The sequence below is a fragment of the Lissotriton vulgaris genome, chromosome 1_1 (assembly GCF_964263255.1).
Source record: "Lissotriton vulgaris chromosome 1_1, aLisVul1.2, whole genome shotgun sequence".
Lineage (NCBI taxonomy): Eukaryota > Metazoa > Chordata > Amphibia > Caudata > Salamandridae > Lissotriton > Lissotriton vulgaris.
In genome coordinates, this window is record NC_141685.1 from 1,924,281,605 (window position 1) to 1,924,425,783 (window position 144,179).

Below are 144,179 nucleotides of genomic sequence, written 5' to 3' on the forward strand. Positions count from 1 at the left end.
CTGCTGGGTCTTCATTTCTGTCATTGGTAGGTGTTGAGGAGTTTTGTGCATTTATAGTTTAGTATGTCATTACGAACATGCAGAATGTGGCTTCACACTTGATCACACATGTACAGACTGGTATAATACTGTTGCTTTTAAAATTAAATTTCTATGTAACATAGAAATGCATTTTTATAACTCTTGTTAACTAAGTCTCAAATTAGACACAGAAGCAACGATTTTCAAAATGGATTTCAAACTTCCCCCTGCATATTTCACCGTTGTTATTTCTGCATTACGCAGTCAAGCTGAACTATATTTGTTTATTTCCATTGTCACTATTCATGCAGGGATCAAATAATCTTTCCCGACTAGTCAAACAACTACAACGATTACTTGAAGGTCTTTCCGCTAGCTCACTGTGCACTGTTTATTCATAATAGTTTGCTGTTGTTCATGTTTCTACTGTGTTCCACTAGCTCCAGATGGTATTAGCATAGAGTGAACAGACTATTTATTCATGCAGTGGGATAGTGCTTAGATGTTAAGGCAATATGATACTCCATCGGACTGTGCATTTGCTGAGAAAGTAACATATGTGATTATACCATTATGATTCTGCAGTTTTCCTAATTGCATTTATGAAAATAAAAACCCTTGACTTTGGAGGAAAGCCAGAGCTTTCCATAGACTTTCCTATGTTACTAAGGATGCTCTAAATTTCTTTCCTGATGTTGCTGCCCACTTGGGACTTATATGGGAATACGTTTGACTCTGTACTTTTCTCTAATGCCCTATTTGCTGAAGGGTCTTCCATGGGATTGACTCTGTATGGCATTTTCAATGACTTTCGGTAACAAATCCCTCTGCTGATCTGGAAGTGAGCCCTTTTACTAAATTGATCATTCTGCTATTTTTAGTGTGTTGGCAGGTGCCTTACCTCAGGGATAAATTGGTTCATGAAACTGAGACTTAACATCTAATTCATCAAATTGTGGGTGTTCAGTTGAGGTCAAGATTCAGGGTGTAAAAATTGCGGGGTTTACTTCTCCCATACAGTGTTGTCTAAGTGATCTGAAATCTAAAAAATAAAAATATGAGTGACAAGATTGGAGGCTGTCTAAAAATCAAAAAAACAGGATCACAGGTATGCAGTTCGGGCACGCAGGGCAGGGGCCACAACTGTACATCATGCAGTGGGCATTTCTGTACTTACATAACAGGACTCCACTATTCTCAATTTAGTTAGAATTGCCAGTCAATAGTGTTGTTTTGCCCAGGCCTGCCATCTCAGACGGAGAATAGGCTCATCCCTTCCACAATGGGTTTGATCCTTGTGTTAGTCATTCATGAGCAGCCAACCCATCCACAGAGCAAAGGGATGTCCATAAAAGGGTGGAGTGGATCCCAACGTCCAATTTCCATTTAAGCCTGGAATCAGAGAACTGTCAGCCGGTAGGAGATTTGCTGGCTAGGCACTTGTCTAGCTAATTGCCTACACCAAAAAGCCTTATGATCCTGTAATGACTGCAAGTAATTCCACATTGGAAGTGATACAGGAACTAATGGGCAAAATGAAATGTGGGGCCCACATTGTCCTAGTCGAAAGAGACTTTGCAAAGTTGCTGATATTTGCCACCACAGGTACAAGATTAAATCCCCACTTCAATAATAATACCCGGGTTGAAGGAACATTTCCAAATTTGGTACACATTTTTGCCTAATTTCAACAGGACCGGCTTACAGTAGATGCCACGGGCATCCAAACAACTTGTTAAACTATTTATTGACACCTGTGTTAAAGAAGAATTCGGAGCACCGCTGGGCACAACATGGTGTGGTTGGTAATATTGCGGTATTTGAGCTCTTCCAAATTTGATGAGGTCTGCATCTTTGGCCTGATACGTAATTGTTAGATGATTCATCCTTAGGGTAGTCTTCCCCAAAATTTTGCCTGCTTACTGACTCTTTTAGCTGTATCTTTTTGTTGGCCTTAGGAAGCTTAGCACTTTCCCACAGGTAACGGGAGCTAAAGTGCATGTGCTCCTCCCCTAAACATGGTAACTTTGGTGTGTAGACAATTGGCATATTTAGTTTACTAATAATTCTCTTGTAAAGTGGTATACCATATACCTTGGACCTGTAATATAAATACTACTAGTAGGCCTACAGCACTGGTTGTGCCACTTACACAAGTAGCGATTCAAACCTGTCTCAGGCCCTCCATTGCAAGGCCAGTGTGCAGTTTACTGCCACTCGAACTTGGCATTGAAAACCACTTGCCAAGCCTTAAACTCAATTTTTATGACTCATAAGTTACCCCTAAGGTAGGTACTAGGTAGCCCTAAGGGTAGGGTGCAGTGTAACTAAAAGGTAGTCCATTTACTTATAAGTTTTACATGTCCTGATAGTGACAAACACACATGTTTGTTTTTCACTACTGTACAGCCTCCTCCTCTCATAGGATAGCAGTGAGATTTCCTTAATACAATTTTAAGCTGCCGTTCCTGATCAGAAAGGAATAGCAACATCATGTGTCATATCTTTCTAATTGAAATCGTAAATCATCTTAACTGGTAAAGTTGGATTTAACATTAGTATTTTAGAAATGCCACTGCTCTGTGTACCTTGCAGTCTGTATCCAATGCACGTCTTGTATGGGTCACAGCTACACTTTGCGCATTCCCTCTAGACAGCCACAATCACAGGAAGGGTGGGTGTTACAGACATCTCATCTGCATTCTTATCATTTTTTATAGCTCTTCCTGGGCCGGAAGAGAGAGGGGGAGCTGACACTTACTACTGAACAGGCAGTGTCCTGTTTTCCATGCAAAAGGCTGATTACCCCCTACTGATAGTCTGGAGCCAGGGCTAAGAATAAAGACTTTAAGGGCCTGATTTAAATTCACCCCCACTTCAAAAGCACAACTAGATGTAAGTACTGAGGCTCCACTACTGGACCTATGAAGAACTTTGCCATGAGTAAGACTGCTATGCTGCAAGGATTGCCACCCTGCTTGACTGCACCTTTGGAATAATTAATGTTCTGCTTTTTTGTGCTGCCATGTTCCCTGCTGATCTCTGCCCTGCTTAGTACAAGGACTGGACCAATCTCATCTGAACCCAGAGGGTTTTCAATGGTGTGCTCTCTTGTACCCTGTTCTGAAGTCTAAGGGCCATCAAAGACTTCCTTCAACTCTGCCACAGCAGTAGTTGGTTGCAATAGATGTTTGGTGTGATATAAGGGAAACAGCTTATAAAACTCTGCCCTTACATCACGTTCCATTTAAAACGCGGTCGTTACAATGACCGCGTTGTTAGAACGCAATACCTTCACATCGCAAGTCATTAGATTGACTTGCTGTAGGGGTCACGCTGGAATTAGTAATAGTATAATTTGCTATTCCAACTCCAGCATGCGCCTGAGTAGGGAAGGTGTTGGAATAGTAAATTATAGTATTCCTTAGGTTAGAGTTCTCCCGACTGCCATACACGACTCACAGGCCTCCTGGCAGTGACATCAGAGATTCCTGGCAGCCGTGCTGGTTGCCTAGCAATGCGTGTGCACCTTCGCGTACCACGGGCTCGGGCGGGCTGCACTGGCCTCAGTGGCTGCTCTCTTCTTTTTCTGCTGTGGAGAGTTCTCTATTGAGGTCCTGCAGACCCCAGGATCCTCCGGGGAAACCCTCAAACCCCAGCCTCAATTTTGGGCAGCATGCAAAGCTCTCCCAAGCTCACGGTAGCCCCGGCTAGCAGACATCCGGGATTACTGGGTAAGTAAAGCTCGCGGGACTCTCCTCTTCCTCATGGGAACCCCACCTACAGTCTGCTGCCTGACTTCCGGGTTTTGCAGCAGCACTCATTGCGAGCCCCCGTTTTGTGCTCGCAATCACGTGTTCCGGGTTAGCTGCAAAGAGCTGCGGGGCACAGCAGTGGCAGGGCACTCCTCACGCTCCATTCGGTGCCTCCAGCCCGCCCTTACCACATGTCTGAATTTGCAATCTGTACAGGGCAGCACTGGCACAAAGGGATGCAGAACACAGGAGCTGTCCCCTTCTTCAGCCCCTAATGTCACACAGGGCTAAGACTGGGCCAGGCATACAAAGTCCTTGGGGCTGGTGACACCCCAGCAGGGCGCAGCCAGGCAGTCCAGCACGCAGGGACCCCCAAAAGCTTCAGTTGGGTCCCATGGCTGTTCCTCCTGGCAGAGTGTCTCCCCAGCCCAAGTAAGCACTGGAACAACATCTTCATGGGGTCACAGCCCCTATATTTATATTTAATTTCTCCCATTAGTTCTGCAGAGCACAGGGTTTGGGGAACCAGCAAAAACTGGTTCAGGGGGGCATTAGAGCACTTTGTTTACAATGTTCCTCTTCCCCTTCGTCAGGTGGGGGCACATCATCAGATACACCACAGGGGGGTGGTGCCAGCATACACTAGGGCAGGCGCACTCCTATTCAGGGACAAGTGACTTCTCCCACTACTCAAAATGTAGATGTCCCATTCAGCCTAGCGCTGACTCACCCTGCCCCTCCTGGAGCCACACACACCTGCCAGCCCCTGTCACTCAAAAGCCAGACATGCAATTCACATCAGGCAGGCAGAAAGATAGCACACAGAAATGCCAACTTCTAAAAGTGGCATTTCTAAAATTGTTATAATAAATCTGCGTACACCATTGCGTAGTATTTATTATCACTATTTCAATCATACCAAACTTGACCACCCTGCTCCTCTCATAACAGGAATTACCACTGAAACACTTATCAGGGAATCCCCAATGAATTCCTATGGGAGGGCAACCCCTAAAGTATCTCTGTTTGTCACTACCAGGACATGTCACTCACTTAAGGTCCATGTCCTATCTTTTACCTACAATGCACCCTGCCCATAGGGCTAGCTAGACCCTATCTTAGGGGTGACTGACACATAGTAAAAGGGGGGTCACGGACATGGCACACACTTTAGGTGCCACGCCAATGCGGCAGTAACACTGCGTGCACAGGCCCTGCAATGGCAGAGGCCTGGGATAGGTTTGAAAGGCTACTTTGGTGGGTGGCGCAATCAGCGCTGCAAGCCCAACAGTAGCATTAAATTTACCAGCCCTGGGTAGATGAGATACCACTTTACAAGGGACTGATAGGTACATTAAATAGGCCAAAACAGGTGTCGATCAATCCTACCATATTTAACACAGAGAACACACACAATTTGCACTGGACAGCAGTGCTAAAGTGACCAGAGTCCTAAAACCACCAACACCATGTCAGAAAAAAGGCTAGGAGAAAGGCATAACATTTAGGGATGACTCTGCAAAAAGGATCAAGTCCAACACAACCCCCTTCCAGCCAAAATGCAGGGTAGACCAATCACCACCTTGCTTTGCTGGGCTTCCCTGCCTTGGGCGATAGAACAGGGATGGGGGCCTGAAACTGCAGGGACACTCACCAGTTCTACGCCACTCTGAACCCATGTGGTTCCCTCTATGACAGCTCCCAGGACCAACTAAGCTACCCCACTGGTACTCCCGAGTTGTTCTCGACCAGGACCACGCCCAAGGCCATCCAGATGTATCTGGTCCCTGCCATCTCACAGAGTGGGGGGCAGTAACCCCTGGCACATAGTGACCATTCTCCACTCTACCCCACATCAGGGCAGTACTAAACTGCCACTGATCTTCCAGCCTAGGGTCCGTACCCTCAGACTGACCAGAAGTCATGGGCGAGGCTCCCCCTACCTCTCCTTATAGGGTTCGGCACTCTCCTCCTTTGAGAGGCACCCTCAGAACACAACTCTCCCACCAGTTCAAGACCTCTCTCTAGCAACTGGTCTCCCAATCTAGGGTCTAAACCCTCAGGTTGCACCAAGGTCAGAGGCAGGGACTCCCTCCCTCTGCACCCTCTTCCAGAGTTTTGCACCCTCCCAACTGGAGCGGTACCCCTGGGAGCCACACGGTCAGGACACTAGTTACAGAAGTCCATCCTTCCAGGTCAGGCAAAACCTGAACCTGGCCTCCCAATCCTGGGACCAAGCCCTGCAGTTAAACACTTGCCTGGCACGCCAGGACTTCTGGAGACTCACACAGTATCCCCTGAGGGTAACACATGACTCATGTGTCATGTGACAGTCGGCCTGGCGCAGATCTCCCGACCCCTGTCCATCTGACAGTGCACAAAGATACCCCAGGACGGAAGTGGTGTCACCATGGTCACTTCTAGGAGACTCATCCCTTCTGGCTAGTCCTTGACCCACTGGTTCTCCCACTGTGGAACACATCCCCCTCTCACCCCTAACTTCGGACTTCTGTACCCTCCCAACTGGAGTGGCACTGCCAGACACCAGAACCACTGGATCTCCATTTACAGACACTCCAGGTACCCTGACACTAGGAGCTCCCCCTCAAATGGTCTACCAGTACAGCCTAGGGCCCCAACCTGGTGTTCCCTTGGGGAACCCTCCTCGCCCTGAGACTGGGCTTCGGGAACCTTGGGACACACAGTTCCAAAGTCACTCCTACTCCACTGAGACAGGACATGAGCCCCTACACCACTCCCACTTCACTGGGACCTAGCTGGGCTACTCTAAACCTCTCCCTCCACACAGGACTGAAAAATACCTGAGCCACTACTTTAGGGATCACTCCCAATGCCTCATCAGACCCACTGGTACCCAGCCAGATGTCTGCCTCCTATGCAAGCTCCCTGGGATCAGAGAACTCACACTCCAACAGGTGTTGGCATAACCCTGGAAAACAATTTCTGAACATGTGCTCTTTGACAACCAGATTGAACAACCTTTGAACATCATTTGCCGTGCTACTCATCACCCAACTTTGCAGTGCATCACAACATTCATCCACAAACTCCGTATCTACAGGGGACTACAGACACCTGACAGGGCCACTGGGACCTCTGTCAGAACCATCACAAAGTGAACTTAGCAAATTTAAACCACAACTAGTAATCATTGGTACAATAATGACCAGAGCATTATATCACATTAGACATAAACCCACAGTAGGCCCAAACCTTATGAAAATGTAAATGTACATGTAGTATACTTGTAAAGCGCACAGCTGCCCCAGCAATGGGGCGTCCCAGCGCTGTATAACGCTGTGGAACCCTTCCTGGCTCTCCCTGTGAGATGCCCCTCCTGTGCACCCCCAAGGTGAAGCCAGGCATTCCAGTGTTGTTAGGGCCATTGTGGAGATTAAGCAAGCTATTGCCCAGAGTTGCAGCGTGGGATCCATGATTAGATTAGGCGCCGAGGAGAGAGAATTATCGAGTCCGCGGACATTGAGCCCAAGGCGTGCCACGTCGGGAATTGAACCCTGGTCCTGGGCCTGATCTCTGCTTCAGGGTCTGCCGCTTCTAACCAGTGAGCCACACTTCTCCTCAACATAAACACATTATGCAAAGGGCCTCTCTAGCATAAGCACACTACGCCATATAGCATTAGGCATAAACACAATATCCTAACCCTCAGGAGCCTAAACACTGAAATTACCCCCAGGCCTATTGGCCTCCTCAATGGGGCTCAAATGCCCTAAGTCCAGAATGTCGGGGCTGATGATGCAGTAAGAACCAAACACGCGCAATTGCCCTGGGACAGAGGAGTGTCTCTCACTCCTACCTCCTTCAACAATGCCCCCAAAGGAATGCTCAATATAAAAGAACAGGGTGGCCCAGTACAGTGCAGAACCTGGGGGGTTAATACTATAAGCGAACAGTGGTTCTGCCACTTTTGAAAATCAAAACTATCTTTATACAGTTATATCTCTCCAAATGGATGAGAACAGTAAACAAATAAAAGAGCGAATTACACCTTATGTCCAAACCAAGACCCGCAAAACTCTTGTATTATTTCTCATGATAGATGTTTATAACAGTATTTTGAAAGGTGAGTGTAAACTTTTTAAATACATATATTTACATACACACAGAACAATTCTTCTGCAATAACATTTAAGACTCGCGAACTTAAGTGAACACAAACATTTGAATATTAACATATCACAACACATTACACAAAATACATGGACATATACTATAAAGAAAAATGATATCTGAACACAGTGCGAAGTTTTTGAAATAGAAATATCAGACCAGTGAGTGATTAATCAAATTATTTCTGTGTTATCCTGGGCAATCATCAACACTTGGCAACAAAGCATCTGTAATAGCATGCATTCTAACATGCTATGTTCGTGATATAGCAAAGGTAGTCTGTTAGAAATGGGATTTGTGGTTGGCTAAGGCTTGCGCCAAAGCCAGGCAGAAACTATCACTCTAGTCAGGGCAAGGGAGTTACACACTGATGATAACCCCTGTTCACCCCCTTGGTAGCTTGGCACGAGCAGTCAGTCTTATCCCAGAGGCAATGAGTAAAGGGTTTGCGCAACACACACACAGCAGTAACACACAAGGCACACCACAAAAGAAACTCCACACAAGGTGATATAAAAAAATAGCCTTTTTATTATCATAAAAACATAGAATAGTAATCACACTTTTACCCTGTCCAAAACGGCACTGGGCAGTATCTATAGGGGATTATATACACCTGACAGGGCCACTGGGACCACTGTCAGAACCATCACAAAGTGAACTCAGCAAATGTAAACCACAACCAGTAATCATTGGTACAATAATGACATAAGCATTATATCCCATTAGACATAAACCCACAGTAGGCCCAAACCTTATCAGCATAAACACATTACGCAAAGGGCCTCACTAGCATCAACACATTACACAATATCGCATTAGGCAGAAATACATTATTTTAACCCTCAGGAGCCTAAAGACTGAAATTACCCCCAGGCCACTGGCCTACTCAATGGTGCTCAAATGCCTCATGTCCAGAATGTCAGGGCTGCCAATGCAGTAGGGATCAAACATGCGCAATTGCGCTGGGGCAGAGGAGTGTTTATCACTCCTACCTCCTTCAACAATGCCCCCAAAGGAATGCTGGCCTAAACGTGGCAGCTGCCCACTACTTGCTGGACAGCTGTGAAATCAAAGGTGGGCATGGGCACTCACTGTGCCCTGAGAGCCCGATTGGGACTCTATCATCAAAAATGCCCAAAAGGTTGCAGTTGCCCACGACGGCGAAGCAACTGAGGTTCACATATCAGGCCTGGCACCACGGTGCCTCTTCTGTCCCACTGGGATTAGTGGATCCAATAGGCCACCAAACGCGGGCACCGCTGTGCCCTTGGACCCTCACTGGGGGCCTGAAGACCAATGTAGCCATGTTGCAATTGCCTGCTTCGGCGGTACAGCTGAACTGGGAAAATGCGGCCCTGTGGAGCCCCACTCTGGGCTCACTTTACAAATTTGCCCCCCACGTTAGAGAGCATGCAGCTGCCCACGACCATGTGGCACAGCTGCTTCTATGGGCACAAATGTAGGGATAACCTTGGTGCTCCCACTGCACCCAAGTGAGGTTCTCTAATGGCTCCTAAAGCGACCCCTCACTACCATGTGGGGCGGCTGTCTTGGCAAAGAGAATGGGGACGGTGAGTCTCCTCCAGCTGGCTCTTCCCGGATTGCCCAGTGAGACCCAGACACTCACCCACTGGCTTCGGGTACTGCCGAGTCCTCCCACACAAAGGGGCACAGAGCAAAGTCTCACCGTCTTCTCTTTACTCTGTGTGCTTGAAGGGGTCCCGACTGCCATACGCGACTCGCCGGTCTCCTGGGGGTGACATCAGAGATTCCTGGCAGCCAAGCTGGTTGCCTAGCAACGCCTGTTCAGCTTCGTGCACCATGGACTCAGGTGGGCTGCACTGGCCTCAGCAGCTGCTCTCTTTGTTTTGGTGCGGTGCGGTCTCTCTTGAAGTCTTGCAGACCCGGCGTCCTCCTGGGGAAGCCCTCAAACTCTGGACTCACTTTTGGGCAGCATGCGGGGCTCTCCCAAGCTCATGGGAGCCCCGCCCACAGATATCTGGGGTTACGGGGCAAGTAAATCTTGTGGGGCTCTTCTCTTCCTCATGGGAGCCCTGCCTACAGTCAGGCGTCTTCTGCCTTACATCCGGCAGTACTCGTTGTGAGCCCCCATTCTCGGGCCAAGTAATTCACCATCCAAAGAGAGTGGAAATCATTTGTTTGGGGTCAGTGGCACAGCGCTACGGGGCACAGCAGTGGCAGGGCGCTAGTCACGCTCCTGTTGGTGCATCCAACCCCAGTATTCACAGAAGGCATTTAGTATGCCTTCTGTGAATACAAAAAGTAGTAAGATTAGGATTTTATCCATGTTTATTAGTAGGAAACTTAGTAGCCCCAACTTTACTACTACTAAATGCCTTCTGTGAATACCAAAAGTAGTACGTTTAGAATTTTATCTCAGATTAGTTCTGCGAATCTGCCCCATTGTGCGTAACACATTCAAGAACTTGTATATATATGTAGTCGATCTGTACAGTTTAATTCAAACACTCAAAAGGAAGAACAGGAGTCTTTAATGGTGATGCTAGCTGTTTTAAAGATGAGGACATCCCTGTTAATCAGTTATTTGGACTTAGGGCCTGATTTAAATCTTGGTGGATGGGTTACAGTCTGTCACAATGATGACAGATATCCTGTATGCCCAAATATAAATCCCATTATGTCCTATTTGATTTATATTTCAATGGACGGGATATCCATCACCATTGTGACAGAGTATCCTGCCTGCCAAGATCGAAATCAGGCTCTTAGTTACTCATGGCACCATGAAGTGAAGTTATAGACTGCTCATACAGATCAACTACAGATATAGAATGGGAGTGTTTGCTATACTTAATGTTACCAGATTCCAAAAGTCTGACTTCTGAGAGATGAAAGAGAAAAACTGCACAAAATAATGTATGCCTGAATTGTCAAACAGATATTCTGTCGACTATTCATGTAACAAGACCACAATAATGTGATTTGATTGCTGCAATGAAGCAGAGCAGATGGCAGTAAATTAGGTACTGTGATTACTAACTTCAAAGCAGAACACACATCTATTTCTGGTAAAATATACACCACAATTGTAATCATTTTTCATGAAGGAGTTAGTATTAGATCTGGTCATTCCACTGTCTATCTAAATAGAAGTGGATGGACAGAATGTTATGAGGGTAACCGTATATTCAGGCACGATATCCTTGTAGGTTACCAAATTCCTTTCTTTAGTTTTTGTAACCAATGTTCTAAGGAGGGTGACAGTTGTACAGATGGGATGGTTTAGTTATTGTAGTAGTGTTATCAGGATTTATGACATTATGGGGCCTACAAAGGGTGATGTCTTTTAAGGCTCCACTTCGCCTTATATAGCTGGTAGTTTTATTGTAGTACTTCAAACGATGAAGTTCTCTTTTTCGGCATATGTTTCTTTGGATTAGTACTGCATGCATAGATAAAATGATCCTTTAAAAATGTTTGGTATGTGCAATGCACTGTGTTGCTTATTTGCAGTAATATCCTTTTCGCTGTGGAACAAATTCCGCCGCTGTGCTGGGAGATTCCAAACCTGGGCGTGGCTCGGACGACCCCCGGCCGTCGTGCGCACACGCCCACCGTGACTAATGACAGCTGGGGGCCATCATGAGCACGGAAGAGGATATACTGTGTAGTTGTGTTGTTTTTTTTTTAGTCAACTTGATTGCCTTTTCTCTAATGTTCAAGGATGATACTTTATACAGTACATCATTGGTGTTATATACTTATAAAGTCTGAGAACACTAAAAATATGAAATTGAAATGTTACATGTTAATGTGTAGTGATGTATTGCTTGATAAAGTTATGCATTACTAACATTTCTAAGTTTAAGTTATCATTTCATAAATTGGCACCATCTATTGGAGTAATGTATTTACAAATTAGTTCTTCCAGTGCTGTTCAATTAGATTACATTGTGAGGGTGTTCAACGCTATAATAAAAAAACACAAACCCATTTACACAGTCAGACATCACTTATAGTCCCATACAGCCACTCATATGTATGTATGTGTATGTATGTATGTGTCTTGTAAAGCGCACTGCTGCCCTGAGGCGTCGTGGCGCTGTAGACCGCTGAGGAACCCGTCCTGGCTATCCCTGTGAGATGGTCCCTACTGGGTATCTCCAAGGTGAAACCAGGCATCCCCGGCTGTTTTAGAGATGAATCAAGCAAATGCCCAGAGTTGCCGAGTGTGATCCCTGGTTAGAGTAGGCACCGAGGCGAGAATTATCGAGTCCGCTGACCCTGGTTCACGACCCCGCCACGTCAGGAATTGAACCCTGGCCCTGGGCTGCACTCTGCTTCCGGGTCTGCCGCCTCTAACCAGTGAGCCACACCACTCTACATACACCTACTCACACACTTATAAAGATACTCACTTTTCACATACCCACACAGTCATTCAAAGACCCATGTGTACACCCATACGGGCACACACAGCTACTCACACACTCACTAAGAAACACTCTAGCACACATATACAGGCACTTACACATCAACTCACCCACTCACACAGCTACTCATTCTCTCACTCACTCACACACCAATACAGCCACTCTCAAACCCACTCACATACCTATACAGGCACTGTAGCAAGCTGGCTCTCTATGTCGTGTTCTTAAATGATGCACACTGCGCAGAGTGTCCTGTAAATCCCCAAATGATACAAAGAGGTAAAAGCAGATAATTCTAATGTTCTTTTTATGAGAATGTGAGTGAGCAGTTAGGCTTATCAGATGGTAGTGCTACGCATTTCTTATACTCAGAGGGGCAATAAATGAGACGCACACTCAAGAATACATTTGAGCCAATGTTATAAACACAGAGGGGAGGAGCAGAGGAACCGTGGTGAACGGAGAGCGGAGTCTCGAGAGTGACGCTGTCGTGATCTGAGAGGAGCAGCTGACCAGAGGCTGGGGTCTGAACACTGAACCAACGAGAGTGGTGAGTAGACCAGCTGCACAACAACGGATGTGGAGGATAGTAGGGCAGAAGAATCTAACTTCATCGCACGGTCAAGTGCTGGATCAGGTTCGTTGCATTGTAGCCCTGCGGTGTTGAGAACGGCCGCCTGCTGCGGTAAAGCAACAGTTGCGCCTTCTGTGGGAGTGAGTGGGCCGACATTACTGTGGGTATAGGATAGCATCTAGTGAACCCTGGGCCGCGAAAAAGGCGATTCCTGCAGTTCTCGGAGATAGTGCAGCACGAGGTGGTGGAACTGTGCTGCAGTTTGGGATTGGGAGTTTTTTTAACACACGTGGATTTGGCAAGAGTGATTCACTCCACAGGACACACCGAAGGTGCCATTGAGCGTTGCGCAGTACAGGTTTAAAGAACACTGCATGAAATGAGACCTAAAGGAAAGTAGTGGCTGACCAGAGCTACATAGAAAGAGCAACTGAGGTGTGGTTTGTCAGGAACAATAGCAAACAGGGGTAACTACAACTGCCTCTCCAACACCCCAAGCAGGTGAAGCATTGTGGAAGGTTGATGGGCGGAAAGTGCAGCTTAGAGGCAGGTTGAGTAGAGTGCCCACACATTTTCAGCATACCTCAGACAGATTGGAGTGCTAAATTAATACCAAGGAGACTCTGCTTGAATCTGCCGCCATTGCACTTTTGCACTTTTGACCGTGTCCCTGCCAGCCGCCCCGCAGGAGGAGTCTCCAGTGCAGGAGTGCCATTTCAGACGCGGGAGACGCCAATTGGACACCGAGCGGCCAAAAGACCGGGAGAAGACAGGCCCATCTGAGCCCTTCAGTGATCGACAGAGGCTGGGCCACCTCTCTAAGGTGGGTGGGCCGCTATCTAGTGATTTCTCAAACTGTTGGGGGTTTGGGGGTTTGTGAGATCTATAGGATAATTAGTTATGGGTAAAAGAAAGTCGGGCCCTATACCGAGTACAGCAGGTTCGCTGGGAGGACAACAATCACTATTGACTTATTTGACTGGTGCAATGGGGGCCATGGAGGAACAAATCCACACAGTGAAAGAGACTCTTACGCAAGGAAAGTTGGACCTTTGTGTGGAAAGTAACATTGGAGAGAGCTCATCGATTAACTCTGATATGTGTGGGGGGCAAAATGCGCAGGGGGCACAAACAGTTGTATCCAGGTGACCTCAGATCTTTTATATGAGAGTGATCTAGAAGAGGTCCCCCAACCACCCCCAAAACGTTGTAAGAATCCAGAAATGAGGGAGGATGCACAGGAGGCAATTAATATTGAGAAAAGCCCGGTGACCCAGGGTAAAAAGCCACTTCCCAAAAGAAAGAAGACCTTGGGTAATCACTCGAAAACAGGAGGAGCAAGTGCTACCACCTGTGTTGGGAGAGCAAGTGCTAGGAAGCACACTGCAGGACAAAGTCTGGAATTAAACCACATAACCACATAGCGAGGAAGATCGACAATTTACGTAGCTTTGTGGTAGAAGCCCTAGGGAAACTAGGAGACAGAGTTGCCAAAATAGAGAGGTGATATTATAGCTACCACAGGAGGGGTGAATATTATACAGAAAGATAACCCCGTCTTGGTATGCTCCCAGTCCCCCAGACCCCTGTTAGGACTACAACCACAGACAACTTGAAGTCAGTTATTGTGCATGATATTACTCGTATGACCTCTCAAAGATCTAATGGCACTGAAAATTATTTCCCTCCCCATAATATTCCTAATCAGCCCTCGGTAGAGCAGCATGGCACTAATAGCAGAGCTGGGGGACATCTGTTTGGGCACACACCCCCGCCTGAAAATCCAGCAACTACATACCTTGACCCACCACCAGCAGCTACACCTTATGTATTAATATTGGCAAATGCCCACCATTTGCGTGAAACAACACCACTGGGTGTGGGCTCCCAACAGTGAGGCCAAGCCACTGACCTACTAGTAAACAAAACGACTGCCAATACTATTTTTCCTTTGACCTATTAAATTTCGCAGCACAGTGGAATCAAACCAACGTGGGTTCCAAGACTAATTGCTCAGTCTGATTAAATGAATATGTAGTTTTATTCACTTTGAATGCATGTATCAATTATTTTTACACATTTACAAATCTTTACATCCCTACAATCATAGACATTATATACAATCAGAATTTAAAAACAATTGAAGTACAATACAAAACAAACATTGATTTTCAACCAATCCACACATTCCACATTCACCCAGTCACTTTCATACTCATGAAACAGTAGAAACAATTATTAATCATTTACATTAGACAATCATAGCACCATAAACGATAGTTTTTTATGTTTGTACTTTTTAACAAAAATGTTTTTCAGCATTTGAGATAATATGGTGTATAAACTAGCGGCCTTTTGCGTGAGGCAGAATACGAAACATGGGAGAGCCTTCAAAATAAATCCCTACAATGGCTGGGCAAAAATAAATGGTCTTTCTGACCCATTGTTTAAAAATTTCAAAATGGCAAGACGGATTTCTTGGGTGGGTAAGGGTCAAAAGAGCCTTCAGGGAGATTGTATTGTCCTAACCCTTGGCAACCCCATGCTTGTGCATGCAATACTTATGAGGATAGGTAATGTATGTCATAATCATATGGGAATCAATGTCTTATCCCTCGGTGCTTTTTATTTACCCCCTATGGAGAAGTGCTTTAAAAAATATGCTAGGTACCAGTCTGTTGATGGTAGGAGATCAACAGAAGTTCCGCTCCATAATCGTTTTGCTTTGTTATCCACTCTGGAAGACATTGATCGACCAAGAACACAAAACATAGGGGGGACTGTCCAAGTGAGGAGGGAACTTCCTTTGCCTGTGGGTGTCCCCATACGAGGGTTGGGGAGTGGTCAAACTACTCCATGTGAGAGTCGAATAGTTAGAAATCTGTCCTCGGTATATCTTACCGAGGCCATGGAGCAAACTAATAATCATTCCAACTTTGTTGGTAATTCTGAACCCAGTCTTGATATTCTAGCATCATCTAGGATGATGGGGACATTCCTAGTGGAAATATGTGCCCTTGTGACCTAGAAGGGGAAAAAGCTGAGGTACATACTAATGAGGCCTGAAAAATACTTTATTGGAACATCGTGGGCCTGTGCAATAAAGTTAATAACCCTGAATGGTTAACTTTTGTAGAACATTTTTCCATAATTTGTCTACAAGAAACCTGGTCAGACAAGAAATACCATATTATTGGCTTCAGATCCTTTTTTACACCTGCAGTTAGCAGTGGGCACGGGCCTAGTAAAGGGGGCCTATGTACATACATCTCCAAAACGTCAGGGGTTTGTAATATGAAACTTATAAGTGAGTGTAACTACTATCAAATTTTATTACTACACAAGATAGGTGGTCTTGGTTTAGTGTTCATTAATTTTTATAACAACTTTCTCAAACCTCAGACTATAAGTGTGCTCAAGAACCTACATAATATCTTGGGTAGCTTGGACGACAAAACGTCTGGTGATATGTGTATTATTTGGGGTGGTGATTTTAATTGTTTCCTGTGCCAGTATAGTCAATGGGGTATATGTGGTCTAGGTTAAGAGGAGGAAGATCAATCTGCCCATTTTTCTCACTGTGTATTGGGGGACATGTTAAATGACATTTTGTTTCAGTTTGACCTGGGATATGCAAATGAATTTTGTACTTTAACTGTACCTTTTAAGCCTACTTTCAACGGTAGGGGATGTAACTCTATAATTGACTACATCCTAGTATCAAGTAGATACCAATGCAAAGTTCAGTCCTTTACAACACTTGACTTCTTAATGAGTGATCATTATCCTGTTAGCATGGCTTTTGAATTGGAGGGGACAGATAAAACCAATAGTCAAGAGAAGACAAACTATGACTTTAAGATCAATCTTGCTAGTAGTAATGGGTACTCCCTGAAGTGGGCAGAAGTGGATCCCGTGGTCTTTATATATAATTTGATAAACATTACGTGGGATGATTTCAAAATCTGTTTGACTGAGGGTAATGAGGATAAAGAGGTTTTAAATGCTTTCCGTAATATTTCAGGCGAGGCTCGAAAGTTACTGACAAGGGAGCAGAAACAGAGTTCGAATAAGCCAAAGGGATGGTTTGATAGAAATTCTAGCAAAGCCAATACCCTCTTGAATAAGACTTTGCATAGTCCATACAGATCTAAAGAGGAAATAAGACAGGCGAGATATTCCTATCGACAGGCCTTAAAAAAGAGAAAGATTCAATTGAAGACAGAAGCATGGGAGATGTTACACGAGGCTTGTGTGAGAAAAGATAACTACGCCTTCTGGAAAGCAGTCAATGCCCCATTCTTTACACAGAGGAATACTGATAAGATATAGATCGCTATTTCCGAGGATAAGTGGGTCGAATTCTTTGCGGGTCTCTATAATGATGATCCTATGGGACAAAATGAGACAGCCTCATTGGTAGCGATCACCAATGATAGTGTGCAGAAGGAATTATTCCCCATAGATATTAGCATCTATATTGAGGAGGTCACTAAGGCCTTAAAAGAGAGTGCCTCTGGTAAAGTGCCAGGACCTGAAGGAATCCCTGTGGACGTGTATAAAAGCAATATTGAATTATTGGCCCCTCTACTTACTAATGTTTTAAACAGATGTAGTCGTTATGGTTTTATCTCCACATGGTCAGATGCTATAGTGATACCGATTTTTAAAAAGGGAGACAGAAACAAACCAAGTTGCTACCGCCCTATCTCCCTGCTAGACTCCCTTCTGAAAGTAGTGGGGAAGGTGATTCTTAACAGACTACAATATTGAGCAGATGTGACAGGTCTCCTATCAAACCTATAATATGGCTTCCGAGCAGGGTTGGGTACGGTTGAACAAAGTCTGAATTTAATGTTGATTATAAGTAAATACACCGTTGCTAAGGAGGGGAAACTTTTTCTCTCATTCGTTGACTTACGTTCAGCTTTCGATTGTGTTAATCATGAAACATTGTGGAGAGTTCTTAAAGATATGTAAATTGACCCATCCTTACTTTTATTTATTAACCGCATCGCTGAGGCGGCTTTTCCCGCAGTGTGCGGCAAATTACGAAAAGCTGCGTTACATGACGAGCTCAGCTCGTCATCCGCACACGACCACCGTGGCTGATGACGAGCTGAGCTCGTCATCAGCAGCAAAGGGGTTCAAGAACTGTATAGGGAGGCTGGAGCAAGGATCCGCTAAGCAAGGCAGGGGGAATGCTCGGCCAAATTTTGTATAAAAAAGGGGTGAGGCAAGGTTGCATTCTTGCACCCTTCCTCTTCTCTTTATATATAAACAGCTTGGGTAAATATTTGATCGAGCATCGATAGGACTACCCGAATATTAAGAACACACTAGTACCCATTTTACTCTATGCGGACAGCGCTGTTATTCTGGCACGGACCCAGGTGGGGTTACAACGAACAGTCACCAACTTTGTTAATTTTATGCATGACAGGGGTTTAAAAGTTATTATTAGTAAAACCTTTACTTAGAGTTGTGGGAAAAAATCTAAGAAAAAATGTGACATCTTTATTAACAACAGTAGTGGAGGAAGTACAGATAAGTTCTCCTATCTGGGCATCACGTTTGATCGGTCTGGGTCCTGGACTGCGGCAATGCAGGCAAGAAGACTGATGTTCATTAGAGCCCTTGGCGCAGTCACTAATTTCTCAAGGAAACTAGGCTGTAGACATTTCCCAGAGCTACTAGCTATTTACAAAGCGAAATGTATGCCCACAGCGACTTATGGCGCAGGTATCTGAGGGCTTGTAGAGGTTGATCCGATTCAACTTTGTGAAAATGCGTTTATAGGTTATCTCTTGGCGGTTCCTGGCTCCACGGCTAATTTTAATTGCCACATGGAACTTGGTCTCCCTTACTTTACCGATATTATCAATTTAAACCCATTTTTACTCTGGCATAAGGTATGGGCAACAACTGAGACTGGTTTTAATCGTGATGGAATTGAAGATTGCCTTAGATTAGAAAAGGGGGCTAAAGTTCTATGGCTCAGTTATTTTAAAAAAATGGCGACTGACATTGGCCACCCTGAATATTATGATGTGCCAGAGATCATGGAAACAATCTCTAGAAAATCTCTGACAGCTGTTTGCCTGACTCACCTGGAGAATAAACACTGACTTAAAGAAAGAGAGAAACAAACTGTTATGGAGAACCAACTTATGTTAACATTTTGGGGCATACAACCTTGTCTGACCCAGATTCAGGGAAGTTTCTGTCGGATGCTCCTAACCTGTTTCCGTTTTGGGGCTTTTCACAGATTGATAACGTTACCAAATGTTAATGACTGGTCAAGAAATCTACCCTTATGCCCGTGGGATGATATTTCTAGTCAAAACAACATTACACAGTGTGCTATTTTGTAAATTTTATACACGACCTAGGAAAATATTTTTAAAACCATGTTTTGAGGGAAATGAACTTAAGACATTGTAAAATAGCGTTTTTAAATCTACAGCTCTTAGAAAATCAATTGATTCTATTGGCAGTCTCCTCTTTTTTAAAGTCTGTTATTAAATTTAGAAACACAATGTAATTATCAAATTGCCATGTTACTTATGTTGTCTATAGAATTCTGATGCTTTTTAATGTGAAACTATAGCAAAATGAATGTATCTTTTTAATCTTTGCTTCACTGCTTTTATGATTTTCAAGTTTGTAAAATCGAATAAAGCTGAATTTTAATTGAATTGAATTGAATGTAAACACATTATTGATTATTATGTAATTTTTAAGACCACGAACACAGCTATAAGGTAAGTACTTTCAGAGTTAAACATTTTAAAGTTCAGAAAATGTATCATTTTTGTGTCTACTTACGCATCATTAGAAACAATGAGGAAAAAGCAGAAAAATGCAAGTAAAATCAGGCAATGCTTTCACAAAGTTCACCCTATTGTTTTAGATTGATGTCGGGACCAGGTTCAAAGTTCCAGCAGGAGAAATTCAGGAGCATCCTAGATCAGCCAGGAGCAGAGTGCTGAGGGTCTTAGAAGCTGGTGCGCAAAGACAAAGGGGGCCATTTGAAAGTACACTGCACAGGAGGACTTAAAGGTGAGTCCAAGGATGCTCCTTTGAGGGAAGAGGTCGCAAGGGCTTGGGGCCCATGGGAGCAGAGTGTGGGGAGCTGGTGGGGCCAGGAGCAGAGTGAGCAGTTGAGCCTGGTATTGTACATCTTCAGGTACTCACAGTCAGGAGTAGGCAACTTGGAGAGGTGCTCCCGGGACAGCTGGACCACACAGGAAGTGGGTCTTGGGTATCCCAGTGTCCCTCACTGACTACTTGATTCTGGTGTTTTGGGAGTCTGGTGTGGACTCTTCTTCTTGGTGTTTGTGCCATGGGGGGCTGGTACCACAGGTATTGGCACGCCATGGCTCCAGTAGGTCCTGGTGTCTCCAAACTTGAGGTGGAGACAGATCTGAGGTGTTGCACCTTTTCTTGCTTTGGTGCTGTGTCGAGATCATCAGGAAGCAGCAAGTCATCAAATCTGACTTCATGGGTTCGGTGCCTGCTGTGCACAGAAAAGTTATACCGTCACTCCAAGGGAGCTTCTCAGTGATTTCTTGAAGGCTGGAGGTGCTCCAAGGTTTTTGGAGTCCTTTATGGTTGAGGATGACACAGCAGGAAGCAAGGTCAAGTCCTTGAAGCAGCAGGTAGGGTTTGTTGCCTTTTTCTTCTGCACCTCTGCTTCAGTTTTCATGCAATGGGTCTTCGTTGTCCTGGTCTTGTCTTGTCCATTGAATCTGATGTTCAGGTCTCAGGGTGCTACCTAAATACTGAAGTAGGGTGGTTAGAAGGTGGCGACAGGTAGTAACCAAGGAGCTACATACCTTTATGGTTTCAACTCCCTCTAGTGACCACTTCCTGTTGGAAGGAGCACTACCCTAGGTTGTTCTCCACCATTCCAAGATGGTGGAATTATAAGAGAGGAGCTCACATCACCTGTCCTGCCCTAGGGGGTGGTATTGGCTAAGTGGGGACACTCCTCCTAATTGAAATCATTTTCCTGCCTTTCCTCCCGCAAAAAGTGAAGCCGGAAAGGGGGCTTGGCTTTGTCACTATATGGAGGTTCCTGGGTTGGATTTAAAGGGCAGCATCCCATTTCAAGCATCTCACCCAGGAAGGTCACCCTGCCATGGAGGAGGTGTGAAGTACCTCCTCCCAGAGTTGGATTTTGTCTCTGTTCTCTATGAACACTGCCACACACCTCATGAGGTCACAGACATATCTGGTGGTAGCAGACTGGTGAAAGGAGGTCAGAGACCCCACCAGTTTACATTGGACCTTCTAAAAGGGTCTCCTGTGTGAACTTATTAATACATCCACTACATCCACTACTGGCATCTGTGATGATTTATAAATATAAGATGTTTTGTACAAAACACCTAAGAAATTATCAAAGCCACCATGGAACTAGGAAACTTATTTTGACAGTATGCAGCCCATGTACTCCTTTTGGCTTCCCTGCGCACTTACAATATCACAGACTGGACATTTTAGGGGCATATCCGCTCTTCCTGATAAGCACACACATGAGATACAGTGCACCCTGCCATAGGGCTGCAGTACAGGGGGCTTACCTATACCTTATGAGTGCATGCCATGTAAACTCTATGATTTCTCTGCACTAAGACACACAGCCTGTAGTGGCAGTATACATTGTCTCGGTGAGGCGTCCCTGGGGTGGCTCAATACATGTTGCAGCCCCAGTGGACCCTCTTCAGTGCCCATGCCCTTGGAATAGAAAGGTCCCTTTTACTAGGGACTTACAAGGGTAGCTGAGCTGTGCCAATTGTGGCACAATTTTAGGGAAAGAACACTGGTACTGGGAACCTGTTTAGCAAAGACCCAGTACACCACAGTCCGAGTTGCATCAAAAACTAGGCAAACACAGGGGGCTTTCTTGCTTCTACCTATCAGATAATACAGCTCCCACCCGATGGCTCAACACTCGGTAAAGCAAAAGACTTTAACACAAAACACCTTCAGAAAAGTGTTTTATTTTACAAAATGCAATGACTCTCTCTTCAGATTCAGATAAGCTTTATTCGATTTTGGTTTAAAAATCATAAAAGCATCAACAATACATAAATCTACACCTTGATATATCATTACAAAATTAATAAAACAAGATTAAATAAGTAAAACGAATCAGCTAATCAATATGGAAAAATTTCAATATCAATAGAACAATTCTGAAACAAAAAGTACATACTGAGGGGCCGGGGAAGAACATTAAGCAAACCTCTATTAGTAATATGCTTGTCAGTGGCAAACTACCCTGTCAATTTAGGTCGAAAATCACGAGTGGCCACTTGGTGATAGGGACTTAAAGATACAATTTTTGGACAAAAGTTCAAAACCATTGGAGGATAGAAAGTTAGTTGCGCTATAAGGTCGGGGTCCCCTTCCCCAGGAGTAGTGTTTTTTTTATCGTTGGTCTGTGTAACGGGATATGTGGGAAGCTTGGGTAAAAATCGTGCAAGTCCCAAATGCGTATAGTGCCACATCTTTCTTTGGGGTGACAAAATCGTAAATAGGGGACGATATTCCTGTCCTTAAATTTAATTAGCACCAGGTCCCCAGCGATGTCTTTGGGCAGCGTACCTAACCACCCTACCCTCCTGACACTCAGGATACCACCATCTAGCTCAGGTGGCAAAGGTCTATTGTTTTGTAGCCAGAAAATGACCTTATTTAGCAGGTCCTGCTGTGACTCGCGTGTTCCCTGACTGAGTGCAGGGACCCCAGAGAGGACAGACACATATGGGGCGGCTTCGGGTGGTAGGTTGGTATGTGGCATTCTTACCGGAGCGGCTCTAGCCACTGTGTGGATTTTTGGCGTAGGTTTTAAAAATGCTTTGGGGTCTGTTGGGGTAGGTATATTGGGAGGCTGTAATTGAGTTTCATCGTTCTTACATATAACAGATTTATGCTTTTCGGGGGCGATGGGAGGATTAGGGCAGACGGATGAAGCCATAATGTTAGTTGGAGGAGAATTCTTTTTGATTAATTCCTCAATGCTAGTCAGCCTGTCCCCCAAGTCGTTAATTTTTATGACCAAGGGTGAAATGACAGCTAACAACAGTTGCTCTATTTGGGCCAATAAAGACAATTGGGGGGACAAGACAGGGTCATCTAATTTCTCCGCAGCCGTGACCTCCATTAATGTTGTTAGGTTAGAGGGAGATGAGATTGGGCTGGTGCACAAATTTTGTGTACTTGCATAGTTCTCATTGTCAATTTCGCTGTCGTGCTTCCCTCTAATGTTGAGATCCAGGTGCAAAGAGTTTACATGATTTTGGTCTTTATTTACGGGAGAAGCTGGATCCCGTGGGAAGCCATTAGAAGTAAAACAGTTAGTGCCCATAATAGGAGGGCTTAAAGCATCAGGGACGTACGTTGTGCCACACAGGGCGTTGAGCTCCTCCCAAATGGACATAATGTCTGTAATGGAAACGCCAAAATAGTCAGTTAAATAGAAAAGTCACAATACCTCTTCTTATAAAAGAGTCAAATGGGGTGGCCCGTCCCGTCCTCCTCAGGTCCTCTGAGGGCCACAGAGGGCCCGCCTTTTGCCCGGGCTTCGCCCGGCGTCCCGCGATGCGGTGCAGAGCACTGCTTTAAGGCGCCTCCTGACGCTCTCCTGTTGTCAGAATGCAGCTCCGCCGCTGAGGCTGCCGGGAGAGGTAGTCCTGGGGCGGCGGCGCTGTAGGAAGCAACAATTGACTCCTGGCGGTGGCGGCTGCTGTGGGGGCCTCCTTGCCTCCCCCCTCCGACTTTGTGAGTCTCCCCCCGCTCCGCCGTGCAGAGCGCTGCTTTCAGGCGCCTCCTGGTGCTCTCCTGTTGTCATAATGCAGCGCCGCCGCTGAGGCTGCCGGGAGAGGTAGTCCTGGGGCGGCGGCGCTGTAGGAAGCAACAATTCAATTGACTCCTGGCGGTGGCGGCTGCTGTGGGGGCCTCCTCGCCTCCCCCATCCGACTTTGTGAGTCTCCCCCCGCTCTGCCATGCAGAGCGCTGCTTTAAGGCGTCTCCTGGCTCTCTCCTGTTGTCATAATGCAGCGCCGCCGCTGAGGCTGCCAGGAGAGGTAGTCCCGGGGCGGCGGCGCTGTAGGAAGCAACAATTGACTCCTGGCGGTGGCGGCCGCTGTGGGGGCCTCCTCGCCTCCCCCCTCCGAATTTGTGAGTCTCCCCCCGCTCCGCCGTGCAGAGCGCTGCTTTAAGGCGCCTCCTGGTGCTCTCCTGTTGTCAGAATGCAGCGCCGCCGCTGAGGCTGCCGGGAGAGGTAGTCCCGGGGCGGCGGCGCTGTAGGAAGCAACAATTGACTCCTGGCGGTGGCGGCTGCTGTGGGGGCCTCCTCGCCTCCCCCCTCCGACTTTGTGAGTCTCCCCCCGCTCCGCCATGCAGAGCGCTGCTTTAAGGCATCTCCTGGCGCTCTCCTGTTGTTATAATGCAGCGCCGCCGCTGAGGCTGCCGGGAGAGGTAGTCCCGGGGCGGCGGCGCTGTAGGAAGCAACAATTGACTCCTGGCGGTGGCGGCTGCTGTGGGGGCCTCCTCGCCTCCCCCCTCCGACTTTGTGAGTCTCCCCCCGCTCCGCCATGCAGAGCGCTGCTTTAAGGCGTCTCCTGGCGCTCTCCTGTTGTCATAATGCAGCGCAGCCGCTGAGGCTGCCGGGAGAGGTAGTCCCGGGGCGGCGGCGCTGTAGGAAGCAACAATTGACTCCTGGCGGTGGCGGCTGCTGTGGGGGCCTCCTCGCCTCCCCCCTCTGACTTAGTGAGTCTCCCCCCGCTCCGCCATGCAGAGCGCTGCTTTAAGGCGCCTCCTGGCGCTCTCCTATTGTTAGAATGCAGCGCCGCCGCTGAGGCTGCCGGGAGAGGTAGTCCCGGGGCGGCGGCGCTGTAGGAAGCAACAATTGACTCCTGGTGGTGGCGGCTGCTGTGGGGGCCACCTCGCCTCCCCCCTCCGACTTTGTGAGTCTCCCCCCGCTCCGCCGTGCAGAGCGCAGCTTTAAGGCGCCTCCTGGTGCTCTCCTGTTGTCAGAATGCAGCGCAGCCGCTGAGGCTACCGGGAGAGGTAGTCCCGGGGCGGCGGCGCTGTAGGAAGCAATAATTGACTCCTGGCGGTGGCAGCTGCTGTGGGGGCCTCCTCGCCCCCCCCCTCCCACTGTGAGTTTCCCCCCGCTCCGCCGTGCAGAGCGCTGCTTTAAGGCGTCTCCTGGCGCTCTCCTGTTGTCAGAATGCTCTCTAACAGAAAGGCTTTTCCAGATCCTAAGTGCACATGATTCAAATACACAAAGAGATATATATGTTTATATGCAAGCAAGGTACACTTGGTAAATATAATGCATGAATAAAACTGATGAATAAACAAGCAGCAAATATTATGAAATAAGACTCAAGCAAATATCCTGGACGTCCTGTAAGAGATCAGAAAGCTACATATACATCCAATGATTACTTTGGAGGTGAACCTTGACTCTCTGACACATCACAAAAAAAACACATCAAATGATCAAAGCCACTGGCCAAACATCACAATGGCAATAACCAAAGCTCAATACTTCACCTGGTACAAACACTGCATCTCAGCCCACTCCTGACTGGGGAAGTTAAACAGCCATGATTGAGAGCCTCAGCAACCAGGGTCCACGCTCCGAGGTAGACGCATCCGTCCCCACTCCGATTCCAAACTCCCAGTTTCGTAGTCAACAACTCTCAGCTTTATGATCTCAAAGCACACTAGAAATTTCGGGAAAGACCTCCTACCGGGCCAGAAGAATCTTATCAGAACTTCCCAGGTTCCCAGAAAGCATTCCCATGGCAGAAGGGAGTTTTCACGTCCCCTTCTCCAAATCTTGCATGTTCTAGCCTTCATCTTGACTTAGCTCACAAAGCCTTTCAGAGTACATTAACCTCTTCTGTGCATTGGACAGCTGGGAGCCGTCCGACGTTACAGTGGGCCTGTGTGTCTGACGGCTCCCAGCCGTCCTAGCACCCATCCATGGGGAAGCTCTGTTGCTCCCCCCATAAGCCGCCCTCCTACGTGCCTCCACCTGGGAAGGCAGGGGAAGACCTTCCCCTGATTTCCCCTGCCCCCTTCCTTGTCATCAATAACATCAGCGTGCGAGGCTCACTGATGTTATTGGAGGTTTCCCTTTTGTTTCCCGACACGCTGGAAGCCGTTTGCTTCCATTGCATCGGGGAACAAAGGTGAGTTTTTGCTTTGAGGATGGTGCGATTTAAACAAGAGAGGCCTCGGGGGAAAGGAAAGGCTTTTCCTTCCCCCTGATGCCTCTTTTGTGCATTCCTGCTGCACGATCACTTTGTAGATCGATTTTCAGATGTCTATACTCCAGGCAAAGAAATATCTATTGATGAGTCTTTGGTCTTGTTCAAGGGCCGTTTGGTTTTTAGACAGTACATTCCAAGCAAGAGGGCACGTTATGGAATTAAGCTGCATATGTTGTCTGAGAGTAGGACAGGATATGTCTTTAAGTTCCAGGTCTATACTGGTAAGGATTCCACTATTGACCCCCTCTAGTTGTCCATCCACTTTAGGAGTTTAAGAGGAAATTGTGTGGGAACTTTCTAGAGGACTGTATAACAGAGGTCACCATTTGTACCTTGATAGTTTCTGCACTGCTGTGCCATTGTTTAAGGAATTGTTAAAAGTGGACACTTTGGCTTGTTGTACAATCTGCTCTAAACGTAAAGGTTACCCAAAAGAGCTTGTTTGCAAAAAGCTTCAGAAGGGACAGTGCAGTGCCTTGCGTAGTGAGGAATTGCTAGCTGTGAAATTTGTGGACAGGAGGGATGTGTACATGCTGACTACCATCCATGATGGGAGTACTTCACCTGTGACTGTTTGGGGTCAGTTCGCAAACCTGTGTGCATTGTAGACTACAATAAGCACATGGGTGGTGTCGATAGAGTAGATCAGAAGTTGGAACCTTACAATGCTGCCGTAAGGCTTACATTTGGTATAAGTTGTTGGCCATCCATCTCTTCAATTTAGCAACTTTTAATGCTTTTGTTGTGTTCAAGGAGTGTTCTCCTGCGTCAAAGATGACTTTTGTTTATTTTCAAGAGTCTGTGCTAGGCAGCCTTGTTGTTGTGGAACAGGCAAGTGTTCTGAGAGTTGGAGTGTTGGAGGATGCGGCTGGATTGAAAGAGCGCCACTTTCCCGATTTAATTCCTCCCAGGCCCAAAAAAAACAATCCCTGTAAGAGATGTAGAGTCTGTTCGCGAAGAGGTATGCAGAAGGAGAGTCGTATGCACTGTGCAGATTGCCCTTCTAATCCTGGGTTCTGTGTGCCCGCATGTTTCAGATTGTATCACACTCGAAAGAGTATTTGGGAGCAATTGTGAGTCTAATAGTGTTCTGCCTGGTCTGTATGTCTTTAGGTATTGCTGTTGTTTTGTAGTTATAGATTTGTATCTAGTTCCAATTTGTTTGTGTTTTTATTCTTGCTAAAAAAATTGAGGATGGTGTGCGTGGACTGGCGCTTGGCTGAATGTGTGCGTGGACTGACGCTTGCCTGGTGGTGTGCGTGGGCTGGCATTTGGCTGGCGGTGTGCGTGGACTTACACTTGGCTGGTGGTGTGCACGGACTGGTGCTTGGCTGGAGTTGTGCGTGGGCTGGTGTTTGGCTGGCGATGTGTGTGGACTGGATCTTGGCTGGCAGTGTGCGCGGACTGGTGCTTGGCTGGAGGTGTGCGTGGGCTGGTGTTTGGCTGGCGGGGTGCGTGGGCTAGCGCTTGGCTGGTGGTGTGCATGGACTGGCACGTGGCTGGTGGTGTGTACAGACTGGTGCTTGGCTGGCGGTGTGCGTGGGCTGGTGTTTGGCTGGTGGTGTGCGTGGGCTGGTGGTTAGCTGGCAGTATTCGTGGGCTGGTGCTTGGCTGGCTATATGTGAGGACTGGTGCATGGCTGGCAGTTTGCGTGGGCTGTTGCTTGGCTGGCAGTATGCGTGGGCTGGTACTTGGCTGGCGGCGTGCATGGACTGCCGCTTGACTGACAGTATGCATGGACTGGTGCTTGGCTGGTGGTAAGTTGACTGGCACTTGGCAGGCTGTGTGCTTGGACTGGCGCTTGGCTGTCAGTGTGCGTGGACGGATGCTTGGCTGGCAGTGTGCAGTGCGCGTGGAATGGTGCTTGGCTGGGGGTGAGTGGGCTGGTGCTTGGCTGGTGGCGTGCGTGTGCTTGGCTGGTGGTGTGCGTGGACTGTCGCTTTGCTGGTGGTGTTCGCGGACTGGTGCTTGTGGTGGTGTGCGTGGATGGGTACTTGGCTGGTGGTGTGTGAGTAGTGACTTGCTGCTGGTCACTACACACACTGCTAGCTAAACGCCACTCCATGCAATCCGTGAGCTGGTGTGGTTGCTGTGTCGGGAATGTGGGCATGCGAAAGTGATGGACCCTTAAATGGCGCTGTCTGCTGGTGTGAGTGTTGTAATGTGCTGGACTGGCGGCTGGCGGTGTGAATGGTTTTGTATGTGTCACATGTATGAAAGGTGTATGAATGGTCTGTAAAGTGGTTGGTGTCTTGTCGTGTCTTTACAGCTCACAAGCTGTGAGTCAATGGTTCAGTTTCTCGTCCTTTCATTTAATAACAGTGCATTTAATTTTGTGAAATCTCTGGTTAATACAACTGTATACTGAACCATCACTCACCCTCATGCCAAATCCATCCAGTATGTTTGTGTGCTTGAAGAATAGGTGGTTGTGCAGAAATATTTGTATTTTCTGTGTTTCTCAAGCAGGGTGTAACTTGTCCCTTTTTGTGAATGTTGTAATGTATTGGTTCCGTGCCCGGTGGTATGAATGGTCTATTGTGTATCACGTATGGAAGGTGTGTGGATGGCCTGTAAAGCGGTTGGTGCCTGGCCGTGTCATTACAGCTCCCGAGCTGCGAGTCACTCAACCAGTATGTACTCAACCATCACTCGCCCTCGTGCCAAATCCAACCAGTATGTGTGTGTGCTTGAGGAATAGATGGTTGTGCAGTAAGCTTTGTCTTTTTAGTCTCTCTGCCAAAATGTACATTCAATCTAAGAATAACCTACCAACTGTAAATATTGTCGTAAACTTAACACACATGGGAGTACATGGTGATGTCTTTCTTGTGGATACCAACAGGTTATGTTACCCACAATGTCCTGCAAACCTCAAAATGTCTGTCACATTTTCCTTGCATTAGTGTGCCAACATTTTCAGGCTGCAGAAAGAAATAACACATTTCCTATCCCCCGCCTTTCTCCAAGTATCCCTTTAGAAATAGTACCTCACTTGTGTGGGAGGCCCAAGTACCTGCGACAGGCAAGGGCCCAAAACTTAGTGAGGCAACATCAAAATTGCCTATCACAAAACAACCTGGTTTTGCAAGGGGGTTTACCTAGGTTTTTGGCCCGTGCTCGGCGGCCAGCTAGGGAAACCTACCAAACCCATACATTTCTGAAAACTAGACAACCGGGGATTCCAAGGAGGTGTGGCTTGTGTGGATCCCCAATGTTTTCTTACCCAAAATCCCCTGCAAACCTCAAATTTAGCTGAAAACAATCACTTATTCCACAAATTTTTGAGTGGGAAATTTGTGGCATCACGGGGTTGACACAAATTTCTTACCACCTAGCCTACCCCCGGGTCTCCCAATAAAAATGGCGCCTAACTTGTGTGGGAGGCCCAAATACCAGCGACAGGCAAGGGCCCAAAATGTAGTGAGGCGACATCAAAATTGCCTATCAAAAAACAACCTGGTTTTGCAAGGGGGTTCACCTAGGTTTTTGGCCCTGTGCTCGGCAGACAGCTAGGGAAACCTACCAAACCCATACATTTATGAAAACTAGACACCCTGGGATCTCAGGGAGGTATGGCTTGCATGGATCCCCCAACATTTCCTTACCCAGAATCGCCTGAAAACCTCAAATTTTGCTGGAAAAGTCACTTTTTTCAGATATTTTTGTGTGGGAAAGTTGTGGATTCAGTGAGCCGACTCAAATTTCCGGGTTGTCTAGTTTTCTAAAATGTATAGAGTTGCTGAATTTGAATTTGAATTTAAAAATATTTATTGAGCGCTGGGTTTCTTAGGTGCGGGCAGAACTAGAGTTCAAAAACTACAGCTAGGGTAATTTGTCACTGTGAAATTGTGGTGTGTCCATGTTGTGTTTTGTGCCGTTTCATTGTATTGTATTGTATTTGTATTATATTTATTTCTTATACCACGCAACTGCCATCCCTACGGGTATCCTGGCGCCTGATAAGGATGTAGTTCGATGAAGCAACTATACAGGGGTAATTATGTCAGATGAAAAAAGACAACCAAACACTATTTGATGGAGCCTGGGAATTAAACTTTGGCAAAGAGCCATGTTTTTAGACTCTTTCTGAATCCTAGCAAGGTTTCAATTTGCCTAATATTCTGGGGTAGCTCATTCCACAGCCTTGATGCCGAAGTACAGAAGGCTCTACCTCCCATCCTTGACCTCCTAATCCTGGTGGTTGCTACCAGACCCGGCTGGAGGAGCGCAGGGACCTGGTAGGTTTATATCAAGTGAGCCTTTCCTGCAATGGGATGGATCCCATACTGTGTAATGCTCTATAGACAATACATAGAGACTTGAATGCCACTCTGCTACCAATTGGCAGCCAGTGTAAGTCTATGAGCACCAGCGTGGTAGAGGAACTACGGGGTCTGTTAGGAGCCAACTTGGCCGCTATAGAATGGACTCTCTGGAGCCCCTATAAGATGTAAAGGGGGGCTCCCAGGTATAAACAATAGTCCAGTCTAGCCAGGATCACACTTCTGACCACTAGCGGTCTAGTTTCATCTGGCAGAAGGGGCAGGATCTGTCTGAGCGCTTTCAACAAACCGTAGCAGACACTGATGGTTTTATTGGTCTGCGAGGTCATTTGGAGATCAGCATCAAACATTACTCCTAAATTGCGCACGGTCTTAACTGGGATGCAGGGCTCAGCTGCCGGCGCAAGCCTGATCTCACAGGACGGTTGCTGGCTCAGTTTGACTGACGGGCAGTAAACTACTTCACAATACTTGTGTGCAGAGAACCCGGTGGTTCCATATTTTTATGTACTACCAAAAGTACACAAACCACAACGTCCACCACCTGGCCGTCCCATAATATCGGGAATAGGTTCTCTGTTAGAGCCTCTTTCCTCCTTTGTTGAATTCTTTTTTAAACCAATTGTAAGAGAAATGCCCACCTTTTTGAAGGACACTAAAGATGTCCTTAGGATCTTACCAGAGATTGAGTTTGACAGGGATCTGGACCTACTCGTCTCTTTTGACGTAGAATCCCTGTATACCTCTATACCACAAACAGAAAGTCTAGAAGTGGTGGAGAGGCTTTTAACAACTAGGGAACTCAATTCCATCACACCAGTGAACCTAATAATGACCTTGGCTACAATAGCAATTACTGAAAAAAAAATTCAGTTTGAAGATGCGTTCTATTTGCAGGTTAGCGGGACTAGCATGGGCAGCGTTTTTGCCCCTGGTGTCTCGCTAACCTTTTATGTGCATCAGTTTGAGCAGGAGCATGTCCTTAGTCAAGTGAACCCATACCGCAGTAATCTGCGGTTATGGAGATGTTATATTGATGATATTCTGGTGGTCTGGCGGGGCTCAGAAGATGATCTCAATAACTTTCATCTCTGGTTAAACAACAGAAACCGCTTTTTACGCTTCACAGCTGAATTCAGTAATCATCAGCTCCCCTTTTTGGATTTACTCATTATCACGACGGACTCTGGCCTACAATCAGAACTGTATCAAAAGCCAATGGCTAGAAATTCTCTACTCAGCTACCAAAGCTGCCATCCAAAAGCCCTACGGGACAATCTCCCGTTTGGACAATTTCTGAGGATCCAGCGGAATTGTTCGACTAAACCATCCTTTGAAAGGCATGCTAAGAACCTGGAGGCCAACCTGGTCGCAAAAAGCTATCCCAAAAGCCTAGTTCGTAGGTCTAAAAAAAGAGCCTATAATAACAACCGTGAAAGTCTCTTAGAAACAAGTACTATCAAAGAAAAGCAAGACCGTATGACCTGTGTTAGTACTTTTTCTACACAATCCAACAAAATCCAACAAATTGTGAAAAAACACTGGGCTATTCTCAACACAGGGACTGACAAACTACACCTCTTTTCGCATAGAAAAGGGGTCAAAATTTAAGGGGCCAACTAGTGCACACGAGGCCAAAAAGTGACAATGCCACGATCTGTGGGTACATTGTGGGACTTGCCAGCAGTGAGAGGTCATCATCCTTGTGGGAATGGCGCTGCATGTCCCCAAACCTCCAAGACAACGAGCATTGATATTGGAACTGAAAAGCCATGGTTACAACTACGCTTTACAAATTGTAATAGTGCAAACCTCATATATCTCATCACATGTCCCTGTGATCTGAGGTATGTGGAGATGACCACTAGGAGAGTAAAGGTTCGAATTTCTGAACATAAGAGTTCAATCAGATGCAATCGCCAAGCGACTAAAATGACAAATCAGTTTTTGCAAGTAGGTCATAGTCCGACTGATCTCAAATGGACTATGATTGAACAGCCAATGATTCCATCTCATGTATCTGATGTGAAGAATTTCTTGTTTAAGCGCGAACAGAAATGGGTTTTCAAATTGAACTCCGACAAAGCTGGTCTGAATGAAGACATCCCTTGGATGTCACTCTAGGTCCCCAGAAATGGTGCCCATGTTGAGGTTCGATTCAGAAAAGGGGGTGGTGATGGACAGAGTATCTGAATTAAGCAGAACACTCCTACCCAGTCCAAAGATCAGGGCTTGATCCATCACCGTTTTTTAGCTCACTGCACCATCCCAGCTCAGAACCTGGCTACATGCAAATTAGTCTGTCCCTGGCCCAGTGCATCATGGGAACAGGGCAGACCAAACTACCAAGCCAATTCTTATACTGGGAAGGAAACAAGCTTCCGGGGACCGGTTTCTGGCATTTCAGCTGTCTTCGACCCGGCTTGCTTGAATCCTGATAGTGCAGTGAGCAAGGGACTCACATCTGAGTATACCCTTCCACGCTTATGGTGGACAAAACGATTCAGAAAAGGGGGTGGTGATGGACAGAGTATCTGAATTAAGCAGAACACTCCTACCCAGTCCAAAGATCAGGGCTTGATCCATCACCGTTTTTTAGCTCACTGCACCATCCCAGCTCAGAATCTGGCTACGTGCAAATTAGTCTGCCCCTGGCCCAGTGCATCATGGGAACAGAGCAGATCAAATTACCAAGCCAATTCTTATACTGGGAAGGAAACAAGCTTCTGGGGGTCCGGTTTCTGGCATTTCAGCCGTCTTCGGCCCGGCTTGCTTGAATCCTGATGGTGCAGTGAGCAAGGGATGTTGAGGTTCGTCCTATACTGTAATGCGGAGTAGAGGTTCATTGAAAAGAAGGGCAGCATTTACCCCCTATAGATCAGCTGTGCCAGTATGATAATACTCTCGACCACATGAAGACATATGGGGCGTATTATGATTAATAGGGTGCAGAATTTTTCTTCCCCTGGTTGGTGTCCCTTATGTATCAGTGTCTTTCTTTCAACACTTTATACACTGCATGCAAAGCGATCCAGAGTTAAAGAGCCTTATCTTTCTCATTTTCAGCGCATTAGCACTAGGTATATGCGGTCATCGCTTAAATCAATTGACCACTATACATTCGTTTTATGATCATCATCAATAATTAGCAGGACTTTAATAGCCAACAGTATTCTGATCCGGTGCTGCCATTGCACTTGCGAGATGAGCCTGATGGAAAATTGTCGGATTCCTATATAAAAAAATCATTATTATAAAATAAAATGCGCCTGAAGAGTTAAAAATTCTTGTGTCAAATGATCAGGGCTACGAGCCGAATTCAAAGGGCACAGTGTAAATGTGAGCGTGAGCCCGTTCAGGGCTGGTAACTACATTTCCCATGAACAAGTGCGAGAGCGCGTAGTGATGACGCGCTTCTCGCGACCCACGCTGGAGGTTCAAAGGTCAACACTCCATTCCGGTCGGCACCTCCCCGAGACAGCCGAGGAGGACGTCTGGAGTACCGACCGGACGGTGAGTGAAGCGCGCGGTAAGCGGGTGTTGCTGCACAGACAGGTTGCACACTGGACTGCTGGCCTGCGTCTAGCGAGTGAACAAATCTGCTCTTGTAGAATCTGCTCTTGTAGAAATGTAGCTGCTGCTACAGTGCTCGGTTCATTTAACAGACATGAGAGAGCGAACAGAGCCGATTTCAGTAACGGGGCGTTTTAGCTCAGGACGCTGTTTTTTACGATAATAATTTGCTACTAACAACGATGGGATACATAAAAACAGCGCTAAGATATTCATTGCTCGGTTCATTTAACAGATATGAGAGAGCGAACAGAGCCGATTTCAGTAACGGGGCGTTTTAGCACAGGACACCTGTTTTTACGATAATAATTTGCTAACAACAACGATGATATACATAAAAGCAGCGCTAAGATATTCATGGTCAACATACAAAGAAAAGCCATTGTGAAGCACACTAGAGCATGGCTGTGCTCAGATTATTACGAACATACTTAGGTGAAGTCACAGGATATGTTTGCTTATTCATAGGTGGTAAAATGAAGTCAGTTTCCTGACATGTCATACTAACCCGAGATTCAATATGTTTTCTTTTTTTATGCTCATCAGTGGGGGGCTCCATGTACCTGAGCTGTGGCCAGGTGGGGTGGAGCGTTTCTCTCCCACAACTTTGGTGAGTGAGAGCAACCACTTTAAGCTTTGAAAGTGTGGTGTACTCTCTGAGCCACTAGATTTCGATTTTTTAATGAATCACCTAATGCATATAACTCTGGTATATTGTTACCAAACTGACTGACTGATCTGTTGGTTGTTGTCTTTTTGTATGTGTCTGCATGGGCATCACATCTCTACTGGGATCCTCTGGATTACACTGAAGGTAGGAGAATGATGTACTACTGAAATACCCAGGTGATAGTTTTCTCATTTTTTTCACTATTTATTGAGCAGTCACGAATAAGGTCCTGAAGAAAGCAGCAGGATACCTGAGAGGGTCCATAATTTAGTCTGCCGAAACCTGTTGACCATATACAAGGTTTAGTGGCTATTTGTTAAAACCACTAGTATTGCACGCTTTTTTACATTGGGAATAGAAAGGTGTTTATTAAAATTGTCTGTCCATTCTATTACCCAATTTTATCTGTTCAGATCACAGTTCACACCCTTTCACTTTACACATGCACTGCTCTTGAGTTGTCTATCCACACCCTGACATATGAGAACAACAAAAGGTTCGTCGTCAAACAAGAGGGAGTGTGATCAATTGATCGAACGGGCACCAATTACCACCTAAAAGGGGAGGTGGAAGGTCCAGTTCCAGCGTGTGCCCGTGTATAGAGTACTCAAACAACAAGCGGGGTTGCTGAACTGTTCCTGGTAAGAAAGGAGACTGGCTGTACCGAAGGTGTGTGTTAACACCTTTGGGCATCCATTAAGTTGGACATGTTTGCCTCACACACCCCGAGGGATGTCATGCTTCATCATCGGCGGTTGCTCCTCGTCGGGGAGGCGGTGCAATCCCCGACGGGCTCACCTCAAGGAGGGGCTCTTTAGCGGAGATCTTTTTGTCCAGCTGCCTGTTGATGAAGTGTGGGTATGTGGGCCAGGGCAATGGTATCCTGCAATGGAAGGGTGAGGTTTAAAATATAGTAGAGGGTCCCGGAAAAAACTTTATTCTGGAGGTCTTCCTACTATCGTTAAAAGAGTGTAGTTTAGTTTGTTGGGTCACGGAGAGTTACGTGCCGTGTTGCAAACTAGACTAATGTGAAGGTCGGTCAACATGTTTCTCGCTTGGGCATTTCCCGCGATTCTTCAGGACCTGGTGAAAGTGTGGGTGGGGGGTTAAAACAGGGACATGCTAGTGTCATGAGCCTTGTGTGCTTTACCTCAGGGAAATCCTGTGCCTAAAGGTCTTGGACTAATAGCCACCTGAGTTATCGGCGGGTCGGTACAACGGAAGTTGCCTATAGTTTAGGCTCAAGTTATCCGTGTCCGTGCTGAGTCACCTACCCATCACCGCCGAGCTTCGGTACAGACAGTCTCCTTTCTTACCAGGAACAGTTCAGCAACCCCGCTTGTTGTTTGAACAACAAAAGGTTTCCATTTCCATCATTAATTTGGCTTGAAACCTACCTTCCCGGTGTGAAGGAAACCCAAATGATGAACAGGGCGCCCAGGATCGCCAACTGATGGGTATTTTTCCACACAGGAAAGATGCTCATTTTTGAAGTAGTTTAAGTCTACCTCCAGATTCCAGACACATATTTGAGCCAACTGATTGATAGACCCACTGCTACTTTTTGTTGTGATAGTTTGTATTAAGGGGTTGTAGTAGTGTGGGGTCTTTAATCATCCCCTTAGGCCCTCCCCTCTCTTTTGTGTAAAGTAAACTACTTCCGTCTGCCCCTCATTGAATTAAAAAAGAGATAGGGTTAAAAAACGACAGATTGGTACTTTGCAAAAAAAAGGGTAATTTTTCATTGTGAAAATGTGGTGTGTTCCTCACATTTCGTTTTGAGCCGTTTCCTGTGGTGGGCACTATGCCTACTCACACAAGTGAGGTACCATTTGTATTGGGAGACTTAGGGTAATTCAGATTCATAAAGCAACTGTTATTACCTATTGACTTTCAATGTATTTCAGCCTTCCAAATGAAAGACAATATGTAAAAAAGAAGTCATTTTGAAAAATGCCCGCTAATTCTCATGCTCGTATGAGTATTCCCAATTTTGGAAATGTGCAAATATATACTGTTTCTAAACTCTATATTTCGTTCCCATTTCCGAAATACACAGGGGTCTTTCATACCGATTTCTCCAGGTATACATTTTCCCAGAATTGTTGCTCAATTTTTGGTTCTGGGTTCGTCCGGTTCTTGGTGAACCTACAAGGCCTATATATCCAAACCTTGAAGGATCTACACAAGTGACCCCTTGCTGAATTCAGAATTTCATCTACTGTGCTAAAATGTATAGCCTTACAGGGTCCATTATTGGTACGTAAGATTTTGATCAGCACACAAGAGAAGTATACGTACAATCTACAATCAAAACAGATTATTCTTGTTTATTCAAATTCCTTTATTAATTTCTCTGTTTAAATTTCATTTCTTCCAAAGCACCATAGTAGCCAACGAGTTTCATGCCCCTTTGAGGACTTCTTCAGGGCTACAAAATATAGACAATGGAATCCATCATTTAAAATCAATTATATACAAAAATACTTTAGTCATTATACAAAACAATAAGACATTATTTACATTTATTTACATTTTAGAGACCTTCCGTAAAAATTATTCTCTGTTTAGTATAGAAACACCTGAATGATCATCAAAAAGCCATATTTTAAACACAAATACAGATTATATACAGTTCATGACATTATGGGAAACCCCTAATTCAAAAAAAGGGAAGAAAGAAAGGGGTAATGTCACATTTCAAATCTACACATAATTAGTTACAGGTAACATTTGAAATCTACACATAATTAGTTACAGGTAAACTCCTTTGTTTCTAATAGTTCATAATATGCGTATACTGAACTAAACATTTACTCTACAAGTGGTCAACTCATATTAAGTAGTTCAGTCTACCACATGTTTATACACAAAGTTTGCGAGAATGTAAATTCCCGATATTCTTGAGGCAACTAAATTCATCAGCATAACACCATTAAACATTATCAGTGAAAACCAGTTCCATGCAAGACAGTTCTTTCTTGATAATCCAAAACACAAAGTTCTCTCCATAGTATATACAAACAGTCAAGGAAGCAAAAGACTTATCGGTAGCCACTAAAGGTAAAGATGTTCAGATTCATATATGTATCATAAAAGACAAATAAAAAACAAAAAGAACTTTAATTGATGGCCAAAGAGTAGGGAAGACCTATGTACTTTTATGTACCTTAAAATTCCAGATTTTATTTTTTATTGGACAAACCATTTCTGATCTCACTACAGTAAGCCTTCCAGTGTTAATCCCAGTCCTAAAAAGGGCAACAATTCCAAAAAGGGCTGGTTGAGGGACAATCCAAATCATATCTCCTTAACCATTAGAATTCCTAATTAATCCTATTAAATCATTAATCCGGTCTCAAGTCCCTTCAGTCCATGTATTAATATTATGCTGAGTGTATTGACAAACTTGTATTATACACAAATCATATACAGTCTATGTCCCTCTTAATAAACCTTTTTCTTGGCATAACATAGTTGTTTATCGGGTAAAAACCCTACCTGTATTTATTTATCTGTGTCCAGTGATGGAATTCAGTTTTGTCTCCCTTTCTATCCCTATTTTTGCATTTACTGAAGTGGGTATAATACATTTATTCTCTCCGCTATCCAACACTCTCCCTACTGTTGCACTCATTGGAGTGGGAATAGTAATTTTTACCCCTTCGCTATCCAACACTTTTCCCACTGTTGCACTTGTTGGCGTGGGAATAGTAATTTTACCCCTCCGCTATCCAAAACTTACCCTAATGTTGCACTCTCTGGAGTGGGAATAGTAATTTTTGTCCATTCACTATCCAACCCATCCCCTACTGTTGTATTCATCGGAGTGGAAAGAGTAATATTTACTCCTCCGCTATCCAACATTTACGCTACTGTTGCACTCATTGGAGTTGGAATAGCAATTTTTACCATTTCGCTATCCAACACTTTCCCTACTGTTGTAGTCATTAGAGTGCCCTACTGTATTGGAAAATGTAAGTTTGAATATTTTTTATTGTTAAATATTTTAATTTAATGACAGACTTTTTTTGTCTTATATTTTACATTATCTATACTACTATTATAAAGAGAGAACACAAATCTTTGAGCCAGGTAAACTCGGGAACCACAGCGCCAATCCACACACCCGATACATTGTTGAAAATGTCAGGCTGTGCAGATGGACATAGGCTATATAAAATAAAAATTACATGTAAATTTAAAAATGTAACTTAAAAAAAAAAGTAGTCCCCTGGAAGTAGCGCCAGCCGCGACGTAGCGCTGGCTGCGACGTAGCGCTGGCGCGACATGCGTGATGACGAGGAGGAGCGGCGGACCTGAGCACGGGGAGGAGCGGCGGACATGCGAGGAGGAGCGGAGAGGAGCGGGGGACAGGCGAGGAGGAGCGGTGATGAGCGGCGAGGAACGGCGGTGAAGTCAGGAGCGCGAGGAGGAGCGGCGGCTCAGGTAAGGCAAAGGGACACGTTAAATGTCAGGGCGGGAGGGGGCCGGGGCGGGAGGTGGCTCCGGGACACGGACAATGTCGGGGCGGTCGGGGGCTGGGGCCTAGGCGGGCGGTTGGTCCTGAAGCCTCATTGCCCCCGGACAACGGCGGGGCGGGCTGCTAGTTGTTATATATATATATTGGTTTTATATAATTTAAAACTTTTAAAATAAATTAATAATATTCGTTTATTAATTGTTTTAAATATATATATATATGCATAAATAATTTGTCTGTGAGATAATATTGTTAAATTAGGTTTATTTGTTATATTTTGGTAAAATTTATAATATATTTATTTTATTTTGTTAAAATTAGGTTTACATTTTAACATATTTAATATATTATTTTATTACATATATATTCATTGATATTTTGTACATCTATATTTTAACATCGATATTTTTTAGTAGGAAATTTTGTACTTACCTTTTTAAGTCGATATTTTTTACATCAATATTTGTGACATTGATGTTGTGCCAGTGAACTGTAAAAGTGTTACCCTGTTGTATTATTTAGGGAAACTCCAATTTATTAATTGATTTTACATAATTGATACTTTTCTTCGTTATCAATACACAAAAAAGCTTCTTACACGCAAGTGAAGAGACCAAGTTCAATGGTGGAAACCCAGCATATTTATTTCTCCATTGAGAATCTTATAATTGTAACAAAATGTTGTTGAACTGTTGGATCTGCAAACATGGTCCATGAAAAGTCTATTCAAGCTTCCCAAGCATGTCAGAGAGATGGAACAATTGGGGTTATTAAGATGGCGGATGGAACCTGCCGGGGCTTGTGACCGCCTGCCTGTAATGCGGCGGTCCTTCACATGAGATTATTATGCGACTGCCACCGTGGCGGTTGCATCCTGTATCTCTGACATTGCGGAGGGTGCTGCTGGATGCAGCACCTGCTACAATGTCTGAAATGCACTGTTCACATATCCCTGCTCTACATCGCAGGCACTATACTGTGCCTGCCACATGGTGCAGGGAAATGCCTCCTAGTACACACCCACCTCCCCCAACACAAGGTGGGCCCGCTTCGGGACCCCAAATACAAATACCGCCAGCCTGTGAATGATGGTTTCAATGCCATACACTGGCTGGTGGGAAGGTAGCATCATAAAATGGCAGACAGTGCCTGCTAAGCACCCCCACCATATTGTCGAGGCGGGGTGTGTCGTAACAATTGCCTGTGGTGGACCATGGTGGCTGGACTTTGAGTACAACAGCACACTGTCTGCCATAGTAATTTGGCAAGCAGAGAAGTACTTAGCCATGGCAGTGAAACTGCCACTGGCAAGCTGCCGGTGGAGGTTTCACTGTCATGGTAATGACCACCACTATCTTTTTCTGCTGCATGAACGAGTAGCAATCAAACATAGGGGCAAAATACGATTGCGGAAGGACCGCCACCTGAAGTCCAGTCATATAGTGGCATTCCTTCCACAATGGACCACGATTTACCCACCTCATTACGATGGCGGGGGAATCATGTTCGGACCGTGGCAGATGCAAAGACTGTCCGCCACAGAACCGCTACAGGCAATCGTTGCAGATGCCTGGCGGAGCGGTTTGCATTCATGAAATGGTGGCAGTGCCTAGCAGGCACCGTCCCCTCAATCACAATGCTGATCCAGCCAGCTTTTTTTTGGCGGGTAAACTGCCATTGAAAGGCTGGTGAAAATTGGTTTTGGTGGCACGTTGCGGGCCCACCTTGTGTTGGGGCAAGGTGTGGGTGCACTGGGGGGGTACCCATGGTACCCCCCATTTCACTGCATCAAGTGGTAGGCACTGTGTGGTGCCTGCCATGTAGTGCACTGAAATGGTGACGGTCGCATCCTGATTTGGTGTACGGGACCGCTGCATGTATTGCGGATGGTACCTTCACCACCACAATGGCGGATGGACTCGAGTCCTTCCGCCATCGTAATCTGCCCCATAGTTCACATAATGGGAGATGGGGACGTGTCCCAGCATGGCATAAGGGGTACATACCAGTGAGGAAGGAGAATGTTTTTTCTTATTTCTAGTGAACATTCCTTATTCAATTTCTTAGCTGATCACAGAACTTTTATTATGAGGCATTATGTGCCCCCTTGATGTACCTTCTTCTCCTCCTTGTCCTGTCCATTTCAGTGTTACAGTGCAGAAGTGTAAAATGAAATCTTCCATTTCTCTCTTTAGTGGGGGTGTTGTATTGGTATTATTTATTTTTCCTGTCGCGTTTAATGCATCATATTTCCAATTCACAGTGTACCCTTTCCCTTCCCTTATTTCCCCCTTTCATGTTAATCTATCCTGTGCTTCATTCTCTTCCGCCTCTCCCCACCCATTTACCTCTCTTCGTTAATGGTTAGCATAGGATAGTTATTTTTAAAGCGCTCGAATGCCGTAGCGTTTTGGCACTGGAAGTGTACGAAGGAAGACTGGGCCGTATGACCGATGATTTAATTTGAGGGAAACAGACAAGATTTCAGTCTTTTCCTAAAAAGCTGCCAGCTAGGTTGAAGTCTCATGGTAGAAAGTAGTTGGTTCCATAGTTTGGCTGCACAGTGCGATAGAATCCTATCCCCCCATCTAGCTCTCCGAATATCAGGAGTATGGATAAGGCCCATTTTTGCAGATCTGAGAGTTCTGGTGGGAGTGTACCATGAGAACACTTCTGGATCTCCACCGCACCACCTCCATAAAGTGCCTTGTGCACTAAACAGAGGGCCTTAAATTTCACTTGTTGCTGGATAGGGACCCAATGAATTGATCTTATGACCCCCGAGGTAGAATGACCTTGGGAATTTTTTGTAGCAATCGTGCTGCAGTGTTTTGTAGTGATTTCAATTTCATCCTCTCAGATTTGTCAATGGCCATAAAAAAAGCATTGCAGTAGTCTAATTTTGAAAGAAAAAGAGCTACTACTACAGTTTTCCAAAGCTCCAGTGGGATGAAAGGGAAGATGTTCCGTAAGCTCTTCAATAAGAAGAAGCAGGAGGAAGTCAGACGATTGACCTGGCCCGGGAACTTGAGCTGATCATCAAATATCACTCCTATGTTCTTAACCTTAGCAGTAGGGTGGGGGCTTTTACCTGCCTCTATTGGCCCCCAAATTTGATTCCACAATGATGGACCCTTGCCAAACTCAAGTATCTCTGTCTTATTGGTGTTTATCTTGAGGAGGTTTTGACTCATCCAACTCATAATCTCTGTCAAACAGGCATGAAAGCTACTGGCAACAGTCTCTGGTTGTTTGGACACAGATATTACGAGTTGAGAGTCATAAGGGTATGAGACCAGGCTAAAGCTGTGCTCTCTGATGAGTCTGGCCAACGGAGTGCCATATATGTTGAATAGTGTCGGAGACAGGGCAGAACCCAGCAGTACTTCGCACAGGAGATGAAAGGTGTCAGATTGTAGATTGTCCCAATGTACGTTCTGCTCCGGTGCTGCTAGAAAGGAGGAGACAAGGGCCAGATCTGTATCTTCAATTCCCACGTCCTTCAGCCACCACACTAACATCGTGTGGTTCACTGTGTCAAATGCTGTCAATAGGTCTAAGAGAATAAGAACGGCTCTGCCTCCCCGTCTATCACTCTGCGAATCTCCTCCGTTGTCATGATCAGGGCTGTCTCAGTAGAATGGCATGACCAAAAACCATGCTGGGTAGAATCAAGCAAGTTATTGGAGTCGAGATATTTAGTTAACTACTTGTAGACAGCTTTTTTGAGAATTTTTGCCGAACTGCCAAGCCATGCCTTCCCTGGACCGGAAACAATTTTCCTATATGGCCATGTCTGAACTGGGGTGGCAGAGTGGGCTAAAGAACGGTGATGGATTAAACCCAGATCTGTTGACTTGGTGTGAGTGTTTGATTGGTTTTGATGCTCTGTCCATCACCACCCCCTTTTGTACCGCTTTGTTCGCCATAAGTTGGCGGGGTATGCTCAGACGTGAATCCCTTGCTCACTTTGCCACTGGATTCAATCAAGCCTGGCTGAAGACGGCTGTAATGCCAGAAACCAGTCCAAGGAAGCTTGTTTCTGGTCCAGGAAAGACATGGCTTGGCAGTTCAGGCTGGACTGTTCCCATGAGGCACAGGGTCAGACTGATTTGCATATGGCCATGTCTGAACTGGGGTGGTAGAGTGGGCTAAGAACAGTGATGGATTAAACCCAGATCTGTTGACTGGGTGTGAGTGTTTGATTGGTTCAGATGCTCCGTCCGTCACCAGCCCCTTTTGTACCTCTTTTTACCATAATAGTTTTTTCAGGCGCTACACTGTTGACTGCTGTTCAACTCCAGTTATCGAACTGGTGGTCTGCTTCATACTTATTCATAACCAAGGTAGGGGGGCAAATGTTAAGGGCCTGTTCTAAGTAATTACCTTGTATCTTGTTCCACAACCACATTTTACCCTGGATGGTTTGTTTGGGATAAAGTGAATGGGCTGTGTTATTTTAATGTCAAAGTAGACCGCCCTATGGTCTGTCCAGGGTAATGACGAAGTTTTGGTCACATTTATGTTTGGGTTGTTGGTGAATATGCCGTCAAGGGTGTGGCCAGCTAAATGAGGTTTCAACACTATTTGGGTAAGACCGCACGCTGCTACGTTGTCAAGGAGTCTAGTGGTGTATGAATTGTCACTTAACTCTAAATGATAGTTAAAATCACCTAAAATGGTGATTGATGGTGACGGGGCTTCAGTCTCTCCCTCCTTCGTCCCCGTGGATGGTTCAGTCCTTGACATTTTGAAGCCTGAATCTGAGGCTGGCAGTTGGTGTTATTTGAGACAAGAAGCTGAGGAGTGACAACGACAATAAAGGAGTTTCTTTGGGTTAGCAGTGGTATTGTTTACTTTACAACAATTCTGTCTTCATTCCATGGAGTACATAAGACCATAGTTTACAGTGCGCAAGCAGCTGTGGCCCTAACCTGTCTCTGATCTACATGAAGTAGTGGCTGCCATGATTACAGAGGAAGTGTAACACTGGGTATACATGGAGGCCGTCGACCCTCAGCGAGATAACTCATTCATCAACTTTTTGCCATGCCCTTTCATTGAAATCACCCCGCATCGAGCAGTCACTGTCAAAGCCAGATATCCTATATATAGGTGCTGCCCATCTGTTTAGGGTTAGACTACCAGCACTGTAGATCTTTGCACTATTCGTTTTGAATGCTAGAACAATCTCTTTAAATAAAGCCGTTTGATACAACTCAGTGAAGGGACGTTTCTGTTTCCATAAAGGTCAGAGTACTAAAGCTTACGTTACTTGGACTAACTTATGCAGCTTGCCAACATGAGCTAGCTGTATGCGCACGTGTTCACTACACACCTCCGAGTGCTCCAGCAATCCCTCCTAGAACTGCAGAATCCACCACCTCTCCATCAGACACACCCGTAGTGAGACTTTGCTACCCACCTGAAGTCTTTTTTGAAAAATACCTCAAACGTCTTGCCCCCTGCCAGACTTCAGTAATTCAGCCACTGATGTGTGTCATCATTTTAAGGTTTCACTTTCGTTCACAGAAATAGGTTTGATATTTGCCAGACTCTTAGCGTGAGGGTGCTCCTGGTGCTCCTGGTTCTACATTACATTACACGGTACAGGACTTTGGAAAAAAGGGAGCTGCTGCAATCTAGTCTGGGGTGTGCATTTACCCGGCTGCTGCCCCATACTGCAGATGCAACTGTCTGCACTCAGGGCTTGCCCGGGAAATCCACATATAACTATATTGAGTGGCAATCTAAGCTTGGACTTCAACCTATCACTCTTGCTGACACGAAAAATTCACAAATTGTTTCAGTAAGCTTTTTTATTAGCTCATCCAAAATGTGAATGACATGTCCAGCAAGCCAAGGCTGAAGCGGGTGACCCAAACTTCTTTCCATGTACTAATCCTATTTCATATATTATTTAATACAGAACTTCTGGAAGACAACTATCGCTGTCCTTCACTCAGATTTCTAACAAATATTTACAAAGCCAATGGGCGGGTCTCTAATATGCTAGCATGTTTCAATGCAGGCACCCACAAATAAGTACAGAAGATGTATGCTGTTTTAATGAGCAACCCACCTCTTATGTGAATTCTCTGTTACTGTTATTCCCCACACCGGCTGTGCTGCATGTCACCAGTAGCACAAGCTTAGGGAAATGAAATCCTTTTAGAAAAGGACTTTTAGAAGTGGGCATGGAAAGTCATAAAGACGTTCTGGATATCCTCGCATAAAGGGAGAGTGCAGTTGAAACTGAATGTTTCCTCCTAGTAGAAGAGGGAACCCTATCCCAGTTCCAAAGTAAAGCTGGGAGTGGACAAGTGTACAGCTTCCTGGGCTGCATTTCTGGCTGCACGTTTTTCACCGAGCCGTTTTGGGGGCAAGCAGGACCCCCTACTTGCTCAAACGGGAGGTCCAAGGGAACAGCATTACAAACCAGTGAATTCTATATTTGTCTCATCAGCAACACAAAAACACAAGGTTTGCGTGCAGAGCGACTAAAATATTCTTTGCAAACAAGCAGCCATTATTCCTGAATGTTCCAATCAAACTCTCCTAATTCATTGCAGTTTCAATCAATCATCTGGCATTCAGTGACTTGTTCAATCAGGGAAAATGTATGAAATGTTCCACACAATCACAGGTCTTCAGTTCAAACTCTTTATTTAGACAAAACATTGAGTGGTAAATATTGTGAGACAGATATATTAGAAAAAAATATTGTGATACAAACATTTTGTGATGGAGCAATATTGTTGTCAAGAAATGTAGGGCTTCATTACGATGGCCGAGTGACCGCCACTGACAGCCTGTTGGTGGCAGTCCCCCACCATCATAAAGCAGTTTCCCCCACTCATTGCGTGTCCTTGAATTGTGGCAGTGCCAGTCTGGCACCGCCGTACGGATTATAAGATCCCTTTCCTTAGGTAATTCCGTGGCAGTCAACCTGCCATAAAATGACTGGCAGAAATGGATTTGAGGTCTTGTCGCGGGCAACCCCTTAATCCCTGGGGTAGGGACATGTGCCCCCCTACTTAACCCTGCACCTGCTGGTTCACCACCATCATGCGGCCATTCTCTTTCAGCCAGATAAGGATGGCAGGGGTAAAGCCTATCAGCCACAGGTCTGAAACAGGCAATTGTTACGATTGCCTGTCGGACCCGACCAGCATATCCAGAATGGTGGCAGTGCCTAGCAGGCACAGTCTACCACAGTAGGATGCTGCATTCCACCAGCCTTTGAATGGTGGTCCTCCGCCATTCAAAGGTTGGTGGAGATTGACTTGGGGGATCATTGTGGGCTCCCTTGTGCAGGGGCAATGCAATTATGCACGTGGGAGGCACCTACGGTACACCCTATAGTTCCCTGCACCAGGTGGCAGGCACCAAGTGGTGCCCTTGGTTTGGCATGGGAACACCTCAGCAATACCCATTAAATGCCCCTTCCACACTGTTTAATGCGCGAAAGGGGCACATATATTCAAGGCCATGAAAAGCAATGTAAAGTGGCTTTCAATGGCCTTATAAATATGCTGTGGCACACTGCACCACAAGAACGTCAAACAAGTTACATCACAGCATTGTAAGAGTGCCGCTAATAGAAGAACACTCACAATTCACAGTTGGCAATGTCAATGACGCCATGAACCTCTGCCATTGCGACTCAGAGCATCAAGGAGACCACCACCACCACCCCTGACATGCATCGCTCACCTAAACAACTGGGCCTGATGCCCTGTAAGTGCTGACCTCGGTACACTGAACTTAAGCAACAGGAAGCTGGAGACCAGGAACCACATAAAGCCAGAGACTCTCGGGAGCTGTCTGTAACAATGGAACAAGGATACACCCAACCAGTTAATATTAAATCAGGTTATCTGCCATCTATGGCGTCACATCTGGGGGGGCTGCACAGACTCCCCACCAGATGACCACGTCAAAGTGGAGCCCATGTTGCTGGGGGAGCATTCAGGGGAAGTGTTGGGATGCTGTCTTTGAGTGTGATTAAACATTGTTGCCACTACATGCAGCGCCTCCCGCCACTCTTAAATACCCTGCTGTAGATTGGGGGTGGCTTGTAGTTGTAATGGGAATGCCTGCTCCTTCTACACCTCCCAGTACAACTGGCTCCATGAATGACAGCTTGTTGCACAGTCCCTTCACCATCTGTCCACAGCACCTAGTGACCAGAAGACTGCAGCCCGGTGGAAGGGGACCTTGCTAGGAGGCCCCCAAAGTCACTTTACCCCTCCCTTTTCAGGCCCCCGCCACATCAGGTGCACTGTGTGGCATCCACCATGTGGATATGAAAATTTAAGTTGTGCTGTTCCTGAATGATCTAGAATTTAGCAATATACAAGGGACAGTAGGCTACAGAGTCAAAGAGATGGGAATCCATTTCTTTGGAGTGTAATATCCTCACAAACCCATGAGAATGCCACACAGTGCAAACACAATGGTACAATTCTAGGAGGGCACAACATGTGCCCCCTGTACATGGATTCACATGGGCAGATACACCCGAGGGCCCTGTTGGGCCGCCTTCCTGGCCTTTCTACCACCCATTTCATGGTGGGTACCCGCAATGAAATGGGTGGTGGGTAGACAGGTCGTAATCTGTTCAGGGGTGCAATCAGGGGCCCTGTCAACAGTTCAAGCCCCTCCCACTGCCGCTGCTGCCGCATGATCCTGGATCCTGGCAAGGTGTCAGTGTTGTAGTGGTCCCATCGCCACTATCATAATCAGGCGGGAGGCCCGACACAATTGAAGTGGTCGGACCTCCATCCACAGGGACTGCTGTCCCAGGACTGCTGTACTCAGAATTAGGCCCTAAGTTTGTCTTTAATTTGTTGGTAAAAAGTACTTTGCTATTGGTAAGGTATAGTTGTTGACTACCTCTGTAACAGATTTCTAGGTTAGTGCTATTGTTTTTTTGATGTCGAAAGCAAATTGGATGTTAGTGGAGTATACGTAGGACATAATTACAATATTGGGCGGGATACAACCAACAGGCCTTCGTGGAGGTCTGCCTGACATCCAGGGCATCAGTCCAACAGCCCCATTATGATACATGCAGTTGGACAGGCAAGGTCAAGAATTAAGCCTGCCACCTCCAACAAGATCCAAGATCCTGTTGAGGTGGTGGTTGTAATCCAAACTCTTCAATGGAGGGGGAGCCTGCACAGGGATTAGGATGTCCCTTTCCGACTGCCTTTTCATGGTGGTCCCACCGCAATTAAAAGGAAACCGAAAAAATACTTTGGGGGCTCCTAACAGGGCCTTGACCCCGTGGGTCACTGCATATGTCCCCTACACATCCATGCTCCAAGTGCCAGGCACATGTCATGGTTCATGGATATGCACAAACTACTTTTTTTCAAAGCAGCTTATGCTGCTGCCCTCTTCATGGGTTACAGCACAAAATGTATTGAAAAAAAGCATTTTCTGCCCTCACAACAGCAATCATATTAAAATTGGTCTGATGGGACCACCAAATCATTGTTGGACAGTCTCCTGTCTGATGTGATGAGGGTCAGTGGTCTAGCCGACCGCTATAGTAATTAGGGCCTTAGTGTATATTTTTGGAAGTGTTACCATATAGTTTGATTAAAGTGATAGTAACAGCTTTGTATGGTTCTGTGGTGGTATATTTTTAGAATAGTTTGAATCATGGTTTGTTCAAAGTCTATGATTACATTAGAGGGTAATAGTTATTTGTTTGCTGTTCGATATCATTTAGGAGTTCATAGTAGGTGCTGCTTTGTATGTTTGGTAGTAAAGCATATATCAAAGGGATATTAGTGTTTTGATATTCACTATGTATGGTGTATTTCTGAGTGAATGGTTTAAGGCATATTTTGAAGGTTCCATCCATCATCCAGGTTTGGCATTGGGTAGTTTTAAAAAACTGTTTGCTGTTGAGAAATTAATGATACATTTTTCATTATTTATATTGCCAAGTAAAAGGAAGGGGTCCCCTTTACGTGTTATTTTTAAATGATCAGGTATGTGTATAGCTTGGTATGCTCTGGGACAGGTGAGGTATTGTGGGTATCTATTATAGTGTGTGAAATTAAGCGTTTTAAAGTGGGGATAGGTGATGGTTGGCCTGTTACATGTATGGGGAATTTGGTTAGTATGTCTTTAAAGATATTGCTTGTTAGTTCCTCGGAGCTAGTGCTAACCTCTATTATGTCTTGTAAAATTTCTCTAACTTTTATTTCTGTCACACTTGTGAGGTGGTTGTGCTCTTTTACATTTATTACAAAATCATGTATTGCCCTCCCACAGCATGCACTTGAAAAATATTTTGTACATTTCCAATTTTTTTGTTCTTGTCAACGTACTTTTTTTTTAAACTTCTTTTTATTAAACAAACGTCAGTGATATTTTAAAGCATTACTTCATTCCTTATTTGGTTATGCATATGCTCCCCTGTGCATCAACCTTTACAATCTTTTGGTAAGGCAACATTCATGGGTCAACAAACAACTCTAAGAGGACCCCAATCCTGTGTACCCCCAGCCCACCACCCCATCCCACCTCAGTAGTCCAATTTCTCTTATGGATTCCTGTCCTGAATGTGTCCCAATGATTCCACATTTTTCCCATCTTTTGGGGCAACCTCTGCTCCTATAAATTGTCTTCTCAGCTGCGCAGCACCAATCCATATCTATTTTCCATTGCGCCAACATCGGTGCTAGTGGAGTAAGACCTATGGAGAATTCTTAACTGTACAAGTCGGAATCTTGCTCTGATCGCTAGTCGATGTACTTTTTTGGCTGTGGGTGTGGCCCTATGAATTAAAAATTGCTTTCCCTTCTGTGAAGTGATATTTGTTGCCTCTTCTGTCATTCTATCTGTAAATAGTTTAACAGTATAAATATATTAATATTTAACTTTTGCATCTTTACTATTCATTTGCTAAAAAATACAATTACTTTTCATTTGTTTGCTTACTTGTATGTTTTGTTGAGATGTTGCAGCTTTTCTTTTGAGCTCGTTTTAATGTGGAGGAGGTGTTGAATTTTCTGTTATATTAGTGAAATACAGTGTTTTTTTGCAAGTTTGTTGAGGTTTAGGGAGTTATGTTTATTTGCGATCATTGGTTGTGAGAGTTTGTAATTTAGTATTTATAAATACCTACTTTATTATATATTCTTTGTTATAGTTGATATTTTCTGGCAATTTGTTGGTTTGTAAGTTAGTTTTATTTTCTTTTATGTAGTCTATGCAGAAAGTTAAAAGTTAAGGAGTGTGTTACAATTAATTTTTTTATTTTGTTTAGTACCAGTTAATTTTAAGTTTAAATATAGGTATTACTTACTTGAATATGTAGTTGTTGAGATTAATTCTTTCTGTTTTAATCTTTTGATGTGAGAATCTGGATTTGTGGAGTATTTAGTTGCTGTAATTAGTGTGCCTTTTACATTGTTGGTTTAATTGTTTGTTTGATTTTATTGGTTAAAGTTGTTTATAGTATTATTTCATTGGTTGGTTTAGTAAAATTTTAATTGTTTCCATTAGTTGAGTCCTTGTCTGGTGATTACAAATTTGTTTTTGTAGTATAGTATATAATATGTTTTATTTATATACAAATATATTTATAGTTATAGTTAGGACCTAGTTTCCATAGAAAAAACATTTTTTGACTGTTTTGACTTACCTATAACTTTTGGATCATTTGACTAATCTACATGACATTTTCTCAAAAAAAGTAAATGTAGGTTCCATGTGTCATGGAAAGTTTGGGGGTGATCCATGCTGTGGGGACAGAGAAATAGGGGCTTGAAAAAGGGTGCATTTGTAATGTTAATTCCCATAGGAACACTTTGCCAAATTTACTGCCCGAAACACTGGACAGAATTACACCACTTTGGCAGAAAGGTAGATGTTGTTTCACAGATTGTGCATTTTGTTATTTGGTGCAAATCCATCCAGTAGTTTTTGATACATTTTAGCTAGAAATAATAGCTATATCCCTGGCTGTGGATATTTTGTGATGGTTTTGCGATTTATCGCGGATATGCTCAACATCTGGAATGCTGTGATTGGCTGGATTCAACCTGAAAAGAAAGATGTGGCTGCCATTTTACCTTTCAAGAATGGTTCCTAGGGCTGGGTGTTAAAGCTAACATAAGGGGTCAGGGTGGAAATACCTTGACCCTATGTTTGAGAAATGGGTGTGTTAGTGACACAAGTTATGTTTTCAAAATATATATTTTTTAATTGCGTGCAATTTTCGTGCTGACGCTGTGACCACCAGTGCGGGTCCCTGTGTCCCATTGCGGGGAAATCACAAATACTGCAAACTCATCACAGACATTAGTGAAAATATATAAACAAAATATATACGTGTATTTGTACATGCTTGCTGGTCTCTGTCAGACACTCATGTATGTACTCATAAACTAACTCAGACACCTATAAACCCATTCACATACCCACTCACACACTTATAGATTCAGTCATATACACACTCAGATAATCAGGCACTCACTCACACACCCATTCAGGTACTTATGCATCCACTTACAGACTCACTCCGAGAGTGATGCTCCCATGTACAGACCCACTCAGGGACACATGCACCTGCTTAGAGATTCAGTCATAGACTCATGTGTACAGTTTCATGCCTACTTAGAGACTTTTGCACCCACTCACAGACACACCTGGACACCCATGCACCCACTCACAGGCCTACTCAGATACTCATGCACCCATGGACAGACCCACCCAGAGGCCAAGCACCCACTTACAGGCTCACTCACACGCTCATGAGGTACTCACAGACCCACTGAGACACACATACACCCACTTACAGATTTACTCAGACACTCATAGAGCCACTCACACACCCATGCATTCACTCTAACTGACAGTTACAGACCCTCGCAGAGACCTCTGGACTCAGTCACTCTCTCATACACTCAGAAACTCACACATCCACTCACAAACTCACGCAGATATACACATACCCACTCACTCACCCACTAAAGGCTCATGCATCCACTTACTGACCCACCCAGACACTTGCCCTCCCAGGCACATACCCACACTGACAGTCATGCATGCACCCATTCAATGTCCAACTGGGAGCATGCTCTCACTCACATACCCATTGAGACACTTGTACACCTACTCACAGAGTCACTCAAATACTCATAAACCCACTCACAGACCCACTAAGACCCTCACACACTCATGTAGTCACTCATACAGCCACTCATAAACCCACTCAGAGACTTGTGCCCCCAGTTAGTGATGCACTCATAGACTGATATACCTACTATCAGTCACAGTCGGAGACCTCCACATCCACTGACAGAACCACTGAGACACTCAGGCTGCCAGTCATAGACTTGCTGAGAGAATCATGCACTCACTCACAGATTGTTCGGACATGGTTTTTGGCTCTATTTCGGAGTGAGGATGACTTTAAGCTTGCTAACATCTATAATCTGTATTCTTACCTTGTGTTGGCCCTTTTAAGCCCTTTCTTCCAGACCTAGAAGAGGATAGCTTCTTTATATGATGATAGATCCCTTATTCTTGACTCTAATCCATCTATTGCCTATTGGCTTTGACATAATTATGTGTCCTTTGTAGTCCTGACTTTATATTACATATTGGTATGGTTTGTGTAGGTACTCTGACAGAGCTAAGGGTTATTTCATCCTTCTCAGGCCTACAAGGCCCAGAACTAGAGAGACTCCATTTTGCTTTCTGTCCCTGCAGAGCTGAGATGCTTGCAGGGTAAAGGTAATGTTTATAGATAAGGCTGTTGTCCGCTAGGGGAAAACCAGCCAGGACTGGTTCTTATCGGAAGAATGTGTTTGTCTCTTGGGCCCAGACGTAACATGCAGATGGCCACTGCGGTTGCGCAGAGAGTTCTGGAGCTAGCACAGGAATTCGGTGGGAGGCAGCCCTCTGTTGGAAATTTCCATGAGGGGAGAGGATTCCATATTAGTGAATTGCAGGAGAGGAGGAGTGGTCAGTTTGGTTCTTGAAGAGAGAAGAGTAGGATGTTTGCTGGAGCTGAAGAGTATAGTTCAGTTCAATTGGTTTTCTGGAATGGAGAGAGAAGGCCGATGATTGCTGAAGCTGGAGAGAGCAGTCATATGAACAAAGTTGGAACTATCAGCTGGGGCTGCCAGTTTATCAGAATGCATTAAAGCATATGGAGGAGTTGAAGCTGCCAGCTGGAGCAGTTGAGCCAGAGGAGTGAAGCTGTGGTGACGGAGGGAGAGAGAGAGAGCCCTGATTCCACCAGAGAGAGAGAGAAACATTCCTTCTAATAGGTGAGGTAGTCTGAACTAGTTTGCTTTACACTTACACCTTAATCTTGTCTTTATTCACTAGGCTATTGTATGTCTAATCCTTTTTCTTTCATCGGTGTGTTACAGTTCCTGTTAGTTACAGAGACCCCGCAGATCTGTGTATGTGTCTATTCCCATTTTATTGTTATTGTAATAAAGATACCCCAGTTCTTAGTGAACCAGTGTGCATGTGTTGTTCTTATGATAGAGCTAACCTTTCTTCTAACCAGATGCTATAGCAACTGATGGATCAAAAGGAAATAGGAGCGCTTAAATCAGGGAATAACTTTTGCATACAGTGTGTGTCTTTTGTTCTTAAAGCGCAGGTAACCTTTCCTTCTAGTCAGGTGTTACAACCAGAACAGATGCTGCCCCAGATCAGGTAAGTAGCCACTGAATAATTAGAGAGAGAGAGGAGCCCTTGAGCTAGGGAAATAGTTATACACTAAGTAATTCGGCCATTCCATAATATTATTGTAGTAGTGAACCTTTAGTGAATAGTGAGAGAAACTTCCCAACATAGAGAGAGAGAGAGCTGAAGGTATTCATAGGAAAGTGATCGTCGTTGGGATGCGGCGTTATACCCACCGGATTGTGGCTTGTTAATGAGAGCACCGGAGGGACACGGTGTGTAGTGAGATTGCTGCTAGAGAGAGAGTGGCATTAGTGAGAGCACTGATTGTGGACAGTGTGTATACCCACAGGATTGTGGCTTGGGCCCTGGATGAAATAGTGAGAGCACTGGGGGGATACAGTGCCTATCTTGAGCGAGCACTGGGTGTAACCAGTGTGTAATGGTAAATAATCAGAACTGCCCCAGGGTAGATTAGTCTGGACCCATGTGGTCGCGAGACTATGAGGTATGAGTGTGGTGTAGGGCATGGACGTCCTTAGTAATCAGTGAGTATTCCTAGTAATCCCTATAGATTTAGTGGTGTTTCTGATGATATGAGCTTGTATATTGCGGGTTCCCCATTGTCAGGTAGGTACCCAGGTGCCTGGACAGATGGGTCCTGAGGAGGGAGGTGGTTACTTTCCGGCTGGGTTGGAGGTGCTCTGAGGAGCTGATCCTATCTGGTCTGAGAATCCGGCCGTTACACAGATCTACTCAGACACTCATGCACCCACTTACTCACCCACTGAGACACCTACTTAGACACTCATGTGTTTACTCACAGATCAAGTCAACAAGTCATATACTGACTTACAAATGGACAATGTCACTCAAGCACCTGCTCACAGATTGAGTGAGAGACTCACGCAACCAATCACAAACCCATTGTGACACTGATGTAACTCATAGATGTACTAAGGCAGTCACACATTTTTTGTTACATAAGTAAAAATAGTCTGATGCACTGTATCACAGATCCTCTCAAATACTTTTACATTGAATGAGAGACTTTGTGATACAGTTATGCATGCAGTCATTGATTACATTGAAAAAGTTATGCACTGTGTTATAGAGATATTAAGGGTGTTGTACAGATAATCATTTAGATAGTAATGTGTTTAGTGTGTTGGTTATAATCCATTTTGCAGTTATATATTTTAAATGTGGTGGTGGCTATTGCATGTCTGTATTTGTTTTGTCATATATGGGCCGATTATGATAGTGGATAATCTGCATCCTCCGGGCCGGCGGATGTCACCACCAGCCTGGAGGATGCGGATTACCTGCTGTGGACTGAGAAAAGACCCCCGTCAGATTAGGATGGCTGGGGCATCTTTTTTCAGTCCGCTGCTTTTCCGCCGCGGTCGCCTTCCGACCACGGTGGAAAAGCTCTAACATGGCTGGCGGTGTCTATCAGACACCCACAGGCATATTAGGATGGAGACGGTCCTATGCCTTTCCACGGCGGTATTTCCGCCGTGGAAAGGCATACGGTGTTTTCTATGGGGGCCCGTTGCGGGCCCCCAGGGATGAAGGGGGGGGATGCACTTGGGGGGTACCTATTGTACCCTCCTGCCTTTGCGTGCACGAAGCGGCAGGCACCACGCGGTGCCTGCAGCTCCGTGCATGCAAAGGTAAACATGCATTTTTTAACATTGTGGCGTGTGCTGCTTCAAGCAGCACCCGCCACAATGTTAAAAATACAGGATATGACCGCCAGGCTAGCGGTCACATCCTAATTAGCACGGAGGGACCGCTTCTGCCCCTGCGGACGGTCCCTACTTCTCTGGGGTGGCGGACGGACGCAGGTCCGTCCGCCATCCTAATAGGCCCCCTAGTTAGGTATTCGCGGAGATCGCAGCTACAGATATCATCATAATACCCAGAGTCACTGCGAAAATGGGAAGTCAGTTTAAATGGTTGTTTTTATACAAATTCCCTACAAAAATATGACTTTAAACAGGGCAGAAATAACGCCCTAGTTTTCAAAAGACTGTTAAATGTGTGCATATATGTGTTTTGCACCCCCTAAAAAAGTTGCGATCATCGCAGTTACCGTAGCCGTCTAATGTGTGTATCGTAATAGTTGGAATACATTTTTTATGTTAGTGGTGGTGATTGTTGAATGTCTGCTATTGTTTTGCAAATTTGTGACGTGATCGTGTATTTAAAAGAATTTAAAAGAAAATAAAGGTTACAGGGCCGTTCTAGGTAGAAAATAAAATTTTAAAAACACAGAAATTCACTGAAAGAAACAAATGTTACAGGAACACTATAGTTCAAAATCAGCATTTAAAAAACCTTAGGCATTCACTGCAGAACAAAAGGTTACAGAGACATTTCTGTTAGGAAATGGGTTATAGTGAGCTCAGCTTACTAAAGTAACTTTACAACTGTATTTTTCATTTCACCTAGGTGGCAGTCATGTCTGCTGCTAGGACGGAGAACTGTGCCACAGAAGTGTAGATATTCTTTTGGGGACGAATAGAGAAATGTAGAAATGTAATAAAGTTTAAACAAATATATATCTATATATCAATATATGTATGTTCATGTATGTATACATGTATACATACATATATATATACAATGTCCGTGCAATCTACGTTGTGTGGGCTGCACGATACACTAAGCAAAAAAGAGAGTTTTGGAACATATGTGTGCGATAAATAGGAAGGACAGCAGTTATCCAGTTGCAAGACATTTTGCGGAGCAACACAAAAGCAACCGCCAATTGACTGTTGGAAAATATATATACCTATAACGAGGTAGAAACGCGTCAGGCTGGACACCCGTCTGTGCACTATTGATGCTGCTTTATTTTAAATCATCTGCATTAAAAAATTCACCTTGAGGAATGCTCTGTATGTATATAAACAGCACACTTCTTGAAATTAAGGATTTATATGGAGATCGCCAGTAGGGAGTTATAGTTAGGACCTATTTTCCATAGGAAATTCGCAACATTTGATTTGGAATAACTTTGGCGCCAGTTGATGAATCTTCGCAACATTTTCCAAACTAATTATCAGCTCTAGTCCGTTCCTATTCTGGAACTTTCGGGACAATTTGTGTAGCGGGGGCTGAGAAAAAAGGAGGGTCCCAAAACGTGTTTTCCCCAAGCAATTTTCCATAGGACTTTTTGTCGTAGCTACAGCCCGAGCTGCTGAACGGATTTACACCAAATTTGGCAAAGAGGTAGTCGTCAGTTCAGACTCGTGCCTTTTGCTTAAATCGTGTCAATCTGTTTGGTAGTTCCTGAGAAAATGACAGTTAAAATCATTTATATATCTATGGCCCCGGTGGATCCGCGCACCATGAGCGCACCATGAGCGCACCATAAGCGCACCCTTCTGATCACGTGCTGAATGCTAATTGGCTGTCAAGTGGTTGTCAACATTCAAAACCAGGAACTGTTGGCAGCCATTTTGTGCCTCAGTAGAAGTGAAGCTGAAGAAGTCAGTGGAACAAGTTTGCAAAACGTATAAAGGGGGCGGGGTAGAAATATCCTGTTTAGGGACCCCCAGGGTTTCCATTTTTTTATTTTACTTTTTTTAAACCCGGCAGGTGCGCGCAGGGTGCGCGGATCCTGCCGTAAAAAATAGATATATATATAACGGGGCTTCATTTATGATTAGCACCCAGGGGCAAATGTTAAAAATGTATGGGCCGCCACCCCCTGGGGCTATAAGAAAAATGGTTGGGGGGACTCTAAGGTCCCTACCCTGCAAAATTAATGGTGGGGGGGGCCTCAACAACCCCCCCAAGCCCTGGGGACCACCACCACCAGGGCTTTCTGTATTGTGGAAGGGGGCTGCGTGGCCCCTCTCTTGGAGCCCTCAAGGGCCCTGGGAACCGGCACCCCCCAGGGCCGGCTCCTGCAGTGTCCCGGAGAGCCTACCCCCAGGTACCCCCAGGATACCTCTGTTTGCTATGAGAGGGCAGGAGACCCTCGGCTCCCGCCCTCCCATAGCAAACTTGCTTTGGATTTCAAAAGAGAGAGCAAAGCAATCTGTTCTCTCTTTCTAAATCCAAACCAGATTGCTTTTCCACATGGGGAGCTGCATGTTAGCAGCTCCCCATGTGGAAAAACAATGCTGGTTCCCAAACACATAAAAGTTGTGCATCAAACGCGCTGGAGTCGTGCACCCTACAGATTATAAGTCGTGCATCCAACGTGTTCATACCAGGGGGCTGCACTGAACACCACGCTGGGTGCGCGACTTCTAATTTTACCGTAAAAAATAGCCCCTATCAGTAATTTCTAATATGCCCGGGGACCCCATCCCCCGGGCTTATAAAAAACATTGGGGACCGTGGTGGGAGCGCCAATGGCCCCATGGTCTCGCCGGTTCCCAGCGTCCTTCGGGAGCTGGCATTGCTTTTCTACATGGGGAGCTGCTAGCATGCATGTGGAAAACTTTAAAAGAGAAAGAGAAACGATGTGAGAGAGAGTGAGAGAAAGAAAGAGAGAAAAAACGACATTAAAACTGTGAGAGAGAGAAAGTTATAGATGGAGCAGTTAATACTGGAGAAAATCTTCGTAGCTCACCTTTTTGCCTCCGTTGTGTGTCTAAGCAAGTGCCAGTTCATAGTGCACCCTCTAGTTTAGTGATCTGAAAGATAGTAGAGAGTTAGTAATAGCAGAGTATATACAACTGCACAAGTATATTTTTACTTTATGTCTTTGCAAAGACAGGATACTGTATTTCATCAACTTCGAATGTAAGGAGGTGTCTGTGCCCTGTTTTTCTTTCAAAGTACTATATCCCATGCACTCCCACTGCATAGCGGTGAGTTCTCAATACTGCTTACCCAGACTGTTGCACCCCATTGACTCCCAGAGTCTGGAGGTGAGTGCTTTTTCTTGTGCACTCAGGGGCAGATTTACAAGCTCCTTGTGTCACTTTTTCCATGTTAAAAGTGACACAAAATTGGCACAGGGGCTTGTAAATCTGCCCCTCAGACTGTTGTAACCTATCTATTCTCACTGCTCGGAGGTAATTGTACATTCCTACGCAGTGAAGCTGCTGCACACTACCCACTCTCTCCCTCCACAGATGACTTGTTGTTGTTTAGGAAAGAAGCTTCTTTCCTCACTTTATGCCATTGGCGTGATTCAAAGAGGGTGCACCACGTGTCAAAGCAGCCTTCTCAGATGTTGTTGCGATGGCCACGCATCACCGCAGAATCCTCGAACGTTGAGCTTTGGAGGTGTTGGGGAGACGCCAATTTGTGAAACACAACCTGTAAGATAAAATGGAAGTTAATATTGTGCGTCAATTCTTTATCAAAGGAGAAAGGAAGTTAGAGAGTGACTGAAAAGAATATTCGCAGCTCTCCTTTCTGTCACCGGTGTGTTTTTCACCACGTGCCGGGACATATTGCACCCTGAAGCTCTACATCTAAAAGATAGTTAAAGAAAGATGTTATGATTGGTAATTGTTACTATCTTAATGTGGAGTAGAATTACATCGCCCTTTCACACACCTTCCCACCCGCATTTAAAAACAGCTATTTGTACAGTTCCAACTTGTTTAATAGGCTTCGATTTTTGAAAAATTACTATAGTGGTAATGTTTTTATTCGGTTGTGAAAGCAAGTGGTGCGAAGTGATACACCTGGTTTTGATCAAAAGCGTCAGACATTTGAACAATTTTAAAAACATTCCTACAATTGGAAAAAAATATATAAATGCAATAAGATACGGTATATAGGACTGTGTACGCCTAAATCGCTGCGTCGCCTTCTTGTATCCAGTCTGCTGCACCCCATCGACTCCATCCGATGCACACCCAGCCCTCATTGCTCACCTTTTCCTGGACAGGACACCTTCTACATCATGCAATCCCGCTCTGCCACCAAGAAGTCTGATATATGCTGCCAGGATTGATATAGCTATGGCTAACGACATACTCGTTATGGGAAAGGACATACTCCTGCACCTATCTTCATCGCAGGTGCCTCGCCTGCTGAGTCCTTGTGGTACCACTAACTAAGTGACCAAAGAGGCCATGCACGTAGTGGTGGGCCCCCTACTCAGTGGTTTAGGCCTACATGAGGCGTCCGAACCAACAGGATGGGCCATCACAGCGCTTGTGATTGGAGCTATTCTAAAATGGCGTAGAGCACGTGCACCCTGTCTTTTTTTGGTAGGGTCACATGTGTAGTGACGTATGTGCTGGAGGGGTGTGGTGCGGGTGTATACCAACCATGAGGGAGTGCGTGTGTGCCATTCTGACAACTAGACCCGGAAGTAAGAAATCACTACAATGGAAATCTGGGCCATGTGCGTACCGTTGTTGTGTCTTCCTGGAAGCGTAAGCGGAGTGGGCTGGACTGACGTATGCCAGTGCTGCACAAGGCTGTGAACGATGACTCCAGAAGTATGGGCGTGGTTCCATCGTGAGCTCTATGAAAAATCCACTGATTTGGGTCCCTGTGTTGTAGTGCTGCTGTCACCTGGGTCTTACATGCAAATGTGCACTAAAGAAATTCCCTCAAGACCTATATACTTTTAATTACCAACATGATTGGCATATTTCACTTTGTTCACACACAACAATAACTTCAGAACTAATAAATAACATTTCTTTGGTATTTTATTTCATCATTCTTTGTTTTTCATTTTAATTTCTTATAAAGTATTTTTATCTTTTTTATATATATAGGTTTGTGCAAAATACATATTCCAGCAAGTACAAAAACAATTTTATAGTAAATAGCCCCTTGGCTATAAAAACACAACAATATTAATGCAATTACACTCATACACTGTCATTCATTCTAACTTATTACCATCCACACACTCCATACAAATGCATTATCTGAACAAATCTTGATGTCATGTGGCAGAAAAAAAATGTTCTGCCTAACTTTAAACCATCAGATGTTAAAGATTGGTTCCACGCAAGGTCGACGCGCATTTCGGTGGGTTGTCCACCACCTTCCTCAGGACCTATGCAGATTCAAACATTCCAAAAGCTTTTTTTGCCACGCAGCAACACGGATTTGCAGGACAGCCGTATGAGGAAGACGCACAATTTCAAGCTGTCTTGAACAACGAAGAAATCAAGGGGGATTAGTAGCACTGATATCGCGGATGTCTAATTCACAGGTCGCAGTAATGACTTTGATGAAAATTGCGATCTTTGTACAGAAAGAGGGATTCCTGTATGCAATTATATAATTTTACCCAAAAACACCTCTTTTAAAAAAACAAGGAATTAGAGTGTCTCGTACCTTATCACCCTCTTCAGTGAGAAGGGATCCACCTCTTAGGAAGATAATTTTTTTTTTTTTCGTGGCATAAAATAGAAATATAGAAGGAAGAAAAATTCCTCTACGCAAACCTGGACTGCTGACAATTCCAGTACCACTAACTGAATTTTAAGGAGAAACAATGGAGATGACCAGGTGTGATTTCAGGCGCACAGCATGAGTATGGCATACAGGATTTTAATTGACAATGCTGAAAGGAAAATTGCCAAGTTCCTCTTTGAGATACAAACATGTGAGGAGGAGATTAAGCAGCTCAATTTACCAGAAGCTACAGTAAAAAATTACAACATGTTGGATGACATTTTAACTAACCTACAAGCAGATATCAAACCTAGGAAAGCCCGCAAACTTAAAAGAGACGAGCATGATTATAATACAGGCCGAGTGTTTACCTTCGCTCGCAAATTTGATCATCTATTTACCAAAGGGCAAAGTACTAAAAAGGGTTCGACGCCTACTAGTTCTGAATTAAATACATCCTTTAGCAATATCTCTACAAGTGAGAATGAGGATAATAATGACCCTAGCACAGTTCCCACTTCAGATAAAACGTCTTTTTTAGAAGAGGTCTGCAGCATCAGAGTGGGGAATCAAGAGCCCGGGGTGGAGATATGGAAGAGAGAGCAGAGGCAAAGGCAGAAGAGGCCAGACCAGGGATGAGACTATGTTCTTGGAGGAAATGAATGAAGAAATAATGAAATTGAGATTATCAACCTTTCATCTATTGATCTATCAGAAAGTATGATGTCAGTATTGTGAGAAGTTGGCCTGGTATATGATGCTCACTAGTTCTAGTGATCACCTTGTACCATGCCAAGCAACCCTTATGATGATTGGTTGTAAGTCAACCTTATAGACCAGCTATCCTAGTAGCGTGGACAAAGCAGTCTTAGGCTAAACTCTGTAAAGGCATGTGAAGCAAGCTGTTTTACCATACACAATCCCCTTAAATGCCAAATGAAAGGACACCACACAGATATATATTGAAAATATATATATATTTATTTACTACAAAATCCCCTATACTCTTTATGAGCACAGAAGCAAATGCGTTAAAACAAAACACAGTTTAAATACACAAAAGTTGCACAATATGGATGAGCCCTAGGGGCCACCTAAACCATATACTAAAATAGTGGTATAAGAACCACCTAGCTGAAAGGAAGAAGGCCTAGGGCCTGGGGAATCGCTGGAGCTGTTCGGGACTAACAGTGATGAAGTCGGGAAAGGCCCGCGGGACTCGGGTGCAGTGCGGAAAGTGCATGCATATACCAATGTTAAGTCAATGGTGCGTAAAAGTTACAAAGTTAGTTATTAAGGAACCTTCCGAGTGACCTAGAGGAATGAAACTTTAGACACATACACTAGAGGTGTGTACCAGTGTAGGAACACTGGCGTTGCTGAGTTACCTCACCCACAGGAAGCGGGTGCACAGGTGCGAAGTAGTGTCGAGTTTCGTCATGTAGGTCGATTGTGCTTGGAGCTAAGGATGCTGCAGACGGCTCGATGTGAAGAGTTCCGGTGGACCCAAGGGTGGATCTGAAGTGGTGAAGACCTGAAAGCAGAGGGGACAATGTTCAAAGACACTAACCAGTGACTACCGTGGAACCAGGATGGAACCAGGCGATGTCGGGTGCAAACAGGCAATGAGGTGTAGCTTCTTTCTGCAGCCACGTGGACACGAAGAGGTCGAGGACATCCAGGCGTCGGTCACGAGCTGGTCCACAAAGCGTCTAGCTGATGGCGGTATCGGCAACTGGATCAGAACAAACAGCACTTGGCTAATGCAAGCCATGCAGGAAGTGAAAAAGGCTTATCACTCAGACCAGCAAGGTCAGAGCAGGTGCTCCTTTTTACAGGAGCGAGGGCAAGTCTGGAGCAACCAGACCTGTAGTGTAGATTGTAGGTTTCGTCGCCAAGATGGCCGCTGACCACGTGCAAGTGGCCGGGATGGCGCGTCAAGTGGCACGATGCAAAAGGACCCCAGGCAGATCGTGGAGATGCTGGGGGGCTGATCTTCGGTGCAAGGGCTGCTCGGTTGTGGGGCTTCTCAATCCCTAAAGCACAGCATCAAGGGTGCCTCGGGTGCTGCGACGTCAGCTTTTCGGGGGTCTTCCGAGATGTCCGGTCCCATGTCTCTCGGTGCCTCCACGGGTCCCTTCTTTGCAAGGACTGTGGATCGGGCGGTGAGAAGTCTGGGAGTCTCAGTCTCGTCAAGCTCTGGGCTCAGGCTCCGGCAGGAGGTGGTGGCAAAGCAGATGTCGAGTTGCTGGATGGTGCCTGTGTTCACAGGGTGGCCACTCCTAGGCCACAAGGGAGATGCTCTTCAGTCTTCTGTGCAGCGGAATGTCGAAGTCCGGCGTCTTCTTAGTTTTAAGTTGATTTCAGGATGATCTGAGGTGCTATGGCACTGCTCCCACTCTTATTCCCAATCTGAGGGGTGGATTACCTGCTAGGTCCCTCCTCTGGGTGGGACCAGGAAGGGGTGCGGTTACACCCCCTTTCCTTTTTCCAGCTCCCCGCCATGCCTGGGTCTGGAAAGTCCCAGGACCGGTTTGGACTGGCTTATGCACGGGGACACCTTGTGTGCCCCGGGCATGTTTGATTCTATTCAGCCCTGTCCTACCCAATACACAAAATCCTGTCTGGGGTGGTGCTCGCACCTCCCAAGGCAGGAAACCCTTTGTCCAAGCCTCGCTCGCTGGAAGGACTCCTAGCAGCAGGAGGTCAGACTTGTGTCTGTGGTGGCAGCATCCATTTTGTGATGCTGAGGCTTTGGTTAACTTTAACCGGGGTTAAGGCTATGTACATGTCGTGTCCCTCTAGAAGGGTGGAATGCTATCCCCGTTGACAGAACTGTCGAGGGGATAGTATTCCAAATCGTATGACACCTTACTCGACATGTTTTGATAAAGCCAAACCAAAGTTAGCATATAACCGCAAGGATTATAATGCACTTAAGAGTATATGGTATGGCAGTATCCCGGAACAGCTAAGGGAGCTGTTCCCGACAGCTGCAGACAGGCTCAGCTCATGCTAGAGCACCATCTCACATGAAACCATGCACTCTGCCCCCAGGATTGCAGGGGCCTTCCATAGGAATGGCTTATAGGTTAACATTTGTCCAGTTAAGGTTAGATATAGGGATACTATATCTAAGCAAGAGGTGATTACACTAACTTACCCCAGCTGAGTGATCAGCCAGTTGTGTCAAAATATGGAGGACAGGCCAGGGGTGGCACAATACATCCTGCAGCCCCTGGTGGGCCTTGGCTACACCTATGCCCTGGGTACCCATGGTACACTGTTACAGGGGCCTATAAGGTGAACCAGTTCCAATTCGTAATGCACCTAGAGTGCATTGTCAGTAATTTAGAGAGAGAACAGCAGGTTGTGGGTCTGATTAGCAGGCCCACAGCCACATTGTCATAAACCAGTGAAGCAAAAAGCAAAAATTTGGGGTGACCATAGGATAGCAGACCCTACTCTCCTACACAACCCCCCCCCCAAACGCAGGGACATTAGACTAACCTTGACCAGTTGTGTCTTCATGTTCTAAGTGGAAGTACCTGGAGATACCATCTGCGTTGCCATGGTCAGTCCCTGGGCGGTGCTCCACTGTAAAGTCCATCCCCTGTAGGGAAATGGACCACCTGAGTAGTTTGGGGTTTTCACCCTTCATCTGATTAAGCCATAAGAGGAGCTTATGGTCAGTCTGAATCTTGAAGTGAGTGCCAAACAAGTATGGTCTCAACTTCTTCAGGGCCCACTCCACAGCAAAGGCCTCCCTCTCAATAGCTGACCAACGTTTCTCTCTGGGGGTCAGCCTTCTGCTAATAAAAGCAATGGGCTGGTCTTCACCATCTACATTAAGTTGTGAAAGCACAGCTCCCACTCCCAACTCAGAAGCATCTGTTTGGACAATTAACTCTCTTGAGTAGTCAGGACTCTTCAGGATAGGTGCAGAGCACATGGCCTTCTTCAGGTCATCAAATGCCTTTTGACAGTTTGCTGTCCACTGAACCTTTTTGGGCATCTTCTTTGATGTCAGATCATTAAGAGGAGTCACAATGGACCCATAGTTCTTAACAAACTTCCTGTAGTACCCAGTCAGGCCCAAGAAAGCTCTGACCTGAGTCTCGGTAGTTGGAGGGGACCAGTCCTTTATGGTCTGGATCTTACTCTCCAGTGGCTGAACTTGGACTCCACCTGCAAGGTGGCCCAAGTACACAACATTACTCTGCCCTATCTGGCACTTTGTGGCCTTGATAGTGAGGCCTGCCTTTTGCAGAGCCTCAAGCACTTCCTTCAGGTGGACCAGGTGATCCTCCCAGGTGGAGCTGAAGACAGCAATATCATCAAGATATGCTGCGCAAAAGTCATCCAACCCAGTAAGGACTTGATTCACCAACCTTTGGAAGGTGACAGGTGCATTTTTCAAACCAAAGGGCATCACCACAAATGGATAATGCCCACCTGGGGTAGAAAATGCAGTTTTGGCTTTAGACTCCTCAGCTAACCTGATTTGCCAGTAGCCAGCTGTCAAGTCAAATGTGCTCAAATATTTGGCAGAAGCCAACTTGTCAATGAGCTCATCTGCCCTTGGAATAGGGTGTGCATCTGTCCTGGTGACAGCATTGAGTCCTCTGTAATCCACACAGAACCTCATCTCTCTCTTGCCATCTTTGGTGTGAGGTTTGGGGACCAGAACCACTGGGCTAGCCCAGGGGCTCTCTGAAGGCTCAATAACACCTAATTCCAGCATCTTTTGCTCCTCAGTCTTTATACAGTCCCTGACGTGGTCAGGTTGCCTGTAAGTCTTGCTTTTTACAGGAAGACTGTCACCAGTGTCCACCACCACTTAGTCTGACTGGGTGTCAATGAGAACATATGTCTGTATGACTGCAAAACCTGTCTACAGTCATGTTGCTGATGTTCAGTGAGGCTGCCATCTGGGGCCACACCATCAACTGAGCCATCCTCAGGGTTCTGAGTGAGCAGGTCTGGGAGAGGTCACTCTCTTCCTCCTGTACCTCATCTGTAGCCATGAACAAGCCCATGTCTTCCCTGTTAACATATGCCTTCAGTCTGTTGACATGGAACACCCTGTGGGGGCCCCTGGGAGTTCCTAGGTCCACCAAGTAGGTAACCTCTCCCTTTTTCTCAACAATTGTATGGGGTCCAGACCATTTGTCTTGGAGTGCTGCTGGGGCCACTGGCTCCAACACCCATACCTTCTGTCCTGGCTGATACTCAATCAAGACAGCCTTTTGGTCATGCCAAGTTTTCTGTAATTCTTGGCTAGCCTCAAGGTTTTTGGATGCCTTCTCCATACACTCAGCCATCCTGGAGCGGAGACCAAGTTCATAGACCACTATGTCTTGTTTAGGCTTTTTGAGAGGTAACTCCCATCCTTCCTTCACCAGACATAGGGGTCCTCTTACAGGGTGCCCAAACAACAATTCAAAGGGGCTGAAGCCGACCCCCTTTTGAGGGACCTCTCTGTAAGCAAATAGAAGGCAGGGTAGAAGGATGTCCCATCTTCGCCTGAGCTTTTGAGGTAATCCTTTGATCATACCCTTTAGGGTCTTGTTAAATCTTTCACAAGCCCATTACACTGTGGATTATAAGGAGTGGTGAACTTGTAGTTGACACCACATTCCTTCCACATAGCTGTCAAGTATCCTGACATGAAGTTGTCACCTCTGTCAGATACTACCTCCTTAGGAAACCCCACTCTGGAGAAAACTCCAAGTAAGGCTTTGGCCACAACAGGAGCTGTTGTGGTCCTAAGTGGAATTGCCTCTGGGTACCTGGTGGCATGGTCCACCACCACCAGTATGAATCTGTGCCCAGATGCTGTAGGGGGATCCATTGGACCTACAATATCAATCCCCAATCTTTCAAAGGGAACCCCCACCACAGGTAGTGGTATCAGGGGGGCCTTTGTGGTGCTACCTGCTTTACCACTGGCTTGGCAGGTTACACAGGAGCGACAAAACTCCTTGGTGTCTTCAGACATGTGAGACCAGTGAAAGTGAGGGACAAGCCTGTCCCAAGTCTTATTCTGGCCTAGGTGTCCTGCTAAAGGAATATCATGGGCCAAGGTAAGAAGGAAGCCTCTAAATTGCAGAGGTATAACCAACCTCCTGGTTGTACCAGGCTTGGGGTCTCTACCCTCTGAATAAAGGAGCCCATCATCCCCATATACTTTATGGGTACCTTGAGCATTCCCAGCAGCCTGCTGTCTGAGGGGTTCAAGAGAAGGACAGGTTAACTGAGCCTGCCCCAAGTCTGCCCTAGAAGGTCCCCCTGTCCCCAGAAACTCAACCTAATCAGGTTCATGTTCTTCAGAGACAGTTCCTTCAGGGGTCTCAAGATCAGCTTCCTGTGAAGGCTGATCCTCACTTGTAGGCAGTTGGGAAGGCACAGCCTTTACCCTCCTGTTCTTCTTCTTGGAAGGTGCTTGGTCCATTGTTCCAGGATCCAAGACCTGAGGTTCAGAGAGGCACTTTTTGGCATGTGACCTGGTCACAGCAAGGACATGTGATGATATCCCTAACATCTCTGCATGAGTCCTGTACTCAACTTCTGACCATAGGGAGCTCTCCAGGCCATTACTCAACAAACATTCAACTGGGAGATCAGCACTAACCACACTCTTTTTAGGCCAGTTACCCCTCCCCAGGAAAAGTTAACAATTGCCACACTATGTGTAGTGGTGACATTGCTGGCATTGGTCACCAGGTATTTATCACCTGGCATGTATTGTCCAGGGTCCACAAAGCTAGGTGTCACCATAGTGACACTGGCACATGTGTCCCTGTATGCTTGAGCCACTTTGTCATTAATCAAAGGCGTCTGTCTGCATTTGCCCAGATAACTGGGACTTATGGTAGGGGCCAAATCTATGTCCCCCTCACAAATCAGAACAGCCTGTGTAGGGGTTCTGACTAGGCCAGAATCTCCATCAGTTCCCAAGGTGATACCCACTACCCCCTTTGTTTGCGAACCAACACTGCTAACTGTACTAGTGGGTGCAGGTACCTTAGGGGCTGCAGTGTTGGGGGATCCACCCTTTTTACACTCACTTGTCCAGTGAGAGGTGTTTTTACATGTACTACACCAGGGTTTTCTTTGACCTTCTTTCTTCTTCTTCTTGGAAGTTTGGGACCCACCCTCTGTATTAGTTTGGGGCCCTGTTGAAGACTTCTGGTCTTTAGCTTTCTGCTCCCCACCCTTCTGGTCTGTTTTCTTTTGGTCACCACCCTGGTTCTGGTTCTGGTTCTTTTGCTTAACTCTTGTTCTAACCCAATTATCTGCCCTCTTTCCCAATTCTTGGGGAGAGGTCAAATGTGAGTCAACCATATGTTGATGCAACTGCTGGTTCTGACAATTATTTAAAATGTGTTCTCTCATAAGCAAATTGTACAATCCTGTATAATCTGTAACCTTACTTCCCAGCAACCATCCCTCCAGATCCTTAGTGGCACATTCAACAAATTCAGACCAGTCCTGAGTCTGTGTCTTCTGGGTGTCTCTGAACATTAACCTGTACTGTTCAGTGGTTAAGCCTAACCCATCAATTAGAGCACTCTTCAGGACCAGGTAGTTTCTAGAATCCCCATCACTAACTGTGAGGAGTCTGTCTCGGCCTCTACCTTCAAAGGAGAGCCACAAGATTGCTGCCCACTGCTCCTGAGGGTTCTGCTGTACCTTGCAGGCTCTCTCAAGTGCAGTCATCCATTTGTGGATATCATCCCCAGCTTTGTAGGGGGGCACAATCTTACTCAGCTTTCTGTTATCAAAAGATCTGTCTTTATCCTTAGGGATAACGCTGCCACCAGTAGATCTTAATCCACTCTCTCTAGGTTATCTTGCTCTGGCAAGTTTCTCCTAGGCCAGGGCAACTTCTAGTTCTTGCTTCTGGATCCTAAGCTCAGCCTCTCTCATTTTGGCGTCATGTTCCCTTCTCTGAGGGCTAGTCATCCCCCTTCTGGAGTGACCAAGAGAGCCTCTAGAAGCTTGGGAGGTGTTGGATCCACCTGAGTTATTCCTCCTCCTCCTTTGCTCCTGGTTAAGTCCACTGGGGGCTCTGAATGGGTTGGACCCACTTTCAGTCCCAAATAGGCTTAGGTTAGCCTGGTTAAGTCTGCTGACTAACACCTGACTATTCCTGCCATCAGAAGAATCACTGCTCCCCCTTCTGTCTCCTCTTCTTGTTCCTCCTCATCAGGCTGAATATCTCCAGTGACTTGGTCATCCTCATCTACCTGGACTATGGGGACAGGGGTATCAGTATTGTCATCTTCAGTGGGAGAGCCTCCTTCAGCATTCCCTGTGGGGTCTGCTTTAGAGTTCTTTAGAGCTTCAGACTGATCTAAAAGCTCTCTAAGGTGATCTGTAGTAGAGGTTGGCCCTGTCCTAAGACCTCTTAAGGCACAAAGCTGCCTTAGTTCCTTAAAGGAGAATATAGCAAATTTGGATGGTGCCTTTGGAGGGTCACTCTCAACAAAAACATTCCCAGTGGAACCCTCTGCTCCAGACATTGCTCTAGTGTGGGTGGATATGTTGCAATCTACCTACACTGGTGTTTACCTACTAAACCTATCTAGTAGTTGTAGTCAGGGTGTGCTACTCCCTATCCTCTACAACAACTAAGTTCAGTAGAACTTAAGTATACTAGTCTTGTTTTATATGTACCTAGCAGGTACCTGTATGATCTTTCAAATGATACTCTCAAAGATTGTAATGGTAAAACAACAGCAAGCTCAAATCCCAACCGCTGCTCACCAATGTGAGAAGTTGGCCTGGTATATGATGCTCACTAGTTCTAGTGATCACCTTGTACCATGCCAAGCAACCCTTAAGATGATTGGTTGTAAGTCAACCTTATAGACCAGCTATCCTAGTAGCGTGGACAAAGCAGTCTTAGGCTAAACTCTGTAAAGGCATCTGAAGCAAGCTGTTTTACCATACACAATCCCCTTGAATACCAAATGAAAGGACACCACACAGATGTATATTGAAAATATATATATATTTATTTACTACAAAATCCCCTATACTCTTTATGATCACAGACGCATATGCGTTAAAACAAAACACTATTTAAATACACAAAAGTTGCACAATATGGATGAGCCCTAGGGGCCACCTAAACGATATACTAAAATAGTGGTATAAGAACCACCTAGCTGAAAGGAAGTAGGCCTAGGGCCTGGGGAGTCACTGGAGCTGTTTGGGACTAACAGTGATGAAGTCGGGAAAGGCCCCCGGGACTCGGGTGCAGTGCGGAAAGTGCACGCATATACCAATATTCAATCAATGGTGCGTAAAAGTTACAAAGTTAGTTATTAAGGAACCTTCCGAGTGACCTAGAGGAATGAAACTTTAGACACAGACACTAGAGGTGTGTACCAGTCTAGGAACACTGGCGTTGCTGAGTTACCTCACCCACCGGAAGCGGGTGCACAGGTTCGAAGTAGTGTCGGGTTTCGTCACGCAGGTCGATGGTGCTTGGTGCTGAAGATGCTGCAGGCGACTCGATGTGAAGAGTTCCGGTGGACCAAAGGGTGGATCTGAAGTGGTGAAGACCTGAAAGCAGAGGGGACAATGTTCAAAGTCACTAGCCCGTGACTACCGTGGAACCAGGATGGAACCAGGCAATGTTAGGTGCAAACAGGCGATGAGGTGTAGATTCTCTCTGCAGCCACGTGGACACGAAGAGGTCGAGGATGTCCAGGCATTGGTCACGAGCTGTCCCACAAAGGCTCTAGCTGATGGCGGTGTCGGCAACTGGATCGGAGCAAATAAGCCTTGGCTAATGCAAGCCACGCAGGAAGTGAAAAAGGCTTATCACTCGGACCTAAATTTGTTATATTTAGGTACCTGTCTTCTGTTGCGGTTGAGCCGACGGAATCCCACTGAAGGACGAACTACTAGAACTTAAAGGAACCCCTGCCGATAGTAACGATCATGGCTCATGGAACTGTAATTGCTGCACATCACTTCGGGAGAGCAGTCTGAAATCCTGCCCGGAATCCCTGCCGATAGTAACGAACACGGCCTATGGAATCCTAATAGCCACAAATCATTTCCGGAGAGCAGCCTGAAACCTCTCCAGGATTGCCATATCCCGCACAAGTGGAATCAGAAAGTGTCATCCCCTCTGTCCATGGATCACCTGGCTACTATTATCTGTTCACTAAATACTAGGATTCCAATATAGTCCATCCTTGTAAAGTGTGAAATTCCTTACTCACAACACGAATCATGCCAGTAATCCCTATGTTCTGACATACATTATATCTTATGCCTGTCCCCCTCCCAGTTAACAACCCCTAGCCCTGACGAAGGTGCGGCCCCACTGGCCAACCACCGAAACGCGCATCGGCTTGCGTTTCCAGGAAAACGGCATACTGACCCATATTCATCAGGACTTCTTTATATGTCGTCTGCCCCCTGGAATAACATTCTGACCTATCTAACAAACTTAACATCTTCATGTTGCAAGCACCAGGACTATATGAGTGAATGAAAGCTGAATGAAAGAACACTAGATTGATTGAAATGAAATGAGTGAGTTTGAGAGCATGAATGCAGTGTTGTATGTTACTGGGTAGGCTATGCTATAGGACTACTCCTTTCTTTTTTATCCTCCCCCCCCCATCATGTGTTTTTGATGTTATAAATATAATGTGGATTCAAACAATGCAATCAACTTTTGTACCTTTTGATACATAAAACCAAAGAAAATAAATAAATAATATATATATAAAAAAATATATCTTCTCTGAGTATATCTGGATTGATTTGCCTCTTCTTATGTGCAGTGCTTGCTCCTAGATAAATCACCCCTTTAATACTGGTTGGATCCTCTCCGGGACCACAATATCTTGGGGCAGGGTTGCTCTTTTGTGTTCTATTCATAGTTTCTTTTCCCCCCACTGCCTGCCCACATCATTAAAACCCACTGGGGAACCCCCTTCTTTCATTATTTATCACTCGGACCAGCAAGGTCAGAGCGGGTACTCCTTTTTACAGGAGCGAGGGCATGTCTGGAGCAACCAGACCCGCAGTGTGGATTGTAGGTTTCGTCGCCAAGATGGCCGCTGACCACGTGCAAGTGGCCAGGATGGCGCGTCGAGTGGCACGATGCAAAAGGGCCCCACGCAGATAATGGAGATGCTGGGGGGCTGATCTTCGATGCAAGGGCTGCTCGGTTGTGGGGCTTCTGAATCCCCAAAGCACAGCGTCCTCGGTGCCTCGGGTGCTGAGCAGTCAGCTTTTCGGGGGTCTTCCAAGATGTCCGGTCCCATGTCTCCCAGTGCCTCCACAGGTCCCATCTTTGCAAGGACTGTGGATCGGGCGGTTAGAAGTCTGGGAGTCTGGGTCTCATCAAGCTCTGGGCTCGGGCTCCAGCAGAAGGTGGCGGCAAAGCAGACGTTGAGTTGCTGGATGGTGCCTGTGTTCACAGGGTGGCCACTCCTAGGCCACAAGGGAGATGCTCTTCAGTCTTCTGTGCAGCAGAATGTCGAAGTCCGGCGTCTTCTTCGTTTTTAGTTGATTTCAGGATGATCTGAGGTGCTATGGCACTGCTCCCACTCTTATTCCCAATCTGAGGGGTGGATCACCTGCTAGGTCCCTCCTCTGGGTGGGACCAGGAAGGGGTGCGGTTACACCCCCTTTCCTTTGTCCAGCTCCTCGCCAGGCCTGGGTCTGGAAAGTCTCAGGACCGGTTTGGACTGGCTTATGCACGGGGACACCTTGTGTGCCCCGGGCATGTCTGACTCTATTCAGCCCTGTCCTACCCAATACACAAAATCGTGTCTGGGGTGGTGCTCGCACCTCCCAAGGCAGGAAACCCTTTGTCCAAGCCTCCCTCGCTGGAAGGACTCCCAGCAGCAGGAGGTCAGACTTGTGTCTGTGGTGGCAGCATCCATTTTGTGATGCTGAGGCTCTGGTTAACTTTAACTGGGGTTAAGGCTACACACATGTCGTGTCCCTCTAGAAGGGTGGAATGCTATCCCCGTCGACAGAACTGTCGAGGGGATAGTATTCCAAATCGTATGACACCTTACTCGACATGTTTTGATAAAGCCAAACCAAAGTTAGCATATAACCGCAAGGATTATAATGCACTTAAGAGTATATGGTAAGGCAGTATCCCGGAACAGCTAAGGGAGTTGTTCCCGACAGATGCAGACAGGCTCAGCTCATGCTAGAGCACCATCTCACATTAAACCACGCACTCTGCCCCCAGGATTGCAGGGGCCTTCCATAGGAATGGCTTATAGGTTAACATGTGTCCAGATAAGGTTAAATATACGGATACTATATCTAAGCAAGAGGTGATTACACCAAATTACCCCAGCTGAGTGATCAGCCAGTTGTGTCAAAATATGGAGGCCAGGCCAGGGGTGGCACAATACATGCTGCAGCCCCTGGTATTGTAAGGATTGGGGGTACACCAAAATAGAGTCACTGGGACATGGGTTAGCTAAGTGTTAAGAGGAGGGGGTCCCAGTTACATAGGACAAGGATTGAGAAATGAATAAAAATATAAATCACACAGATGATGAATCAACCGCACTGTTTTATTCACAGTCGGAATGCATATTGAATTTTACAAACGTTAGAGCATTAAATAGGTAGTTAAGGCGGTGCCCCAAGAAAGGGAAGTGGGAGTGGGGAAGTGTGATCGTGTGAGGATAAAGTGAAGGAAAAAAAGTAATTGGGAATGACAGTACAATCAACTAATATAGAGCCTCTAGTTGACAAAGTTACACATTATGTACAGAACACATGACATATTAGTCAGTTATTGAAATAGAGCATACTTCACATTAATCAATTAATGAAACATTCGGGCGTGAAGTTGACATACAAAAACATGAGGTTGTCGACGTTTCGACCCTTTACAATACGCAGGTATTAGTACTCTCCTTGCAGTAGGGTCTTCATCAGGACGTGAAACCGGGGCAAACAACCTAGTTTGACATGTAAATATTCGAATTAGAATTGGGAAAACATATCCCTACATGTATCAACACAAAAATTAGCACACATGCCCATGGTGGCATCGATATGGGGTCAGGAAACACGATTATTACACATAATTGCTCAGACTAAGTGACATCAGCGATCGGTGCTATAATTGTATCAATTACGTGACTATGAAAGGCATTGATTACCAGTATATGGACGATTAAGTATAGGGAGAGCAGTTGGAAGTGTAAAAACAGCCCTACAGAGGTGGACAAGGCCAGGGAGAGCTGCATAGCAGCTGTGATATCAAAGAACAAACGCTAGCGTCAAATATGGGCAGTACTTGTGAGGAACCATCAGACCAGTGGTGCAGGTACCTGGTCTGGTGCTGCTTGTATCACGCACTTATGGGACAGCGACTGAAGTATAGGCGGTGGGTTGCTAGAGATATCGACTTACCAATCAGTTAGATGCAGAACGCCATCAACGTTAAATGCTCAAAGGCAGTCAGCCAATCGGGCGAACTGGCGATAAATATGGCCCTATCGGGATTAATGAAAGGAACCAATATCAGGGTCCACGTGCGCGGATATACATATAGGCAACTAATGGTGGTATTACAGTGAAACCAACAAAGCAGAGGGAAAACTCACCAATAATAGCGTTGACAACGCGAAAATCAAAGATCAAGGCGGTGAATCACAAAGTAATCACACAAGATCTAAGGGGCACAATAGAAAAGAACACCAATGAGCGGGCGACCGTAAATTGCGGTGATTTCTAACACCGAGCCGGTCTGGGATGAGGGTGAGAGGGAGGACACTTACCCGGTGCGGAGTTAATCTCGCTTGTAGGAATGCTCGAGTTCGCGAAGTGAGCCGAGCTTCCGGGTAGATATAGTTGCCATGGGAATAGACCCACGTGGTGTGGAACAGCCGTGTGGAGAGAGTAAAAAGACTCGGTCTGTTACCAAGGTTACCATAAACACGGGCATTCCGACTCTGCTTTAGACGCGTCACAATGGCTTAATGCGTGGTAATATGTTTCTGATTGTGTATTATTAGAATTGGAGGTATCTATGTTAAAAGGAGCGTTTGTAACACAGTAGCAGTTTGCCGTTATGTAAGCAAAACGTCGAGAGCAGTGAATAATCCCTCAAAGAAGGATCAACAGTAGTAGGTGATTCATAGTACACAGCTACGAGGAAGGCAGTGGCGTACCTCTCACATGAGGGTAAAGGCACACATGTTAGTCCAAGTAAGTCGGGGCTGAAAAGCCAAAGGTTTAAATAAAGTGGCGTGTGAAGTATGCTCTATTTCAAAAACTGACTAATATGTCATGAGTTCTGTACATAATGTGTAACTTTGTCAACTAGAGGCTCTATATTAGTTGATTGTACTGTCATTCCCAATTACTTTTTTTTCCTTCACTTTATCCTCACACGATCACACTTCCCCACTCCCTCTTCCCTTTCTTGGGGCACCGCCTTAACTACCTATTTAATGCTCTAACGTTTGTAAAATTCAATATGCATTCCCACTGTGAATAAAACAGTGCGGTTGATTCATCATCTGTGTGATTTATATTTTTATTCGCAGCCCCTGGTAGGCCTTGGCTACACCTATGCCCTGGGTACCTATGGTACACTGTTACTGGGGCCTATAAGGTGAACCAGTTCCAATTCGTAATGCACCTAGAGTGCATTGGCAGTAATTTAGAGAGAGAACAGCAGGCTGTGGGTCTGATTAGCAGGCCCACAGCCACATTAAGTCATAAACCAGTGAAGAAAAAAGCAAAAATTTGGGGTGACCATAGGATAGCCGACCCTACTCTCCTACAAGTATTAAAGAAAGTTTTGGGATGCTGTCCGACTGTATGTGTTGACTGGATTTTAACAAAAATTGACTTATGTAAGTTTTCAAGACTACTGAAACTAGAAAACATTTTTCTAGACAGGAAAGTAGTAACAAGACAGTAGTTAGCAAACCATTATTTAGTAATCTTACTATTCAAGAAGTATATGATACAAAATTATTGTTGTTACTAACAGAAAATGAAGATGACCCAGTAACAGTGAGCTCACTTTTGGGAGACCTAGAGATTAATTCGGGTTATGCCTCTATCAGTGGGCTTAAAGTCAAATCAAAATGGACTCCACAATTATCAGCTGGGAATGTGGTGGATGCTTTTTACAAATCAGTAACTGCTGATATACACAATTTGATAAAAAAAGGAAAGCAGCAACAGGAAAACATATTATGGAGGTAACCTAAAACCGGATGAAAGGTTGGCTCTCAAGGAACTGTCATCACACCCTGACCTTATTATTCATATGGCTGACAAGGGTGGCAACATCGTTGTAATGAATAAAAAAAACTACAATGATGAGATTTTATCTCAACTTTATGATTCTAGGTATTATGAGAAAATTAGGACTAATCCTTTATCAAGTACCACTATTATGATTAATACTAAACTGAAGGAATGGTATGAGTGTTCTTTACTTGATCATGAAGAGTATTTATATCTGCGAGTAGAGTCTCCTAGGGCCCCGTGCCTTTACACTCTACTGAAAATTCACAAAGATCGCCAGAAACCACCAGGTAGACCTATAATTTCTGGCATGGGTGGACCTACGGAGAGACTATCACAATTTATAGACCTATATGTAAGACCCTTTTTTGAAAACCTTCCTTCCCATATAGAAGATACCAAGCACGTTCTCAACATCATGAATGATGTTACTTGGGAACCTGATATGAACCTCTTTATGGGGTGCTTAGAGGCGGAGTGGATCTGGGGCCCAAAGGGCAGAGATTGGATAGATCATATTTATTATTGGGGACGATATATAGATGATTGTTTGTTAATTTGGAGAGGTACCCCAGATGAACTCAATACGTTTTTTGTTTACCTTAATTCCAATGGTATGAATATGTCGTATACCACTCATTTTGATATGAAACAACTTACCTTTTCAGACATTGAATTATTTGTGGAAGATAATAGACTTTGCAGTCGTATGTTCCAGAAGGAAACCAGTGGTAATGCACTCTTACGTGCAGATAGTTGCCACCCCAGAAGCCAGATTAACGCCATTCCTTTTGGGGAGATGTTAAGAGCAAGGAGGAATTGTTCTAATGATGTTGATTTCAACACAAATATTCAGGATATCACCAAAAGATTTAAAAATAAGGGTTATGAAGAGAATGTTATTGGTAAAGCTTGTGATAGAGCTTCCAAACTTAAAAGAGAAGATACATTGAAACCCAAGAATAAGAGTGAGACAACAAAGAATTCACAGAAAGTGGGGATGATTACCAACTTTGGAACAGGGAGTCATAAGCTTTTTGCAATTCTCAATAAACATTGGCACTTACTGCGAACAGACAGTGACATTACCCCATTCTTAACAGATAGACCTAGTTTAACATTCCGAAAGGGTACCACAATAGCGAACATGGTGAGTCCAAGTTATCCAAAATCTGTGAAACCCCTGAAGACAGAACATTGGTTACGTACACGACCGGTGGGTTTTTATTATTGTGGAAACTGCAGTTCCTGTAGGTGGGCTACTAGGAAAATACAAACTTTTGTATATAACAACACAGGCACCTTCAAGATCAATACGTTCATAAATTGTGAGACTACTTTTGTGGTTTATATAATAGCATGTACATGCAGTAAAATTTATGTTGGTAGTACTGCAAGACGATTGAAAGACCGGATGGTGGAGCACTTTCGTGCTTTAAAGAATTGGGATACTAGATACCCTATTGCCTCCCATGCTATCCAAAATGGTAATGATTCTGTCAATCATAAATGTACATATCATGGAATAGAACATGTGACTTTGTACCAAGGAGGTGGAAATAGAATTTTGAAACTTAGACGCAAAGAAGCAGGATGGATTATGGTCCTACGTGCAGTTGAAGAAGGTTTGAATTTAGACCCAGAATTGCAATTTTTTCTAGGAGACTAACAATAGTGTTCGAAGAAATATTTAAACAGTCATGGCTGTATCTACAATATGTGATTATGAGATGCTGCTACATGTGTGGTAATTTGTGTAGGGCCAAACAAATGAGATGTTTAGTCTAATGTTGTAACTTCTATTTGTTATATTTAGGGGATCTAATAATTGCTTTCCATACAACAAATATTACACTATTTGATTGTAGATGTTAACCTGTATTTATACAGAAATGTACTAATTACATGTATGAATTTCTTCTTTTTGCCTTTCCCTATTTCTCCCTCTCTTGCTCCCCCTATTTTTACTAAATAACGGGAACCCAGGGTCGGGATCCTGGAATGTGTGGAGACAGTCCGTAGAACTACATATGACTTTGTTTGAACTAGCGGAATCTCGATCTTGGTTGTATTATTGGAGAGTATAACTCTATTCGGCAGAAAGATAATTTATTTTGCCCTAAGGAAGTCGGAATGGCATGATATGAATGCCTGACGAAACACGTGTTGGCTGACACAATTACAATATTGACTAATGGGAGAAGTATGAAATAAAATTGGAACTATGCGGTGACCATCAACATACCTCGGTGTCTCAGTTGGAGTGATTTTTGTCTAAACGGACACAATTTGGATATAATCTGTTGATTGGAAATTTCTGGACATTTAATTGAGACCTGGATTGATACTTTTTGCTTTATATATATATACTGTGGATACCTTGAGTGCTCTGCAAGGAATTGTTATGAATTTTAAGGAAGACAGCTGGCACATACATTGTGAATTAAAAATCCCCTGGCTTGAGCTGTGTAAGGAATGTTTGTATCTGCATAGGTCCTGAGGAAGGTGGTGGACAACCCACCGAAACGCGCGTCGACCTTGCGTGGAACCAATCTTTAACATCTGATGGTTTAAAGTTAGGCAGAACATTTTTTTTTCTGCCACATGACATCAAGATTTGTTCAGATACAGCATTTGTATGGAGTGTGTGGATGGTAATAAGTTAGAATGAATGACAGTGTATGAGTATAATTGCATTAATATTGTTGTGTTTTTATAGCCAAAGGGCTATTTACTATTAAATTGTTTTTGTACTTGCTGGAATATGTATTTTGCACAAAACTATATATATAAAAAAGATAAAAATACTTTATAAGAAATGAAAATGAAAAACAAAGAATGATGAAATAAAATACCAAAGAAATGTTATTAATTAGTTCTGAGGTTATTGTTGTGTGTGAACAAAGTGAAATATGCAAATCATGTTGGTAATTAAAAGTATATAGGTCTTGAGGGAATTTCTTTAGTACTCTTTACTCTTTCTCCCCTCTATTCCCTGACCTCAAAGTAACGTTAGAGGGGTCCCCTCCTTTTATGTGCTTACATGCAAATGTGTCATTAAGTTCTACAATATGGCTAACATGGAAAGTATGGGGTATCATTGAGCCTATATTCATCCATAGTTGCACACATACAAGATGGTGGACATGATGCATTTCTGCGAATATGAATGTTTGTTGTACATTCGGTGGAGTGCTGTAGCTGTAGTAATACAGGGCTATGAAAGCTTTAGGTTCCAGTTTTTAGCACTTGAAGGACAGATAATATATATACGTATGTGGTCATTCAGGTATACTGTCAAACTTGGTGCTGGAAATCTTTGTTCGAGGCTCGGAGTCGCGTCCTTATGCTGGTATTGTAGAGTAATGACGTAATCAACACATGCCTGAAATTGTATTGTAAATACGGTGCTCATGTAAACTGTTGATATAGTTTTAGGTCGACTTCGCGCTATATAAATATGCTAATAAAAATGAAATAGTACACATTTATAAATTGATTATACTGTTTCTTTGCAGTATTGTAATGATCCACTTTGTACGTTTGTATTTGTAGAATGAGCGAGAGAAAGTTATACAATCAAAGTTTTTGTTTTTGGCAGAGGTAAGATGTTTGCATACGCTGTTTTCTGCACAATATAATGTGGTAGGGCGCAGGAGAAGCATTTTAGAAACATAATAAGTACACAGACACAGATAGATAGTTGAAGTGAATACAGGCACATGTGCTTGACTCCATTTTATTACATTGCTGTTGGTAACAAGTAGAATAGTAATCATGATATCATACACAGATAGTCAATCATAAATGGTGTATGACTTCTTCTGTACAAAGGTAGGAGCACTATATGTGAAATAATACACAGAAGATTCTATCGCAAAGGGTTCTTGAGTTTTGGTACACGGAGGTAGGGGAGGTTTATGTAGAGCCTGCGATGATGCGTGGTTCAAGCACAATGCACTGGTAAGAGTGTCTTTTGGCAACTGAATTTTTGCCTTAATATGACCACTTGGTGATTATTTATGGTGCACTCGGTTAGTGGTACATGTGGTGCTCAGTGTGTGCTCACCCTGCGATGATGCGTTGTTCTAGCAGTCTGTACTCAAAGCATTGACTGTTGTACACTAGACTGAATGAACTTTGAGGGAAAAGAAACTACTATCAAGGGTTATCAATTGCTCTGCAAACTAAGTCTAGTGATTGCTCCCTATAACAAATTAAACAATTGCATTTCACGCAGTGCATTCTAACTTTCTCAAAAGGGGGACGTATGTTTGGTGGCGATGTTGAAGGTGATGCCCCAGAGGTAATTGTTGTTGCCGGTGGTGGAGGTACATTTAGGCATAGTGTTCTACATTCTTTTTGTCCCAACCAGTATTATTTAAAGGCAGTTAGCAGGGATATGAGCGCAACATTATCCAAAAGGAAGCAAGGATTCCATCGGACCTGCACTGAGGCGGCCGCTCTCGCCGAGATTTACTCTCATAGCTCCGATCACTGACTGGATCGGTAACAAGGATTTCTTTCCTTCCCGGACCCCCCTTGACAGATCTACTTCCTGCCTGTCCTGACGCCCTAATCTTCACGGATTCCGGCCCTCCTAATCAGCGGCTCCTATGCGGCCCTACCCAAATGAGAGCCACTTGTGACACATGCCTTGACGCCATTCGACTATCGAGTCGATCTGATCGCCCCCTCCTCAGCACTGCCCTCGACCCAGTCCTGATGAAGATCCTGAATTAACTGGATCGAAACGCCATCGACCATCCAGCGCAATCACAGGTGCAACACACGAAGTGGCTCAGGATATTGAACCTACTAAATACAAACCTTTAAAGCCACCTGGAACCGCCGTGTATCAAATGTTTCACCTTATATTTATGCACCAGTCACCTTGCGCCGACCACGCTGCTCACATATTCACATGCATTCCTACCTTGGTTTTCGCTGACACACCTAGAGCACCACATGCAATTTGGGTTGTTTTCCATTTTTGTTAGTTGTTGTTAGTGCTGCAATAACTGCAAATTACTTCCTATGTTTTGCTTTTTCCCTTGAACATTCATATAAATGATGCCTTGAGCACATGCCATAATCATAAAGATTCTCTATGCTTCCTTTTGGATAATGTTGCACTCATATCCATGCTAACTGCCTTTAAATAATTCCAGTTGGGATACCATATGTCTTTATCTTACCACACCCCAATCCCAGCACGGTTGATGGGTATTTGCTCCTGTAGCTTTTACTACATTCTTTATGAGCATGGTTCCCAGGATGCAGGGATTAAAGGTGCTTGTGCATACTAGCAGTGCCATAGGAGTATTTTTTGTATGTGCCTTAAATAAATCAAAACAACAAGAAGGAGGTGCCAATACTGATACTTAATTTCTAAAACAACTCAATTCCCAATGTAAAGATAACAATTCAATACAAGTCAATACTAATCAATAGCTATTTATTTTGAGAAAGATGTTTGTTTATGCATATTTTTGGATTAATACAGTGGTTTAAAAACAGTTTATAGAAGAACAATCAAAATAAAGACACACTAAGTGGGATAAAAACCTCATACATACCATCACTCATAATTCCTCAAAACATATCACAGTTAAACTTCTTGCATTCCAACATTCACACAATGTACTCCACAAATACTGGAGGGTCAGTAAACCAGTAAGTGAAGTACTTGGTCTGCTTATCCAATTCAAAGGAGCTTTCCTATAATTCAAAACAATACACTACAAACAATGCAGTTGTTAAGTCAAAAAATTGAAATCACAATTCTCAACATTCAAGTGTAAGGATGCTAGTCTAGGTGCGGAACCGATAGGCACCAAGACACAACAAAGCAGACCAACAGGCCTACGCATTTCGAATTCTTGAAGGTGACAGGATTCTCATCAGGGCCAAAAAGCTCTCTTAATCCTTTTGCCAAAAGGTGTCCTGTTTATAGAGAAGGTCTCCTCTCAGGGGGAGCACCATCCTATACAGTTGTAGTAATCCTTACTAGGGAGGAATTGGTTGGGTGTATTTTGGAACTGAGTGAATCGGTGAGCACAATGCAGGGGAGAACCGAAAAATCTGGCGTCATCCAAATGCGGGGTCACCCGGGCAAAGAACTGTACCGGGAGAAGCAGCTGCGTCCTGGATTCATCATCTGTAATCATGATTGAAATGGAAGATAGAACATGTATAGAATACATTATTAAAACATGTATGTTTCAGGGCCATTTCAAAGGGACGGTGTGTCTCACCATGACATAAAGCTGTTCACTCTTCTTTGTGACAATTTATGGTGTACTGAGTTAGTAGTAACTTTGGTGCTGAGCTTGTACGTATCCTGTGATAATGTTTTTTGCCTAGTGAATTCTCTCTTAATAATTCTACGGGGAGATGACTTGTGGTGCAGTGAGTTAGTGGTACAGAAAGAACTCAGTGTGTGCGCAACCTGCAATGATTCGTGGTTCAGGGGGGTCGCAGTGGTATAATGTCTCTTGTCTACTGGAATGCCTCATGTAAAATCGCCATTCTACCTGAATCGTGAGCCCTCACAATGTACATCGAAGACAGTACTGATCACGGACATCAAGAAATTCTGTTTGTCGTATCTTTTGACAAAATCTGAGGACATAAAGTACAATTATCTCTACCTTAAAAAAATCAAGGCAAAATTTCATTCTGTTGTTGAATACATTCAAAGCTGAATTCAAGATTGGAATCCTGTTGTCCGCACTGTAGATCGAAGGCAGTAGTCAGCAGAGATATCGACGAATAATTTTTGTCACTTATTTAACAAAAGCAGAACACATACAGTAAAATTGTCTCTGTATTAAATAAATCAAGTTTGAATTCCCTACTGTCCCAAAACGGCTCGAAGCTTGAGCGGGCTCACACGATGCGGGGGTGTCAAGGCACCAGCGGCATGGCAAGGAGGGGGGACGGGTGCACTGGGGATCGCGGCTCCAACGATAAGGGAGCCCCAAGCTCAGCAGCAGTCAGTGAAGGCAGGAGGAGTTCAATAATCCTGGGAGTCCGTTCAGGGGGCAAGCTCACCCACACACCCTTGGAGATTAGTTTGAAGCACAAGTTCTGCAAAGACTCGTTAAGTCTTTTCCTCTCCTTCTCCAGCAAGGCACCCACTGTAGGCCAATCCCCCAGGTCAGGGACAGGACTCCACCTCACAGCTTCTTCCAGGTCCCTCTTGTCGGGCAGAGGTTCTTCGTGGTCAAACAGGATCTGATTTCTTAGGAGCAGGGCTCCTACATTTATACAGCAAATCTTTTGTTCTTGCAGGCCAGGGGGCCTGAGCCTAGTTTCACCCAGTTCTGGAGCACTTTGTTTTTGAGACTCTGGCTTGTCTTTTCAGTGTGCAGGGCAGAGACATCAGACGCTCCACAGGAGGTTGAGCCAGCATTGTGGTGGTAGAGCACAGCCCTATTCAGGGTCAAGGGGAACTCCTCCCACCCATCCTGGTGTAATCTCTCTATTCACCACCTGGCAGCCCAGACTATCTCCTGGAATCCCCCAGCCCTGTCACTCACAGAAACCAGACAGCAGATACACATCCTAGCAGAGGCGGGCTGAAATAGTTAGGCAAGCAAAGACTAAGGGGTCCATTAGGATGGCGGGGGGACTTAGTCCGCCCGCCATCCCATCAGTAATGGAGATCGCCCGCCATAAGAGTGGGGGTCCCGCGGGGGGTATTAGGAATACGTCCACATCTGTGGCGGGCGCATCCTGTATTTTTAGCATTGTGGCAGGTGGTGCTCTCAGCACCGCCTGCCACATTGCTAAAAATGCACTTTTACATTTGCATAAACAAAGCGGCAGGCACAGCGCGGTGCCTGCCGCTTTGTTTATGCAAATGCAGGGGGGTACCACAGGCACCCCCCGTGTGCACCCGCCACCCGCAAGGGGCCCCCAGAGTGAAGACCGAGGAAAGGCATCTCCCTAAGCCCATTGTAATATGGCTGGCGGTGTCTAATAGACACCGCCACCATATTAATCCTTTTCCGCCCCGGCCGCAAGGCGACTGGGGCAGAAAAGCGGCGGACGGTCTTTCCATCCACCAAGGTCCCCCCCGCCATACTAATATGGCGGGGGGAATTTGAATGCGGATGTCAGGCGGATTACCCCCGCCAGGCAATCCGCCCGACATCATAATGGGCCCCTATCTTTATAAAAGTAGTATTTGCAAACACAGGATATTAAAATAAACTTGAATTTCTACCATGTTCTCCGAGTCTGTTAGGATTATAGAGTGTAATAAGTCGAGCAGCCCATTCTGGCCATGGAGAACAGGTAGCCTTACAATAGCGAAAATGAAAATGGCTGTAATTCACTATTAGGACATGCCACACACTTCAGGGCTTGTCCTACCTTATGTTTACAATGCACCCTGTCCTTGGGCCTACCAGAGGGTTGACTAATATGAATTTAAGGGAAGGTTTAGGGGCTGGCAAGTGTACGCACTTGTCCAGCCAGCATGAAATTACCAGACTGCATGCAGGTTCTGCAATGGCAGACCCTAGACACATTTCCAAGGCTGCTTCTGTGAGTGGCACAACCAGTGCTGCAAGCCCACTAGTAGCATTTGGAGTTACAAGCCCTGGCACTCCTGGTGCAATTTACTGGGGTCTGACAGTAAACCAAATAAGCCAATCATGGAAACCAATCAACATATACACTGTATATAGGGATCACTTGCACTGTGGCACTGGATGGCAGTGGCACAGTGCCCTGAGCAGCTAACACCAGAAAAACACATGAGGCAACAGCAACAAAAATGGAAGGGAGACCCACGCCAATGGTGCCAGGTCTAACACAGGTACAAATTGATTTCTATTCACAGCTGGTGGCTTGGAGAAGTGCGGGATTACTTAGTCAAGATGAGTTCAAATTTCTCAAGGATGAGCATCCTGTAATCCCGGCAATATACTCCATCCTTAAGATACACAAATGTGCTGAGAAACCTCTTGGCAGGCCCATAATATCGGCACGCAATGGACTTTTGGAGAACACTTCTATTTACATTGATTCTTTCCTATAGGAACATGTGAGGGCTTTGCCCTCTTACGTCCAAGATACAGGCGACTTCCTGAGGAAACTAGAAGGGGTGTTGTGGGATTGCTCCTGTTCATTGATTACATTGGATGTAACACCCCTCTACACTAGTATATATCACCAAGATGGTTTAAAAGCTGTCAACCATTATCTAGGAAAGAGGCCCATCCAAATGTTAATTATAACAAGATGTGAATAGCCATGATTGCTACATGTTTCAATAACAACTTCTTCATCTTTTTCAACCAATTCCTCCTGAGGTCACAGGTGTCGCAATGGGGGTCAGTTTCTCCCCTATTCCTGCATGCACATGGGTTGATGGGAGGAACAGGTCCTTTATGGTGAAAAACATGAAATCATTAGCAGACATGTTATCAATTGGTATCGCTATATCGATGATATTTTTTTGATCTGGCAAGATACTAAACAACAGGCCTTACATATCATTGATTTGATCAATGTAAACTTGTTTAATCTCCAGTTTACAGCTAAATTAAGTCAAGATACTGTCCGATTCCTTGATGTAGAGATCTTCATTAAAAGTAAGAGCCGAGACACGGCTATTCAGGAAGCCCACTGCGGGCAATACTGTCTTACAAGCCGCAAGTCCCCATCCAGCACACTTAATACGCAGCATCCCATATGGCGAGATTTTGCGCATTAGGTGCATCTGTAGCACTGATACTGAGTGTTTATCGGAAAAGGAAGCCAGTAAAACTATATTCCTGGCCAGAGGGTATGCGGCCTCCATGATTGACAAAGCCATCACTAAAGCCAATCACATCCCTAGGGAAACGGTCTTGCAAAATAAAACATCCAATGTTGTATCAGCCAAAGTCAAGGAGCCAACTGGACTGATTCTAACTTACAATCTCCAGCTCCAGGCCCTTCAGAAAATTCTTAAGAAAAATTGGAGCCTGGTACGGAATGACCCTGTCATGTAGCGGGAATTCCGTTCTCCTACAGAACTGTGCATAGAGACCTGGAACCTCAGTGAATTAGGATGGCCCAAAACTCACCTCAGTACCCAAAATCCCCTTACCGAGCTAGCTACAGTGTCTCATTGGTCATAACAAACTCCCAATGCTTAGACAGACCAGAACATGAACTTAGAATACCTCAGGTATCGTGGAACACATGAACACTCTTTCGTTATATAATCATCACATCCAGAACGTGGAGTAAAAGAGGAAACGTGCATGTTTGAAATATTTATTTACTAATACAAGGTTCTCACACACAGTATCTTGTATAATACTAGCAAACATATTATAAGCAACAAAGTTATCAGCATAGTTATCAGTCCATAAAAGGCGAATGGTGACAGCATACTAAGATGCTGAAATGAATAGAAATTAACAACGTCTAATTCACACCCTCCCTATTTAGCATAGTATTTTATATCTATGAAGGTCTCATTTGGGTTTTAGCAGGGCGGGCCCATACCTCAAAATCTCAGTGGCAGGAGGATCACATCATCTTCCACCAGCTCTCTGCATGCGAAGCACATCAAGTGTGTGTTTGTGCGTTCAGCACAACAATACAAAACTCGCCTAGCGCCAGATTTTGGCAGCCGCATGTGTGTTATGTCTATAGGGGTGCGAAGATCATACCTTACAACAACACTGGGTTGTTAAGTTATCCGTGTAGACTTCAGCACTCACTGTGCAGACAGAGTGCAGAACAAAACTGATATCAGAGCAATAACATATTATTTCTCTAGTAAATCACGAAGCTCTTCTGGGTTGAAAGCTAAAACAACAATTATGTGTTGTGTGCAAAAGTGAAGCAAGAATGAAAAACGGCGTGCAAACATTTAATAAAGTCATGCTAACTTAACACAGTATGTAGAAAAGAAGTAGCTATATGACAGTCATTGGGGATCTAAGAGCAGCCAGTCCTGACATTACATTCAGGAAAGCTCGTTCCATGAGTGATTCGTTAGTGAAAACTAGTCCTGAATTAGTCAATAATAAATCATGGCTCCACTCTAGCAAGGGCTTCAGAAGATGCACCAGCTGCAAAGTTTGCAGACATGCTGTCATCAAAACAGAGTACAAGATCCCCTTCTGCGATGCCCCTTGACTTATCTTTAGGAAGCTTACATGGAAGACCGATTTTGCTGTCTATGTGCTGGAGTGTCCGTGTGGCCAGCAATATGTTGTATGCACCAAGTTGCAGGTCCACAAACGGATACTCCAGCACATTAGGGCAATCAACAGGAATGATGAATCCTACCCAGTGGCGCACCATTCCAAGGAATGTCATGACAACAAGAGTGATCTTCTAAAATACTGACAGGGAGGCAACCGTGAGGCCCTCTTGCGAGCCCTGAGTCTAAATACATCCTTGATCTTGACACCAAGACACCACTGGGTTTAAATTCCAGTGAAGAATTTTACACATGTCTGTAATATGGTCCCTATTGTTATACAACACCATCAATTTAAAATATCCTTTATTATTTGCCTTGCCTCTTGAAATTCACAGGATTTTAACTTTTTTATTACCATTTTTTTCTTATCACATGCACTTTTTGCACTTCTCACACGGACACTTTCTTTGGACATAGTTGTATTCCTGTTTATTAGGGCGTATAGTGATATTTTTCTGTACACACCATTGTAAAAACACTGTGATTTAACCAGATATTGCTATCTAGAAACACATGATCTGTGACCAAAGGGTTATATCAGGTATTTTTAAACCTTTTAACATGTTGGTCCCCTCTCATGATCATTATGAATAGTTGACTATATTTTGATGTCCTATTTTTGAGTGGGGTCATTAGAATTGTTATTATACAGCTTGGTGTATTTTTCATGTGTATTTTTACCCACTTGGGTTGTAATTAAGCATGGGCGTATTTTGTGAATCTGGCGTTCGCAAATTTGCGTATTTGCTAATTCGCAATCCGAAAAATCCGCGAACTCTCGCGAATTTGCGGATTTATTTGTATTTGCAACGGTTTCTGCCAGTTTGCGAGGGTTTTGTACCAGTTCGCAATTGCGAACTGACTTGTCGGCTTGCAACGGTCGCGACTTTGTTGTTTCTACATCTGGTTCATCATCACAGGTTCACAGCACCCTCTGTTTCACCACTGCCACCCTCTGGATCACCCATGCCACCCTCTGGTACATCACTGCCACCCTCTGATTCATCACTGTAGATTATGGGGGGCAAAAAAAGAAAGCACACCTGCCCTGCTTCAACTGACATGAATTAATTTCTGGTTCATCACTGCAGATTATGGGGGGGAAAAGCAAGCACACCTGCCCTGCTTCAACTGACATGAATTATTTTGGGGTTGATTGTCACTGAATTTAAACTTCCTGTCTGGCACCTGCTTCCTTATCTGTAATTTGCTTTCTGTTGCAGTGCAATTTTTTTCCCAGGACCTTTGTGGCCTACTTGTAGCTATTCTATGAGCCTGCTGTGAAGGTCAGAGCAGGGTCATAAAATAGTTGCAAGTAGGCAACTGAACTCTGGAGGGGCCCCTCAGAAAGCACTACAGGGAATAGTTACTAATGATGAGTTTGATCTTTTGCACCTGCTGAGTGCTTTCAGTTTTATGAAACTTGTTTTTCTGTGGGGCACTTCCTCCCCCCCCCCCCCCAAAATGGACTCCTTGCAAAAAAAAAGTGCAGGCAAATGTCAACCTGAGGAGGTATTCTGATAAAAATCATCATTTTCAGAAGGTTTATGCTGCTTGCTGGTGGATTTCTTGTGCAGAATTGCAAATTTTGTAATTTCGCGAGTGCGAGATTGTTGCTGCCCGCCGCATCTACATGTTCGCAATTGAGAACTCTTGCGAGGCGTCGCCAAACTCCCGCGGGATCCCACAGCAAGATCCAAAATGGCGCAGCACTCGCAAAATATTGAGAAAAACAACTCAGCAAACGCTGAATGACGGTAAGTGAACGCCGCACGCCGCAATATTGTATCACCAAGCAAAAAAATCCGCTGCGTGCGAATGTGCGGATTTTCGGTAAATTCGCGAGAGTTCGCGGATTGCGAATTTACCGAAAATCCGCAAAATCCGCGAACGGAACAGATTTTCCGCCCATGCTTAGTTGTATTTTTCTTTGCGTATTTTGTAAAACAGTGTTTGCACCATTTTTTAATGAGATTTATATAATCAAATGTTTTTTATAAATCTTCTTCATTGCTTGAACTTTTAAATACTGATTAACTACACATATCAAGTGTTTTTAATACAAAAAGTATTTTTAAGCTATTTATAGTGGAGCTCAATGCCAATTTGCCTTCTATTTGGCTATGGTAAAAAAAACATGTAATTTTTCTATGTCCATTGTTGTTGGTGTAGGCAACCAATCGCGCTGGGTGTTACTTTGCACTGTGCACTTTAAATTTGGCATACTACTCCAAAGGCGCTATGTGAACAAGGCCTCTGGTAGGCTGAAACGCGTCATGGCAGGCATGCTGAGCTTTAAATACAAATATTCACTTTCACTTACAGCTGGGTCTGTCATCGTCTGTTCCAGTTTCCAGGAGATTTGGGATTCCAGGAACCTTTGTGGCAAAACTTTCGGCATATATATATTCACTGAAAAAAAACATAGGTTTCAGGGGGGTTATAATTAGCTGGACATTTCACTCGTACAAAACCATAGAAATTCCTCCGTTATAGTTAGTTCTGCTAACTATAACTCACTCTCCCGCAATGCACTGCAGATGATGTCACATATTACATCATTCATGACATGGTCAGTGACATCACTGATTACATCACTGATGACATCTCAAATGACATCACTGATGACATCATCCAGTGAATGTGGTTTAGTTTGAAATTTAAATATGTATTATATATATATATATATATATATATATATATATATTACCTACTGGCGGTCGCCAGTAGGTAGTTATAGTTAGGATAATTTTCAATGTTAAATCTCAACATTCTATTTTGAATAACTTTGGCGCCGGTTGACGAATCTGCCTGAAATTTTCAGGAAAATGGTCTCATGGCGGTCCGGTCCTTCCCTGAAAGTTTGGGGGGGATTCGTCAAGCGGGGGCCGAGATAAAAGGGGGGTCCCAAAACGCGTTTTCCCCATGTTAATTTCCATAGGGCGGTCGATTTCACTTTTAGCCCGAACGGCTGAATGGATTTCCACCAAACTTGGCAAAATTGTAGGGACTGGTAGCCCGATGTGCCTTTGCTATGTCTCAAGATATGTGCTCCAGTGGATTTTGAGTAATTTAGGTTCAAAAAAATATATATATCTATAGGCGCTCTCCCGTGCGCGCACCGGAGTGCGCTCCAGGCGCGACACGCGACTTGCGCGCAGGAAGCTGATTGGATCTCAGTTGTCTGTAAACATTCTAAACAGTGCGGAGCGGCCGCCATCTTGTGTCTCGGTAAAATCGAGACACAAGGGGTTTGAAAAAAAAAGGGGCAAATGACCATAAGGGGGAAGAGTAGACCCCCTCTGACCCCCTAGGTTTGATGTAGGGACTAAAATAGGGTCCTGCAGGGCATTAAAAATTTTTTTTCGTTTTGCGCGGGGGAAGCGCATGGTACGCGCACCGGCGAAGCACGGGGAAAATCCAGGACCATATTTATGAAGGCCTTGCGCTGTTAGTTTTGCGCTTCCTGTGCGTCAATTTTTGTGACGCACCAGCGGTGTAAAAAAATGCGCATTGTTATGCAATATTTAAAAAGTGACGCATCTATCTAGATGCGTCACTTTTTAAATATAGTGCAACGAGGTACATTTTATTACACTGCTGGTGTTATGCGTCACTTTTCTGTGCGCACTCCTTATGACATTCCAGATGTGTCATATTTAATGTATGACGAATCATGTTGCAGATACAATATGGCGCAGAGTTTTAAAAAGTGACCCATGTACCTAGATGCGTCACTTTTTAAAAATAGCGTCAGGTATAATGCATGCAGAGGGGGTGTTCTCCCGCAAAAAGCTTTGTAATAGCGACGCAGTGAAATCTTTGAGATTTCACTGCGTCAGTTTTAGGATGCTGTTGCGTCAAAATCTTGTGCCTGCTTTACAGCAGGTGTTAGACTGAGGCAAGACCTTTCATATGCTGCTTTCCCCATTTGAAAGGACACATTACTGGAGTTGCGTCACTTTTGTGACGCACTCCAGCAATGCGTTACTTGGAATGTCATAAGGAGTGCGCACAGAAAAGTGACGCATTGCACCAGTAGTGTAAAAAAATGTGTTGCGTTGCGTTATATTTAAAAAGTGAGGTATCTAGGTAGATGGGTCACTTTTTAAAATCAAGCGCCACATTATATCTGCGTGAGGTATAATGCATGCAGAGGGGGTGTTCTCCCACTAAAAGCTTTGTAATAGCGACGCAGTGAAATGTTTGAGATTTCACTGCGTCACTTTTAGGATGCTGTTGCATCCTTTAAATATAGTGCAACGAGGCACATTTTATTACACTGCTGGTGTGATGCGTCACTTTTCTGTCCACAGTCCTTATGACATTCCAGATGTGTCATATTTAATGTATGACGAATCATGTTGCAAGGAGTTACAGATACGTCAGTATTTCTGACATATGTGTAAACATAAAAGTGATGCGAGGCCGGCGCAAAATTTTGACGCAATAGCATCCTAAAAGTGACGCAGGGAAATCTCATAGATTTCAGTACGTTGTTATTACCAAGCTTTTTGCGAGGGATTGCCCCCTCTGCATACATTATACCTGATGCAGATACAATATGGCGCAGAGTTTTAAAAAGTGACCCATGTACCTAGATGCGTCACTTTTTAAAAAATAGTGTCAGGTATAATGCATGCAGAGGGGGTGTTCCTTGCAAAAAGCTTGGTAATAATGACGCAGTGCGTCACTTTTAGGATGCAGTTGCGCCAAAATCTTGCGCCTGCTTCACAGCAAACCTTTCACATGGTGCTTTTTCCATGTGAAAGGACACATTATTGGAGTTGCGTCACTTTTGTGACGCACTCCTGCAATGCGTTACTTTTGTGTTTACAGATATGTCAGAAATACTGACATATCTGTAACTCCTTGCGAATTGATTAGTCATATATTAAATATGACATATCTGGAATGTCATAAGGAGTGCGTCCAGAAAAGTGACGCATCGCTATTTTCACGTAGCGATGCGTCACTTTTCAGAAATGAGGCCTCCAGTTTATTCACTGTGTCATAACTTTCTTTTCTAACACTCACCTTCTTTCAGTCCTCCTACTTCACTTCCTTTCACCTCTCATACCTTTCTGTTCTTTCTTACTCATTCTCCTTTCAATTATCAATGCACTATATTTCACTTACTCTTCATTTTTTAAGATTATAGCTCTTTGATGAGAATTGGAGGTAGTTCTGAAAAGAACTTTTGGTTTTCTTCTTTTAACTGAAGAGGAACAAAAACAGGGAATAGAAACTGCTCAACAGGAGCAAAAAGAAAAGAAAAAAATTAGGGGTGGGAAGGGCAGTGATGGTTCTCCAATGCCCGAACCATGAGCAGGACACTTTGCTCCCCATAGGTGAGGAGTTGATTGCAGTATCTGCATCTGACGACCCCATGGTTGAATGCAGGTTGAATGTTTGCTACCTGCCCCTGAGATTGTTCTCTTCCAGAAGAAGTTGCTCCTCCTGTTGATGTAGAGGCCCCATCTCTGGGAACCTCCTGTGCCAGAGCCCTGACACTTTCCCGGGCAAAATTCTGGGGGTGCCTCCTCTCCACATGGCGAATCATGGTGAAGTTGCCAAAAGAGTATTTTTTTTGGGGGTTACCCCGTGACAGGACCTGTTTGCAGATCCTGCACTCTACTTTTGGTGCATTCACCTTCTTCTGGCCTTCTGGAAACTTAAAAAATTTCCAGATGAAATGTTCCTTCACCTTTGGGGTAGGAGGCTCTTCATCAATGAAATCATCTTCACTGCTGGATGGTCTGGCAGCCATGATGAATCCAGGAATATGGAGCAGCAAAAAAGGCAGGTCTTTCAGTCACAAAAGTGAAAGAAGAAGTGAAGGAAATGGGTGGGGATTTCATTCATTGTAAAAAAAAACTGTTAGCAACCAATGAAAAGTGTTATTTTAGGGTCACATGACCCGACGCGTTTACGCTGCGCGCTCCGGAGCACTTCCGGGTGCGTTTACGCAGCGCGATCGTAGGCGCTTCCGGGTCGCAAACGTGGCGCGATCGTAGGCGCTTTTCCGTGCGTTTATGCGCCGCGCACGTATGCGCTTCCGAGGGCACTTACGTTGCGCGCCGAAGTGACGTCATCAATCTTTTATAGAAATGCATAATCATTTTCCATATTAAAAAAAACAAATTTTATTTGTATGGTACGAAATGTTTTGCATTATTATTAACTTTTCATTCATATTTTTTTTTCACAAACGACAGTTGCGCTCTGGGTGCGCTTTCAGATGAGCTCTCGGAGAAGCTTACAGGAGAGCTTAGCTGAAAGCTTCCCGGAGCGCGCACCCAGAGCGCAAAAGAAAAAAAATATAAAAAAAAATGAATACTTAAAAAAAAACAGCAAATTGTAAAAAAAAAAAAGGTTAGAAACTCGATATACAAAGGAATTAGCATTTAAAAAACTATGAAATTCACTGAAAAAACCATAGGTTTCACACCAGTTATAGTTAGGAATTAGCATTTAAAAAACCTATGAAATTCACTGAAAAAACCATAGGTTTCACACCAGTTATAGTTAGGAATTAGCATTTAAAAAACCTATTAAATTCACTGAAAAAACCATAGGTTTCACACCAGTTATAGTTAGGAATTAGCATTTAAAAAACCTATTAAATTCACTGAAAAAACCATAGGTTTCACACCAGTTATAGTTAGCTGGAAATTTTACTGATATAAAACCATTGAAATTCCCACGTTATAGTTAGTTGGACTCACTATAACTTGCGCGCCTGCAATGCACTGCTGATGACGTCACATATTACATCACTCATGACATGGTCAGTGACATCACTCATGACATCACTGATGACACCATCCAGTGAATGTGTGTCTTTCTGAAAAAATAAATATGTTTTATATATGAGTGTGTATACATATGTTTTATTCTAGTATATGGAGTATTGATTTATATAAGTGAGTAAATGTGAGAGTGAGAGATTGTAAGAGTTCCTGTTTAAATAAGTATGTGATTCTATAAGTGATTGTTTAAGAGAGTAAGTATGTGTAAGTTTCCTTAGGAATAAGGTGGTAGTGTGTGTATAGCTGTATATGCAAATAAATGGATGTTCAATAGTTTTTTTGCATGTGTGAGTATATGTGTGAGTAACTTTTGGAAGACTGTCGGTGTGTTAACGGATGTAAAGGTGTTTCACTACATATGATAAGTGAGTATATGTATGAATGACTATATAGAACTGTTGGTGAATGAGTAAATGTGTATATAAATGGTTGAATTACTGAATTGGTTGTTGTAACTGGTATAGGTATCGCCACTTTTTTGTAAATGTTAGTTTCTATTTTTGAATATGTGTTTCAGGGGTTACATTACACTGAAAGGAGGTCAGTCACTCTGTCACAGGGATGGTGTCATCAGTGATGTCATGAGTGATGTCACTGACCATGTCATGAGTGATGTAATATGTGACGTCATCAGCAGTGCATTGCAGGCGCGCAAGTTATAGTGAGTCCAACTAACTATAACGTGGGAATTTCAATGGTTTTATATCAGTAAAATTTCCAGCTAACTATAACTGGTGTGAAACCTATGGTTTTTTCAGTGAATATATATATATATATATATATATATATATATATATATATATATATATATATATATATATATATATATATATATATATATATATATATATATATATATATATATATATATATATATATATATATATATATATATATATATATATATATATAAATATATTACCTACTGGCGGTCGCCAGTAGGTATATATAGTTAGGATTTTTTCCCTATGGGATTTCTGAAAATTCTATGTCTAATAACTTTGGCGTTTGTGGACGGAATCGGCTGAAATTTTCAGGAAAATGGCACATTTTGTTTCTGAGCAGCTCCTGGAAATTTGGGGGGGTTTCGTCAAGGGGGGGCTGAGAAAAAAGGGGGGTCCCAAAACGCGTTTTTAACATTGAGTTTTCCATAGGGCGGTTGGACTCACTTTTAGCTCGAACGGCTGAATGGATTTGCACGAAACTTGGCAAAATTGTAGGGACTGTTAGCCCGATGTGCCTTTGCTAGGTCTCAATATATGTGCTTCAGTGGATTTTGAGAAATTAACGTTTAAATCAAGATATATATCTGTAACAGCGCTCCGGGCAGCGATCCGGTTCGCGTACTTTTCGCTTATCGGAACTTTGCGAAGCGAAGCTGATTGGCTCTCGGCGTCTGTCAACATTCTAAACAGTCCGGTGCGGCCGCCATCTTGTCTCTCGGTAGGATCGAGAGACAAGAGGAGGCCAAAACAAAGGAGGAAATGAAGGAAAGGGGGCAAGGTAGACCCCTTCTGACCCCCTAGGATTGATGAGGGGATATTATAGAGCCACGCTGGGCCCAAAAAAAAAAAAAAAAAAATTCGTTTTTTTCGCCGTAGAGACGCGTCTTGGTACGCGAACCGGGCAGCTAACCGGGAAGCTAACCGGCAGTGTAACGGGAGTCTGACGAGTAGCTGATTGGCTGTCAACATTGTAAACAGTTCGGAGCGGCCGCCATCTTGTCTCTCGGTAGGATCGAGAGACAAGAGGAGGCCAAAACAAAGGGGGAAATGAAGGAAAGGGGCAAGGTAGACCCCTTCTGACCCCCTAGGATTGATGAGGGGATATTATAGAGCCACGCTGGGCCCAAAAAAAAAAAAAAAAAATCCGATTTTTTTCGCCGTAGAGACGCGTCTTGGTACGCGAACCGGGCAGCTAACCGGCAGTGTAACGGGAGTCTGAGGAGAAGCTGATTGGCTGTTATCTTTGTAAACAGTCTGGAGCGGCCGCCATCTTGTCTCTCTGTGGGATCGAGAGACAAGAGGTGGAAAAAAGGTGTAAATGAATGAAAGGGGTAAGGCAGACCCCTCCTGAACCCCTAGGATTGATGAGGGGGCTATTAAAGTTCCCTGGGGGGTGAAAAAAAAATGCGATTTTTCGCGGTAAAGGTGCTTCCTGGTACGTTAACCGGGCAGCTAACCGGCAGCGTAACGGGAGTCCGACATATTGTGTTTTTTGAACGTTTGTGATATGTGCACGTGTGGATTTTGTCTAATTAAGGTTAAAAAACATATATATATATCTTTAAGCGTGTTTTGGCGCGCTTACGTTTTGGGTTTGGTTTGCGCTGCAGAGACGATACGTCACGGTTATGCGATGCATCATGAGGCGTCTCACGGGCTACGTGATACGTCACTTAATAAAGAATATATTTTACAGCTATAGATATTAGCTTTTAAAAAACCAATGAAATTCACAGAAAAAAACATAGGTTATAGACCATATATAGTTAGGAATTTGCATTTACAAAACCTTGAAAATTCACTGAAAAAACCATAGGTTATAGACCATATATAGTTAGGGATTAGCATTTAAAAAACCTTATTTTATTTGCACAAAACCATTGAAATTCCATATATAGTTAGTTGCACTAACTATATATCGCGGACCCGCAATCCACTGCTAATGATGTCACATATTACATCATTCATGACATGGTCAGTGACATCACTGATGACATCACTGATGACATCTCAAATGACATCACTGATATATATATATATACCAATCTGTATTGAAGATTGAGTGGATATATAAATGTCTGGATGGAGGATTTAGTAGCTGTCTGACTGTCTGTTTAAGTGAGTAATTAAAAGTGCCTCACTTAAAACATTGATTACTAACAAAACTATGTGGATGTGTGCATCACTGTCTCTGTTGGTGTATACCATGCTGCATCAGTTGGTCACTAACTACATGAGTGTGTATATTAGTTATTGATTAGTTGGGTGAGTATTTGTATGGGACACTGAGTTGGTGTGTGGTTGGATGGGGTGTGTGTAACTCTATGCATAGTTGATTGACTAGGTGTATAGATTTAAGAGTGCATGTGGTAACAGTTGTTTGGGTGACTGTATTTTTATTTGTGTGTTGGTGAGCAAATATATGTTTTAGTTCTACATCTTTAACAAAGCAAAAAAGAAAAGGCATAGTATGTGAGAGTTAGTGTATATAAATAAGTGTATGTAAAATTCAGTGATTGTGAGAGTAACTATATGAATGAGTGTATAATTGTAATGGTGATTTTTTTAACATAATAACTATGTGTTTGAATAAATGAGGTGTTGTGTGTATAATTGTGTAAGTGAGTAAATGTAAGTGTGATAAAAATAATTCATGAGTGAGTAGGATAACTGCATAACCAACTAAGATGAGAGCTGCTATGTCAATGTATATATATGTGCATTTGATAGTGTTCTATTAATTAGTGACTGCATGTATAACTGATTCTGTTGTTGAATGGGTAGTTGTGTGTGTAGACCTAAGAATTAGTGATTAGGTATGTAGTAACTGGTATTGGTATTCGTGTGTCAATGGTTTCAAACATGGTACTCTATATTTTACAGTAAGTGATGAAGGATTATGTGAATTTCTAAAAAAAAAAATATATATATATATATATATATATATATATATATATATATATATATATATATATATATATATATATACATATATATATATATATATATATATATATCACAGACGAACCACTCCATTCTTGAGTAATTTAAGAGGACACAGCGGGGAGTTTCAAGGAGCCCATTTATTCACAGCTTGGCATGATGCATTTCGGCGTGCTTCGCCTTCCTCAGATGCCGTTTGCACAGGGTTGCACTTTGTCCCTCCTTAATACAATCAACAGGCTCTCCCATTGGTGGAAGTTTGAGCAAACCCCACCCAGTTAGTATCTGCTGGTGTCCGATGCTGTAGACTACTGTTCCCAGCATTCACTGTCCGGGTAAGTACCGCTGGTGGGGCCAATTGTGCTCTTTGTTGTGCCTGAAACAGGAGGGGGCTGAATGTCTGCTAGGTGGCCCCGTAATTGATGTGTTGAGAACTCCTTGAGTCCCCAAAACGCCCTTTCCCCAATTGCAGAGCAGACTCGGCCTTTGAAACAGCAATGAAGTCATCCTGTTTTCCCGTGAAGTCACGGACTGCTGACTTGCAGAAGCCACTTGTCTGCAATGATTTCGAGGCAGGCCTGTGATATCCAATCCCTTGGAAAAATATTCTGCCACATTGCCAGCAATAATCACAGGCCACTTAGCAGGGCGGGTCCTCTTTCACGCGCCACTGGCATGCGCGTGTAAATATCACAGACGAACCACTCCATTCTTGAGTAATTTAAGAGGACACAGCGGGGAGTTTCAAGGAGCCCATTTATTCACAGCTTGGCATGATGCATTTCGGCGTGCTTCGCCTTCCTCAGATGCCGTTTGCACAGGGTTGCACTTTGTCCCTCCTTAATACAATCAACAGGCTCTCCCATTGGTGGAAGTTTGAGCAAACCCCACCCAGTTAGTATCTGCTGGTGTCCGATGCTGTAGACTACTGTTCCCAGCATTCACTGTCCGGGTAAGTACCGCTGGTGGGGCCAATTGTGCTCTTTGTTGTGCCTGAAACAGGAGGGGGCTGAATGTCTGCTAGGTGGCCCCGTAATTGATGTGTTGAGAACTCCTTGAGTCCCCAAAACGCCCTTTCCCCAATTGCAGAGCAGACTCGGCCTTTGAAACAGCAATGAAGTCATCCTGTTTTCCCGTGAAGTCACGGACTGCTGACTTGCAGAAGCCACTTGTCTGCGATGATTTCGAGGCAGGCCTGTGATATCCAATCCCTTGGAAAAATATTCTGCCACATTGCCAGCAATAATCACAGGCCACTTAGCAGGGCGGGTCCTCTTTCACGCGCCACTGGCATGCGCGTGTAAATATCACAGACGAACCACTCCATTCTTGAGTAATTTAAGAGGACACAGCGGGGAGTTTCAAGGAGCCCATTTATTCACAGCTTGGCATGATGCATTTCGGCGTGCTTCGCCTTCCTCAGATGCCGTTTGCACAGGGTTGCACTTTGTCCCTCCTTAATACAATCAACAGGCTCTCCCATTGGTGGAAGTTTGAGCAAACCCCACCCAGTTAGTATCTGCTGGTGTCCGATGCTGTAGACTACTGTTCCCAGCATTCACTGTCCGGGTAAGTACCGCTGGTGGGGCCAATTGTGCTCTTTGTTGTGCCTGAAACAGGAGGGGGCTGAATGTCTGCTAGGTGGCCCCGTAATTGATGTGTTGAGAACTCCTTGAGTCCCCAAAACGCCCTTTCCCCAATTGCAGAGCAGACTCGGCCTTTGAAACAGCAATGAAGTCATCCTGTTTTCCCGTGAAGTCACGGACTGCTGACTTGCAGAAGCCACTTGTCTGCGATGATTTCGAGGCAGGCCTGTGATATCCAATCCCTTGGAAAAATATTCTGCCACATTGCCAGCAATAATCACAGGCCACTTAGCAGGGCGGGTCCTCTTTCACGCGCCACTGGCATGCGCGTGTAAATATCACAGACGAACCACTCCATTCTTGAGTAATTTAAGAGGACACAGCGGGGAGTTTCAAGGAGCCCATTTATTCACAGCTTGGCATGATGCATTTATATATATATATATTACCTACCGGCGGTCGCCAGTAGGTATATATAGTTAGGATTTTTTCTCTATGGGATTTTTGAAAATTCTATGTCTAATAACTTTGGCGTTTGTGTACGGAATCGGCTGAAATTTTAAGGAAAATGGCACATTTTGTTTCTGAGCAGCCCCTGAAAATTTGGGGGGGAGTTCATCAAGGGGGGGCCGAGAAAAAAGGGGGGTCCCACAACACGTTTTTCCCATGTTAAAATCCATAGGGCGGTTGGCCTCACTTTTAGCTCGAACAGCTGAATGGATTTGCATGAAACTTGGCAAAATTGTAGGGACTGTTAGCCCGATGTGCCTTTGCTAGGTCTCAATATATGTGCTCCAGTGGATTTTGAGAAATTAACGTTCCAAAAAATATATATATCTGTGACAGCGCTCCGGGTAGCGCTCCGGTTCGCGTACTTGACGCGTAACGGAACTTCGCGAAGCGAAGCTGATTGGCTCTCCGGTGTCTGTCAACATTCTAAACAGTCCGGACCGGCCGCCATTTTGTCTCTCGGTAGGATCGAGAGAGGAGGAGAAAAACGAAGGGGGAATTTAATGAAAGGGGGCAAGGTAGACCCCTCTTGACCCCCTAGGAATGATGTTGGTGTTATTAAAGGGTCCCGTGGGGCAAAAAAAAAACCAACAATTTTTCGCAGTAGAAGCGCTTCCCGGTACGCGAACCGGGCCGATCACCTGTAGCATAACGGGAGTTCGCCATTTTGTGTTTCGTTTTAATTAAATCACAAGATGGATGAAAAACAATGTGGGAAATGGGTATAAGGGGGCACGGGAGACATATCCTGACCCCCTAGGTTTTCTGAGGGTGGCCGAGGAGGCTCATATATGTTGATACATGTCTTCCAGCGGCTGCGCGTGAGCGGAATTTTTTTTTGCTGCGTGACGTCTGTTAACGTTCAATTCGAAGGAAATCAGGAAGTGTTGACCGCCATTTTGTCACTGCGAGTAAATATATTGTTCATTTCAAAGCGTTGGAACATGGAAAAGGGAGAAGGTAGAGATTGTCTTGCTGCGTAGTTTTTCTCAGGGTGTGCAGTAAGGCCCAGGTTGTTGTTATACTCACGGTGGGGTCTTCGAACACTTTAGCAAATGATGATCCAAGCTGAGGCAAAGGAGGGTGTCAGTCGGGGGGGGGGCAATGGTGATTCTCACTGTAAGATAGGTAGTGAGGCCCCTTGTCCCCCCTTTTGTAATCTGTAATGCCTATCTTTTCCCCACTGATTGGTAATTGGTTCTATCCGGACCATTTATTAGAGGTAGCTCGTCCGGCCCCACCGGAGGGCACACCTAATAATGAGGACATATATAGGACATATATATAAAATACAGATTAGCCACGGTACCTTCCTAGCAAATTATCGCAAAACGAAAGGAATCAAACAAAATCAGTAGGCCACTGATAGGATCCTTTCTGACCCTGCTAAAACAAGAAACACCAGGAAATAGCCCTCCGCAAAAGAATGAAACCAGGGAGAGGAGCCAAGCTCGCGGTCGGGATGGCCACGAGGTAGTTCGGCTCCGCCACCCTCGCTGCCTAAGCATGCCTGCCCTACCACCCACCCCGCCCAATAACTGACAAACCCTATACAAATGAAAGTCTGCTGATACCCACTATCGGCGTCACCAGATTGGACTAGATCATGCACAATTAGGCTATGTCTTTTTCTGATTATACAGTAACTTTTTTGTGCTTGTTGCAAAATTACAAATATATAGCACTCCAACAAAGTAGTAGGATTATAACACTTTAATACCTTATAAATATATACAACGCTCCAACAAAGTAAACATGTTAAAAACACATTTTAAACAACTATTTACATGGCAGCCTGCTGCAACATCCATCTCAAAGCATTCACTGTCCGCTTGACACTGTCCCTGCCCTTCCCTCCCCGGAGTAGCAACAATGGGCTGCTTTGGGCTGTCTTTTAGTCGGCTTTTGGCTATAAAAAGCCTACAAAATCCGTCGGCCTGTGAGGCGGCGTCAGTAGTGGACCGTTGTGCGAATAGGCCGAAGGCAGCACAACGCTCCGAGATCCGGACGGCAAAGAGGTGGTGTCCAGCAAGTTGCTGCACTGGTCTGGCCATCCTACAATGCTGCACCGAAAGACGGCGAGGGTCGCCCCGGGGGGGTTGGCGGCCCGAACGGGCCTCCCCCGCCTCCCCAGGTGGAGGCTCCTCAGCTGCAGTGGGGCGCCCCTTGGCGTTTCACTCGCCATCCAGCAGAGTTGCTTCCGCTCTTGCGGCACAGTGCCTCACCCGCCATCCAGCTGAGTTGCGTCCGCTCTTACGGCACAGTGCATCACCTGCCATCCAGCTGCGTTGTGCCCACTCTTGCGGCACAGTGCCTCACCCGCCATCCAGCTGAGTTGCGCCTGCTCTTGTGGCACAGTGCCTCACCCGCCATCCAGCTGAGTTGCGCCCACTCTTGCGGTGCAGCGATAGGCGGCTGCCACAGGACTCTCAAAATGGCGGCCGGCTCTTCGGATTTGGGCCTGGTCCACTAAAATGGCCCTGGGACACCTTGGAACTCAGACGCTTGCCTGCTAGGGCATGGGCCCCATTCCCGAAAGAGTCCCCTCAGCCTTGAAAATTCTACAAAAGTCACCGGGGCCCCCGACTCCAGCAGGCTTCCGGTGGAGAGCGGCTGCCATGATTGCTTGCGGAATGGCCACGAAGGAGCCCCAAGATGGTGGTGCTCTCATGCTGATGCCAGCTTCAGTCTGAAACATCCAGAAACACTGCAGACTACCAATTCGATCAGTTCCGGTAAAGCCCCAACGTGACCCGGTAGGGAAGAACTTGCCCTCGCCTCTTTTGACTGATGGTTCTTGTTGCCTTTTTTGACTGCCAAAAGGGGTCCTGGTCCTACCGCTGGTTGGTGGAGACATTTTGACTATATCCTGGACCTGCCCGGCCTCGCCCAAAATGGCGCCAGTATAAATGGGACTCGCAACTCCTTGTTGTGTACTGGTTGCCCAGCCTTGATATCACGAGATACGTATTCAGTTTTGAAGCACATGGCGGGCGGGGACGAGTACTGATTGAACATTTGGACATCCCTATTGATATTAAGTTCTGATGTGTTATTGATTACTGTGCTATTGAAAGTTCGAATTAACGTCACCCATGGTACTTGCCCGCAAATGTATATCTAGATAATTTTATTGTAACTGGCCCTGTCGTACTTTAAGTATAAAATTTACGTCCACCGATTCCGCAACTGTTAGACACCTTAGTTCTTGCAACCTAATGGCCCGCCCGTTACGTTCTTCTACAGTGTAAATGTCCCCTCATCATATACGATTCCAGTTTGCTCCGTGGCCGGCCCACATGGTTATAGGCCCGTATTTGTATACTGAGATTTTCACAATAAAGGTTTTTAAAACAAAACATGGTAGTAGTACCTAGATTGGTAAAGTTTTGAATAAAAGCCACTGTTTTCGAATCAGTAAAAGGCAAGTGATATTAAGCAGCCTGATTACATGACGGTTAAAAGGTATAATACGCAGGAATGCTGTAAAGATAAATGGTCAAGGGCTGTTGTGTTTTCCACTCCTGCAACATAAAGTGATCGATAACAATCCGATATTCAGGCCTATCAGCGACTAAGACAGCAGGCCGAGCCTCTTTTGCTCAACGGCTCCCTCATGGGACGAAGAAACGCCCTTTTTCTCGAAATAGGAATATTTTACTTGCAGGACAGTTGTAAATTTCCCAAGAAAATACATTAGCCTGGAACATTGTTAGTGATAAACTGTAAATGCATCTGGGTCCTTTGCTTTACAAGTCAGAGTAAGAAAAAAAAAGGTGGGGCTTTCATCATTTGGGGAAAAAAAATGTTCTAAACCAATGAAAAGTGTTATTTTTAGGTCATACGACCAAGCCTTCGATCATTAGGAAACCAAAAGTAAAATGAACCAATGAAAAGTTTTATAAACAAGTCACATGACCTGTTATGCTTACGTTACGCGCTCCGTGCCGTGCCCCGGATCGCTTCCGGGTGCGCTAACGCGGCGCGTCATAAGACGCATTACGCGGTAACGTGCTACGTTGCGCTTACGCGACGCGTCACAAATCCGTCGGCCTGTGAGGCGGCGTCAGTAGCGGACCGTTGTGCGAATAGGCCGAAGGCAGCACAACACGCCGAGATCCGGACGGCACCGAGGTGGTGTCCAGCAAGTTGCCGCACTGGTCTGGCCATCCTACAATGCTGCGCCGAAAGACGGCGTGGGGCGCCCCGGGGGGGAGGCGGCGCCAACGGGCCTCCCCCGCCTCCCCAGGTGGAGGCTCCTCAGCTGCAGTGGGGCGCCCCTTGGCGTTTCACTCGCCATCCAGCAGAGTTGCGGCCGCTCTTGTGGCACAGTGCATCACCCGCCATCCAGCTGTGTTGCGCCCGCTCTTGCGGCACAGTGCCTCACCCGCCATCCAGCTGAGTTGCGCCCACTCGTGCGGTGCAGCAATAGGCGGCTGCCACAGGACTCTCAAAATGGCGGCCGGCTCTTCGGATTTGGGCCTGGTCCACTAAAATGGCCCTGGGACACCTTGGAACTCGGACGCTTGCCTGCTAGGGCATGGGCCCCATTCCCGAAAGCGTCCCCTCAGCCTTGAAGATTCTACAAAAGTCACCGGGGCCCCCGACTCCCGCAGGCTTCCGGTTGGGAGCGGCTGCCATGATTGCTTGCGGAATAGCCACGACGGAGCCACGAGATGGTGGTGCTCTCATGCTGACGCCAGCTTCAGTCTGAAACATCCAGAAACACTGTAGACTACCAATTCGATCAGTTCCGGTGGAGCCCCAACGTGACCCGGTAGGGAAGAACTTGACCTCGCCTCTTTTGACTGATGGTTCTTGTTGCCTTTCTCTTCTGTTGTCATTTAACGGAACCTTTTTTGACTGCCGAAGGGGGTTCTGGTCCGACCGCTGGTTGGTGGAGACATTTTGACTATATCCTGGACCTGCCCGGCCTCGCCCAAAATGGCGCCGGTATAAATGGGACTCGCAACTCCTTGTTGTGTACTGGTTGCCCAGCCTTGATATCACGAGATGCGTATGCATTTTTGAAGCACATGGCGGGCGGGGACGAGTACTAATTGAACATTTGGACATCCCTATTGATATTAAGTTCTGATGTGTTATTGATTACTGTACTATTGAAAGTTCGAATTAACGTCACCCATGGTACTTGCCCGCAAATGTATATCTAGATAATTTTATTGTAACTGGCCCTGTCGTACTTTAATTATAAAATTTACGTCCACCGATTCCGCAACTGTTAGACACCTTAGTTCTTGCAACCTAATGGCCCGCCCGTTACGTTCTTCTACAGTGTAAATGTCCCCTCATCATATACGATTCCAGTTTGCTCCGTGGCCGGCCCACGTGGTTATAGGCCCGTATTTGTATACTGACATTTTCACAATAAAGGTTTTTAAAACAAAACATGGTAGTAGTACCTAGATTGGTAAAGTTTTGAATAATAGCCACTGTTTTCGAATCAGTAAAAGGCAAGTGATATTAAGTAGCCCGATTACATGACGGTTAAAAGGTTTAATACGCAGGAATGCTGTAAAGATAAATGGTCAAGGGATGTTGTGTTTTCCACTCCTGCAACATAAAGTGATCGATAAGAATCCGATATTCAGGCCTATCAGCGACTAAGACAGCAGGCCGAGCCTCTTTAGCTCAACGGCTCCCTCATGGGACGAAGAAACGCCCTTTTTCTCGAAATAGGAATATTTTACTTGCAGGACAGTTGTAAATTTCCCGGGAAAATACATTAGCCTGGAACATTGTTAGTGATAAACTGTAAATGCATCTGGGTCCTTTGCTTTACAAGTCAGAGTGAGAAAAAAAAAGGTGGGGCTTTCATCATTTGGGAAAAAAAATGTTCTAAACCAATGAAAAGTGTTATTTTTAGGTCATATGACCAAGCCTTCCATCATTAGGAAACCAAAAGTAAATTGAACCAATGAAAAGTTTTATAAACAAGTCACATGACCTGTTTAGCTTACGTTACGCGCTCCGCGCCCCGGATCGCTTCCGGGTGCGCTAACGCGGCGCGTCATAAGACGCATTACGCGGTAACCTGTTACTACGCGACGCGTCACAATGTTGATTTGTAACGCGGTAGTTGTGCTAACGGAACGTTTACCGGTTCGTGGACCGGATCGCGGAAAAAAATTAAGCTAACGGGAAGCTGCCCGGTTTTGCGGACCGGCAGCGAAACATAAAATTAAAAAAATATATATATATGTTACAAAAATATAAAATATATTTTTGAATTAGAATAAGAATACATTTTACAGCTTTTGATATTTGCTAATAAAAAACCATTGAAATTCACTGAAAAACCCATAGGTTATGGACCACATATAGTTAGGGATTAGCATTTACAAAACCTTGAAAATTCACTGAAAAAAACATAGGTTATAGACCATATATAGTTAGGGATTAGCATTTACAAAACCTTATTTTACTCGCACAAAACCAATGAAATTCCATATATAGTTAGTTGCACTAACTATATATCGCGCACCCGCAATCCACTGCTGATGATGTCACATATTACATCATTCATGACATGGTCAGTGACATCACTGATGACATCACTGATGACATCTCAAATGACATCACTGATGACATCACTGATGATATCATTCATGTGACAATACAATGCATCTCCTCACACTTTAATATAACCTCTGTTACATCCAGTGTAAAATACAGAATATAATTTTTTAAACCATTGACACACCAATACTAGTTACTACATACGCACTCACTGATTCCTATGTCTACACACAGATTCACTCATTCACCCATACAATCATTCATACATACAATCACTCATCTTTACAACACTATCATATACACTCATACACCTATACAGTCACTCACACTCTGCCACTCATTCATGGAGTTACTCACACACCTAGTCAGTCCTGTAAAGAATCAATCACACTTCCATTTTCTAATCAATACAGTTAAACATAGAGTACCTTACATTTTCAAACATATACTAACACATACTTACTCTCTTATAAAATCATTGATACAAGAACACATTGATCTGCACAGAGTCACACATCTCCCAGCCAGCCACACACACACTCAGTCTCCCATACAAAAACTTCGACAGTCAATCAATAACCCATATAGTTACTCATATAGCTACTGATCAACACATGCTGCAGTTTACAGAACAACAGACATAATGATGCACAAATTAAGACAGTTTAGTCACTAACCCATCCACTCAGTGAGACACATTTAATCACTCACTCATACAGTCAGTCACGCACCTACTAAATCCTTCATCCAGACACTTATACATCCACTCATTCTTCAATATGTAAAACATATTTAAACTTTACAGAAACACACAGTCACTGGATGATGTCATCAGTGATGTCATCAGTGATGTCATTTGAGATGTCATCAGTGATGTCATCAGTGATGTCACTGACCATGTCATGAATGATGTAATATGTGACATCATCAGCAGTGGATTGCGGGTGCACGATATATAGTTAGTGCAACTAACTATATATGGAATTTCATTGGTTTTGTGCGAGTAAAATAAGGTTTTGTAAATGCTAATCCCTAACTATATATGGTCTATAACCTATGGTTTTTTCAGTGAATTTTCAAGGTTTTGTAAATGCTAATCCCTAACTATATAACGTCTATAACCTATGGTTTTTTCAGTGAATATATATATATATATATATATATATATATATTACCTACTGGCTATCGCCAGTAGGTATATATAGTTAGAATTTTTTCTCTATGGGACTTTTGAAAATTCTATGTCTAATAACTTTGGCGTTTGTGGACGGAATCGGCTGAAATTTTCAGGAAAATGGCACATTTTGTTTCTGAGCAGCCCCTGAAAATTTGGTGGGGTTTCGTCAAGGGGGGGCTGAGAAAAAAGGGGGGTCCCAAAACGCGTTTTTTGCATTGAGTTTTCCATAGGGCGGTTGGACTCACTTTTAGCTCGAACGGCTGAATGGATTTGCACGAAACTTGGCAAAATTGTAGGGACTGTTAGCCCGATGTGCCTTTGCTAGGTCTCAATATATGTGCTCCAGTAGTTTTTGAGAAATTAACGTTCAAACCAAGATATATATCTGTAACAGCGCTCTGGGCAGCGATCCGGTCCGCTTACTTTTCGCTTATCGGAACTTTGCGCGCAGAAAGCTGATTGGCTCTCCGGTGTCTGTCAACATTCTAAACAGTCCGGAGCGGACGCCATCTTGTCTCTCGGTAGGATCGAGAGAGAAGAAGAGGTGGAAAACGAATGGAATTTAATGAAAGGGGGCAAGGTATCCCCCTCTTGACCCCCTAGGAATGTTGTTGGGGTTATTAAAGGGTCCCGTGGGGAAAATAAAAAAAAAATGATTTTTCACGGTAGAAGCGCGGCCGCGAACTGGTAGCGAAACGGGAATTCGCCATTTTGTGCTTCGTTAATTAAATTACTAGTTATAAGTGGGTGCGGGAGACGTATCCTAATCCCCTATGTTTCCTGAGGGTGGCTGAGGAGGCTGATATATGTTGATACATCTCTTCCAGCGGCTGTGCATGAGCTTTTTTTTTTTTTTTGCTGCGTGACAGTCCGGAGCGGCCGCCATCTTGTCTCTCGGTAGGATCGAGAGAGAAGAAAAGGTGAAAAACTAAGGGGGAATTTAATGAAAGGGGGCAAGGTATCCCCCTCTTGACCCCCTAGGAATGTTGTTGGGGTTATTAAAGGGTCCCGTGGGGGAAAAAAAAAAAAAATGATTTTTCACGGTAGAAGCGCTTCACGGGCCGCGAACTGGGCCGCAAACTGGTAGCGAAACGGGAATTCGCCATTTTGTGCTTCGTTAATTAAAGTACTAGGTATAAGGGGGTGCGGGAGACGTATCCTAATCCCCTATGTTTCCTGAGGGTGGCTGAGGAGGCTGATATATGTTGATACATCTCTTCCAGCGGCTGCGCCATCTTGCCTTTTTTCGAATGCCACAATTTTGTCGTGCACGGCAGCCATTTTAAATGCCAGGCTGGTCCCAGGCTATCACCTAACCCTGCGGATGTAGTTTATGGCCCCAGCTGTAGAGAATTCAGACATGCCAATCCTCCTGATTCAGGCGTGTGACTACTGATTTCAGTGCTAGTCTCCCGCCTCCCGATTTCTGCAAGCAAAAACCCGGGGGCATATTACGAACAACTAGCGATAATTTTTGTCTCTAACTTGTTTAGAGACAAAAATTATCGCCGCACATCGGCGATTTTTATCGCAGATAAACCTTGCTATTATCGCAGAAAAGTCAGCGATATTCATGTATTATCGACCTAATGCTCTTAGCCATGTTATCCACCTCCCATTGGATAACATGGCTAAGAACTGCTCAGGGCAGGTGTTAGATTTTGGAGATATTCGCGCTTAGCGCGAATATCTCCAAAAGTTGGTAATAGAAGGTAGCGATGTTAGGGACTGTTTCCAGTCGCTAACATCTTGGCACGCCACTTTGCATGTCATTAGTGATAAGTATCACTGACATGCAAAGCGGGGCCCAAGATGGTCGCTATCTCCTTTTAGCTGTCACTAACTGGTGTTAGCGACAGCTTGGTAATAGGGAAATAATTTTATCTCCGCTTTCATGGCTTTTAAAGCCAAAAAAGCGGAGATAAACCCCCTTGATAATATGCCCCACGATTCCTTGGGGGTTTCAGCTGACAGGGCTTGGTATTGTGTTACATGGTAATTTTTCCATGAAACGTCAGAGGGTCGATGCAGGGGTTCTAGAAGAGGTGATAAACCATTTAAGCCTCATGAACAAGCGCATGGTCTTTTAAAGATTTGTGAAGTACTCGGGGCGGCGGTGTGTGTGTGCCCTCTTTCAGGAGCGGGCGGGGGGGCACTGCCAGCAACTTGCCAGGTCAGGTAGTGTTCAACACGTGCATCACCCTTTCTCTGCCTGCTATTGCGCTCCATGCTTCGGAAAGGTAAGAAAAAGAACGTGCATTTGAGTTTGAAATGTCCGATCCTGCAGCAGCACACTTCCAAAGCCCACACATGACAATAACCCGATTCAAGGCCCCATTCACCCGTTTTTAAAAAAAATAGATAACACTCCAAGAAAGTAAGGTTATAAAACTTTATTAACTACTAACTTTAACGAACGGAACAAAAACTAAAAACATTTAAACATTTCTCAACACAAAAAGCAACAATGGTTAGAAGCTGTCTTTTGTGCGAATAGTCCCAAGGCAGCACAACGTGCAGAGTTCTGGACGGCACCCAGGTGATGTCGCCTGGGTGCCGCACTGGTTTAGGGATCCTACAATGCTGCTCCGAAAATTGGCGTGGGGCGTCCCGGGTGGGGCGGGGGGAGGCCTCGTCAGTAGCGGTCTGTTGTGCGAATAGTCCCAAGGCAGCACAACGTGCAGAGTTCTGGACGGCACCCAGGTGATGTCGCCTGGGTGCCGCACTGGTTTAGGGATCCTACAATGCAGCACAGAAAAACAGCGTGGGGCGTCCCGGGTGGTGCGGGGGAGGCCTCGTCAGTAGCGGTCTGTGTCCAGTGTCACATGGCTGACACAACATGTACGACAGGCACCCAGGTGATGTCCAGTAAACTGCTGCACTGGTTTTGGTATCCTACAATGCTGCTCCGAAAATTGGTGTGCGACGGCCCGGGGGGGGGGGCGTGGGGGAGCCGGCGTGAACGGGCCTCCCCAGGTGGCGGCCATCTAGCTGAGTTGCGCTCGCTCTTGCGGCCACAGCGTCTCGCTCACCATGTTGTTGAGTTGCTCCCACTCTTGCAGTGCAGCGATAGGCGGCTGCCACATGGCTCTTAAAATGGCGGACAGCTCCTCGGTTTTAGGCCTGGTCCACTGAAATGGCCCTGGGACACTTTGGAACTCGGACGCTTGCCTGCTAGGGCTTGGGCTCCATTCACGAAAAGCGTCCCCTCAGCCGTGAAGATTGTATAAAAGTCTTGGGGGGACTCCCGCAGGCTTCCGGTGGGGAGCGGCTGCCATGATTGCTCGCGGAATGACCACGACGGAGCCACGAGATGGTGGTGCTCTCATGCTGACGCCAGCTTCAGTCTGAATGATCCAGAAACAAGGTGGGGCTTTCATCGTTTGGGAAAAAAAAATGTTCTAAACCAATGAAAAGTGTTATTTTTAGGTCATATGACCAAGCCTTCCATCTTTAGGAAACCAAAAGTAAAATGAACCAATGAAAAGTTTTATAAACAAGTCACATGACCTGTTATGCGGCATAGGGCTACAAAAAGCGTAGAAAATCCGTTGGCACGTGAGGCGGCGTCAGTAGCGGACCGATGTGCGAATAGGCCGAAGGCAGCACAACGGGCCGAGATCCGGATGGTACCGAGGTGGTGTCCAGCAAATTGCCGCACTGGTGTGGCCATCCTACAATGCTGCGCCGAAAGACGGCGTGTCCAGCTGAATTGCGGTCACTGTTGCGGTACAGTGACTCGAACGCGCCGAGATCCGGATGGCACCGAGGTGGTGTCCAGCTAATTGCCGCACTGGTGTGGCCATCCTACAATGCTGCGCCGAAAGACGGCGTGTCCAGCTGAATTGCGGTCACTGTTGCGGTACAGTGACTCGAACGCGCCGAGATCCGGATGGCACCGAGGTGGTGTCCAGCAAATTGCCGCACTGGTGTGGCCATCCTACAATGCTGCGCCGAAAGACGGCGTGTCCAGCTGAATTGCGGTCACTGTTGCGGTACAGTGACTCGAACGCGCCGAGATCCGGATGGCACCGAGGTGGTGTTCAGCAAATTGCCGCACTGGTGTGGCATCCTACAATGCTGCGCCGAAAGACGGCGTGTCCAGCTGAGTTGCGGTCACTGTTGCGGTACAGTGAGTCGAACGCGCCGAGATCTGGATGGCCCCGATGTTGTGTCCAGCAAGTTGCCGCACTGGTGTGGCCATCCTACAATGCTGCGCCGAAAGTCGGCGTGGGGTGCCCCGTTGGCTTATGAGGTGATGTCAGTAGTGGACCGATGTGTGAATAGGTCGGAACCAGCACAAGGCACCAAGATCCGAATGGCAAGTCCTGGATGTTGAGTGCCTCAGTTGAGATTTCTGAGCAGTGCTTGTAAGACTGTCTGAAGCTTATTTGCACCTGCTGCAGCTTCACTAGGTCCGGCGGAACTTTTTGCCTTTTCCTTTCTGCTTTTTTTCCTACAATGCGTTTCATCTGAAGACACGACCAGGTCCCTGAATGTGTGCAGGGGGACGCTATTGATTGAATGAACGCGCCGAGATCTGGATGGCACCGAGGTGGTGTCCAGCAAATTGCCGCACTGGTGTGGCCATCCTACAATGCTGCGCCGAAAGTCGGCGTGGGGTGCCCCGTTGGTTTATGAGGTGATGTCAGTAGTGGACCGATGTGTGAATAGGTCGGAACCAGCACAAGGCGCCCTGCACTGTTGAGCCTTTTTCAATGCCTGTTTTTTGTTGTTTCCCCTCCATCAAAAACAAAACAAAAATACAAGGCGCCAAGATCCGAATGGCAAGTCCTGGATGTTGAGTGCCTCAGTTGAGAGTTCTGAGCAGTGCTTGTAAGACTGTCTGAAGCTTATTTGCACCTGCTGCAGCTTCACTAGGTCCGGCGGAACTTTTTTCCTTTTCCTTTCTGCTTCTTTTCCTACAATGCGTTTCATCTGAAGACACGACCAGGTCCCTGAATGTGTGCAGGGGGACGCTATTGATTGAATGAAAATGGCGGCTTGACACAAAGCTGACTCAAGTGTTACTGTTGGTGCTATACAGACAGAAATTGGTTTTCAGTTTGTACATTCTTCAGGTTTTTTTTTTCCATCCAAGTCTGATTGAGAGTTTGTAGAAAAATGGCTTCAGATTTTCCACATACTACTCTTCAACATTCTTCCTAAATGTAACAATGTGAAACTCACTAGGAGAACGGCTGTTTCTGTTTCCTTTCAAAATGCTGCCACCAATATTTTCTGAATGGAAGACACCATCTTGTAGCATAAAGGGCCGAAAGGGGTTCTGGTCTGGCCGATGGTTGGTGGAGACATTTTGACTATATCTTGGACCTGCCCGGCCTCGCCCAAAATGGCGCCGGTATAAATGGGACTCGTAACTCCTTGCCCGCAAATGTATATCTAGAAAATGTTATTGTAAGTGGCCCTGTCGTATTTTAATTACAAAATGTACGTCCACCGATTCCGCAACTGTTAGACACCTTTGTTCTTGTCACCTAATGGCCCGCTCGTTACGTTCTTCTACAGTGTAAATGTCTCCTCATCATATACGATTTCAGTTTGCTCCGTGGCCGGCCCACGTGGTTATAGGCCCGTATTTGTATACTGACATTTTCACAATAAAGGTTTTTAAAACAAAACACGGTAGTAGTATTTTCATTTGTAAAGTTTTTACTTTTAGTGACTGTTTTCGAATCAGTAAAAGGCAAGTGAAATAAAGCAGTCCAATTACATGACGGATAAAAGGTATAATATGTAGGAACGCAGTAAAGATAAATGGTCAAGGGCAGTTGTGTTTTCCATGTCTGCAACATAAAGTGATCGATAAGAATCTGATAATCAGGCGTATCGGCGACTAAGACAGCAGGCCGAATCTCTTTTACTCAACGGCTCCGTCGTGGAAGGAAGAAACGCCCTTTTTCTCGAAAAAGGAATATATTTTACTTGCAAGACAGTTGTAAATTTTCCGGGAAAGTACATTAGCCTGGAATATTATAACATATGTTTGAAAAAAAAATATTGTTCGAAAATAATAAAAAGCGTAATTTTTAGGTCATATGACCAAGCTTTTCATCATTAAATTAACAAAAGTAAAATGAACCAATGAAAAGTTTTATTAACAAGTCACATGACCTGTTATGCTTACGTTACGCGCTGCGCGCCGCGCCTCGGATCACTTCCGGGTGCGCTAACGCGGCGTGTCATAAAACGCATTACGCGACAACGTAGGTCAAGAATATAGTCTAAATGTCTCCACCAACCAGCGTTCAGAACACAACCCCTTTCAGCAGTCCAAAAAGTTCTGTTAAATGACAACAGAGGAGACAGGCAACAAGAACCATCAGTCAAAGAGGGGAGGGCAAGTTCTTCTCTTCCGGGTCATGTTGGGGCGCTACCGGAACTGATCGAATTGGTAGTCTACAGTGTTTCTGGATGTTTCAGACTAAAGCTGGCGTCAGCATGAGACCACTACCATCTCGTAGCTCCGTCGTGGCCATTCCACGAGCAATCATGGCAGCCGCTCCCCACCAGAAGCCTGCGGGAGTCGGAGGCCCCCAAGACTTTTGTAGAATCTTCACGGCTGAGGGGACGCTTTTCGAGAATGGGACCCAAGCCCTAGCAGACAAGCGTCCGAGTTCCAAGGTGTCCCAGGGCCATTTTAGTGGACCAGGCCCAAAACCGAAGAGCCGGCCGCCATTTTGAGAGTCCTGTGGCAGCCGCCTATCGCTGCACCGCAAGAGCGGGCGCATCTCAACTACATGGTGAGCGAGACGCTGTAGTCGCAAGAGCGGGCGGTAAACAGCTGAATGGCGGAAGAGGCACAGTGTAGCAAAAGCGGGCGGAATGGCAACTAAAACGATAAAGGGGCGCCCCACTACAGCTTGTCTTCAGGTCAAACGGATTGTGGGACAAGGTCCAGAATTGAAGAGTCATCAAAAGGCAAAAAGTTCCGCCGGACCCCGGGAGCCGGCCGCCTATGTCGGGGGCGATCTCAGGCTACACCAGTGCTATAAGACTTGGGGAGGGTGTCGGAGCCAAGCGTCTTCTCCGAGTCCATGGCCATCACACCGCCCCTCAGGGGCCTCCGTCAAGCTGTTTAGGAAGGTAACATATCACATTGTTTTCTAATGCAGTCAGGTCCACAAACGACACTCACTTACTTTGAGAATAGTGAAGCTGCAGTAGGTGGAAATAAGCTTCAGACAGTGTTACAAGCACTGCTCAGAACTCTTAACTATGGCACCCAACATCCAGAACTTATGCTATTTGAGAATGGTAGTGACATCGAAGCATCTCAGGGACCAAAACCATTAACGTAATTTCACGTATGAAAATCTTACTTGGGGAGGGGGCAGGAGCGAAGCGCACCCTCCCAGTCAGCGCCACCACACCGTATGTTGAAAATCTGAAGCCATCATTCTACAAAGTCAACCAAACCTGGATTGAAAAATCTAGAAAAATGTACAAACTGAAAACCAGTTTTGGTCTGCATAGCATCAGTAACAACGCTTGAGTCAGCTTTGTGTCAAGCCGCCATTTTGATTCAACAAAGCACAGGCATTGAAAAAGGCTGAAATTCAGAACTCTAAACTATGGCACCCAACATCCAGGACCTTGCCATCCGGATCTTGGAGCCTTGTGCTGTTTTCGATCTATTCACACATCGGTCCACTACTGACATCATCTTATAAACCAACGTTATGTAAATAGTTTTTTAATAAAATGTTTTACCCTGTTTCTTTGCTGGTGTGTTGTCTATATTTTTAATATTTGCATAGGGTTTGTCGTTATTTTGTGCGGGATGGGTGATGGAGCCGAGCTGTCTTGCAGCCCTCATGGTGTGGAGCTCAGTTCATCTCACTATTTTCGTATTTCTCATGAAGGGTTGTTCCTAATATTTCTATTTTAGCGAGGTCAAAAAGAGATCCAATTAGTGGCCTACTGATTTTGCTCGATTACTTTTATTTTTTTACACGATTTTTCACTATCTGCAAAGACTAAACAGAGTATTGCGACTTTGTGCTTGTTTGTAAATAGAGAATGATCCAAAGAGAACCAATTCTAAGACAGTAAATGCTTGGACAACAATCAATCAAATGGAGAGACAAGGAGGCACGACGGATTACAACGGGGGTAAAGGCCTGCGTTAACTACCCTTCAGTATCTGCAAAGAGAGAGTACTACTAAGGCAAAAGAGGGGAGGGGGGGGGGGGTGCAGCGTTCAAAGCACATCAGCGTGCATAAATACGAAAATGTTTTTATCTATCACGTACTTGACATTTTAAAGCTTTTCATATTTGCTATTAAAAAACCAATGAAATTCACAGAAAAAACCATAGGTTATAGTGGATATATAGTTAGGAATTTGCATTTACAAAACCTTGAAAATTCAATGAAAAAACCATAGGTTATAGGCCATATATAGTTAGGAATTCGCATTTACAAAACCTTATTTTACTCGCATAAAACCATTGAAATTCCATATATAGTTAGAAGCGCTAACTATATATCGCGCACCCGCAATCCACTGCTGATGATGTCACATATTACATCATTCATGACATGGTCAGTGACATCACTGATGACATCACTGATGACATCTCAAATGACATCACTGATGACAACTCAAATGACATCACTGATGACATCTCAAATGACATCACTGATGACATCACTGATGACAACTCAAATGACATCACTGATGACATCTCATTTGTCATCACTGATCACATCACTCATGTGATAATACAATGAACCTCTTCAGACTCTAATATAACCTTACATACACTCAGTATAAACAGACACTCACAGACTGTCACTCATCCATGGAGTTACTCACACACCTAGTCAGTCATGCAAAGAATCAAACACACCTCCATTTCCTCAACTATAAAGTTATACACATCTTACTTATTCAAACATATAATAACACATATTTATTCTCTTATATAATCCCTGATACAAGCTCACAGTGATCGATACAGCCACTCACACATTCACTGGCTCTTATGTTCAGTTATTTATATATCTCAACTCTCACATGTATTGTGTTTTACATACGTACTTACTTGCACATGTAGCAATGAGAAATCCATTCACTCACCAACACACCCATGCACAGTCAACCGCCCATATAGCTGTTTCCACATGCACTCTTGAACTCATACTCCTAGTGAATCAACTGCTTACACATCTATGCACAGAGTCACGCACCTCCCAGTCACCCACACACACACTCAGCCTCCCATTCAAATACTTGGGCAACCAATCAATAACCCATATGGCCACTCTTATAGCTACTGATCAACACATGCAGCAGCTTACACAACAACAAACATACTGATGCACAAATTAAGACAGTTTAGTCACTAACCCATGCACTCAGTGAGACACATTTAATCACTCACTCATACAGTCAGTCATGCACCTACTAAATTCTTCATCCAGACACTTATACATCCACTCATTCTTCAATATGTGAAACATATTTAAACTTTACAGACACATACAATCACTGGATGTTGTGATCAGTGATGTCATCAGTGATGTCATTTGAGATGTCATCAGTGATGTCATCAGTGATGTCACTGACCATGTCATGAATGATGTAATATGTGACATCATCAGCAGTGGATTGCGGGTGCGCGATATATAGTTAGCGCTTCTAACTATATATGGAATTTCAATGGTTTTATGCGAGTAAAATAAGGTTTTGTAAATGCGAATTCCTAACTATATATGGCCTATAACCTATGGTTTTTTCATTGAATTTTCAAGGTTTTGTAAATGCAAATTCCTAACTATATATCCACTATAACCTATGTTTTTTTCTGTGAATATATATATATATATATATATATATATATATATATATATATATATATATATATATATATATATATATATATATATATATATATATATATATATATATATATATATATATATATATATATATATATATATATATATATATATTACCTACTGGCAATAGCCAGTAGGTATATATAGTTAGGATTTTTTCTCTATGGAACTTTTGAAAATTCTATGTCTAATAACTTTGGCGTTTGTGGACGGAATCGGCTGAAAGTTTCAGGAAAATGGTACATTTTGTTTCTGAGCAGCCCCTGAAAATGTGGGGGGGTTCCGTCAAAGGGGGGCCGAGAAAAAAGGGGGGTCCAAAAACGCGTTTTTCCCATTCATTTTTCCATAGGGCGTTTGGCCTCACTTTTAGCTCGAACGGCTGAATGGATTTGCACGAAACTTGGCAAAATTGTAGGGACTGTTAGCCGGATGTGCCTTTGCTCGGTCTCAATATATGTGCTCCAGTGGATTTTGAGAAATTAACATTTAAAAAAACATTTATCTGTGACAGCGTACCCGATAGCGCACCAGTTCGCGTACTTTTCGCGTAACGGAGCTTTGCGAAGCGAAGCTGATTGGCTCTCCGGTGTCTGTCAACATTCTAAACAGTCCGGAGCGGCCGCCATCTTGTCTCTCGGTAGGATCGAGAGACAAGAGGAGGCCAAAACGAAGGGGGAAATGAAGGAAAGGGGGCAAGGTAGACCTCTTCTGACCCCCTAAGATTGATGAGGGGGATATTAAAGTGCCCCGCGGGGCCAAAAAAAACAAAAAATGTGATTTTTCGCCGTAGAGGCGCGTCCCGGTACGCGAACTGGGCAGCTAACTGGGCAGCTAACCGGCAGCGTAACGGGAGTCTGAGGAGAAGCTTATTGGCTGTCAACATTGTAAACAGTCTGGAGCGGCTGCCATCTTGTCTCTTGGTAGGATCGAGAGACAAGAGGTGGTGAAAAACGAAAGGGGAAATGAAGGAAAGGGGGCAAGGTAGACCTCTTCTGACCCCCTAGGATTGATGAGGGGGATATTAAAGTGCCCCGCGGGGCCCAAAAAAAAAAAAATTGTGATTTTTCGCCGTAGAGGCGCGTCCCGGTACGCGAACCGGGCAGCTAACTGGGCAGCTAACCGGCAGCGTAACAGGAGTCTGAGGAGAAGCTGATTGGCTGTCAACATTGTAAACAGTCCAAAGCAGCCACCATCTTGTCTCTCGGCAGGATCGAGAGACAATAAGTGGTGAAAAACGAAGGGGGAAATGAAGGAAAGGGGGCAAGGCAGACCCCTCCTGACCCCCTAGGATTGATATGGGGGATATTAAAGTGCCCCGCGGGGCAAAAGAAAAAAAAAGAAAATTGCGATTTTTCGTGGTAGAGGCGCTTCCCGGTACGCCAACCTGGCAGCTAACCGGCAGCGTAACGGGAGTCCGACATCTTGTGTTTTTGGAGCGTCCGGTTTGCGTACCGGGTAGCGTTCCGGTAAGCGTAACAAGGGGAAAACCAAGAGAAACAGTAAAATAAAATTTAAAGGAATAGATTTCTACCAAACTTGGCAAAATTGTAGGGACTGATTGTTTGTTGTGCCTTTGCAAGGCCTCAAGATATGTGCACGTGTGGATTTTGTCTAATTAAGGTTAAAAAAAATATATATATCTCTAAGCGTGCTCTGGCGAGCTTACGTTACGGGTTTTATTTGCGTTGCAGAGACGATACGTCACGTTTATGCGACGCGTCATGAGGCGTCTCACGTGGCTACGTGATACGTCACGTAATAAAGAATATATTTTACAGCTATAGATATTAGCTTTTAAAAAACCAATGAAATTCACTGAAAAAACCATAGGTTATAGACCATATATAGTTAGGAATTTGCATTTACAAAACCATGAAAATTCACTGAAAAAACCATTGGTTATAGACCATATATAGTTAGGGATTAGCATTTACAAAACCTTAATTTACTCGCACAAAACCATAGAAATTCGCATATATAGTTAGTTGCAATAACTATATATCGCGCAACCGCAATCCACTGCTGATGATGTCACATATTACATCATTCATGACATGGTCAGTGACATCACTGATGACATCACTGATGACATCTCAAATGACATCACTGATGACATCTCAAATGACATCACTGATGACATCACTGATGACATCTCAAATGACATCACTGATGAAATCACTGATAACATCTCATTTGACATTACTGATCACATTACTGATGATATCATTCATGTGATAATACGATGAACCTCTTCAGACTCTAATATAACCTTAGATGCAATCAGTGTAAACAGACACTCACAGACTGTCACTCATCCATGGAGTTACTCACACACCTAGTCAGTCATGCAAAGAATCAGTCACACCTCCATTTCCTCAACTATACAGTTATACACACCTTACTTAATCAAACATATACTAACACATATTTACTCTCTTATACAATCACTGATACAAGTTCACAATGATCCATGCACAGTTAATTATATATGTCAACTCTTACATGTACTGTGTTTTACATATGTACTTACTTTGACATGTAGCACTGAGAAATCCAATCACGCACCAATACACTCATGCAGATAGTCAACCGCCCATACAGCTGTTTCCACATGCACTTTTGAACCCATACATCTACTGAATTAACTGCTCACACATCTATGCACAGAGTCACATACCTCCCAGTCACCCCCACACACACACTCACTCTCCCATACAAATATTAGGGCAACCAATCAATAACCCATATAGTTACTCATATAGCTACTGATCAACACATGCAGCAGTTTACAGAACTACAGAAATAATGATGCACAAATTAAGACAGTTTAGTCACTAACCCATCCACTCAGTGAGACACATTTAATCACTCACTCATACAGTCAGTCACGCACCTACTAAATCCTTCATCCAGACACTTATACATCAACTCATTCTTCAATATGTAAAACATATTTAAACTTTACAGAAACACACAGTCACTGGATGATGTCATCAGTGATGTCATCAGTGATGTCATTTGAGATGTCATCAGTGATGTCATCAGTGATGTCACTGACCATGTCATGAATGATGTAATATGTGACATCATCAGCAGTGGATTGCGGGTGCACGATATATAGTTAGTGCAACTAACTATATATGGAATTTCATTGGTTTTGTGCGAGTAAAATAAGGTTTTGTAAATGCTAATCCCTAACTATATATGGTCTATAACCTATGGTTTTTTCAGTGAATTTTCAAGGTTTTGTAAATGCTAATCCCTAACTATATAACGTCTATAACCTATGGTTTTTTCAGTGAATATATATATATATATATATATATATATATATATATATAGAACACAAATGCCCTGTGCATTCGAAAGGCACACGACAGCGCCCTGCCCTCCAGCTTCATGACGCAGCCTTCCCTCAGCTTGCCTTTCATTCCTTTCTGTTTGCCGACGCGTTTCAAGGCCAGATAGCCCCTTCTTCATGGGCGGATAAACACACATTCAAACCTTCATTTCATTTCCTGTCTTTATTTATTTCCCCATGACCTCCCAACGGAAGGTGACTTGACCCCTGATGAATTATGGGGCATGGAGTCCGTTGGTTCGAGTGTAGGTTTAAAATTGCAAAGTTCATTAAATTCCTTAAGTAGGTGGCAGAGCCTCCGGTCGGGCTAATTAGTGCGTGTGGAGCGCTGTGCCATTTTCAGCTTTGATAAGTTCGAAGCTCTGGCCTCACAAAGCAGGTGCACGAGTCTTTCCTGCTGGTGATGGTGCACTTTCCACGGCCAAGGCTGCCGTGCAGAAATGTAGAACACAAATGCCCTGTGCATTCGAAAGGCACACGACAGCGCCCTGCCCTCCAGCTTCATGACGCAGCCTTCCCTCAGCTTGCCTTTCATTCCTTTCTGTTTGCCGACGCGTTTCAAGGCCAGATAGCCCCTTCTTCATGGGCGGATAAACACACATTCAAACCTTCATTTCATTTCCGGTCTTTATTTATTTCCCCATGACCTCCCAACGGAAGGTGACTTGACCCCTGATGAATTATGGGGCATGGAGTCCGTTGGTTCGAGTGTAGGTTTAAAATTGCAAAGTTCATTAAATTCCTTAAGTAGGTGGCAGAGCCTCCGGTCGGGCTAATTAGTGCGTGTGGAGCGCTGTGCCATTTTCAGCTTTGATAAGTTCGAAGCTCTGGCCTCACAAAGCAGGTGCACGAGTCTTTCCTGCTGGTGATGGTGCACTTTCCACGGCCAAGGCTGCCGTGCAGAAATGTAGAACACAAATGCCCTGTGCATTCGAAAGGCACACGACAGCGCCCTGCCCTCCAGCTTCATGACGCAGCCTTCCCTCAGCTTGCCTTTCATTCCTTTCTGTTTGCCGACGCGTTTCAAAGCCAGATAGCCCCTTCTTCATGGGCGGATAAACACACTTTCAAACCTTCATTTCATTTCCGGTCTTTATTTATTTCCCCATGACCCCCCAACGGAAGGTGACTTGACCCCTGATGAATTATGGGGCATGGAGTCCGTTGGTTCGAGTGTAGGTTTAAAATTGCAAAGTTCATTAAATTCCTTAAGTAGGTGGCAGAGCCTCCGGTCGGGCTAATTAGTGCGTGTGGAGCGCTGTGCCATTTTCAGCTTTGATAAGTTCGAAGCTCTGGCCTCACAAAGCAGGTGCACGAGTCTTTCCTGCTGGTGATGGGGCACTTTCCACGGCCAAGGCTGCCGTGCAGAAATGTAGAACACAAATGCCCTGTGCATTCGAAAGGCACACGACAGCGCCCTGCCCTCCAGCTTCATGACGCAGCCTTCCCTCAGCTTGCCTTTCATTCCTTTCTGTTTGCCGACGCGTTTCAAGGCCAGATAGCCCCTTCTTCATGGGCGGATAAACACACATTCAAACCTTCATTTCATTTCCGGTCTTTATTTATTTCCCCATGACCTACACTCGAACCAACGGACTCCATGCCCCATAATTCATCAGGGGTCAAGTCACCTTCCGTTGGGAGGTCATGGGGAAATAAATAAAGACCGGAAATGAAATGAAGGTTTGAATGTGTGTTTATCCGCCCATGAAGAAGGGGCTATCTGGCCTTGAAACGCGTCGGCAAACAGAAAGGAATGAAAGGCAAGCTGAGGGAAGGCTGCGTCATGAAGCTGGAGGGCAGGGCGCTGTCGTGTGCCTTTCGAATGCACAGGGCATTTGTGTTCTACATTTCTGCACGGCAGCCTTGGCCGTGGAAAGTGCACCATCACCAGCAGGAAAGACTCGTGCACCTGCTTTGTGAGGCCAGAGCTTCGAACTTATCAAAGCTGAAAATGGCACAGCGCTCCACACGCACTAATTAGCCCGACCGGAGGCTCTGCCACCTACTTAAGGAATTTAATGAACTTTGCAATTTTAAACCTACACTCGAACCAACGGACTCCATGCCCCATAATTCATCAGGGGTCAAGTCACCTTCCGTTGGGAGGTCATGGGGAAATAAATAAAGACCGGAAATGAAATGAAGGTTTGAATGTGTGTTTATCCGCCCATGAAGAAGGGGCTATCTGGCCTTGAAACGCGTCGGCAAACAGAAAGGAATGAAAGGCAAGCTGAGGGAAGGCTGCGTCATGAAGCTGGAGGGCAGGGCGCTGTCGTGTGCCTTTCGAATGCACAGGGCATTTGTGTTCTATATATATATATATATATATATATTAACTACTGGCAATAGCCAGTAGGTATATATAGTTAGGATTTTTTCTCTATGGAACTTTTGAAAATTCTATGTCTAATAACTTTGGCGTTTGTGGACGGAATCGGCTGAAAGTTTCAGGAAAATGGTACATTTTGTTTCTGAGCAGCCCCTGAAAATTTGGGGGGGTTCCGTCAAAGGGGGGCCGAGAAAAAAGGGGGGTCCAAAAACGCGTTTTTCCCATTCATTTTTCCATAGGGCGTTTGGCCTCACTTTTAGCTCGAACGGCTGAATGGATTTGCACGAAACTTGGCAAAATTGTAGGGACTGTTAGCCGGATGTGCCTTTGCTCGGTCTCAATATATGTGCTCCAGTGGATTTTGAGAAATTAACATTTAAAAAAACATATATCTGTGACAGCGTACCCGATAGCGCACCAGTTCGCGTACTTTTCGCGTAACGGAGCTTTGCGAAGCGAAGCTGATTGGCTCTCCGGTGTCTGTCAACATTCTAAACAGTCCGGAGCGGCCGCCATCTTGTCTCTCGGTAGGATCGAGAGACAAGAGGAGGCCAAAACGAAGGGGGAAATGAAGGAAAGGGGGCAAGGTAGACCTCTTCTGACCCCCTAGGATTGATGAGGGGGATATTAAAGTGCCCCGCGGGGCCCAAAAAAAATAAAAAAATTGTGATTTTTCGCCGTAGAGGCGCGTCCCGGTACGCGAACCGGGCAGCTAACTGGGCAGCTAACCGGCAGCGTAACAGGAGTCTGAGGAGAAGCTGATTGGCTGTCAACATTGTAAACAGTCCAGAGCAGCCACCATCTTGTCTCTCGGCAGGATCGAGAGACAATAGGTGGTGAAAAACGAAGGGGGAAATGAAGGAAAGGGGGCAAGGTAGACCCCTCCTGACCCCCTAGGATTGATGAGGGGGATATTAAAGTGCCCCGCGGGGCAAAAGAAAAAAAAAGAAAATTGCGATTTTTCGCGGTAGAGGCGCTTCCCGGTACGCCAACCTGGCAGCTAACCGGCAGCGTAACGGGAGTCCGACATCTTGTGTTTTTGGAGCGTCCGGTTTGCGTACCGGGTAGCGTTCCGGTAAGCGTAACAAGGGGAAAACCAAGAGAAACAGTAAAATAAGATTTAAAGGAATAGATTTCTACCAAACTTGGCAAAATTGTAGGGACTGTTTGTTTGTTGTGCCTTTGCAAGGCCTCAAGATATGTGCACGTGTGGATTTTGTCTAATTAAGGTTAAAAAAAATATATATATCTCTAAGCGTGCTCTGGCGAGCTTACGTTACGGGTTTTATTTGCGTTGCAGAGACGATACGTCACGTTTATGCGACGCGTCATGAGGCGTCTCACGTGGCTACGTGATACGTCACGTAATAAAGAATATATTTTACAGCTATAGATATTAGCTTTTAAAAAACCAATGAAATTCACTGAAAAAACCATAGGTTATAGACCATATTAAGGGGCCGATCAGGATAGCGGTTTTTCCGCATCCTCGGGGCCGGCGTAAGCCACCGCCGGCCCCGAGGATGCGGAAAAACCGCAGCGGACTGACCAAGGACCCACCGCCACATTAGGATGGCTGGTGGGTCCTGGTTTCCGTCCGCAGCTTTTCCGCCGCGGTTGGCTTACAACCGCGGCGGAAAAGCTCTAATATGGTGACGGTGTCTCTCAGACACCGTCCACCATATTAGGATGGGCAGTGAATTATGCTTTTCCGCGGCGCGTTTCCCGCCGTGGAAAAGCATACGGAACTTCACTGCGGGGGCCCGTTGCGGGCCCCCTAGGTGAAGGGGGGGTGGGGGGTGCACATGGGGGGTACCTATGGTACCCCCCTGCATTTGCATGCAGAAAGCGGCAGGCACCGCACGGTGCCTGCCTCTTTCTGCATGCAAAAGCAATGCGTGCATTTTTAACATTGCCGCGGGTGCAGCTTGAAGCTGCACCCGCCGCAATGTTAAAAATAGAGGATGTGACCGCCAGGGTGGCGGTCACATCCTAATTGCACAGGAGGGAACTCCGCATGCCATGCGGAGGTTCCCTCCTGCTCTGGGGTCGCGGACGGACGCAAGTCCGTCCGCGATCCTGATCGGCCCCATAGTTAGGAATTTGCATTTACAAAACCATGAAAATTCACTGAAAAAACCATTGGTTATAGACCATATATAGTTAGGGATTAGCATTTACAAAACCTTAATTTACTCGCACAAAACCATAGAAATTCGCATATATAGTTAGTTGCAATAACTATATATCGCACAACCGCAATCCACTGCTGATGATGTCACATATTACATCATTCATGACATGGTCAGTGACATCACTGATGACATCTCAAATGACATCACTGATGACATCTCAAATGACATCACTGATGACATCACTGATGACATCTCAAATGACATCACTGATGAAATCACTGATAACATCTCATTTGACATTACTGATCACATCACTGATGATATCATTCATGTGATAATACGATGAACCTCTTCAGACTCTAATATAACCTTAGATGCAATCAGTGTAAACAGACACTCACAGACTGTCACTCATCCATGGAGTTACTCACACACCTAGTCAGTCATGCAAAGAATCAGTCACACCTCCATTTCCTCAACTATACAGTTATACACACCTTACTTAATCAAACATATACTAACACATATTTACTCTCTTATACAATCACTGATACAAGTTCACAATGATCCATGCACAGTTATTTATATATGTCAACTCTTACATGTACTGTGTTTTACATATGTACTTACTTTGACATGTAGCACTGAGAAATCCAATCACGCACCAATACACTCATGCAGATAGTCAACCGCCCATACAGCTGTTTCCACATGCACTTTTGAACCCATACATCTACTGAATTAACTGCTCACACATCTATGCACAGAGTCACATACCTCCCAGTCACCCCCACACACACACTCACTCTCCCATACAAATATTAGGGCAACCAATCAATAACCCATATAGTTACTCATATAGCTACTGATCAACACATGCAGCAGTTTACAGAACTACAGAAATAATGATGCACAAATTAAGACAGTTTAGTCACTAACCCATCCACTCAGTGAGACACATTTAATCACTCACTCATACAGTCAGTCACGCACCTACTAAATCCTTCATCCAGACACTTATACATCAACTCATTCTTCAATATGTAAAACATATTTAAACTTTACAGAAACACACAGTCACTGGATGATGTCATCAGTGATGTCATCAGTGATGTCATTTGAGATGTCATCAGTGATGTCATCAGTGATGTCACTGACCATGTCATGAATGATGTAATATGTGACATCATCAGCAGTGGATTGCGGGTGCACGATATATAGTTAGTGCAACTAACTATATATGGAATTTCATTGGTTTTGTGCGAGTAAAATAAGGTTTTGTAAATGCTACTCCCTAACTATATATGGTCTATAACCTATGGTTTTTTCAGTGAATTTTCAAGGTTTTGTAAATGCTAATCCCTAACTATATAACGTCTATAACCTATGGTTTTTTCAGTGAATATATATATATATATATATATATATATATAGAACACAAATGCCCTGTGCATTCGAAAGGCACACGACAGCGCCCTGCCCTCCAGCTTCATGACGCAGCCTTCCCTCAGCTTGCCTTTCATTCCTTTCTGTTTGCCGACGCGTTTCAAGGCCAGATAGCCCCTTCTTCATGGGCGGATAAACACACATTCAAACCTTCATTTCATTTCCGGTCTTTATTTATTTCCCCATGACCTCCCAACGGAAGGTGACTTGACCCCTGATGAATTATGGGGCATGGAGTCCGTTGGTTCGAGTGTAGGTTTAAAATTGCAAAGTTCATTGAATTCCTTAAGTAGGGGGCAGAGCCTCCGGTCGGGCTAATTAGTGCGTGTGGAGCGCTGTGCCATTTTCAGCTTTGATAAGTTCGAAGCTCTGGCCTCACAAAGCAGGTGCACGAGTCTTTCCTGCTGGTGATGGTGCACTTTCCACGGCCAAGGCTGCCGTGCAGAAATGTAGAACACAAATGCCCTGTGCATTCGAAAGGCACACGACAGCGCCCTGCCCTCCAGCTTCATGACGCAGCCTTCCCTCAGCTTGCCTTTCATTCCTTTCTGTTTGCCGACGCGTTTCAAGGCCAGATAGCCCCTTCTTCATGGGCGGATAAACACACATTCAAACCTTCATTTCATTTCCGGTCTTTATTTATTTCCCCATGACCTCCCAACGGAAGGTGACTTGACCCCTGATGAATTATGGGGCATGGAGTCCGTTGGTTCGAGTGTAGGTTTAAAATTGCAAAGTTCATTAAATTCCTTAAGTAGGTGGCAGAGCCTCCGGTCGGGCTAATTAGTGCGTGTGGAGCGCTGTGCCATTTTCAGCTTTGATAAGTTCGAAGCTCTGGCCTCACAAAGCAGGTGCACGAGTCTTTCCTGCTGGTGATGGTGCACTTTCCACGGCCAAGGCTGCCGTGCAGAAAAGTAGAACACAAATGCCCTGTGCATTCGAAAGGCACACGACAGCGCCCTGCCCTCCAGCTTCATGACGCAGCCTTCCCTCAGCTTGCCTTTCATTCCTTTCTGTTTGCCGACGCGTTTCAAGGTCAGATAGCCCCTTCTTCATGGGCGGATAAACACACATTCAAACCTTCATTTCATTTCCGGTCTTTATTTATTTCCCCATGACCTCCCAACGGAAGGTGACTTGACCCCTGATGAATTATGGGGCATGGAGTCCGTTGGTTCGAGTGTAGGTTTAAAATTGCAAAGTTCATTAAATTCCTTAAGTAGGTGGCAGAGCCTCCGGTCGGGCTAATTAGTGCGTGTGGAGCGCTGTGCCATTTTCAGCTTTGATAAGTTCGAAGCTCTGGCCTCACAAAGCAGGTGCACGAGTCTTTCCTGCTGGTGATGGTGCACTTTCCACGGCCAAGGCTGCCGTGCAGAAATGTAGAACACAAATGCCCTGTGCATTCGAAAGGCACACGACAGCGCCCTGCCCTCCAGCTTCATGACGCAGCCTTCCCTCAGCTTGCCTTTCATTCCATTCTGTTTGCCGACGCGTTTCAAGGCCAGATAGCCCCTTCTTCATGGGCGGATAAACACACATTCAAACCTTCATTTCATTTCCGGTCTTTATTTATTTCCCCATGACCTCCCAACGGAAGGTGACTTGACCCCTGATGAATTATGGGGCATGGAGTCCGTTGGTTCGAGTGTAGGTTTAAAATTGCAAAGTTCATTAAATTCCTTAAGTAGGTGGCAGAGCCTCCGGTCGGGCTAATTAGTGCGTGTGGAGCGCTGTGCCATTTTCAGCTTTGATAAGTTCGAAGCTCTGGCCTCACAAAGCAGGTGCACGAGTCTTTCCTGCTGGTGATGGTGCACTTTCCACGGCCAAGGCTGCCGTGCAGAAATGTAGAACACAAATGCCCTGTGCATTCGAAAGGCACACGACAGCGCCCTGCCCTCCAGCTTCATGACGCAGCCTTCCCTCAGCTTGCCTTTCATTCCTTTCTGTTTGCCGACGCGTTTCAAGGCCAGATAGCCCCTTCTTCATGGGCGGATAAACACACTTTCAAACCTTCATTTCATTTCCGGTCTTTATTTATTTCCCCATGACCTCCCAACGGAAGGTGACTTGACCCCTGATGAATTATGGGGCATGGAGTCCGTTGGTTCGAGTGTAGGTTTAAAATTGCAAAGTTCATTAAATTCCTTAAGTAGGTGGCAGAGCCTCCGGTCGGGCTAATTAGTGCGTGTGGAGCGCTGTGCCATTTTCAGCTTTGATAAGTTCGAAGCTCTGGCCTCACAAAGCAGGTGCACGAGTCTTTCCTGCTGGTGATGGTGCACTTTCCACGGCCAAGGCTGCCGTGCAGAAATGTAGAACACAAATGCCCTGTGCATTCGAAAGGCACACGACAGCGCCCTGCCCTCCAGCTTCATGACGCAGCCTTCCCTCAGCTTGCCTTTCATTCCTTTCTGTTTGCCGACGCGTTTCAAGGCCAGATAGCCCCTTCTTCATGGGCGGATAAACACACATTCAAACCTTCATTTCATTTCCGGTCTTTATTTATTTCCCCATGACCTACACTCGAACCAACGGACTCCATGCCCCATAATTCATCAGGGGTCAAGTCACCTTCCGTTGGGAGGTCATGGGGAAATAAATAAAGACCGGAAATGAAATGAAGGTTTGAATGTGTGTTTATCCGCCCATGAAGAAGGGGCTATCTGGCCTTGAAACGCGTCGGCAAACAGAAAGGAATGAAAGGCAAGCTGAGGGAAGGCTGCGTCATGAAGCTGGAGGGCAGGGCGCTGTCGTGTGCCTTTCGAATGCACAGGGCATTTGTGTTCTACATTTCTGCACGGCAGCCTTGGCCGTGGAAAGTGCACCATCACCAGCAGGAAAGACTCGTGCACCTGCTTTGTGAGGCCAGAGCTTCGAACTTATCAAAGCTGAAAATGGCACAGCGCTCCACACGCACTAATTAGCCCGACCGGAGGCTCTGCCACCTACTTAAGGAATTTAATGAACTTTGCAATTTTAAACCTACACTCGAACCAACGGACTCCATGCCCTATAATTCATCAGGGGTCAAGTCACCTTCCGTTGGGAGGTCATGGGGAAATAAATAAAGACCGGAAATGAAATGAAGGTTTGAATGTGTGTTTATCCGCCCATGAAGAAGGGGCTATCTGGCCTTGAAACGCGTCGGCAAACAGAAAGGAATGAAAGGCAAGCTGAGGGAAGGCTGCGTCATGAAGCTGGAGGGCAGGGCGCTGTCGTGTGCCTTTCGAATGCACAGGGCATTTGTGTTCTATATATATATATATATATATATATATATATATATTAACTACTGGCAATAGCCAGTAGGTATATATAGTTAGGATTTTTTCTCTATGGAACTTTTGAAAATTCTATGTCTAATAACTTTGGCGTTTGTGGACGGAATCGGCTGAAAGTTTCAGGAAAATGGTACATTTTGTTTCTGGGCAGCCCCTGAAAATTTGGGGGGGTTCCGTCAAAGGGGGGCCGAGAAAAAAGGGGGGTCCAAAAACGCGTTTTTCCCATTCATTTTTCCATAGGGCGTTTGGCCTCACTTTTAGCTCGAACGGCTGAATGGATTTGCACGAAACTTGGCAAAATTGTAGGGACTGTTAGCCGGATGTGCCTTTGCTCGGTCTCAATATATGTGCTCCAGTGGATTTTGAGAAATTAACATTTAAAAAAACATATATCTGTGACAGCGTACCCGATAGCGCACCAGTTCGCGTACTTTTCGCGTAACGGAGCTTTGCGAAGCGAAGCTGATTGGCTCTCCGGTGTCTGTCAACATTCTAAACAGTCCGGAGCGGCCGCCATCTTGTCTCTCGGTAGGATCGAGAGACAAGAGGAGGCCAAAACGAAGGGGGAAATGAAGGAAAGGGGGCAAGGTAGACCTCTTCTGACCCCCTAGGATTGATGAGGGGGATATTAAAGTGCCCCGCGGGGCCCAAAAAAAATAAAAAAATTGTGATTTTTCGCCGTAGAGGCGCATCCCGGTACGCGAACCGGGCAGCTAACTGGGCAGCTAACCGGCAGCGTAACAGGAGTCTGAGGAGAAGCTGATTGGCTGTCAACATTGTAAACAGTCCAGAGCAGCCACCATCTTGTCTCTCGGCAGGATCGAGAGACAATAGGTGGTGAAAAACGAAGGGGGAAATGAAGGAAAGGGGGCAAGGTAGACCCCTCCTGACCCCCTAGGATTGATGAGGGGGATATTAAAGTGCCCCGCGGGGCAAAAGAAAAAAGAAAGAAAATTGCGATTTTTCGCGGTAGAGGCGCTTCCCGGTACGCCAACCTGGCAGCTAACCGGCAGCGTAACGGGAGTCCGACATCTTGTGTTTTTGGAGCGTCCGGTTTGCGTACCGGGTAGCGTTCCGGTAAGCGTAACAAGGGGAAAACCAAGAGAAACAGTAAAATAAGATTTAAAGGAATAGATTTCTACCAAACTTGGCAAAATTGTAGGGACTGTTTGTTTGTTGTGCCTTTGCAAGGCCTCAAGATATGTGCACGTGTGGATTTTGTCTAATTAAGGTTAAAAAAAATATATATATCTCTAAGCGTGCTCTGGCGAGCTTACGTTACGGGTTTTATTTGCGTTGCAGAGACGATACGTCACGTTTATGCGACGCGTCATGAGGCGTCTCACGTGGCTACGTGATACGTCACGTAATAAAGAATATATTTTACAGCTATAGATATTAGCTTTTAAAAAACCAATGAAATTCACTGAAAAAACCATAGGTTATAGACCATATTAAGGGGCCGATCAGGATAGCGGTTTTTCCGCATCCTCGGGGCCGGCGGAAGCCACCGCCGGCCCCGAGGATGCGGAAAAACCGCAGCGGACTGACCAAGGACCCACCGCCACATTAGGATGGCTGGTGGGTCCTGGTTTCCGTCCGCAGCTTTTCCGCCGCGGTTGGCTTACAACCGCGGCGGAAAAGCTCTAATATGGTGACGGTGTCTCTCAGACACCGTCCACCATATTAGGATGGGCAGTGAATTATGCTTTTCCGCGGCGCGTTTCCCGCCGTGGAAAAGCATACGGAACTTCACTGCGGGGGCCCGTTGCGGGCCCCCTAGGTGAAGGGGGGGTGGGGGGTGCACATGGGGGGTACCTATGGTACCCCCCTGCATTTGCATGCAGAAAGCGGCAGGCACCGCACGGTGCCTGCCTCTTTCTGCATGCAAAAGCAATGCGTGCATTTTTAACATTGCCGCGGGTGCAGCTTGAAGCTGCACCCGCCGCAATGTTAAAAATAGAGGATGTGACCGCCAGGGTGGCGGTCACATCCTAATTGCACAGGAGGGAACTCCGCATGCCATGCGGAGGTTCCCTCCTGCTCTGGGGTCGCGGACGGACGCAAGTCCGTCCGCGATCCTGATCGGCCCCATAGTTAGGAATTTGCATTTACAAAACCATGAAAATTCACTGAAAAAACCATTGGTTATAGACCATATATAGTTAGGGATTAGCATTTACAAAACCTTAATTTACTCGCACAAAACCATAGAAATTCGCATATATAGTTAGTGGCAATAACTATATATCGCACAACCGCAATCCACTGCTGATGATGTCACATATTACATCATTCATGACATGGTCAGTGACATCACTGATGACATCACTGATGACATCTCAAATGACATCACTGATGACATCTCAAATGACATCACTGATGACATCACTGATGACATCTCAAATGACATCACTAATGAAATCACTGATAACATCTCATTTGACATTACTGATCACATCACTGATGATATCATTCATGTGATAATACGATGAACCTCTTCAGACTCTAATATAACCTTAGATGCAATCAGTGTAAACAGACACTCACAGACTGTCACTCATCCATGGAGTTACTCACACACCTAGTCAGTCATGCAAAGAATCAGTCACACCTCCATTTCCTCAACTATACAGTTATACACACCTTACTTAATCAAACATATACTAACACATATTTACTCTCTTATACAATCACTGATACAAGTTCACAATGATCCATGCACAGTTATTTATATATGTCAACTCTTACATGTACTGTGTTTTACATATGTACTTACTTTGACATGTAGCACTGAGAAATCCAATCACGCACCAATACACTCATGCAGATAGTCAACCGCCCATACAGGTGTTTCCACATGCACTTTTGAACCCATACATCTACTGAATCAACTGCTCACACATCTATGCACAGAGTCACATACCTCCCAGTCACCCCCACACACACACTCACTCTCCCATACAAATATTTGGGCAACCAATCAATAACCCATATAGTTACTCATATAGCTACTGATCAACACATGCAGCAGTTTACAGAACTACAGAAATAATGATGCACAAATTAAGACAGTTTAGTCACTAACCCATGCACTCAGTGAGACACATTTAATCATTCTCTCATACAGTCAGTCATGCACCTACTAAATCCTTCATCCAAACACTTATACATCCACTCATTCTTCAATATGTAAGACATATTTTAACTTTACAGAAACATACAGTCACTGGATGTTGTCATCAGTGATGTCACCAGTGATGTCATTTGAGATGTCATCAGTGATGTCATTTGAGATGTCATCAGTGATGTCATCAGTGATGTCACTGACCATGTCATGAATGATGCAATATGTGACATCATCAGCAGTGGATTGCGGGTGCGCGATATATAGTTATTGCAACTAACTATATATGCGAATTTCTATGGTTTTGTGCGAGTAAATTAAGGTTTTGTAAATGCTAATCCCTAACTATATATGGTCTATAACCAATGGTTTTTTCAGTGAATTTTCATGGTTTTGTAAATGCAAATTCCTAACTATATATGGTCTATAACCTATGGTTTTTTCAGTGAAAATATATATATATATATATATATATATATATATATATATATATATATATATATATATATATATATATATAATATATATATTTGTTTTTTTAAACCAAAGTGTCCCAAAGCATTGAAAGCGCACACGACTTGCAGAAGAAAACCTTCGGGTTTTATTTTCATGAAGAACAGGCATCAGCTAACAACTTTACTTGTCCCGACGCGTTTCGAGGCTTCCTGCCTCTTAATCATGGGTGATTAGCATGCCCAGCAGATGGCTCCGATATTTCTTTTCAGAGCATACTTCATTTAAATACCCCCAGTGGGCTTTGCGCAATGCGTTAGGGTTTTCCTTGTAATGCTGGGACTTGTAGTCCCTAATCAGAGTCATTTGTAAGTTTGAGACCTTAAGTATGCTGTGAAAAGAAACGTTTGTTTCTGAAACCCATATGTTTCTCATTTAAATGCTCGCAACACGTTTTCAGCCTGCATTTGAGATAAAAAGTGAAAATGTAGTTTTGAATTTTTTTATTTGAAGACGTGTCTTTAAATTTTTCTTGATGTTTACTTCTTGATTTCTAGATCATGGAAGATCAAAAAGGGTTCTATCAGATCAAGGCCAGAAGTTTGTAAATGAATTGAGTGACCAATCTCTGCCTAACATTTGTATAATGCAATGCTATTTCCTATTTTGCTTGCCAAATATAACCTCTGTTGATTGCTTTTCATCCCCAATACTATTGAGAACAAATGTTTTTATGTACATTTTAATTAATCTTGGACATATGTACAACATATAAATTTTAAACTCTTTTTTCAATTTGCAGAATGTTACATAAATCAGCAGCAAATTGCTGAGGTTGAAGAAAGGTTTATCCTCCTGTTCCAGATGATTACACCGATGTCACAAATATGGAATGAACTAGTTGTCTGAAGCCATACAGATGCACACATTTTTAACGGATAATGTTAAGGTAAATACTCTCAATATGAGTAGTTGACAAAGTTAAAAAGTAACAGATATAAGTACTTGAGGGGTTTTTGGTGTCAGATAATGTCCAATTCATACTTGTACAGATGTATAACTAATGGATGATTAGGTATTAGATGGCATACAAAGCTCCCAACCTTCTTACTTTTTCTCTTAAAGGGTTCTAAATTGGGGATGAATATTAGGCTGTGCAGTAGAGGTTGATGGTGTTGCTCCACTGGTACTTGGGCCTTCACATGAAACAGAAGGAGCCTCTCTCATTATCCTTAACTCTTCCCTTCTAAAGTTGACCGGATTCTTAGTCTGCAAGTCCTTTTGCATACTTGCAGTTCCACACCAGTACGCTTTATTGGGGTCTCGTCTTGAAAGCAGTCTTGCATATCCGGCAAGTATCCAACCAAAGCGGAGTTCAAGTTGTGAACTCTGTTGGCCACAGTGTTTACACAAGGTAAGCAGAGCGGCCTGGATATACAATACCTCCAATTAAATGCATTAGAAATAAAAGAGCTTATTTACAAACCCCTTGCGCCACTTTTACGTCACTTTCAACATGAGAAAAGTAACACAAAAGTGGTACAAGAGTTTTGTAAAGAAGCCCTAAAAAATATTGTCCTGCATAATGACTTCATCTCTCACCTAATTCTGTCTCATCTGTGATTCATTTTAAAGACCTGTTAATCTGTAATATAAATATGACGCACTAGGCACTTCTATACAGACACCGTTTGAATGCAAGCCTACAAGATAAGTGAAATCTATCAGGTACACTGCACACATTAAACAAATAGAAAATATTGTCGTGTTACTTTGACTTGTAATGTGTGACCTCATTTAGTCACATTGATCTAATTTTAAATACTGATTTTCTTTTTTGTTTTGCAGATTACCTACAGTACTTCTATTAGACTCCATATTATATGTTGTTTGTTATATTGTTTTGTTAAAGTTATGGTTCTAGTTATTTAGGGCCCGATGTAGGTACCAAATACCGGTCGGAAACGGCCGATTTCGGCCGTTTCCGACCGGTATTTGGCCTACTGAGATGTAGGGGACCTTTTTTTGTCCGAGTCGGTATTTTACCGATTCGGTAAAATTACCAAATCGCAAAAATACCGAATCGGTAATTTTACCGATTTTTAAATTTGGGATGTAGGTGGGACTACTTTCTGTCCCACAGGCCCTTCAGATTCGGTATTTTAACACCCAATCCAATTGGGTGTTAAAATACCGAATCCAGGTGTGCATGCACATGTGTGCATGCACACCTATGCCATGTGACAGACAGACATGCCCTTAGGGAATGTCTGTGTGCCACATGGCTCACATGCCTGTTTTGGGGTGCTAGAGGGTGTCTAATTGACACCCCCTGCACCCTTGCACAAATCGGTAATTACCGAATCGGTAATTACCGATTCGGTAGTGCCCATTGATTCCTATGGGCTTCAAGGCCCATAGGAAGCAATGGGGGATACCGAATCGGTATTTACAGAATCGGTAAATACCGAATCTTACAGATTCGGTATTTACCGAATCTGAAATACCTACATCTCCCCCCCTCTAATTTACCACTTCATAAATACCGATTCGGTATGATTCGGTATTTATGAAGTGGTAAATGTAGATTTATCTACATCGGGCCCTTAATGTATTGTTATCATTTAGTTATATTTCCAGTTATTTATTGTTTTAATAAAAGTTAATCAAAAAATACACATGTCTTTTTTTTGTGGGGGTAGCAGTCCACAATAAAAATGATATTTAAAATTTGAAGTATAATTCTGAGACTAGCTCTTCACCATATATTTACCAGAGTGTATAGCTACAACTTACGGTTCCAATACAAAAAAATAAAAAGTACAATGCCATTAGCAACATAGTGTGGTGAACTTCTAACCTCTGTGCTCACGTAAGTGTTCCATGAACTGTTGCTATAGTAACAGGTAGAAAACCATTTGGGGGAAGGGTTAAAAGTTACTGGCTGTACAGAAACCGCTATATTTACCCTGGATCCTCTACATGACAGAAAGGAAAGCAAAGTAAAACAAAACACTGTGTACCAGATTTACAACCCCCTTGCACCACTTTCGCTTCCAACCCCCCTACAAAATTACAAGTATGTGGGCCTCAATGACCCCCCTCAAGCTCCGGCAATCACCACCCCCGGGAATTTGTGTATTACGGGAGGCAGACTGCATGGCCCTCTGCCTGGTGCCCTCGAGGGCCCTGGAAACTACTAAGTCCGGTTCCTGCAGTGTCCCGGGGTGCCTACCCCCGGTATACTGCTGTTTCCTTTGACAGAGAAGGACTCTCACGACTCCGGCCCCCGGATAGCAACCATAGTTTGCATTTTGAAAGACAGAGCAGTGAAATCTATTCTCACTTCAAAATCCAAAGCAGATTGCATTTCCATATAAAAATTTGCATCTACCCATGCAAAAAAGCAATACTGGCTCCCGAAGAATGCAAAAGTTCATCACACAATGTTGCTTAAAAAAACAGCAAGTGTGCTCAACTTCTCAATATACTACCTTATTCTACGTAATGTTATTTTCAATCATGTTCTGAAAACCAATAAGAATTATGCTTTTAAAAAGCAAATACATGCACCCTAGTTTTCTGTGAAGAATGTTGTCAAACAAACAATAATTTATTTTCTGTTTTAATTTCACTTTTCCCCCAAACTCCCTTTGTCTATTCTAACATATGCCAAAGGCTGAAATGGAACTACTCCAATCTATTTTGTCCCCAGATTGAGAAAGGAAAGAAATTCAATAAATCTGTTTCTACTTTTCTTCGAGTCTATAGAATGGTGTCCATATACCACACAATTCTACGTTTCATTATGCATGGCATCTATAGGAGAAATGCTGTACATTTTACAGATGAAGGGAACAGAGTATTTCTCATGAACTTTAAAATCTGCATCTATACACATAAGCTTGATGTATATTTCAAAAATACATGCTTCGTCTTTTCGGCGGCAAAATGCGCAGATCCTACGCGCATCGCACAACGTTAAAAAAAAAAGAAAAATACTGTCTTACTTTCTTGGCCCTAGAGGTCCTTATGTGACGCCCCGAGCAGGCCTAGGGGTTCAGGGTGTGTCTACCCTGCCCCCTTTTCACACTTTCCACACATATTTCAATGACTTCCTCAGCCTCACTTCTACCGAGTCTCAAAATGGCTGCCAACAGTTCCTGATTTCGAATGTTTACAACCGCTTGACAGCCAATTAGAATTGAACGCGTGATCGGGACGGTGCTCTTATGCTACGAGGCCAATCCTCGCACAATCAGCGGATCCTCCGCGCCCATAGATATATAAATGACTTTAACCATAATTTTCAAAGAAACTACTAAACAGATTGACACCAGATATGTGAAAGGCATAAGTCCGAACTGAGGACTACTTCTCTGCCAAATTTGGTGTAATTCCTTTCAGCCGTTCGAGCTGTAGCGGTGGCTAAAGGTACTATGGGAAATTGCATGGAGAAAACACATTTTGGGACCCACGTTTTTCTCGACCCCCGCTTCACCAATCACCCGCAAACTTTTAGGGAAAGAGCGGAACTGAGCTGGCCTTAAGTTTGGAAACTTTCAAGAAGATTCATCAATCGACGCTAAAGTTAGTGCCAATAGAATGTTGCAGATTTACTATGGATTATTGGTCCTAGCTATAACTACCTACTGGCGACCGCCAGTAGGTAATATATATATATATATATATTCACAGAAAAAACCATAGGTTATAGTGGATATATAGTTAGGAATTTGCATTTACAAAACCTTGAAAATTCAATGAAAAAACCATAGGTTATAGGCCATATATAGTTAGGAATTAGCATTTACAAAACCTTATTTTACTCGCATAAAACCATTGAAATTCCATATATAGTTAGCTAACTATAAGCGCTAACTATATATCGCGCACCCGCAATCCACTGCTGATGATGTCACATATTACATCATTCATGACATGGTCAGTGACATCACTGATGACATCACTGATGACATCTCAAATGACATCACTGATGACATCACTGATCACAACATCCAGTGATTGTATGTGTCTGTAAAGTTTAAATATGTTTCACATATTGAAGAATGAGTGGATGTATAAGTGTCTGGATGAAGAATTTAGTAGGTGCATGACTGACTGTATGAGTGAGTGATTAAATGTGTCTCACTGAGTACATGGGTTAGTGACTAAACTGTCTTAATTCGTGCATCAGTATGTTTGTTGTTGTGTAAGCTGCTGCATGTGTTGATCAGTAGCTATAAGAGTGGCCATATGGGTTATTGATTGGTTGCCCAAGTATTTGAATGGGAGGCTGAGTGTGTGTGTGGGTGGCTGGGAGGTGCGTGACTCTGTGCATAGATGTGTAAGCAGTTGATTCACTAGGAGTATGAGTTCAAGAGTGCATGTGGAAACAGCTATATGGGCGGTTGACTGTGCATGGGTGTGTTGGTGAGTGAATGGATTTCTCATTGCTACATGTGCAAGTAAGTACGTATGTAAAACACAATACATGTGAGAGTTGAGATATATAAATAACTGAACATAAGAGCCAGTGAATGTGTGAGTGGCTGTATCGATCACTGTGAGCTTGTATCAGGGATTATATAAGAGAGTAAATATGTGTTATTATATGTTTGAATAAGTAAGATGTGTATAACTGTATAGTTGAGGAAATGGAGGTGTGATTGATTCTTTGCATGACTGACTAGGTGTGTGAGTAACTCCATGGATGAGTGACAGTCTGTGAGTGTCTGTTTATACTGAGTGTATGTAAGGTTATATTAGAGTCTGAAGAGGTTCATTGTATTATCACATGAGTGATGTGATCAGTGATGACAAATGAGATGTCATCAGTGATGTCATTTGAGTTGTCATCAGTGATGTCATCAGTGATGTCATTTGAGATGTCATCATTGATATCATTTGAGTTGTCATCAGTGATGTCATTTGAGATGTCATCAGTGATGTCATCAGTGATGTCACTGACCATGTCATGAATGATGTAATATGTGACATCATCAGCAGTGGATTGCGCGATATATAGTTAGCGCTTATAGTTAGCTAACTATATATGGAATTTCAATGGTTTTATGCGAGTAAAATAAGGTTTTGTAAATGCTAATTCCTAACTATATATGGCCTATAACCTATGGTTTTTTCATTGAATTTTCAAGGTTTTGTAAATGCAAATTCCTAACTATATATCCACTATAACCTATGGTTTTTTCTGTGAATTTCATTGGTTTTTTAATAGCAAATATGAAAAGCTTTAAAATGTCAAGTACGTGATAGATAAAAACATTTTCGTATTTATGCACGCTGATGTGCTTTGAACGCTGCCCCCCCCCCCTCCCCTCTTTTGCCTTAGTAGTACTCTCTCTTTGCAGATACTGAAGGGTAGTTAACGCAGGCCTTTACCCCCGTTGTAATCCGTCGTGCCTCCTTGTCTCTCCATTTGATTGATTGTTGTCCAAGCATTTACTGTTTTAGAATTGGTTCTCTTTGGATCATTCTCTATTTACAAACAAGCACAAAGTCGCAATACTGTTTAGTCTTTGCAGATAGTGAAAAATCGTGTAAAAAAATAAAAGTAATGGAACAAAATCAGTAGGCCACTAATTGGATCTCTTTTTGACCTCGCTAAAATAGAAATATTAGGAACAACCCTTCTTGAGAAATACGAAAATAGTGAGATGAACTGAGCTCCACACCATGAGGGCTGCAAGACAGCTCGGCTCCATCACCCATCCCGCACAAAATAACGACAAACCCTATGCAAATATTAAAAATATAGACAACACACCAGCAAAGAAACAGGGTAAAACATTTTATTAAAAAACTATTTACATAACGTTGGTCTATAAGATGATGTCAGTAGTGGACCGATGTGTGAATAGATCGAAAACAGCACAAGGCTCCAAGATCCGGATAGCAAGCTCCTGGATGTTGGGTGCCATAGTTTAGAGTTCTGAATTTCAGCCTTTTTCAATGCCTGTGCTTTGTTGAATCAAACTGGCGGCTTGACACAAAGCTAACTCAAACGTTGTTACTGATGCTATGCAGACCAAAACTGGTTTTCAGTTTGTACATTTTTCTAGATTTTTCAATCCAAGTTTGGTTGACTTTGTAGAACGATGGCTTCAGATTTTCAACATACGGTGTGGTGGCGCTGACTGGGAGGGGGCGCTTCGCTCCTGCCCCCTCCCCAAGTAAGATTTTCATACGTGAAAGTACGTTAATGGTTTTGGTCCCTGAGATGCTTCGATGTCACTACCATTCTCAAATAGCATAAGTTCTGGATGTTGGGTGCCATAGTTAAGAGTTCTGAGCAGTGCTTGTAACACTGTCTGAAGCTTATTTCCACCTACTGCAGCTTCACTATTCTCAAAGTAAGTGAGTGTCGTTTGTGGACCTGACTGCATTAGAAAACAATGTGATATGTTACCTTCCTAAACAGCTTGACGGAGGCCCCTGAGGGGCGGTGTGATGGCCATGGACTCGGAGAAGACGCTTGGCTCCGACACCCTCCCCAAGTCTTATAGCACTGGTGTAGCCTGAGATCGCCCCCGACATAGGCGGCCGGCTCCCGGGGTCCGGCGGAACTTTTTGCCTTTTGATGACTCTTCAATTCTGGACCTTGTCCCACAATCCGTTTGACCTGAAGACAAGCTGTAGTGGTGCGCCCCTTTATCGTTTTAGTTGCTATTCCGCCCGCTTTTGCTACACTGTGCCTCTTCCGCCATTCAGCTGTTTTCCGCCCGCTCTTGCGACTACAGCGTCTCGCTCACCATGTAGTTGAGATGCGCCCGCTCTTGCGGTGCAGCGATAGGCGGCTGCCACAGGACTCTCAAAATGGCGGCCGGCTCTTCGGTTTTGGGCCTGGTCCACTAAAATGGCCCTGGGACACCTTGGAACTCGGACGCTTGTCTGCTAGGGCTTGGGTCCCATTCTCGAAAAGCGTCCCCTCAGCCGTGAAGATTCTACAAAAGTCTTGGGGGCCTCCGACTCCCGCAGGCTTCTGGTGGGGAGCGGCTGCCATGATTGCTCGTGGAATGGCCACGACGGAGCTACGAGATGGTAGTGGTCTCATGCTGACGCCAGCTTTAGTCTGAAACATCCAGAAACACTGTAGACTACCAATTCGATCAGTTCCGGTAGCGCCCCAACATGACCCGGAAGAGAAGAACTTGCCCTCCCCTCTTTGACTGATGGTTCTTGTTGCCTGTCCCCTCTGTTGTCATTTAACAGAACTTTTTGGACTGCTGAAAGGGGTTGTGTTCTGAACGCTGGTTGGTGGAGACATTTAGACTATATTCTTGACCTACGTTGTCGCGTAATGCGTTTTATGACACGCCGCGTTAGCGCACCCGGAAGTGATCCGAGGCGCGGCGCGCAGCGCGTAACGTAAGCATAACAGGTCATGTGACTTGTTAATAAAACTTTTCATTGGTTCATTTTACTTTTGTTAAGTTAATGATGAAAAGCTTGGTCATATGACCTAAAAATTACGCTTTTTATTATTTTCGAACAATATTTTTTTTTCAAACATATGTTATAATATTCCAGGATAATGTACTTTCCCGGAAAATTTACAACTGTCTTGCAAGTAAAATATATTCCTTTTTCGAGAAAGAGGGCGTTTCTTCCTTCCATGACGGAGCCGTTGAGTAAAAGAGATTCGGCCTGCTGTCTTAGTCGCCGATACGCCTGATTATCAGATTCTTATCGATCACTTTATGTTGCAGACATGAAAAACACAACTGCCCTTCACCATTTATCTTTACTGCGTTCCTACATATTATACCTTTTATCCGTCATGTAATTGGACTGCTTTATTTCACTTGCCTTTTACTGATTCGAAAACAGTCACTAAAAGTAAAAACTTTACAAATGAAAATACTACTACCGTGTTTTGTTTTAAAAACCTTTATTGTGAAAATGTCAGTATACAAATACGGGCCTATAACCACGTGGGCCGGCCACGGAGCAAACTGAAATCGTATATGATGAGGAGACATTTACACTGTAGAAGAACGTAACGAGCGGGCCATTAGGTGACAAGAACAAAGGTGTCTAACAGTTGCGGAATCGGTGGACGTACATTTTGTAATTAAAATACGACAGGGCCACTTACAATAACATTTTCTAGATATACATTTGCGGGCAAAGAGTTACGAGTCCCATTTATACCGGCGCCATTTTGGGCGAGGCCGGGCAGGTCCAAGATATAGTCAAAATGTCTCCACCAACCATCGGCCAGACCAGAACCCCTTTCGGCCCTTTATGCTACAAGATGGTGTCTTCCATTCAGAAAATATTGGTGGCAGCATTTTGAAAGGAAACAGAAACAGCCGTTCTCCTAGTGAGTTTCACATTGTTACATTTAGGAAGAATGTTGAAGAGTAGTATGTGGAAAATCTGAAGCCATTTTTCTACAAACTCTCAATCAGACTTGGATGGAGAAAAAAAAACCTGAAGAATGTACAAACTGAAAACCAATTTTTGTCTGTATAGCACCAACAGTAACGCTTGAGTCAGCTTTGTGTCAAGCCGCCATTTTCATTCAATCAATAGCGTCCCCCTGCACACATTCAGGGACCTGGTCGTGTCTTCAGATGAAACGCATTGTAGGAAAAGAAGCAGAAAGGAAAAGGAAAAAAGTTCCGCCGGACCTAGTGAAGCTGCAGCAGGTGCAAATAAGCTTCAGACAGTCTTACAAGCACTGCTCAGAACTCTCAACTGAGGCACTCAACATCCAGGACTTGCCATTCGGATCTTGGCGCCTTGTATTTTTGTTTTGTTTTTGATGGAGGGGAAACAACAAAAAAGAGACATTGAAAAAGGCTCAACAGTGCAGGGCGCCTTGTGCTGGTTCCGACCTATTCACACATCGGTCCACTACTGACATCACCTCATAAACCAACGGGGCACCCCACGCCGACTTTCGGCGCAGCATTGTAGGATGGCCACACCAGTGCGGCAATTTTCTGGACACCACCTCGGTGCCATCCAGATCTCGGCACGTTCATTCAATCAATAGCGTCCCCCTGCACACATTCAGGGACCTGGTCGTGTCTTCAGATGAAACGCATTGTAGGAAAAGAAGCAGAAAGGAAAAGGCAAAAAGTTCCGCCGGACCTAGTGAAGCTGCAA